The following is a 144,179-nucleotide window of genomic DNA, read 5'->3' on the forward strand; positions in this document are numbered from 1 at the left end:
ATTGTGGAGAAAACCAAGTATTTCAGCATTACTGTCAGTTTTGGTAATTTTACTCACTCATATTTAGCTAGAAACTAAATTATCTGTGAGGGATTTAACATTTCTTGAATCCCGCTGCATAATTTGGCATCTTTGGTTTTTTGGGTGTCCATAAATGAGCACTTATATAAACCTGTAACTTGATATAAGTCATTTTAGCTAACTAATGTTAGTTTCTTAACTTGGAATGTTAGTTTCTGCATAAGGAAGTGTGAAATCACTTATAAGCTTGCCTTGCTTTATGTCGCATGCTTCCATACCAGCTGCAGTTCGTGAAGCTAGAGGTTTGACCGAAGATCTTGTCCGCATTTCAGTCGGCATCGAGGATGCGAATGATCTAATTGCTGATCTGGATCATGCCCTGAAAACAGGACATGTTTGGCAAATTCATGTTATTTTAACTGTGAATATTCCAATTAAAGTACAATATTCCAATTGATGACTAATAAATAATTGTACACGAGATTAATATTACTGAAATATTGATCAGTTTGAAAATTGTCCGTCCTATTTTCAGGTGAAATTAATCAGCAGCACCAAGGTAAACAAAGGAAAATAAAAATAATTCTTATAGTGATTGTCATTATTGGAATAGCTACAGGCCTACAGCTGATGTACTCATGTACTGTATATGGAGGTGGAAGTGTCGAAAAAATGGTATTCCTCCCTTTTAACTCATTTGTACTGCACTATTTTGAAACTTGATTTCTGGCTATATTCTCTGAAAGGACATTGTTGTTGTAGTAATGATGAGATTTTAAAGCAAGGATATGCTATTGCAAAACTCAAAACCTAAAGATGGAACTAGTAAAGTGGAAGTTGTAGATTTACCAGTGTTCGGATTGGAAAAGTTGGCAATCGCGACAGACAATTTTCAGGAAATTAACAAGCTTGAGCAAGGTGGTTTTGGCACATTATACAAGGTAACTGCAAAAAAGTGAAGGGACACTTTTTTTAGTTTTTACTTAAATGATGTTCATTTTGTGTGCGGGTGATTACCAGGAACTGACAATCTGAAGATAATATGTTTGATTGCAGGGAAAATTAGAAGATGGACTGCATGGACAGAGAAAATAGGTAAATCTTCCTTGTCCCTTGCATTATTATAACTAGTCCACTGTGACCCCAATCGGCTAAGGTTTACCTGTAAATTAACGTAGGCTAGGGTAGAGAAACATCAAAGTTGATCAAAGAATAAGTAAAAAAACAAATATCATCCCTCTCCTTGACTAAGACAAGATTCTTTGTAGTTTCAGTCATATTTTCCTCGCATTTCATCACTTACACATTGTGGACTCCAGAACGACAACAGTACACTTTAAATATGATGAACTGTTTGCATCATATCATCTTGCTCTAGGTTTGCGTATCAAGGAAAACGTATTGGAGTATGCTGCATTGCTGAATGCTGAAAATTGTTCAAACTTGAGCATTAGGCCCGTATAACTAAAAAATACAATTTGTTCAAAGATGTGGTTGCGTTCCATGAATAGCATCTTGTTCTGCTCTCACATTATTATATATAATCAATCGAATATCTGAAATGTCTGCTCCTTGCATCGTATACAGGTTACCAAAACTGAGACCAGCTCAACATATAGCTTCCCAAGGCAAGAAGGATGTTACTATTCAAACTTCACAGGCTGGATCAGAAATGCAAAATTAGGTTGAAGCCGCTACACATCAGTTTTAGATATTTGGTGCAAATTTTCATATTTTTTGTTCAAGAACAAGGAATATTTAGATTTAACTCTTAGTATAGAACAAGTTATTTGATCTTATTAGTTTGGTTGTTTTGACTCATTGAAATTGTTTATTAATTATAATACATATTTTGTGATTGATTACGTTTAATCTAAATTTAGTGTATTATTCTGTATACTTTTTATGATTTTGAATAAATTGCAGGTTATAAATATTTTTCATATTAACGACAAAATATATTTATTTTATATAGTCACATTAACGTCAAGATATTTTGTCGTTGTTGGACTATAACTAAAATCATAGTGCCAATATGATTCTCTTTTTACGTCAACTTTGTTGGTCGTTATTTGTCGTTTCTTCGACATCATTGAATACATAATAACGACGAACGATCATTTTGTCGTTATAAAATAACGACAAACAATAATTTCGTTAATAAGTAACGACAAACAATAATTTCGTCGTGTAAAATTCACGACGAACGTTGACGTTAATGCTATTAACGTCGGAAGCTATTACGACAAAACTAACGACGAACAAAGTTCGTCGTTAAAGGTTTTAACGACAACATTTTGGACTTATAACGACGAAAAAGTTCGTCGTTATAAACCCTTTTTCTAGTAGTGTTCATACTGTAGTTCAGCTAGAATGGAGGATGGTGTCTACAGCCATTTCCTGAGAGAACTGTTGATCCAACCGACTCATATTCTCAATGAGTCCAATCATTTTGAGAACATGTGGACTTACGGGCTCGCCTTTCTTAAGCTTGGTCTCAAGAATTTGCCTATGGGTCTTGAACCTTTCGACTCGAGCCAGATCTTGGAACATGTTCTTTAACTCGCTGATGATCGTGAAAGCATCTGAGTTGATGAACGTTTTCTGCACATCTGCACCCATGGTAGCAAGCATTAGACATTTCACATCCTTGTTGGCATCAATCCAACGATTGAGGGTTGCCTGAGTGACCCCTTCGCCTGCGGCTTCGGGCATCGCCTCTTCCAGGACATACTCCTTTCCTTCCTGCATAAGAACTGATGTGGGCTTGAATATCTCCACCATAAGGCCCAAAGAATCTACAATGACCAATACAGGCCAGCTGGGCCCAAGCCTAGGAACTAGGCCCAAACCTTGGTACCTAAACGAAATAAGAGCACAACCTTATTTTGGAAAGCCCACCTTCTCTGAGAAGCCAGGCCCAATTTGTAAAAAGGCTCATCATTATTGGCCAAATGACACGTGTCCTAAATCCCCAAGGGGCACGCATCCCACAACTAGGGTTGAGGGATCAATTCCCAAGAAACCCTAGCCCTATAAATAGCTCAGATCCCAAGGTAAGAGCAATCAATTCATTCCCACCAACCTAAAACTATCTTTGCTCTGCCTTCTCTCTACAAGTTACTTATCTCTCTAGCTTATACTTACTTAAGCATCGGAGGGAATATTCCTACGGGAATATTCTTGTTTTGCAGGTTGCCGGAAGTTCGTGCCAGGTCATACTTGATACCTCCGAGGAACGCGTGCCACGTCAGCACCGTAAAAAGATCCCACAATATTTGGCGCCGTCTGTGGGGAGGTACATTGTCATGGCTGAACTTCAATCTGAGTGCGGAAAATCCGAGGAAAAAACGGGACTCCCAGTCAGGGGAGGGGTGTCTAAAGATGGGTCCGACACTCATTGTGACGTGGCAGCTAGCCGGCCTGCTGCCGCAAGTTCTGTGCAGCATTTGTTGAATGGCGCTCACGAAGTCAACCCTAAGCACGATAATGGCAGGATGGTAGAGTCTTTGTCAGAAGATCCCGACTCACCTATGAAAGGACGCACCCTGGAGAAATAGAGTCGGCATGTAAAAGAGGAACGTCCAGGAAGATGGACGAGACGAACTTCACAGAAGAATAATGAGGCCCAGGGCCATCACTCTCTAAAGACTCCTAGAAGACAGCATGAGAGCGTCGTCCTGAGAAAGAATGGCCGCGGCACTGAGGAGAAAAGAAGGCGAAGGAGGTCGTCCTCTAGGGGCTCCTTTACGTTCAACACGGCTCTTGAAAACATCCTCCTTGCTGAGGGACCGAGTCTGGGAATTGAACCGTCCCCCCGACGACTGACCACCTCCAGCCAACAGGCCCCTTTCTGTGCTTTCTGATGTGGGTAAAAATACCCTCGCTTACGTGGCCCAATTGCCGCAAGACACGTGGCACTCCCTGGCCGGCTGGCCGCCTATTTGGCTGCCACTTAGGAGTCACCATGTGCTCATGAGTGACTGGCCTAATTATGCCAACCACTTTAAGGCCCATGGCCCATAGGGAGTCTTATGATGGTGACACATGTCACCATCTTACACACCAACCAATCATATGAGCTCACCTTAGGGTTTCCCCCAAAAGGGGGGGACTATAAATATTCCCATTTCCCAAGAAATGGACACACAATTCTAGATAGAGAAACATTCTACTACTTACTTTAATGCTTTCTGTTTATTAATTACATCTTCCATAAAACCCGTGTCTTACTTAAGCATTGGAGGGAATATTCCTTCAGGAATATTCTTGTTTTGTAGGTACGCCGCCGACGTGGACTGGACTCGACACTACGTGCAACCTGATACCTCCTCATCATCATATAAAGGAAAAACTCCCACAACATTTGGCGCCGTCTGTGGGGAGGTAAGGTAACATGGTAGACGTCCAGCACTTCGGAGACGTTCCCATCAGTCGAAACGAAAATGACGAAACTGCAATCAATGGTGATCGTCCTCCTCGAGGGAAGGACGACATAAGCCACCAGTCTGTAGGGCAGGACGGTCGTCCTGAACCTCCTCCTGAGTCGCAACCCGAGCAGGTTCAAGTGGAAGATGAGACGGGTCAACCTTTGTTTCCTCAAGGCGGCCACTTGAGGGCTGATGCCGACACAGTTATGGAAGAGAACCCAGACTTGCCGGTGTCTGCTGGGAAGCTTAAAGATATCCTAGCTGGATTCAAAGCACAGATGGACACCCTACAAGATGAGAACAAGATTATCCTGAAGGAAATAATGCCCTTGGTCCAAGTATGCATTCAATGTTAAGTCTAATAAATGCGGTTCAGTATTAATTAACAAGTTAATAATTCAGTGAGATCAAGTGAGCTGAATGCCTAGCTAGAGACTGCTTCAGTTCAAGTGGAATTAATGATATTAATCCACAGCTTACTCTTGACTGAACCCGTAGGGTCACACAAATAGTACGTAAACGGATCAAGTATTTAATGGCATTAAATACTCTATCTATGGATATTCGGAATCGACGGATCTTGGTTTTAGTGGGAGCTGAGATCGTCACAAGCAAGTGAGTACTCCGGAAACGATGATATTGCCGGAAACGGAAATATGGATCGTATCGGAAATATAAATATTATCCAAGTCATAGATGTTGCCGGAAACGGAAACATGGTACGTATCGGAAAATATTATTGGAAATGGAAATATTGCCGGAATCGGAAATATTGCCGAAAACGGAAATATTGTCAGAATCGAAAATATTATCGGAATCGGAAAATAGTTCCGGAAACGGAAATATTAAATATTTGTTCGAAACGGAAATTAATTCCGGAATCGGAAATATTAAATATTGTTCGTATCGGAAATGAATTTCGGAACCGGGAATTTAATCGGAAGCGTATCGTACGAATAAGCATCGGACGAGGCTTGCCGGACGAAGGCCCAACACGAAGCCAGTCCATCACCCAGCAAGCAAGACGCGCGCCAACGCCCAGCCCAAGGCAGCGCCAGGCCCACCGCAAGGCAGGCCCAGCGCGCCAAGGTGAGGCTGCACAGCGTGGGCTGCGTGGGCCGAGCGCACGCGTGCGGGCGCCCTCGTGGCTCCGTGCGTGTGTGTGTGTTTGTGTCCATGCACAATTCCTAAATCTATTAGGATTTGGTGTATGATTAAATTCCTATTCCTAAAAGGATTATTTAATTAATTAGAGTCCTTGTAGGATTCTAAGTTTAATTAAATCGTATCCTACTAGGATTCCAATTCCCTTTCCAAACCTCTATAAATAAGGGCCTAGGGTCATAATTTATGTACATGGGATTGAAGTATTCTAAGGGTAAGTTTTGAAAGAAAAATAAGCCAAACACTTGCAAACACTTAACCGAATTTCCTAGTAACCTTAAGGGCGATTCTAGTTGGTCTAACTTGAGGCGGATCCGGACGTACTGTGGACTATCTACGGAGGGACGACATTTGGAGTCCTAAAGACTTGTTCTTGTTCGGTTCGGGCGCAGCTAGGGAGGGCACACTACAAAGTGTATGCTCCTAAATTATGCTAAATGATTATGTGTAAATAATATGTTTCCTGGCATTAAGGTTTTTCCGCATGATTTATGTTTTGTCATATGTATCATAACCTATCAGTGGTATCACGAGCCTCTTATTATTTTCATAATCTAAATTGCATAAACATGGTTAAATATTACAAATTTACAAGAATTAAAAGGGGTGATTAATTTTCGTAATTGTTAATTAATTGCAAATTGCGTTTATTTAATTATATGTACGTAGTTTTTCCGCAGTTTCTTCGTTACTCATCCAAATCGAGTGATTTTTGTGTCAATTCCGCATGTAAAAGGCATTCTAAAATTTTGATAAAAAGAATATTTTTCAGCCGAACCCAGAATTCTCAAATTCGAAGCCTAACTATGACTTTTTGGAGGTTTTAGTTTTTCGAACGCAAAAGTTTGTAAATTTAAGATGTTAAATTAAATATTTGCGATTCTTGTTGATAAATCTTGAATTTTTGATTGATCTACTGTATATGTTTAACAAGTTTGAATGCCTAGCCTTGTTAATTATGCAATCTAATTTGTAATTATAATTAATTTGTTGAAACTTCGAATAATTTAGAATTGATTTGATTTTCATAATTAATTAATAATTTAATTAGATACTTATGATTAAAAACTACCATAAAAATTGTTAATTTGTGTTAAATTTTAAATTTTTATGACCTAGACTTGAATCCATGTTAATCGGAAATTAATTAATTAATAAATTTTCGATTTTTCGCCCTAAAATTATGAAATTAATATGATTTATTAATTTGTCATTAATTTTGAAAATAATTTTTTTTTATTTTTATGCGATTCGCTCATATAACTTGCACGCACAAAGCAATGGACCCTACGTGTTACTCTTAAGGGGTGTTGTATAGTGCGGGCATGCGACGACGAGCAAGGGAGCTCGTCGCCCATGCGGTACGAATGCAGCGAGCAAGGCCATGGTGCACGAACAAGGCAGCAGCCCTGCCTTGTGTCGTGTGCTATGTGCGATGGGCGAGTGGGCAAGGGCGAGAGCAAGGCAGCGAGCAGTCGCGTGCAACGCGCACTGCCTCGCGCAGCGATCGAAGCCTCGCGCGCAGCGATCGAAGCCTCGCGCGCAGCGAGCGCTGGCTCGCGTGCGACGAGCGCTACGACTGCATCGAAGCCTCGCGCGCAGCGAGCGCTGGCGCGCGCCCAGCGATGATGAGCAGGGAGCGTGCTTCGATGATGCCTTGCGATGGTGAGCAGCAGCAGATGCGACGCAGCACATAGGCTGCGCGCACATGGCCAGCAATGGCTACGTGCGTGTGGCCTATGGATGTACGTTGCGTGGTGATGTTGCGTATCTTATGTTACGATTAGATCGTTTTAAAATTTTAATTTGAAATTTTCAGTTTATGTATTTTAATTAATTTTAAAATTAATAATTTAAATTGTTTTCTTGGATTTTAATTTTGAATATTATAATTATAATAAATTTCATTTATTCTAATTATTTTACTAAAATTAAAATCATGAATTAATTTAAATACGACTGAAAATAAATTAAATATGTGGATTCAATTATAAATTTATATGAGCTTTAAATTTTAATTAAATTTGTATGTTTCCGGTTAGACTAGAAATACATTTTTATGTTTAAAATTAGTAAAGCATATGAATTTATTGGTTTAAGTGGGAGCCCTTTTAGTCATAAACTCTTGATTAGGTCTACAAATCCTTAAGGTTAAAACAACTTGATTAGAATTAATGGACTGAATAATTTGTAGATTATTGGTGCCCTTGATTAATTGCTGCAAATATTTATGTGATGCATAACGTGTTTTACTAACCAGCTATGTGGGCCATTCATGATAATGAATGGGTGAATGGTATATATTGTATATGTACTGTTTTGCAGGCTATGAAGTGACTAGTATGGCCCAAATAGGATAAAAAATATGGTATGCGTACCATTAATTTGAATGTAATTGGTCTAAAGTACCAAAGTTGTTTTTCAATTCAAATATCGTCTGCGTACCATCAAATAGTTGTAATTAGTTTTAATTATAACTTATCCTATTTGAAGAAAATGGTGCCTCCCACGGAGATTTTCAAGACGGACTTTGAAGTTGAAGCTTCAAGATGAAGTCGGGCCATACTAGATCACATTTATCTTATGCATGCTTTAAGTTATTTATTGCTTTAAATATGTCTTAATTATGCATGAGATCAAAGCTTGATTATGTTGCATGATTAAGGATTTTAGTTCACTTAAAATCTAACCAACATAGTAAGAGCCTTAAGTTCCAAACTTAAAAATTGAGTTAAAAGGTGCCATGCCAAAATAACACTTACTTGGATATCCTTTACATCGATCTTAGTAATAGTTTTCCGCCATAGCGAAGTGTTACTTGTCGATACTAAAGGGGTAAGGTACACAAATAATTGTGAGTACATGTTAGTTTTGGTGAAACTCAACGATATAAGTAAGGAGTCCTTTTATGTCGTGGCAAAATCGATAGGTTTACCTAATAAGTTCTTAGACGTACCTATCAACCAAGAATAGTTTCTAGACTATTAGCAAAAGGTTTTTGCTTACCTAAAATGTTTTAGGATTGAGTCGACAAACTGTTCTTAATTCTTCAATGGTTTTAGGATCTTGGAATCATTTTATTCACACCTGCCGGAACACATAATTTGAATAAAATGCTTAATGAACATTGAATTATGCATGTATGCTAGAATTTAAGTTTATTAAGAGAAAATGTGAATGGTTATTTATTTGTTTATTCTTTTCAATTGTAGTTTTACTATGGCAAACAACAATCAAAACATCATCATGGGTTCTGAGCTTATGGTCAAGCTGAACCTATCGAATTTTCTTGAATGGGAAGCTAAGCTAGTTGAAATAATCAGACTCAATGGACTTGAGTATGTACTATTACATCCCATTCCAAGCTACTATGCCAGAGACATGACCCCTGAAAGATTTTCCGTATGGGATGCGGATCTCAAAAAGGTTATGAGTCTCATGCTAAACAATATCCCTAATGAATGGGCTAGAAGGTTTGTAGCTTATGAACCTTTTACGCTCATCAAGAATCTGAGGGATATCTGTCGTGGAAGCACGGAGGACAGGGACCTGAACGTCCATGAGTTGATTGAATCAATGTCTGGTCTAAAGGTTAGTTCTCCCAACAGGTGTTATAGGATGGAAGTCCAAGAAACACATGTTCAGCTCCTTCGCACTAAACAGAGGGTAGGCGTCCCACTGAGGTTCCATGTGGATCTTATGCGTTCATACTTTGATTGCCTAAGTCTACTAGGAACACCAATAAGCGAAAGGATGGCAGTCTCTATCTTGCTCAATTCACTACACGATGGGTTTGGTCGCTTCAAGCAACTATACCTAAGTGAACCAAGTGAAGAAACAGTTGCAGAATTTGTTCACCTTGTCAGAAAGGCTGAGATAATATTGGACTGTGAAGCCAAAGATTTACTCAAGGCTAGAGGGAGACCGTTCAAGAAAAGTGGAAAGTCCAAGGGCAATGCTAAATCAAAGCAGGACAAGTCCACATCAAGCTGTCTTTATTGTAATGGAATAGGCCATTACAAAAGAGAATGTTCAAAGCTAAAGGAAGATCAGAAGAACGGAACAGTCGTTCCATCTTCAGGTATTTTCGTTATAGACTGTATACTTGCTAATTCAACTTCTTGGGTATTAGATACAGGTTGTGGCTCACACTTATGTTCCAATTTACAGGGACTAAGAAGAAGTAGAAAGTTAAGCAAGGGTGAAGTCGACCTACGAGTGGGAAACGGAGCACGGATTGCTGCATTAGCTGTAGGAACTTATTATTTGTCGTTGCCCTCTGGGCTAGTTTTGGAACTGGAAGAGTGTTTCCATGTTCCAAGCCTTACTAAAAATATCATTTCAGTTTCTTGCTTAGATGCTAAGGGATTTTCCTTTTTAATAAAAGACAATAGTTGTTCGTTTTATTTTAAAGAGATGTTTTATGGATCTGCTAGATTAGTCAATGGACTTTATTTATTAGATCACGACAAACAAGTTTATAACATAAATACCAAAAAGGCCAAAAAGGATGATTCAGATCTCACCTATCTGTGGCATTGTCGATTAGGCCATATTAACTTGAAACGCTTAGAAAGACTTCAAAATGAAGGAATTCTAGAACCATTTGACTTAGAGGATTATGGTAAGTGCGAATCATGTTTACTTGGCAAAATGACAAAGCAACCTTTCTCTAAAGTTGGAGAAAGAGCAACTGGACTATTGGGTTTAATCCATACAGATGTATGTGGACCAATGAGTACAAATGCTAGGGGTGGTTTCAGCTACTTTATCACTTTCACTAATGACTTCAGTAGATATGGTTATGTCTACCTAATGAAGGATAAGTCTGAATCCTTTGACAAATTCAAGGAATTTCAGAGTGAAGTAGAGAATCAATTAGGCAAGAAGATTAAGGCACTGCGGTCTGATAGAGGCGGTGAATATCTGAGCTATGAATTTGATGACCATCTGAAAGAATATGGAATTCTATCAGAATTGACTCCTCCTGGAACACCACAATGGAACGGTGTGTCAGAACGGAGGAACAGAACCTTGCTAGAGATGGTTAGGTAAATGATGGGTCAGGCCGAACTTCCATTAGAATTTTGGGGACATGCACTAAATACAGACGCACTCACTATAAATAGAGCTCTGTCTAAAGCTGTCGAAAAGACTCCATATGAGTTATGGTTTGGAAAGCCTCCAAAAGTGTCTTTTCTTAAGATTTGGGGATGTGAAGTATACGTCAAACGATTAATTTCAGACAAACTTCATCCGAAATCTGACAAATGTATCCTTGTGGGCTACCCAAAGGAAACAAAGGGGTATTACTTCTACAATACATCTAAGAACAAGGTGTTTGTTGCTCGAGATGGTGTCTTTTTGGAGAAGAATCACATTTCCAAAATGACAAGTGGGAGAAAAGTAGACCTCGAAGAAATTCGAGTCGAACAACAAACTCTAGAGAATGCTCAAGATGACATTCAGGATGAAACTCAGAGATCTTTAGAAGAATCTGGTGAGAATCATGGTCAACCTAGAGATGTAACCCCGCATAGATCGCAAAGATATAGATGTCAACCGGAAAGGTACTTAGGTATTTTGACGAACGAGAGCTATGACGTTCTATTACTTGAAAGTGATGAACCTGCGACTTACAAACAAGCTATGACGAGCCCTAGCTCCAAGCAATGGCAAGAAGCCATGCAATCTGAATTAGACTCCATGTCAGAAAACCAAGTATGGGGATTTGGTCGATTTGCCAGATGGCTACCAAGCCATTGGAAGCAAATGGGTTTTCAAACTGAAAAAGGACAAGGATGGGAAACTTGAAGTTTTCAAACCTAGATTGGTTGCAAAAGGTTACAGGCAAGTCCACGGTGTGGATTACGATGAAACCTTTTCACCAGTTGCAATGCTAAAGTCTATTCGGATAATGTTAGAAATCGCTGCATATTACGATTACGAAATATGGCAGATGGATGTCAAGACCTCTTTCTTAAACGGCGTTTTAACAGAAACGGTGTTTATGACACAGCCTGAAGGTTTTGAGGATCCAAAGAATGCTAAAAAGGTATGCAAGCTAAAGAAATCAATCTACGGATTGAAGCAGGCATCCAGGAGCTGGAATATACGTTTTGATGAAGCAGTCAGTGACTTTGGTTTCATCAAGAACGCAGACGAATCTTGTGTATACAAGAAGGTCAGTGGGAGCAAAATTGCTTTCCTAGTATTATATGTCGACGACATATTACTTATCGGAAATGACATTCCTATGTTGAACTCTGTCAAGATTTTGCTTGGGAAATGTTTTTCGATGAAGGATCTAGGAGAAGCACAGTACATATTGGGCATCAAGATTTACAGAGATAGATCTAAAAATATGACTGGACTTAGTCAAAGCACTTATATCAATAAGGTGCTTGATAGGTTCAAGATGGCAGACTTCAAGCGAGGCTACCTACCCATGTCTCATGGAATAACTCTAAGCAAGGCTCAGTGCCCAAAAACACTTGATGAGCGTAGACGAATGAATGGGATTCCATATGCGTCATTGATTGGTTCAATAATGTATGCTATTATATGTACACGCCCGGATGTTGCGTACGCACTCAGTGCTACGAGCAGATACCAGTCAGACCCAGGAGAGGCACATTGGACTGCTGCCAAGAATATTCTGAAGTACCTGAAAAGGCACAAAGATGACCTCCTGGTCTATGGTGGAGATGATGAATTAATTGTTAAAGGCTATACGGACGCAAGTTTCCAAACCGACAAAGATGATTTTAGATCACAGTCTGGGTTTGTCTTCTGCCTCAACGGAGGTGCAGTAAGCTGGAAAAGTGCTAAGCAAAGCACCATTGCGGATTCTACAACTGAAGCGGAGTACATTGCTGCACATGAAGCAGCAAAGGAAGCTATATGGCTAAGGAAGTTCATAGGTGAACTTGGTGTAGTCCCCTCCATTAAAGGACCAATAGCCATGTATTGCGATAATAACGGAGCAATTGCACAGGCAAAGGAGCCTAGACACCACCAAAGAGTCAAGCATGTACTTCGTAGATTTCACCTTCTACGAGAGTTCGTTTAAAGAAAAGAAGTCGAGATAAGCAAGATTGGAACTGATGACAACATATCAGATCCATTGACTAAACCTCTGCCGCAGGCGAAGCACAACTCGCACACTGCAGCTATGGGAATCAAGCATATTGGAGAATGGCTTTGATGTCCTTATTTAATGTTTTAAAGTTTTAGAGTTTAAATCTTTGTAAAACATTATTGGTTAATCATTCACAATAAATGAATAGAATTCATTTTTCCATTTAATTTGTGGTTTATTAAATGATGAGTCCCTTCAATTTGACGATATATTCAAGATAGACTGCCAGGACCAGTCCTGTGACTAAGAAATGTCTATCAAGTGAACTTGAATGTCAAAGGTTGGGAATGGTCCCTGGTCGGAGTTTTCTATAAAATTGGACGCATAGAAAACGTTAGACGACTAGAATGCAAGATGACTAGTAGTTCTGTTTCTTGAACTATGTAGACATGCCAATGTCATAATCATTTGCATAGATACTTACTTTGGGAAGACTAGTATCGGAAAGACCTATGAAACTTTATTGTAAGAGATGAAAATCTGTCATAAGTAAATTTCATCAAAATTATTAGACACTAATCCTCAATACCTGAGTGATTTGAGATTACTTGTTTGAGAACTGGTTACTTTGACGTTGACCAACCGTCGCACCGTAAAAGGAGGCTATAAAGGCAACGCTTAGGTAATCACCTATCAAACGAAGTCTAATCTCAAGATCGCAAGATTGGATTGTCCTCCCATAAATCGGGATGAGATGCTTAAAAGTTGTACAAGGCCACTCGGAGAGCTAGAAATTGTGAAATGCATGGCCGTGCTCGGATGAATCATAGGCTATGATTATCTGTTTATTTGATCAGTTGAACTCTGAAACCGAGAAACACCTCTGGACATAATAAGGATGACAACTCTTACCTTATGTTCAAGAGCAAGCATCGAGCGACAAAGGAATTAGGAAATGCACACTTGTCCTTAAGGACAAGTGGGAGACTGAAGGAAATAATGCCCTTGGTCCAAGTATGCATTCAATGTTAAGTCTAATAAATGCGGTTCAGTATTAATTAACAAGTTAATAATTCAGTGAGATCAAGTGAGCTGAATGCCTAGCTAGAGGCTGCTTCAGTTCAAGTGGAATCAATGATATTAATCCACAGCTTACTCTTGACTGAACCCGTAGGGTCACACAAATAGTACGTAAACGGATCAAGTATTTAATGGCATTAAATACTCTATCTATGGATATTCGGAATCGACGGATCTTGGTTTCAGTGGGAGCTGAGATCGTCACAAGCAAGTGAGTACTCCGGAAACGATGATATTGCCGGAAACGGAAATATGGATCGTATCGGAAATATAAATATTATCCAAGTCGTAGATGTTGCCGGAAACGGAAACATGGTACGTATCGGAATATATTATTGGAAATGGAAATATTGCCGGAATCGGAAATATTGCCGAAAACGGAAATATTGTCAGAATCGGAAATATTATCGGAATCGGAAAATAGTTCCGGAAACGGAAATATTAAATATTTGTTCGAAACGGAAATTAATTCCGGAATCGGAAATATTAAATATTGTTCGTATCGGAAATGAATTCCGGAACCGGGAATTTAATCGGAAGCGTATTGTACGAATAAGCATCGGACGAGGCCTGCCGGACGAAGGCCCAGCACGAAGCCAGGCCATCGCCCAGCAAGCAAGACGTGCGCCAACGCCCAGCCCAAGGCAGCGCCAGGCCCACCGCAAGGCAGGCCCAGCGCGCCAAGGCGAGGCTGCACAGCGTGGGCTGCGTGGGCCGAGCGCACGCGTGCGGGCGCCCTCGTGGCTCCGTGCGTGTGTGTTTGTGTCCATGCACAATTCCTAAATCTATTAGGATTTGGTGTATGATTAAATTCCTATTCCTAAAAGGATTATTTAATTAATTAGAGTCCTTGTAGGATTCTAAGTTTAATTAAATCGTATCCTACTAGGATTCCAATTCCCTTTCCAAACCTCTATAAATAAGGGCCTAGGGTCATAATTTATGTACATGGGATTGAAGTATTCTAAGGGTAAGTTTTGAAAGAAAAATAAGCCAATCACTTAACCGAATTTCCTAGTAACCTTAAGGGCGATTCTAGTTGGTCTAACTTGAGGCGGATCCGGACGTACTGTGGACTATCTACGGAGGGACGACATTTGGAGTCCTAAAGACTTGTTCTTGTTCGGTTCGGGCGCAGCTAGGGAGGGCACGCTACAAAGTGTATGCTCCTAAATTATGCTAAATGATTATGTGTAAATAATATGTTTCCTGGCATTAAGGTTTTTCCGCATGATTTATGTTTTGTCATATGTATCATAACCTATCATATCCGTTCTCAGTCTCAGGGGACGGGAATTCCATTCTTTAATGGACTCACTCGGTCTAATGTCTGGCGGCAAGACCAAGCACGAAATGACGATCATGACAGACGCTTTGACAGACCAAGAACTTCCTTCCAGCCCATAGCTCCGCGTCGAATCCTGCCAACTTCTCGGCCTGAACCTGGACCTTCCCGAAGAGTACCGATCATTCAGCTAGATAGGCCCCAAGAAACTGAGCTGTCAGATACAAGTTCCACTCCTGTCATGCAAGATTCACCCCTCGCTGCCCTTTCGCGCTGTCTCACCAGGACTCATGTCAGCCGCCCGGACAGCGAGCGGCGTAGAACATCCCATAATAGAAGGCAGGATCCAATATGCCATATTCAACAAGGGGTAGCCGGCATTATTCTCGATTACACTACCCCATTCTGTGCTTATATCATGAATGCTCCCAAGGAGCCTAAAGTAAAACCACCTGCTATTGATGCCTATGATGGCACGTCTGATCCTGATGTACACCTCTTGGCCTATCGGCATCATATGTATGTCCAGGGGACTACTGATGCAACATGGTGCAAATACTTCCCGTCCACTCTGAAAGGAGTTGCCTCCAAATGGTTCGAGAAGTTGCCTGCGGGAATGATCAACACATATGCCGAATTGGAGATGTTATTTTCAGCAAGATTTATGGCTTATAAAGAAGAGAAAAAGACGAGCATGCATTTGGGTCGAATACAGCAAGGAAAAGACGAATCTTTGCGAAGCTATGTTCGATGTTTCAATTTGGAATCAGGACAGATTCGAGACCTGCCTGACGGGGTGGCGTTTGATAATTTCTTTAGGGGACTTAAGAAGGGGTCCTTTAAGTTCGATCTGGTGAAGAAGAGCGTGAGAACAATGGCTGATGCTTTGGACGAGGCCGAATCCTTTATTAATGCCACTGAAATCTGTTCGGTCCCCAAGGAGTCCAAGGGAGCAGAGATTGCAGACCACTCCCAGCGGAAGGACAAATCGGAGAAAAAGTCCAACCGTCCGAATGGGACGTGGGGCATTGAAAAGAAAGGATATCAAGCAAACGCCTCCCAAGGACAGAAGAGGGGACGCCTCTACGACAAAGAGAGGTTTGAATATAACACTGACTTATACATAATATTGCTGGACGTTAGTGATAGATATGAGATTGATCGTCCGTTCCCAATGAAGTCGCCGGTGGAAACGCGGGACAGCTCTCTCTACTGTAAATTCCACTGTGATGTGGGACATGAAACTAAAGATTGCAAGAGTTTGCGTAGGGCCCTTGATGGGTTAGCCGCCAAGGGATTCTTGAAGTCGTATCTCAGCTCGAGCGCAGGAGGAAGTGGTAAAAAGTTCTACAAGAAAAGCAAGTCACCGTCATACCGACGTGATGAGAATGACACTGATCCAGAGATTGTAGCCGTCATCTCAGGAGGTTTAGCCGCTAGGGGACCAACAATGATAGGTTAAAAAGACTATGCAAGCCGGTTGGGACAGGTCATGTTGTCTGGAAAAGCCCCAATTGACCATTTCCCTAAAGTGGAGATTTGTGAATCTGACAGGGGCAAGATCGCCACTCCACATGACGACCCCTTGGTCATTGAATTGAAGGTGGAAAACCTCAAGGTAAGGCGTATTTTAGTAGATACGGGGAGTTCGTCAGACATCATCAGCACAGCTTGTCTAAGTCGTCTTGAGCATGATCCAAAGACAATTGAAAAAATACATTATCCTATCATTGGATTCGGAGGCGGCATAATCCACCCCCAGGGGATAATCACTCTGCCCCTACGAGTTGGAGGTCGGCATCAAAGCAAGAACTTGAACGTCCGCTTTCTAATTGTAAAGGACCTCACTGCTTACAATATCATACTGGGTCGTCCAACTTTGAATCAGGCCAAGGCAGTGGTCGTCACTCATCTTATGCTCATGAAGTATGTCTGTGATAAAGGTCAGGTCGGCACAATTCATGGTGATCAACAGCTAGCAAGAGATTGCTACCTCACTACGCTAAGTCCCGAGGCTTGGGGGAAAACTGACGAAGACAGAGCAAGTTCAAAAAGAAAACTAGATGAGATGGAGGAGAAAGTCAAGAAGGAGACCTTTACCATTGCCACGGCTCACATGGGAACTAGGCGGCCTGAGCCGGTTGGTGGACATTATGAAATCATCCTTGATGAAGCACGTCCAGATAGGACGGTGCCAGTAGGGGTCTCTCCTGACGACCAGCTTGGGGCACATTTAGTCACTCTCCCGAGGGAATTCCAGGACATTTTTGCTTTTGCTGTGGAGGAGATGCCGGGCATTGATCCAAGCATAGCTGTACACAAGCTCAATGTAGATGAGTCCTTAAAACCTGTTCGTCAGAAGAAGAGAAATCATGGGGAAGCAAGAAACAAAGATGCAGCTGAAGAAGTGCAGAAGTTGTTGGAGGCTGGGTTCATTCGGCCAAGTCAATATCCAGATTGGGTGGCAAATGTAGTGTTGGTGCCGAAGCCCAACAAATCCTGGAGAATGTGTGTGGACTATACAGATCTAAACAAGGCTTGCCCAAAAGACAGCTTCCCTCTACCCAAGATAGACCGGTTGGTAGATTCAACAGATGGCCATGCTTTGATGTCTTTCATGGACGCATACTCGGGCTTTCACCAAAGTCCTTTGTGGCCAGACGATCAGGAAAAGACGTCATTTGTTACTGAGCAAGGCCTATACTGTTACAAAGTGATGCCGTTCGGTTTAAAGAATGCGCCAGCCACATTTCTACGTCTAGTCAACACTGTCTTCTCTTATCAGTTAGGACGAAACATCGAAGCTTACATTGATGATATGATAGTAAAAAGCAAGCAACGCGAAGAACACTTGGCTGACTTAAGAGAAACTTTTGAGACGCTCCGAAAATATCAGATGAGGTTGAATCCAAAGAAGTGTATTTTTGGGGTAACGGTTGGGAAGTTCTTGGGATTCCTTATTGATGAAAGAGGAATCGAGGCCAATCCTAATAAAGTACAGGCAGTAATAGATATGACGTCGCCAAAATCAGTCAAGGAAGTCCAACGCCTGACGGGATGTCTAGCGGCCCTGGGGCGGTTCTTATCAAGGGCAGGTGACAAGTGTCATTACTTCTTCGGCACAATCAAGAAAAAGAGCAAATTTGAATGGACTGAGGCGGCAGAAACTGCCTTCGTCCGATTAAAGGAACACCTCCACACCTTACCTCGGCTTGTCAGTCCTCTTCAGGGGGAAACTTTGTATGTGTATTTGGCCATTTCTGAGTGGTCCTTGAGTGCTGTCTTGCTAACTGAAAGGGAGGGAGTGCAACTCCCCGTCTATTTTGTGAGCCATGTCCTGCAAAACGCTGAATTAAGATATTCTCCAATTGAGAAGTTTGCACTTGCGCTGTTTATGGCCAGCAAGAAGTTGCGCCCTTATTTTTTGGCACACAAACTAGTGGTATACACAGACCAGCCTTTGAAACAACCTCTTACTAAGCTAGACGCTGCTAGACGAATGCTGAAATGGGCAATTGAGCTGAATGCATTTGATATCTCATATGAGCCTCGAAAAGCTATCAAGGGACAAGCATTTGCTGATTTCATTGCAGAAATGACGAGGCCGACTTTTGAAAAGAATGCAGCGACTCGCTGGACAGTCTATGTAGATGGCTCGTCAACCCAGAACGGGTGTGGAGCCGGCATAATATGTCAGTCTCCTGAAGGAGACAAGTATGAGTATGCCATGAGATTCAATTTCCAAACATCCAACAACGAGGCAGAATACGAAGCTTTATTAGCCGGCATAAAAATGTGCAAAGCTGCTGGAGCTCAAGAGATACTTGCCTTCTCTGACTCTCAGCTCATTGTGAGTCAAGTAAATGGGGACTATGAGGCAAGGGACCCTAACATGATCAAATATATGCAAGCCGTGCATCAAGAAATAGAACATCTAAAGAGCTTTGAAGCTAAGCAGATTCCCAGAACGGAGAACAATCAGGCCGATGCCCTGTCAAAACTAGCTAGCTCGGCTTCCTGTGATACACCGCGTCACGTGTTTTGGGAAGTATTAATTAACAAGTTAATAATTCAGTGAGATCAAGTGAGCTGTATGCCTAGCTAGAGGTCGCTTCATTTCTAGTGGAATTAATAATATTAATCCACGGCTTACTCTTGACTGAACCCGTAGGGTCACACAAATAGTACGTGAACAGATCAAGTATTTAAGTGAATTAAATACTCTACTTATGAACATTCGGAAACGACGGATCTCGGTTCCAGTGGGAGCTGAAATCGTCAAAAAGGAAAATATAGAATGCTCCGGAAATGATGATATTGCCGGAAACGGAAATATGGATCATGACGGAAATATAAATATTATCCAAGACGTAGATGTTGACGGAAACGGAAACATGGTACGTATCGGTAAATATTGTCGGAATCGAAAATAAATTCCGGAATCAGAAATATTAAATATTTGTTCGAATCAGAAATAAATCCGAAATCGTAAATATTAAATATTTGTTCGAATCGGAAATGAATTCCGGAATCGGAAAACAAATCGGAAGCGCAACGTGCGAACGATCGACGAACGAGCTTGTGAGACGCAAGGCACAGCGCAAGCGCCAGGCCCAGCGCCCTGCAAGCCCGCGCGAGGAAGCAGCAAGGCAAAAGGGCCCAGCAGCAACATCGCCCAAACGAGATGGGCCGCGTGCTTGCTGCCAGCGCCCAAAGCTCTTGGGCCAAGCGAGCAGCAGCGCCCACTCGTGGGCTTGCGAGCTGCGGGCTGCGGGGCTGTGCGTGCTACACAACCAAGCCTTGGCCGGCTAGGATTACTTGTTTGACAAGTAATCGTGTTTTCCAAATTCTACTCAAATTGGATGATTTAGTTAAATCTAAAATACTTAGGTATTTGATTAAACCTAAAATTCTAATGATATTATTTAACTAGAATCCTAATGGATTTAGTTAATCGATTCCTAGTAGAATTCAAACTCCGTTATTTCCACCCTATAAATATGTGGTTCATGATCACAATTTATAATGCAATTCAATATACTATTCTAACTTATTATATTCAAGAGAGAATTTAATACTTGCCTAATAATATTATAAGTTTCCCGAGTGCACATAAAACCTTAGATAATATTCTAGTTAATTGAATCTGAGGCGGATCCGAACGTGTTGTGGACTATCTACGGAGGGGCGACATTTGGAGTCCTATACTTGTTCTTGCTTGGTTTGGGAGCATCTAGGGAAGGCACGCATCACATTGTATGTATACTAATTATGATAATTGACTATGTGGCAATTAATTTGGATTCCTGGATTTATGGTTTTTCCGCATGAAGTATATTTGTTTTTGCGAAGAAAATGCTAAGTGTCAAAATAGGGGAAGCCTCGTCAACCAGACTGTTGTTTTCCTCTAATCGGCTGTTGTTTTTCCTACAAAAAGGGCAAACGTAAACTAGCTCGGGGGGGTTCCCGAGAAAACCCTCTCCGACGCTAAAGTCAGTTCTTGTAGAGAGAGAAAGTAGTGAGAGAGTCAGTGTGTGAATAATTGCATACCTCAGTAATGATTAGGTGAGACAAATTTATAGTAATGCAGGATGGCATTATTAGTAAATATGGGCAAGTGTATGGGTATGAAATCTTGGGCCTGAAGGAGGCTGAGATGTGGGCCCCTAAGTTCTGGTCTGAGCCCATCAAGAGGTTTGTGTTTGAGGGTATTTTCAGTAATTTCCCCTATAAGGGTATTTTGTGCAAAGGTGGATCCCACAAGGGGGCCCGAACATTAGCCCCATGCCAAATTTGCGAATTTTGGTCAAGGATTCGGGAGTTTGGCGGAAGAACTTAACCTCGACATTCTTGGAGATTTAAGCGGCTTGCGATGCTTGGCTTCAAATGCACATGGGTGGGCATTGAGAGGTGTGCGATGGCTGGCTGGGCATGGCTGATGAAATGTGCCTCGCCTGTCCGTGTGTTGTGCGGGACGAGGCCGGGCTTGGCGGTTGCTTTCCGCATCCAGGGGTGTACATGGACGCGACGTGCTCGCACCCCGCGTCGGGCGTGGCTGCTCTTTCCAAGGCCGTGGCTGTTGTTTGCTATACGAGACGCGCATATGGGTGACAACCACGACTTGGCTGTTGCTTTACTGCGCGCGGTGCGCGCGCCCACACTACTCTTCGTCGCGCGCGTTTGTGCATGCTTGGTTGTTGCTTGCTCTGCGAGACGCGCACAAGGCGCCCGTGGCATGGGTGTTGGGCGAGCAAGGGCTACTCCTTGTCGCCTGCCGTGCGCGCGGGCTGTTGTTTGCCGAGCACAAGGTGCGCTTGGTTGTTGCTTTCCGCGTGCCAAATGCGAGGCGTGGGCGGACACGGCCTTGCAAGGCTGTTGTTTTGCTTAGAAGGCGCGCGCGCGAGGTATACCTTGGCTTGGCTGTTAGTTTATTTTTGCACGCGATACTGAAGGAAATAATGCCCTTGGTCCATGTATGCATTTAATGCTAAGTCTAATAAATGTGGTTCAGTATTAATTAACAAGTTAATAATTCAGTGAGATCAAGTGAACTGAATGCCTAGTTAGAGGCTGCTTCAGTTCAAGTGGAATTAATAATAAATGCACAACTTACTCTTGACTGAACCCGTAGGGTCACACAAATAGTACATGAATGGATCAAGTATTTAAGTGAATATATTATTCATTAAGTACTCCATTTATGAACATTCGGAAGCGACAGATCTCGGTTCCAGTGGGAGCTGAAATCGTCAAAAGGCAAGAATAAAGAATACTCTGAAAATGATGATATTGCCGGAAATGGAAATATGGTTCATGACGGAAATATAAATATTATCCAAGTCGTGGATGTTGCCAGAAACGGAAACATGGCTCGTATCGGAAAATATTATCGGAAATAGAAATATTGCTGAAATCGGAAATATAGCTGGAAAAGGAAATATTACTGGAATTGGAACTATTGTCGGAAAAGGAAATTATTTCTGGAATCGGAAATATTAACGGAAACGTAAATATTTGTTCGAAACGGAAATGAATTCCGTAATCGGAAAACGAATCGGAAGCTCGACGAGCGACAAGCCGGCAAGCGAGCCGGCCCATCACTCGACAAGCAAAGGCAACACCATGGGTCGCACCTACGAGCAAGGCAACAACCATGAGGCCGCGCCCTGCGAGCAAGGCCGCAGCCATAAGGCCGCGCCAAGCTACAAGAAAGGCAGCAGCCCCATGGGCCGTGCCAAGCTACAAGCAAGGCAGCAACTCATGGGCTGCGCCCAGCTAGCGTGCAGCAGTTGCGAGGCTTGACGAGGCGTGGGCCGCAGCGTCGTGGGCTGAGGCAACTCGCGTAACCCACGTGGGCCCTTGTGGCTGCGTGGGGTTGTTCGTCTTGGGCTCCAAGAAATATCCGATTGCTTAATTCCCAAGTAACCTTGGATTAAGTATTCCTAGTTTTAGTAGAATTCAAATAATTAAGAGTTTAATTATAGTTGCAATTCTAATTGAATAAGAGTTTCAATCCTATTAGGTTTGGTAATTCTATTCCTAGTAAAACTCAAATTCCTTATTTCCTATACTATAAATATAGGGCTAGGGCCTCATAATTATACACATCAATTGAATTGAAAATTCACATTATTTATTCCCATTGTGTTCAAGGGAGAACATAATACAAGCCTGCCCGAATACATAAAACCTTAAGTAAAATCCTAGTTGGTTAAACCTAAGGCGGATCCGAACGTGCTGTGGACTTTCTACAGAGGAGCAACGTTTGGGGCTCTAAAGACTTGTTCTTGTTCGGTTTGGGAGCAGCTAGGGAAGGCACGCATCACATTGTATGTCACCTAAATTATGCTGATTGACTATGTGGCAATTAACTTGGATTCTAGCTTTATGGTTTTTCCGCATGAATTATATTGTTTTATTATTCATAACCTAACAGTGGTATCACCAGCCTCTAATTAATTCCATAATCAATTATAGTTAACATGGATTAAATTTTATAAATTTGCAATGAATTAAAGGGGTGATTAATTTCGTGGATGTAATTAATTGGAAATTCGTGCGATTATTTGATTATATGTTCGCAGGATTTTCGGCAGTTTTGTCTATAATGGTTGAAATCTTATGTTTTTATAGTGAATTTCGCATGCAAACTGTTGTGGGAGTTTTTCCTTTGAATGATGACGAGGAGGTATCAGGTTCCACGCAGTGCTGAGTCCAGTTCACGTCGGCGGCGTACCTACAAAACAAGAATATTCCCGAAGAAATATTCCCTCTGATGCTTAAGTAAGACACGGATTTTTAGGAAGATGTAATTAATGAATAGAAAGCATTAAAGGTAAGTTGTAGAATGTTTCTCTATCTAGAATTGTGTGTCCATTTCTTGGGAATTGGGTGTATTTATAGTCTCCCCCCTTTTGGGGGGGAAAACCCTAGAGTCATGTCACATGATTGGCTAGTTTACCAGATAATGACATGTGTCACTGTCATAACATTCCTTATGGGCCATGGGCCTCAAAAGGAACTAGCACATTTAGTTTAACCTTACATCAGCATAGGCTGATTCTTAGGTGGCAGCAAAAATAGGCGGCTGACCAGTGATCAGGAGCCACGTGTCGCGTGACGTTGGTGCCACGTAGGTGGGGTATTTTTACCCACATCATTTGCCCCTCAAGAAGGGTATTAAGGTAAGATGGTCTGCATGATGCTCGTTCTTGACCGCTGATCTCCTGATTAGGTTCTTTGAACCGGGGAGAGTGCGCCACGTGGCGACTTTTCCTATTCTGTCCTCCCTATATATATGTGAGGGGGGTAAAAATTTTCATTTTTCACTTTCAAAAATTCACCTCTGTGCTTTTTTGAGAGAGAATTTACAGAGATTTCTGACGCAGTCTTCGATTCGACCCATATCCTAAGACGAAGGAAAGACCGCACAAGCCCTTCGTCTCCTTTCCGTGACGCTTACCTTTAACGCCATCATCTCCGTTATTTTTGAGGTAAGCACCTGATTACAGTATGTTAGTTATTTCCTGCATTTTTTGTTATTCGTCAGTCTTGGCATCGTCCATTTTTCTTTTCCTTTTGGAATGATGGTATACGGTTCTTGAGCCGTTAAGGTTGGAACTTCTGGATATGGTGGTCTGATCTGCGCCGCACCAATATCCCACATTTTTTAAGCCCGTCGTTAAGTTCGGCCTCCCATTGCGTCTTTATGCAGGACACGATGGCGAGGACGAAAAAGATGGCAAACATCGTTGACTTGCGGCTTAGAGGTCAGCAGATGGACCCTTATTTCTCAAGAGGGAGATCCATCAAAGTGGCGGTAGGGGAAATAAGCCGGACTCCCCCAGGTGATCGAGACTAGCAGTGCTCGTCAAGGAGTTACTTACTTTGATGAGTTTTGGATGGAAGAGATGGAAGCTGGTCCATCGAAACAGCTCGCCGCCTCGTTCGAGGAGTCGGAACCAGATGAGAGCGGCGGCGAGGCTGTGGGTAAAGAAGTTGAAGAGGAGGCGGCTGGAGTGCCTCAGGTTGTTGCTGGAGGCGTCCAGGGTGAGAATGCTCAAATTGACGCGGGTCATATTGGGGCTGACCCGAAGTGGTTAAAATGGCTGGAGAGACATAAGGAGAATTATGCCGTTGGCATGAATACCGGCCCTGGCTATGAAATGAGGTTTCCTGAGAGTGAGGCGTCCACCATTTTTGATGTGGGCCCAGGCGAGTTTCCTGTGTATGCTGGAGCTTTTAAAAGTGGTTTACGGTTTCCGGTCCATCCTTTTGTGGAGGAGGTATTGGATGGGTTCGGCATTGGCCTCTGCCAATTGTCACCCAATTCTTGGACGAACGTACTTGGGTACGTCGCAAAATATGAGCTGTTGGGCCTGAGGCCGTCTTTCAATGCATTTCTTAGGTTGGTGCGTTTTCAGAAAGTAAAGGGAGCCGAAGGTTGGTTCCAATTAGCTAACAAGGGGGAGTATGCTACCACTTTTGACAAGCCGACAAAACATCACTTCTGGAGAATGAGGTGGGTGATGATGTGGACCGTCGACGAGGAGGCGGAGCTAAAATTTAGCCGTTGGCAGTTAGAACCTCGCTTTGCAAGGGGAATGAGGAGTTGTCGGCCTTAACGACACATGAATGGGATCAGATTACGGTCCATTTCCAGGCTGAGGCCGTGACGGCACAGACCAAGAACCTGAACATTCCCTTGTCTTGGCTTCCGTCATGTGCTCAGCTCAGGGACCCTGTGTTCCTGGCAGCGGCTGGCCTAGACCATGGGTTGGACCAAGGTATCAAGGCATTACTGCTTTTATGTATTGGATGTTACTTGCTTACTTACGTTTATAAAAAATCTCCTTTTGCAGCCGTCGCCATGTGTAAGCTTCCGCCTCAAGAGAAGGGGGTTATTAGCACCAAGGAGTGGTTAACCCAGATGGTTGACCAGAAGCTGAAAGAGATTGGCGGAGGTGCTCTGGCAAGAGTGAGTTGTCTATATATTTCTTATTATTATATCATCTTTTATTTTTATTTTTTATATATACCTTTCCTCCTCCAATATTTCAGAAGGGCGAGAAAGGTTCGGCTGGCCCGAAGCGCAAGGCCGAGAACAAGGACGCTTCCATGGCGGGGAAGGGTCCCAAGGTCAAGGCGAGGATCAGGCGTCCTAAGAGGGAGGACTTGCCAGAGAAGTCGTCTGATTCTCCAGTGGAGGTCGTTCCTATGGCCGTGACTCCTCTGCGGCAGCATCCTCCTGCGGAGGGTTCGACCAAAAGGGGGGATGCCAGAGGCGGGGCCGGTCCCAGCAAGAGGGCTGCTTCCCCTACGCCGGTTGAGGTCCCCTATGGTGAGGATGACCAGCCATCGGCTCAGGCGACCCAGAATCCAGAAGCTCATCGTCCTCCTCATGTGGGGGGCGACGACCCAGGTAGATGCTAAATTCTTCAAGTTAAATTGTTTTCTTGATCAAGTACTTTTGTGGACTCTCACCTTTCTTTTGTATAGCTTCTGGTCGGCAGGCGGCTTTGGACGAGGAGGTCCGCAATATTCCTTCGTCTCGGCATTTCTCGTCCCGAGATAAGGCTAAGATCATCTCTTCGGTGATTAAAGCCGTGCCGAAGGAATATGTGGAGCAGTTCCCTCCGACGGCGGATGCGCAATTCGGGGCTATGCAGGCGGTTCTCCTGGATGTAAGCATCCGTCTTCTTGTTTCATTCCTGTACTTAGCAATTTTTACTCTTTCTTACTTACATTTTTCTTGCAGCTGCTTATTAAGGCCGAGGGCTTTAAGCGCTGGCGAGCTGACGTCACTAGTCAGCTTCAGCGGTAGGTGCATAAAGCCACAAATGCCGGTGACTATGCCATGGCGACAGTGGAGAAGGTTCGGCTTGAGATGCAGGAGACCATCGAAGCTCAAAGCAAGGAGCTGGCCGTCCTGAGGAGCGACAAGAAGCAGTGCTTGATCACAATCAATGAACAAGTTCTTGCTATTGAGACCCTTAATGCCGTAGCCCTTTCTGCCCAGTCGTTCCTCCAGGAGGCCGAGGCCAAGGTGAAGGAAGCTGCGAGCTTGCGCCAGCAAGTGGCCAGTCTTGAAGAGTTGGTCTCGACTTCTCAGGCTGAGGTTTCTCGGGTCAAGGCCGAGGCCAAGTTGGCTGCAGAGGACGTAAGAGAGAGAAATCGCCGAGCCTGGGACGCCTGCATGGACGACTTCTCCTTCGTCTGGTTTGAGCGGAAAATTTGCAAGCAGGGTGCAATCATTGAGGCCGAGCAACAAGGTCTTCCTCCTCCTGTGTTTGAGGATTCTGATGCCGAAAGTGAGGAGGTGAACTCACCGGCTCAGGAGGAGGGGACTTCAGCTCAGCCAACCTCCAAGCTTGCTGTCGACGGCCCAGATGGTGTGGGTACGTCGACCTCCGCTCATTCCGCCGCTGCTCGTCCTGCTGGGTCCTAACTCCACTCCCCTTGTCAATCAAAAAATCAGTTTTTATGGCGCCAAGAGCGTCTGTAATGAATAATTTTATTTTTGTTTCAACGCCTATGGCGTTTGTTTGGATAATTTTTTATTTTTGTTGAATTTGGCGCCGTTTTGGGCGCAGGCTTGTGGTGATTCGTCACCTTTTTATGTGTTTTTTCAATTTTAGACTTTTAAACGCCTTCTCTGTTATTTTGTCGTGTATGATTGGACGTCTACTTTGTGCCCCAGAGCAGGTGTTTGTAAGTCTCTGAACAAGACTCTCATGCCCAAGTTTATTTTAGTTGATTGATTGACGCAAGTCAATCAATCAGTATGATTGCCGCTGAACTTGGGTATGGGGATTGTTGCGCGGCTTCTGATCGTCGGCTTACTTTTTGCTTCGGAAAATAGGAGTAATCCTATTTGCCTTAGAAAGATATTCGTTTTTAAGAAAATGATGAATTTGTATGGGGTTTGCCCCCGTCGTAAATTGGGCGCGGCATGTTTGACGCCGCGGCATATAGGAGTAATCCTATTTGCCATAGAAAAATATTCGTTTTTAAGAAAACGATAAGTTGTATGGGGGTTTGCCCTCGTCGTAAATTGGGCGTGGCATGTTTGATGCCGCGGCATATGACTTATTTGGGGGGTTTGCCCCCGTCGTCAATTTGGAGCGGCATGTTTGTTGCCGCGGCATATAGGAGTAAACCTATTTGCCTTTAGAAAAATATTCGTTCTTAAGAAAACCACGAATTGTATGGGGGTTAGCCCCCGTCGTAAATAAGGCGCGGCATGTTTGACGTCGCGGCATATAGGAGTAATCCTATTTGCCTTAGAAAAATATTCGTTTTTAAGAAAACGATAAGTTGTATGGGGGTTTGCCCCCGTCTTAAATTGGGCGCGGTATGTTTGATGTCGCGGCATATGACTTATTTGGGGGTTTGCCCCCGTCGTCAATTTGGAGCGGCATGTCTGTTGCCGCGACGTATAGGAATAAACCTATTTGCCTTTAGAAAAATATTCGTTCTTAAGAAAACCAAGAATTGTATGGGGGTTTGCCCCCGTTGTAAATTGGGCGCGACATGTTTGATGCCGCGGCATATGACTTGTTTGGGGATTTGCCCCCGTCGTCAATTTGGAGCGGCATGTCTGTTGCCGCGGCATATAGGAGTAAACCTATTTGCCTTTAGAAAAAACATTCGTTCTTAAGAAAACAATGAATTGTATGGGGGTTTGCCCCCGTCGTAAATTGGGCGCGACATGTTTGATGCCGCGGCATATGACTTGTTGGGGATTTCCCCCCGTCGTCAATTTGGAGCGGCATGTTTGTTGCCGCGGCATATAGGAGTAAACCTATTTGCCTTAGAAAAATATTAGTTTTTAAGAAAACGATAAGTTGTATGGGGGTTTGCCCCCGTCGTAAATTGGGCGCGGCATGTTGATGCCGCGGTAGATGACTTGTTTGGGGGTTTGCCCCCGTCGTCAATTTGGAGCGGCATGTTTATTGCCGCGGCATATAGGAGTAAACCTATTTGCCTTGGAAAAATAGACGTTCGTGTTTTCGGGAACGGTTTTTACAATTTAATAGGTGATCAGCCTATGTTTATGCTAATCTGGGCCACTCCTTAGGCTTCAATCAATTAGGCTTGTAAATGTTGTGCTAATCTGGGGCCACTTCTTAGGCCTTTATTCGATTAGGCTTTTTTCATGCATATGTTAGGCAAGTTAGTAAGAGTAATAAATAGGACGAAACAAGAGTAGTATTATTTATACTTTGTAAGGCGAATTTAGCCGGTTACAAGGGAGATTACTACTCCATTAGGACCATTAGCGGCCGTTGTCTAGACCACAGATTCTTCCATAAAAGACGAAGTCAGAATACATCCTAGAAAAAATATTTTTTGAGATTTTCTGCATTCCAGGTGCGTAGAATTGGTCGGCCTTGCATGTCCTGAATGCGATAGGTTCCATCTCTGACCTCGTCATAGATCTCATAGGGCCCCTCCCAAGTGGGCGTCAGTTTACCCTGTTCGTTGGCTCGTCCCACAGATTCCATCTTTCGGAGAACAAAGTCTCCTACCTTGAGCACTCTTTTAGAGACTTTCTTGTTGTACTCCCTCGCCATCCTTATCTTGTACAGTTGTTGCCTCAATGCTGCATTTCCTCTTACTTCAGGTAAAAAGTCAAGGGCCAACTTCATCATTTCCCAGTTGGCATTCTCGTCATATAACATGACTCTTAATGTAGGTTCACACATTTCTATGGGCAACACGGCCTCAGCACCATAGGCTAGCAGGAATGGGGTTTCGCCGGTTGAGTTCTTAGCCGTGGTGCGGATGGACCATAAGACGTTTGGCAGCTCATCGGCCCATAGACCCTTGGCTTCATCTAGTTTCTTCTTGATCCCCTCGGAGATAGGTCGTCCCACAGAGGCAAAGTAGCTGTGTATGCCGTGGTCTGCTAACCACTCCTTCAACTTAGGCGTCTCAAACTGAGGCCCATTATCAAAGACGATAGCTTGTGGTATTCCAAAGCGAGTCATGATATTTTTCCAAATAAACGCCCTCATATCACTTGTCCTTATGTTTTTGAGAGCCTCTGCTTCAACCCACTTGGTGAAGTAATCAACAGCTACTATCACATAGCGCCGGCCTCCAGGGGCCGCTGTATATGGCCCTAACAGGTTCATTCCCCACTTGTCAAACGGAATGGGACTCATGATAGGAGTGAGAGGGTGGGCCGACCTGTGGATGAGATGAGCAAACCGTTTGCACTTGTCACATTTTTGCACCATAGCCAGGGCGTCTTCTCTCAAAGTGGGCCAGTAACAACCAGTTCACAAGGCTTTCTCTGCCAAAGCTCGTCCTCCAATGTGGGAGCTACATAATCCCTGGTGCAAATCATCCAGAATTTCTTTCCCTTTCTCAGGAGTGACACACCGCAGGAGGGGTCTAGAGAATGACCTCTTGTATAAAACTCCATTCCACCATTCAAACCAAGAACTCTTCTTTTGTATTTTGGCGGCCAGACTTGAGTCGTCCGGAAGCGAACCGTCCATTTTGTAAGCAATGATAGGGTTCATCCAGGTTGACGACCGATCAAGAATAGCTACCATAGGAGCGCACAATTCCTGCTCAATACTTCGCTTATCTTTCACTTCCCAAAACACGTGACGCGGGGTATCACAAGAAGCCGAGCTAGCTAGTTTTGACAGGGCATCGGCCTGATTGTTCTCCGTTCTGGGAATCTGCTTAGCTTCAAAGCTCTTTAGATGTTCTATTTCTTGATGCACGGCTTGCATATATTTGATCATGTTAGGGTCTCTTGCCTCGTAGTCCCCATTCACTTGACTCACAATGAGCTGTGAGTCAAAAAAGGCAAGTATTTCTTGAGCTCCGGCAGCTTTGCACATTTTTATGCCGGCTAATAAAGCTTCATATTCTGCCTCGTTGTTGGATGTTTGGAAATTGAATCTCATGGCATACTCATACTTGTCTCCTTCAGGGGATTGACATATTATGCCGGCTCCACACCCGTTCTGGGTTGACGAGCCATCTACATAGACTGTCCAGCAAGTCGCCACATTCTTTTCAAAAGTTGGCCTCGTCATTTCTGCAATGAAACCGGCAAATGCTTGTCCCTTGATAGCTTTTCGAGGCTCATATGAGATATTAAATGCATTCAGCTCAATTGCCCATTTCAGCATTCGCCCAGCAGCGTCTAGCTTAGTAAGGGGTTGTTTCAAAGGTTGGTCTGTGTATACCACCAGTTTGTGTGCCAGAAAGTAAGGGAGCAGCTTCTTGCTGGCCATAAACAGCGCAAGTGCAAACTTCTCAATTGGAGAATATCTTAATTCGGCGTTTTGCAGGACATGGCTCACAAAATAGACGGGGAGTTGCACTCCCTCCCTTTCAGTTAGCAACACAGCACTCAAGGACCACTCAGAAATGGCCAAATACACATACAAAGTTTCCCCCTGAAGAGGACTGACAAGCCGAGGTAAGGTGTGGAGATGCTCTTTTAATCGGACGAAGGCAGTTTCTGCCGACTCAGTCCATTCAAATTTGCTCTTCTTCTTGATTGTGTCGAAGAAGTAATGACACTTGTCACCTGCCCTTGATAAGAACCGCCCCAGGGTCGCTAGACATCCCGTCAGGCGTTGGACTTCCTTGACTGATTTTGGCGACGTCATATCTATTACTGCTTGTACTTTATCAAGATTGGCCTCGATTCACCTTTCATCAATAAGGAATCCCAAGAACTTTCCAGCCGTTACCCCAAAACACACTTCTTTGGATTCAACCTCATCTGATATTTTCGGAGCGTCTCAAAAGTTTCTCTTAAGTCAGCCAAGTGTTCTTCACGTTGCTTACTTTTTACTATCATATCATCAATGTAAGCTTCAATGTTTCGCCCTAACTGACTAGAGAAGACAGTGTTGACTAGACTTTGAAATGTGGCTAGACCCCAGCGGCTAGACCTCCTGAGATGACGGCCACAATTTCTGGTGCAGTGTCGTTGTCATCACGTCGGTATGACGGTGACTTGCTTTTCTTGTAGTATTTTTTACCACTTCCCCCTGTGCTTGGGCTGAGATAGGATTTCAGAAACCCTTTAGCGGCTAATCCATCAAGAGCCCTTCGTAGGGACTTGCAACCTTTTGTTTCATGTCCCGCATCACGAACTTACAGTAAAGCGAGCTGTCCCGAGTTTCCACCTGCGACTTCATGGGGAACGGTCGATCAATCTCATACCTATCACTGACATCTAGCAGTATCGTATACAGGTCAGTGTTGTACTCGAACCTTTCTTTGTCATAGGGTCGTCCTCTCTTCTGTCCTTGGGAGCGGTCTGCCTGATATCCTTTCTTTTCAATGGCCCATGTCCCATTCGGACGGCTGGTCTTTTTGTCTGACTTATCCTTGCACTGAGGATGATCTGTGGCCTCCGTTCCCTTAGACTCTTTGGGGACGGAGCAGATTTCGGTGGCATGAATAAAGGACTCGGCCTCATCCAGAGCGTCGGCCATAGTTCTCACACTTTTCTTCACCAAATCGAACTTAAAGGACCCCTTCTTAAGTCCCCTAAAGAAATTATCAAACGCCACCCCGTCAGGTAGGTCTGGAATCTTTCCTGATTCCAAATTGAAACGTCGAACATAGCTTCGCAAAGATTCATCTTTTCCTTGCTGTATTCGACCCAAATGCATGCTCGTCTTTTTCTCTTCTTTGTAAGCCATAAATCTTGCTGAAAATAACATCTCCAATTCGACATATGTGTTGATCGTTCCCGCAGGCAACTTCTCGAACCATTTGGAGGCAACCCCTTTCAGAGTGGACGGGAAGTATTTGCACCAAGTTGCATCAGTAGTTCCCTGGACATACATATGATGCCGATAGGCCAAGAGGTGTACATCAGGATCAGACGTGCCATCATAGGCGTCAATAGCCGGTGGTTTTACTTTAGGCTCCTTGGGAGCATTCATGATATCAGCACAGAATGGGGTGGTGTAATCGAGGATGATGCCGACTACCCCTTGTTGAATATGGCATATTGGGTCCTACCTTCTATTCTGGGATGTTCTACGCCGCTCGCTGTCCGCGCGACTGACATGAGTCCTGGTGAGACGGCGCGAAGGAGCAGCGAGGGGTGAATCTTGCATGACAGGGGTGGAACCTGTATCTGACAACTCAGTTTCTTGGGGCCTATCTAGCTGAATGATCGGTACTCTTCTGGACGGTCCAGGTTCAGGCCGAGAAGTTGACAGGATCCGACGCGGAGCTATAGGCTGGAAAGAAGTTCTTGTTTTGTCAAAGCGTCTGTCAATGAAGTCATTTCGTGCTTGGTCTTGCCGCCAGACATTAGACCGAGTGAGTCCAATAAAGAAGGGAATTCCCGTCCCATGAGACTGAGAACGGATAATCTTGATCTCATCTTGGAGGGTGTCCATCTGTGCTTTGAATCCAGCCAGGATATCTTTGAGCTGCCCAGCAGACACCGGCAAATCTAGGTTCTCTTCCATAACTGTGTCGGCGTCAGCCCTCAAGTGACCACCTAGAGGAAACGAAGGTTGACCCGTCTCATCTTCCACTTGGACCTGCTCAGGTTGTGACTCAGGAGGAGGTTCAAGACGGCCGTCCTGCCCTACAGACTGGTTGCTTCTATCGTCCCTCCCTCGAGGAGGACGGTCACCATTCAATGCGGTCTCGTCGATTTCATTTCGATTGATGATCTTAACTATTTTGCTCTAACTTCTCTCTAAAAACACTTTCTCTCTCTATTAAATTCTTACTTAGGCATCGGAGGAATATTCATACGAGAATATTCTTGTTTTACAGGTTGTAAGAAGATTGTGCCAGCGCATACCTGATACCTTCGTGAAAAGGGTGACACGTCAGCACCAACAAAAGTTCCCACATCAAATATTATTATTATTATTATTATTATTTTATTATTATTATTATTTATTATTATATTTTAAATTTTATTTTAATTCTTATTAAATTTTAATTATTATTTTTATTATCGAGTACTCCCTTTGTTCCATAATGTTCCTCATGTTTACTATTCATATGGTCAAAGTTAAAATTTTTTGACCGTAATTAATAGTATGATTAAGAGTATAAATATCTACTTGTGGGATATCATTGGATTTGTTTGAATATAAATTTTCTAAATACCAATTTTTTATAATTCTTACTAATTTGAAATTAAAACTATTAACGGTCAAAGTAGTACATTGGAGACCGCATATAATGGAAAAGTGAGGAACATTATGGAACGGAGGGAGTATTTATTATTAATTAATAAAAATAAAAATTATTATTATTATTTATTACTTATTTTTTTTAATATTATTAAAATTATTGTTTATTATTATTATTATTATTATTATTTATTATTAATTGTTAATTACAGAGTATTAATTATAAAATTACTTATTATTAAAATTATTATTATTTATTATTACTCCATATTATTTATTATGTATTATTTATTATTATGTATTATGTATTATTATTATTAAACTATTATTATTATTATTATTATTATTGTTATTATTATTATTATTATTATTAAGTTTTAGTTAGTTCCAACAAGTTTAAATAAGTTCCAACCGATAAGTTCAGATAAGTTCAGGCCAAATAAGATGAATAGAATGCATCGTTAATGGTCATCGAGCTGCTCTAGTAATCCTAATTTCATTTTCAACTTGTTTTTGGGCCCGGACAATGCCATGGGTTACTAAATTAACAACATTTACCTATATATTTTCTATATTATTTTTATATTTTTGCAATAATAACATGAAACATGTAATAACTTTATTTGATATTTTCAACTTTTGTATGTATATGAAGATTACACATAGCGTCATGTATCACCTTTTTTATAGACACCTTTTTTATTTATTTTTTATTTATTTTATTTTTTATGCGAAGTATATTTAGATTTTTACAAAAGCAAATCAAAATTAACGTAGTACTCGTACGACTCGTACCTATTTGCAGAATCTTGATTTCTGTTGAATTGGGTGTTAAATTGGTTTTCAGAGAAGAGAGAGAGCAAGAGAATGGATGACATAGTGGTGCAGCGTGTGTTTGAAGAAGGAGGTCGGGATTATATTCAGCAACCGTCCACTTCTTCTTCCTCTTCTTCGATTCTTCAATCTCTCCCTCTTCATGTGGTACAGTTACCACTAATTCTCTTTATTTTCGCCTCATTTTTAAATTTCGTGATATTTTTTTATTTGATTGTTGATCACCCTTGCAACTGGTTCAATATTGATATTTTCAGGATAAATGGAATTGAAATGAAATGAATTGTTTTTCTTCCATGATTTCTCTCTTTTTATTTTTTTTGGTATTTTGAGGATTCTGGGTATTATTAATTTTAGGAAAATGATTTATGCTGCATTAAGGAATTGACGTTGTGATTTGGTTATGCATTCCTAAATCAATACGGATTTAGGAAGTGTACCAAATGTAGGGCTGCATATGTGATGATACTTCAGTTTAGGATGCAATGAATAGTTTTCCTTTGATAATTAATTACCCGTGGGTTATTTTTTCCAGGCATTTCAAATCCTTTGTAATTTTAGAATTCTAGGTATTGATGAAATGAACACTGTCCAATTATTTCCCGTGATTTATTTTCAGGGAACTTAGAATTATTTGTATTAATCTGCTTAATTTTCAATTTAGATGGTGATTAGTTGTGGGTTGTAACTTGTAACCTCTCTTACATTAATTTATTGGTTGTTCGTCTTGAAAAAATTGCAGTCTTTTGACCATGGATGTTATTTGCTGATAAAATCAATTCAAGAACTTCGAGGAAAGAGTAAAGGTCTGGTGACTGTGGGAATTGGAGGTCCGAATGGCTCGGGAAAAACTAGGTATGTTAATCTTCATCACTACGTTCATCATGGACATTGTTTTTCTCCCCCCATCTATAATGTTGTTTTTTGGAAATAAAATTTGAAGATTGTAAGCACTTTCGATTTAGATATTTTCATCACTATGCCTTGTGTACTCTTGGAGTCGTGACTACTACCATCGTCTCATGGAGAATATATCCTTGTTTGATTAAAAAAAGGTTAATTGATTAGGTTTTAGGGGGGCATAGGTTGATTGATTAGGTTTTAGGGGGGCATAGATTGATTGATTAAGGAGCTGTTGAATTATCTGAAAATCAGCTTTTTGACTTTTTCTAACTTAATAAAGTTATAATATGTTTCCGGCTACTGGATTATGAAGCTTGGCAGAAAAGGTGACATCTGTAATGGGATGTACTGTTATCTTGATGGAGAACTATCGGAAGGGAGCTGAAGAATCAAATGATTTGGATTCTATAGACTTTGAAGCATTAGTCAGTAATCTGGAGGTTTGCTTCTAGCTTATTGTTGTTTGCTAAGTGGAAGCTTGATTTTTGCATAGATACTTTATTTTTTGGGCAGTCATTAGGCTTTGCTTGACATAGAGTGTTCATTTGTCTCAAGTGGCATAATTTCAAGCTAAGCATGTAAATCCATGCTGAAATAAGCTTCTCTTTTTCAAATAGGATTTGATGAAAGGGAGAGATACTGCAGTACCAATATTTGATTTCCAAGAAAAACAGCGTGTTGGCTCAACAATTATAAAGGGGACCTCATCTGGAGTTGTGAGTTCTATTTATTTTTATATTTACTTTCCCATCTTGAAAAAGTCTTCTCCATCATTATGTGCCTTGTGATTGTAGGTGATTGTTGATGGTACCTATGCATTGCACGCTAAATTGCGGTCATTGCTGGACATTCGGGTTGCAGTGGTAAATTTGTCTTCTTTTCACCTTCATTCTTTGTTATTTCCCCTCCAAAAATTTATTCTAATTAAGACCCTGAGGGTTTTTTGTTTGTTTGTTGAGATTGCATCTTTTTTCCAATATTTTGTTACAACAGTTGTGTATAAAATTATATGCCCTTTAGCATCATACTGGGTCTTTGATGGACTTTAATTTTGAAGCAGGTTGGTGGTGTTCATTTTAGTCTTCTTTCCAAGGTTCGATATGATATCGGAGATTCTTGTTCCCTGGATAATCTCATTGATAGCATATTTCCATTGTTTAGAAAGCACATCGAGCCAGATCTTCATCATGCACAGGTAAATTCTTCCTCTGATATTTAGTATTTCTACATATATTTTTCATATAATCCTTATCATATGGAATGCTGTTTGCAGATCAGAATCAACAATAGTTTTGTTTCATCTTTTAGAGAGGCAATCTACAAGCTGAAATGTAAAACCAAGGTTTGTTTATTTGGGGTCATCTTTGTTAGCTTGTGTTATTATGTCAAATGCAATATGCTGTGAATATTTCCTGATTGAAGTTGTCAAATTGAGCTGTTTGTGGAAATATGAACATACTTTTGAAGCAGATTAAATATGTCTGTACCAAGGGTGGACTTATACTGTAGCATAGTGGATACCATTATTCCATGACGCTGTATTTGCCAAATTTTTTCCACGTTAGTAGTATAATAAGCCGTGTATCTCTATTATATAAGTGAAGAGGTGAGGTTATTTCAGCAAATCCACTTTTGGTGTCCCCCTTGGATTACTAAAATACCCTCCACACTTATAGAGTAGAGAATATAATGACAACCAACCAATGGGAAAAGCCCAAAGAAGCATTTTAATCAAGCTAGCCCCTTAAATAAATTCTTACCATTTTAATCAATCAGTTTACATGTGTTAGACTGTTAGCTCTATCTAACTTATATGTTTCTTATATTTGCACGCATCACATTTATACTATATATTTTTTACATGTTATTTCAGGTTTAAATGTAATGACACAAAATCTGTATCTTATATTCACACGCATCGCGTGCATATAAGACTAGTTACTAAAAGAGGAAACCTCTGAGATACATAAAATGTGTACTGCAAATGAATTTTCTGTTTCAGACATGCTCTGTTAATATTCTTGCCAATGTTTGGAGATCTATACGACAGGAAGACTAGCAATGCCTCTGGTAGTTTCCTGCATATATTTTCGTTCAATGCTTCCATAGTTTTCAAATTGTTAAGGGGAAAGATCGGTATCTCACATCTAAAGCAGATCAAATTCCAATTTATCCATTTTGGGAAAATTCTTCAGAAGTCGCCAAGGAGTCCTTGACTCCTTGAGTGGCCATTTGCCCTACTTAGAGTTTTTCTATTGAAATGTAGATTGCAACCAAACCCGGATTATGTATATGTGGGTGACCTCGTGACTTGAATGTCTGTGCATTTGTAGAAACCAGAATGTAAGAGAAAGCTACGAATCATTTGGATTCTTGATCAAAAAAGAAAATTTTACCATCAAGATAGCTCATTACTTTTAGATTCTTGATCAAAAAAGAAAATTTTACCATCAAGATAGCTCATTACTTTTAGATTCTTGATCCAGAAAGCATGGATGGGCTTACTGATTTTCCAAGTGTAGGAAGAATAATACTTGTCTCAAAAAATATTAGAGCAGAAATCAACGAGGTATTCAATGTTGTTCGTAATAATTTAAAGTAAGCATCTTGATACAATGTTACATAAGAGGCTGAGTTTAAGCCACTTATTTGTTTACTTTAAATTTTTTATGCATCTGTGGTTGAGTTAAAACAGTAGCTTCTTATGATGTATGGATTAATCATTAATCAAGAGATGCAACTTTATGGTGTATGCTACGTCAATGATGCAATCTTATTGTCAACTGGGACAAGGGAAGACACCAATCTGGAGATAGATTTTGGAGACATCTTAGTGAAAAGTGTATCTGGATCATTGGATGGAAAGAACAAAAAACAGAGTACTCAAAATGCAAGTATAGTTACAGACTTACAGTTGATAACAAATTGAACGCATATGTTTATTTTCTTTAAGAGATGAAAGAATGCTTCTGTAGGTCAGTCATGCATAGCAGTGGAGAGATAGATGGATGCTATACACATTGTGGAAAACATTAGGTGAGGGAAAAGGAGCGCCATAAATTTTGTTAATAGAAATTCTTACTGGTGACTAACACCAGATTTGTTCTATGGTGCTTTATATGCGGTAGAAGTTAGGTATTGGGAAGGAGAACCGGAAAAGAAGTATGGCTCTGTAGTATTTGTATTGCTGCTAGGGGATATAGAATTAGGAATGAAGTAATATCCAACACTATTCCAGTTACTGCCTCTGCAGCACTGCTAAAGGCGATATGCAGAGGTTTGATTTTGATGATTTTTCAACATATTAAGATGAGACAGTAGGCGAGACAGTTGAACGCTGCAAGATGGAGACAAGTCGATAGTGAGAAAAAAGAAAGAAAAGATGGAAGAGAGGAAGTTCAAGGCCTAAGAAGAGTAGCAGGGAAATGCCATTCTGGAACTGGCTTGTCGTCAGCTCACTGATTTATTTTGGCACCACAGTATAGGTTTTTAGGTGTGGACTAAGGGTGTGGAAGCAACGATTACTGGGTCATTTAATGCCTTTTTCACGAGCCAGCGTCGTCGGAAGACACATGGCAATAGTCTTTGCATGGTAGATTCTGCGTAATTTTTGTGTTTTAGTTGGAAAAACATTATGCTTTGCTTGGCAATTGCGGGGTTATATACTTGGTTTGTTACATAGGTTTGGACTTGAAGTGGAGAAAAGGCTACTTGGTGAATGTTCAATAATATTAAAGGCTGGAACTTGCTGGAGCACCTCGTGAGGGCTGGTTCTATGGCTTCACTGTCACTAGTCAACGTTCAAACTACACGCGGATTGTTTTGAAGAGATCCTTTTCTTGTATCTATAACTTGGTTTCTGTGTATCATAAATCTTGTTCAAGATAGTATTTCCTTTTGATATCATGTGGTACTTCATTATTTGCATGTTAATACCTTTTTCTTCTTACTTTGATTTTTTGTTTTTTCCCCTTTTATTATGTGGTACTTCTGTTTTTGTTAAGAAGATGAGCTTAATGTTGACTTACATTTTATATTCCTAACCTCATGCATTTATTGGGGGTAACTGACAGCATACATAAAAGTGTAAATATGATGCTCAGTATTATTTGCACCGAGCCTACATGATGATATTTTTTTTTATATTTGTGCCTCTTTTACAGTCACCCAATGCACATTCTGATTACACGCTGAGCGGACAGGAGGTGCAAACAGATAAGTAAGTATAGATGGGATTTTATTAGTTGTTGTGTTATTTATAATTTGTAAGATATTAATAAAGCGCAAACATCTCAGATTTGTGTGTTTCAATATGGAGGTCCATTCCCATCTAAGTTCTTGTTTCTAAGGTTCTCTACTTCATTCTTCTTCTTCTACCTCCATTCCTCTTCTTCCTTTACCTCCATTAACTCTCCGAATTCCTTTGGTAGTTCACACTTCACATAACAATGGCGATTTGTGGAAAACTTACTAATGTTGTTTCTCTCTCCCACCGTACAACTAAACACTAGAAAATCCAATCTCTTAATTATCTCTCCAAATCTCTTTCTCTTTCCATTACACCCCATCATAATCATCAATAAATTACCCTAAACCCTAATTTAAGAATTAATACCTCTTTTAAATCAACACGTGCAACTCCTACACTAACCAGTCCTATACATAACACTCAATTTTTTTTGCTGTTGTTCTTCATCCTCTACCAACAATTGGGGAAAAATTGACAGAAGATTTTCTTTGTTTCTATTTCGAACAATTGTCAAAATTTTGTACGAAAGTGTTTGCAGTAACAATGTCAATGCGAAAGACGTGTTCGGTGTGGTTATTTCCCTTATTGTTGGTGCAATTGCGCTTGCTCTTTTTCTGGGTTGCCATTTGCTAAGATTGCCGTTCGATTGGTTAATTCTCTGGTAATTCTAAAAATGCTCAAAATTTAACAGAGGAAGAAAAGTACTCAGTTATTCTGGTACGTTTATTTAAAAACAGTCGAACCGCAGATCTGTTTTAATTTCATAGCCAGTTGGGCAACCAATCGTCTCTTTGTAGGATGTGTAACTTCCATATCTATTTCTTCCTTTATTGATGATAGAATATCCCTCCTCACTTTTAGAGAGTAAAAAGCTGTGCAAGCATTAAAATAATAATTGTAATGTGAAAAAAAAGGCATGAAGAATGTTTTTAATGGAGGTAAAAGAAGAAGAGGAATGTGGAGGTGGAAGAAGAAAAATGGAGGTAGAGAAAAGAAAGAAAGGTCGTGGAGAAAAAAGAAGGTGAAAGAATATGTGGGCCCAACTAACGGTATTTGGACGGGTGTTAAAATCCATTAAAAAAAAAAGTTCTTTTAAGGTGGTTAAATAAAAAAAATAAACTAAGGTGTTACTAAAAAAGTGGTTTTTTAAGGTGTTAAAAGTTTAAAAATCCCCTGAATTACGTAAATGTAAGTAAAAGTGGTGACGGGGTTGGAATTTTTATACTACAGTAAGCTTTTAAACAGGCCTTGAAATATTTAAGACTTACAGTCATATATGTGACTATCTAGTGAACAGAACATAAAAAGTGATTTTATCGTATCAAGTTATCATTGTTGGATCGGATTGTGGGACCGTAGAATGGTAAAATCGTAATACGATTCTAACACTTCAAATTTTTATTTTTGTAGAACCTTAAGATCTTACATTTGGAATTGAAATAACTGTGTATTTTCGAACCACCGAATAGTAGGATTCTAAGATTGGAAGATTGGAATCGCAATTTTAAGTTTTAACGACCATGAGGGTTATGAGATGACTGACATGAGAAATTCTGTCTTTGGTCTCTTTCCTGGATTTCAGATTGAAAGTGGATGAAAAAGTAAAGAAAATGATGATAATGGAGAAGAAACTACTAATTTACTTCCTCTTGGCACTTTGGTCTTGTTTTCTTCTTTGTCCTTCCTCTCCAAATCTCTTCTCAGTCTTATGTTCTCTCTTGTCTATTTCTTTCTTGCCTTCCCAATCCCATTTGTCCTTTTGTCCCGTCCTTTTGTTTTTTTCACTCCCTTTCTTGTTCTTACACCCCTACCTAGCTTTGTCATTTTTTTGCCATCTTTTGTCGCTGATGGCTGATAGAAGTGTCTGTGTTTTTCAACCTCTTTAACAATCCTTTAAAAATTATAATGATGAATTGGTAATTCCCTTTATCATCTCTGCCTAATAGACTATCTTTACTTTCATCCCCTGTGCTTTGTTTCTTTATTTATCTATCTTTCCTAATGGTATGCACTTAATAATTCCTTTGATACATTTCTGTCACTTATCTTCAAAACAATATTGATCAGAAGGTGTTTCTTATGTTATGGTGTTTGAGTGTGTCAAGTTTGTTCCAACATTGTGTTTCAAAGAGGTATAACCACCTTCATACTTGCTTGTTCCACTTCATGCTTTGTAACATAGTTGAACACTATATACTAAGGTCCAAATGACTGTGCCTCAAACCTTAGGGTATCTTGAAATGTAAAGCTGAACATGATAAATTGTTTGAAATGTGACAGTACCAGGATCAATTTAAAGTTCTAGGTGTGTTTTCAGCACATACTACTTAAAGTACCTGACTCACACTACACACATAACCTTGATTTGCTCTAGTCAATCTCTGACTGCGTGTTGCTTGGTCCTGTCCAGACTTTGTGACATAAATGATACTAAGATCAAAGTGACTATGCCTAAAATCTTGAGGCTTAGACTACCTTTAAATGCAAAGCTGATGACGAGAATCCGTTTGGAATTGTGACAATATCGTGGGTCAATTTAAAAGTCCTTATGTATCTGTATTTTATATACCATGACCTAAAATACCCGAGTCACAGTATACATATACCTTGATTTTCTTTAGTCAATTAGTGACTGGGTTGTTTTCTTTTAGTTTTATTGAGATGTACCTTCGACCCCCTTCAGCAAATGAAGAAGCTCGTATAAATGATTGGATCAAAGTGCGTCAATCTGGAATCCGTTATTATCTTTCACTTGGTGATCAGAGAATTGTTGACAAACATTTTATCATCCGCCCTAAGGCAGAATTTGAGGTAAAATTGTCTCTCGTACTGGTGGTCTTATCAAGTATAGAATTTCATAATCCATGAGCAACCTGAGATTTATTTAAATGCGTATTTGAATTATTTTTGTAAAATGTAAGGTCTAAAACTTCTGTAACCATAAATAAAAAACCTCAGATTTTGTATTATTGCTTTTCCTTTGAAGGTCTGCATTTTCCATGTTTCCTTGTTATTTCAGTTCTATTAACTTCAGGTGTACACTGTATGGTTATACTCCATGTTTCCAATTTTTGACATGGAATTTGATATGATTTTAAGATGGTCAATGTTTTGGCCAATATCTAGAATATTGAAAACAACTGCCATGTATGACTTGATGTGTTAGTCTGTCTTGTATTGAGACTATTCAGTTAAAGAATGTGGAGGATTCCATAGTGTGGAATGGTTGTATTTTTAGGGGTGTTGCTGCGAATCCTGATTTACTATGGGATATTGTCACTTGGTTGGTGCATTTATCACCTAAAGTGGCACTCGCTTCCCACATTATTCAGTAGGAGAGATGAAATTGAATTGGGCTAATCAGAAAGAGGACAAGGTGTCCTCAAACTCTATTAAAATTACATATTTATCCCAATTCCTCTGTATATTGCCTAGAGCACAATTTTCGGTAAGCCCCAATTGCCTTAACCCTTATCCCACAAAGAAGCTAGCACATTTTATCCCCAGAAAAAATCACACGGAATAGTAACAATTTTAAAATTTCGACTTTTTCTTACCAAATACACCAGAAGGTTGCCATTATTGCATTTCGCCAAAGCAACTTCTTCTCCTTTGCCCTACCAAAACCCACAAAAACGAATATGTAACAGCTCCTGAATGTTCAAAGAGCACACCCAAGTCTCCTTTTATACACCGTAAAGAGTCTTCTACAAAGATAGCTAGCGATTTCACAGTGTAGGAAAACATTGAGCAACACTCATGTTTGGCAAAGCAAGCATATATCTGGTGATCATTCTACGCTTATTAAGCATATTGTTTGTGTTGATCATTCCCAAAGCTAATGTCCAATCAATAGCTTTTGCTTTAAGTGGGACCTTCACTTTCTAGATGAAATTTGCTAGTGGAAATGCAGGATAATTAGGATGAAATTTGCTAGTGGAAATGCAGGATAATTAGGATGAAATTTGCTAGTGGAAATGACTTACAAGAAAAAGCACCTGAGAAACCTCCTAACCACACCCTAGAATCATCCATGCCCGTTAAACGATTAGGCATGAGTCACACAGTTTAAGTACCTGACTCACCTTTCAGCAATCGGTCCACAAGCGTGTGAGTTTTGCTCGTAGAAATTTTATTATAATGCGTCATGCTTAAAGTTTCTTATATTTATCCTTTCTTATGCGAAAGCAGGTTGGGAAGATGACACTTGGTGGTTTGCTTCAACTAGGTTATAACGTTGTTGTCAGTTACAAAAGGGTATCATTGACTTTCAACTTTGAAGAAGTTACACTGGCTTTTGAAACAATTGACTCTCTTGGTGAGACATTTATGGTGGTGAGGGGTAGTAATCGAAAGGTAAGCAAATGACTTCCAGTTTAGATCTTTATAATATGTATATTTTTTATTTTTCTAGTTATATTTCTTGATCATTACCCGGCCTTCAGATGCCTCCTTGGACATGCTTGATAGTCTATGGCCATATCCAACTCTACCCTTCATGAAAACTTGTCCACATATTATGAAGAACTTTTTTGAAGACAATACTTTTGCATAGATAATCAGATTAGAGTTTTCTCATCTCAGTAAAATTATAAACCATGTATAGATAAGATATTAAAGGACTCACCTACAGAAGCGTTTAAAATACCATTTTTTTAATCATGTGTTATGCATTGATTTTTAAAATATCAATAAAACATGCTCTCGAAAAGGATTTTCGGCTATCTTTCATTCCTTTGCTTGTGGGCAAGACTACTGTGAAAATTTTCCTTCTATGACGTTAATTAACCATTGTTTATGTCCATTTGCTCTGATATATGTGCATATACCTAGGTTATTGCATATATGGCATGAGATTTTTGTGTATCAAACTGAAGATAGCTGGATAAATAGGAACAAGAAGATACCTAATCAATCTTGCTTGATTTTCTATTTTAGACCGTTGGGGCTGAATCGTTGAGAATGGGTGTTTTTGGACCTTGGATAACAAAATCATATTTAGAGCTAATCCTTGAGCAAAATGGTTAGCATCTTATTATTTATATTTTCTTGGATTTAAATTTCCACGTGTGTTATATTTGTTTTATTGTAAATTTAACTTACAGGAGTGCCACGCCTTAATACACCACCACCCTTAGGTAGTACCTCAACAGCACTTAATCAGGAAAGGGTCATTTCTGCACCACAGCCTATTCGCATAACTCCAGACTTTGTTAGTCAGCTTGAAGATCTGTCTCAACCGTGGACTCGGTCACCAACCAAGTCTAAGATGGAACCTGTCTTAGCAACATGGCATTTCATCTCAACAGTTCCATTAGGTGCTGATGCTTCTGCTTTAGGTTTGTTATCTCTATCTTGAAACAAATGTCTAAACGGATTTTTCTTCAATTGGTTGTACTAGCTTATCTCTATTATATGTCTATAGCTCATCTGTATTATGTGTCTATTGCTCTCTCATGAAGCGACTGCAGATCTCTCTTCTTTCAGGGACAATATGCAGCTTGCTCCAATGCCCGATTCATATGACTTTGATCGAGGATTGCTACTTGCTGTTCAAGCTATACAGGTAAGAACTGAGAGAAAGATTTTTCTGCTTGTTCGTGAAAAGTTAATTACATTTTGACTCAAACAAGTAATGGTTCCCTCCTCTGTTGTGTGATTTCAGGCTTTGCTAGAGAGTAAAGGTCTTCCAATCTTAGTGGGAATTGGTAATATATATAATCTCTACCTCTTCCTTTTACCCTGTCGCTAATTATCTTTCCTCTCTATATCTGTCCTTTATCATGCTCTATTTTCACCTAAAATACCTTTACTTTTCATGCTCCTTCACTTTTAACAATTGAAGTGTGGCTCCTGTGATAGTATGGCCACGCCCCATAACTGCAAATTGTCTTTGAAAATTCAACCCAGTACTTTAAAGCAGCGTTTAAATTCCAGAGTTACCATGCTTAGAGAACTTAATGCAAGGAAGAGTTTGTTCTTTTAGGATAGTTGAAAGTTTACAGATAAGTGCATAATCCATACATATTTCCAGCTTTTGGAACTCTCACTAATAGAAAAATGGGTATCTTTGTTGTATTTAAAACTTTGTCAGTGGCAGATCTAGACAAATAGAAAATAATTCTATTAGGGCCATTGTGAAAAAAGCTCAGTGAATACAAAATGATTATGTCTAGGAAGAAAGGTGATTCTCGATCAAATTATTTTTAAGGCATGCAACCTGAAATTATATACTTGCATTATTTAGGAGTAAAAGAACTTGGTGTTATATCTTCAAATTCTTCCTTTTGTTTTCTAGGTCCACCCCTACTTTCCATGCCGTCTGTTTTGGCTATGAGATATAATTAATAATGAGAAGGAAACTTGAAAAACTCGAAGCCACTAACATATGATTAGATTTTAGTATTAGTGAATCAACTCCTAGTGGTCAATATTGTTTGTTAGGAGAATTCGAAAGGGAGAAGTTAAAATGGAAAAAGATGGGATTGAAGAAAGAAGTAGGTCCTTATGGCATCCTTATCGGGATTTGGAGATGTTTCGGAAAGAGAGGAATTGATTTATTGACAAATTTCTTGACATGATTTGGAGAAGTAACAAGATGCCATCGGAGTGGAGGAAAAGTACGCGAATCCCTTTGTTTAAGAATAAATGAGACTATCAAGATTGTATCTTGAGAGATTAAACTAATTAGTCATACTATGAAACCTTTGGAGTGAGCGATTGAACAATGGTTAACGAGAAGTGTGAAGATTTCGGGGAACCAATTAGGCTTTAGGAAGATTAACTGCGGAGGGTATTCATATTATGAGACAACTAATGGAGAACTAGCGGGATAAGAATAAATATTTACGTCTAGTTTTCATTGATTTAGAGATGACCTATGATGAGATATTGAGTGAAGTACTTTGATGGGTTTTAAAAGGAAAGGAATTTCGCAAAAATATGTGGACATCATTAAAAACGTGTATAAGGGAACTAGCACGAGTGTGCAGACGAGTGTTGAAAAGACATAGGAGTTCCCCATCACGATTGAAGTACATCAAGGTTCTGCACTTTACTTCGTATCTCTTATTCACATTTAAAGACGAAATGAGGAGTTCAAACGTATACCATAGTGCATGTTGTTTGGAGATGATATTGTGTTAGTCGATGAAACTAAAGAAGGTGTGAAAAATAAGGTGGAGTTATGGGAGAGGAATCTCATTGGTATAAGTTAAGCAAAAGTAAGACAAAATATTTGGAGTGTAAGTGTAACGGTGATAGAAGTAGGGAGGTAGGGATGATCACCTAGGATGGGAGGATTGTCCAAGGTTCAATTTTCTTCAACTATTTAGGATCTATTATCCGAAAGGATATGGAGTTGGATTGAGATGTTGCCCACAGAATTCAATCAGGTTGGTTGAAGTGGAAGTGTGCTACAGGATTTCAATGCGACCTTGGTATGCTCCATAAATTGAAGGGAAAAATTCTACCACTGTGGTACGGAATATTGGGTTGCAAAATAATGTCACATTCAGAAGATGGTTGTGGTGGATATGCGTATGTTGCATTGGATCTATGAAATGAGGTAATTAGGAAGAAAATAGGGGTTACACCGATTGGGAACAAGATGAGGGAAAATCGACTAAGGTGGTTTGTCCATCTAAGACGGAGACCAAATGATGTGCCGGTTAGAAAGTTTGACAAGTGGCTAATTGATGGAATTGTGAGGGGTAAGAGAAGAGACCAAAACAAACTTGGAAGAGGGTGATTGAGAGTGTAATGACTTTGTTGGGGATTGGGATAATATGACGTTAGATAAGACGAAGTGGAGGGAGATAATGTTGAAAAGTTCTAGAGTATGACAAATTAGACCTTCACCGGTGTCGATTACTGTTTCTCTTTCCCGATAAACTTCTCTCCCTTGGCATTGATTTTACTATTTTTTTATTTTAACTATTTTTTTTGTGCTTTAAACTGACGTTTTCATGTTCCCTATTTTCACCTCCACTTTCTAAATTTTGCGTGTTTACACCTTTTAATTTTCCTGCTTCGGCGGATTCTATGATGGTTCATGTTAACGGACTGCAAATCATTTTGGGACTAAGACTTTGTTGTTGTTATTGATATGGCGGTGGCGGAATGAATTTTTTTCATTAGTAAGCCATGTCTCTAGGAGTAGATGGTGTGTGCTACCCATAATGAGATCTATACTGTCATTTTTTTTTGGGCGGGGACGGGTGGTGGATGGGATTTCATACGGAGAAATGAAGGTATATGGAGGATTTATTTGATACTCTTTTGGGGTCATTGAAAGAGCTTGTAATTGTATCAGTGGCTTGAGACCTATGCTAAGGTTTTTCTGATGTAATAAACATGGACATGAGAGAGGTTTGGAAGAGAAGAATTATAAGGAAACATTGAAGACGACAAAGAGAGGAAAGAAGAGGGGGTACAGGAAAAAAAGACACGACAAACAGAAAAGGACACTTGAGAGGGTGGCAACTGGCAAGCAGTGTTAATATCGGGAAGGGGAAATAGTAATCTGCTGGAGGAGGAAGAATTATAATTACAAAAGAGAAGACATTGATGAACAGAGAAGATGGTTGGAGAAATTATAAGTGATCGGGAAAATTTGTAGTTGTTTGTTTCCTGCTTTTTTATGAGGACACCAAGTTCTCTTTATTTACTTTCTTTAATGTAACTTTTAAAATACTTCCTACTTTTTTTTTACAAGTAAACAGTTTCAGTATTTTTTTTTTATCCAATAGCATTGTAAATTTGTAACGTTACCGTAGAATCATCTATAGCCTAAAAGTGTAGTAAACAAATATGATAACTTTTAAAGCAATCTTAAATAGAATAAGAAACTAAATCTTACTAAATTAGTACGTCTTCATCTCTGAACATTTTCCAGATTAGTTTTTTTAAATTTAAAATTTCCCATAATTATACCCAAAGATCCCTGAACTAAGAATTCTAAATCAATTCATTGATACGGTAGGATTCGTATGAATATAAATTTTTACTAATGAAGTATAATTATGGTATTTTAACTCAATTCCTTTAAACTTTAAAGTAACCCCAATCAAAGGTGGCCTACTTTTTAGGAACGTGGGGAGTAAATACATGTTGCCACTTCGTAAAATACCCCATAAATACTACTCCCTGCATCCACAAAGCATTAATAATTCTTTTAGGCACATAGATTTTGGGAGAATTATGGTGGGGCTTTGTTGAGAAAATTCCCAAGTTACTCCGACACTTCGTCCGGCGGTGGGTGTCGGTGTCGACACGGCCTGACCCGCGACACGACACTCGACACGTGTTCGGGGAAGTGTCGACACCGGTGTTGGAAAAGAATCCAAAAATCAAGTGTCGAACCCTTTGACTTTACTGTAGATCTGAATTTCACCCAAAAAATATTGGGGCTTTTAGTCTCCTTGGTGAGGCGAATCGGCCGGAATAAATGGCGGGTGCATGCGATGACCGGTGAGGGTGAGGGGTGAGGAGAGAGATAACATGTGGTTAGGTGTGAGGGGAGAGATAACGGTGAGCTAGCATAAGGTCGTGAATCACGAGGGGTTCTTCAATATATTTTGAACGCAACTAAACTGCTGAAGTATATAAAAAATATAAGTGGGCGTAAAACATTAATATAGTTGTTAGTTGTCACGTGAAGCTGTTTTCAAAAAATATCTTTTTTTTTTCTTTTTTTTAGCTTTTCACAGCTAGTTTATTTTTTGTTCTTATTTTTTTCATCATCCACCTTCCCTAGATAAAGACTCTTACATTCCCTAAACAAAGACTTTCACCTAGCCCATAAAATACATATTACCCCCTCCGTTCCTTAATGTTCTTCCCGGTTGGAATCGGGGAGGGGATTAGGAAAATTGGAATTTTGATATGATTGGGTGTAAGACTAATGATTGGGTGTAAGAGTAATGATTAGGTGAAAGAGATTGTTCTTTTTGGAATAAATGAAAGAGAAAGAAAACAATAAAGAAAGAAGAAAAGAGAGATATTTTATTAAAATAACATAAAATCTGGTTACATGGGGGGAATAAACATGAGGTAGGGTAGAATATGGAGAGATTCTTAGGGTTTTTTTAGGAATTGTAAATGGAATTGAGGGTATTTTGGTAAAAAAAAGATAGCCATAAATAGTAAAGATTCCAACTGGGAGGAACAAAAAGGAACGTCAAATACAGGAAGAATATTTAGGAACGGAGGGAGTACCACTATGTTACTTCGAAACTTTGGTTGACAGAGGGCCGACACATTGACACGACATGACACCCAAGTATATAGTGGCCTTGTTTGAAATTGATTACATCTAGAGTTCCAGAGGGTGCCGGATCCTTCCAATCCCTTGTCGGACACGACACCCCTAAGAGTCTGAGCAACATAGGAGTACCCTATTATTTTTTTCTTTATTTTTAATGTTTACTTTGAGAATATTTTTAATTTATTTTATTTGTAAAAAGGGAATTTTTTTTCCCGACACTTTATATGGTAGCCATGTCTAAAAACCTAGTCAAGACACTCCTTTGACCGTGTCGAAGTGTCTACAAAATATGGGTTGGAGTGTCACATACTCTGACACCAAGTCAGACACTCGCATAGGAAAATTGCGATTAAATAAATTACAGTTGTGGGTAGCTTTAATTCTTTTTTCTTTTATTGAGGAGAGGTATGTGGTAACATTTTTTAAAATGGCAGGTAAGTAACAATATTGTAGTTGGTGGACTTGATCTATTAGGAAATATGAATTGTAACTTGGACCAAGAAAAATTGGATGATGAGAAAGATTGTGAGACGGATGGATGGGCTTGGTGCAGAACTGCAGACCCGACCCTGTTGGACCAGACACATTTTCTAGGGTCCGGGTCCAATTATTTGATCCAGGGTGGAATTTGGTCCAGATTTTAAAACTGGGTCTGGGTAGGTCCTATATTCCATCGACCCTGTTAATTATTTAAGATAATAAATATAATAATTTATGTTCCACCTTATTGGAAAAAAATAGGTTACAATTTGACCTAACATAGGATTTCACTCTCAGTCACCTCTGGCCGTCACTTCAAAAGTTCCAACTTTTGTGAATATTACATAATACATGATGGTCGAGTTAGTGGCCTAAAACAAATTTAGGTGCAAAAAATATTGAAGATCAATAACAGCTTAAGACCCATTTTAGACCCAAGACCCGTCAGACCCGTCAGATCTGGGTAAGGGTCTGAGTTTTTCAGACCCTGTGGACCTGGTTCCACATGAAAAGTATGGGAATGGGTCTGGGTCTCACTATATCCGCCCGTGACCCGTCCCATGCCCATCCCTAGACAGAGGGAGTGGTAAAACTTACCAAAATTGGTGCAAGTAATTGGTGATACGGTTATGGATGAAAGTGATAGTCTTATGCTAGCAATTGGAACCAAAACTGATTTGGGTTCAATGGCTCATTTTGTGTGCATGGTGACTTGGATTGAGTGAGCTCGTTATATGGTCCTTATTATCAAGGTGGTACGTTAATCAAACTGGTCCGTTTAATCACATTGGTCCGCTTGTTTAAACAGATTGTACACACTTATTATTTTTAATTGCTTTGGTTAAAGTCGGTTTAATAAAGGGATATTTGTTTAAATCCCCAATTTAAATTCAGTCATTACATAGCTTTGATTATTGCTGTTTGTAAGGAGAGTTTTAAGCCTTTGTAACCTCCAATTTAGTGACTGAATTAGGAGGCTTTAGAGCTTGTAACTGCCAGTTTTAAAGGCTCTTAATTAGCCGTTTAAAGCTCTTGTAGCTGTTGGTTTTTGGCTATTTATAGTCAGTTTCTTGATTGGAATAAACAACCAACTGGATGATTAAAACACTTGTTTGTTACATTTCGAATTATAGTTTATAATTCAGTCTTTTTCTTTGTTTTGGACGCGTTTCCTATTCAAAGAACTGATTGTGAGTCAATAGGTCTTGTCTTGCATTCACGATCAACGAGTTAAAGGTCTAGCTTGTTAATCAACTATCCTTGTTTATACAACGAGTTTTTAAACTCGTATCAGAGCTGCTGTTCGTGTGATCCGCCCAAAAAAAAAAAAAGAAAAAAAAGAAAAGAGCTGCTGTTCGTAATTCTTACAAACTGAAATATGGATTTTGATGATCCTGACTTTCTACAACATTTCCAAGAAGCCTTGAAGAACGTTAGAGATGGGGGGTATCGTAGGCCTCCTAGGCGTGATCTACGGGCTATGGATGAATTCAAAGTCACCGAACTTCCTGAATTTGTTGGTGGAACAGATCCGGAAGCCTATTTGGAGTGGGAGCGCAAAATAGAGAGAATGTTCGATTTCAAGGACATTGATGATGAGAAGCGTTGCAAATATGCCATATTGAAGCTAGGACGAGGGGCTTCATTGTGGTTCGAGGGACTGAAATCCAAGAGAATACGTGAAGGGAAGGAGAAAATTACCTCTTGGGAGTCTTTGAAACGTAAGCTACGTAAAAGGTATGTGCCAACAACTCATAGAATAACAACTTATCGTAAAATTGCTGAATTGAGGCAAGGAAAAATGAGTGTGGCTGAATATATTGATGAGTTTGAAAAGTTGTCCTTAATGGGAGAAATTGAGGAAATTGAGGAACAAAAACTGTCTAGATTTTTAAGGGGTCTAAATTATAATATTGCCAATACCGTAGACCTTTATCCATATTCTGATTTTGACACTCTTTGTGTACTTTGTTTAAAATTGGAAAATCAAGGGAAGGCAAAATATGGGGGAGGGTCTACTATGGATGGTAAAGCCAAGTCTTGGGCTAAATCTGAACCTAGCTTGAAACCAAACACATCACCTAGTACCGTAGGTTCAAGTAATTCTACGGCTGCCCCTAAGCTATCTAACCCAACCAAAGAAACAAGTCTGTCCAAGGTGCGTTGTTTTAAGTGTCAAGGGTTTGAGCATTATCAAAATGCTTGTCCAAATAAACGAGTAGTGACCTTGAGAGAAGCTGTTGAATGTCGTGAGGAGTTGTTTGAAGAGGAAAAGAGGTTGGGGGACGTATTTGTGTTTGATGAGAGTGGTGATGAGGAGGAAGAGGAAGGGTATGAGGCTCCAATTTATGACACAAATCTGGTTCTTAGAGCGCTACAAACTCAAATTTCACCTACTGATCTAGACCAACGAGATTGGTTGTTTCATACTAAATGTCTAGTGAAAGATAAGTGGTGTAGTGTAATTGTTGATGGGGGGAGTTGTACCAATGCTGCTTCTAGTGAAATGGTGTCAAAATTAGGCTTAATCACTACTGCCCATCCTAGGCCATACGCACTCCATTGGCTTGATGATGGTAATAGTGTAAAAGTGTCGAAGCAAGTAAGGGTTGGTTTGACTATGGGTTCGTATGTGGATGAAGTTCTTTGTGATGTTATTCCTATGGATGCTTGTCATATTTTGTTGGGTCGTCCTTGGCAGTTTAATAGGGACGTGATTCATAAAGGGAGAAGCAATGAGTATGAATTGAGAGACAAAGGCAAGAAAATTGTGCTAAAGCCTATGTCATCTCAAGCGGTTCGATCCATGAGTGTGAAACAAAAGAAAAAGCCGAATCTCACCATGTTGGCTAGTGAACGAGAAATTGAGCAAGCTCTTGATCATGGAGAGTTGGTGTATTTGCTCGTGGCTAAGGAGAGTCCAATTGAAGGCCAAAATTGGAAAGAAGGCAGTCCCATTGCCGAATTGCTGTTTGAGTTCAAGGATGTATTTCCGGGTGAATTACCACCAGGTTTGCACCCTATTCGTGGTATTGAACATCAAATTGATCTTATTCCAGGAACTTCTTTGCCTAATAAGGCTGCCTATCGTTGCAATCCGGAGGAAACAAAGGAATTACAAAAGCAAATTGATGAACTTGTGAATCGAGGCTATGTTAGAGAAAGCTTGAGTCCATGTGCTGTTCCGGTGTTGCTTGTGCCTAAGAAAGATGGAACATGGCGAATGTGTGTTGATAGTAGGGCTGTGAATAACATTACCATCATGTATCGTTTTCCAATTTCGAGACTTGATGATATGTTAGATGAGCTCCATGGTTCGAAGTTGTTCTCAAAAATTGATTTGCGAAGTGGTTATCATCAGATTCGGATGCGTGAAGGAGATGAGTGGAAAACGGCTTTCAAGACAAAACATGGTTTGTATGAGTGGACCGTCATGCCATTTGGTCTCACTAATGCTCCTAGTACGTTTATGAGGCTAATGAACGAAGTGCTTAAATCATTTTTGGGCAGATTCGTTGTGGTATATCTTGATGACATCTTGGTGTATAGTAGGAACGAAGAGGAGCATCTGATTCATTTGAGGGATGTTTTTGAAACACTTAGAGCTCAAAGACTCTATGGGAAGCTAGAGAAGTGTTCATTCCTTGTTGACAATGTTGTATTCTTGGGCTATGTGGTTTCGAAAGATGGAGTGTCCGTGGATCAGTCCAAGATCGAGGCTATCAAATCGTGGCCTAATCCTAAAACTATAAGTGAGGTGCGTTCATTTCATGATCTTGCTTCATTTTATAGACGTTTCATTCGTGATTTCAGTACTATTACTAGTCCTATCACTAGTTGCTTGAAGAAAGGTGCTTTTGTATGGGGAGAGGACGCTCAAAAGGCGTTTGATGTGATTAAAGAGCGTTTGTGTGCTGCTCCTATTTTGGCGCTGCCAGATTTCTCTCAACCTTTTGAGGTCGAGTGTGATGCTAGTGGAGTAGGGATTGGTGCTGTTTTGATCCAAGGTAAGCGTCCCATAGCTTATTTTTCGGAAAAGTTAGGGGGTGCTCGTTTGAATTATTGCACTTATGATAAAGAGTTCTATGCCATTGTTAGAGCTTTGGATCATTGGAGTCATTATTTGCGTTCTAGCCACTTTGTTTTGCATTCTGATCATGAATCTTTAAAGTATATTAATGGGCAACAAAAATTGAGCCCAAGGCATGCTAAATGGGTTGAGTTCTTGCAATGCTTTCATTTTTCTTCGAAATACAAAGATGGTAAAAGCAATGTGGTGGCTGATGCATTATCACGAAGGTACACTTTGCTTGTTACACTTGATGTTCGTTTGTTGGGGTTGGAGACCTTAAAGGATTATTATCATGATGATGGTGATTTTGGAGTTGCATTCGAGAAATGTGCAGTTGGTGCTTATGGGGAGTACATGTTGCAAGATGGGTTTCTTTTCAAAGGTAATCGCCTTTGTATTCCTAAGCATTCAATTCGTGAGTTACTAGTGCGTGAGGCTCATGGTGGAGGATTGGCTGGTCACTTTGGCATAGCCAAGACCTTGGAAATCTTGAGAGAACATTTCTTTTGGCCTAAAATGTTAGGTGATGTAACGAACATTGTGAATAAATGTGTGACTTGTCATATGGCCAAGAGTTCTTTCAAACCCGGTTTATACTCACCTTTGCCGGTTCCAGTTCGCCCTTGGGAAGATGTATCCATGGATTTTATAGTGGCTTTGCCTCGTACTCAAAGAGGTAAGGATGCTATTATGGTCGTGGTGGATAGATTTTCAAAAATGACTCACTTCGTTGTTTGTCACAAAACGGATGATGCTTGTAATGTGGCTGATTTGTATTATAAGGAGATTGTTCGTTTGCATGGAATTCCAAAGACTATTGTTTCTGATCGAGATTCCAAGTTCTTGAGTTACTTTTGGAATACATTGTGGAGAAAGGTGGGAACCAAGTTGTTGTTTAGCACTTCACATCACCCTCAAACTGATGGGCAAACAGAGGTGACAAATCGAACCTTGGGAACGCTATTGAGGGGGTTGGTAAGTAAAACGCAAAAGGATTGGGATGTCAAGCTTGCTCACGCTGAATTTGCTTATAATCGGTCTCCTACTTATGCCACTGGTCATTCTCCATTTGAGGTAGTATATGGGATTAATCCATACTTGCCCTTGGATTTAATTCCATTACCAAAAGATGAGTTGGTTCACAAGGATGCCGATGCTAAGTTAAAGTCTATGATGAAACTGCACCAACAAGTTCGTGAGCGAATTGAAGCTATTAATGCCTCTTATAAACAGAAATCAAATAAGAATCGCAAACCGAGGTTGTTTGAAGAAGGTGATTTGGTTTGGGTTCATTTAAGGAAAGAGCGTTTTCCAAGCAAACGCAAGAACAAGCTTATGCTAGGGCTGAAGGTCCTTACAAGGTGGTTGCACGTGTGAATGATAATGCTTACAAGATTGAGCTTCCGGGAGACTATGGTGTCCATGCTACTTTCAATGTGGGTGATCTTTCACCTTATCTTGATGATGATGGCCTTGCTGAATTGAGGTCAATTCCTTTTAAAGGGGGAGGGGATGATACGGTTATGGATGAAAGTGATAGTCTTATGCTAGCAATTGGAACCAGAACTGATTTGGGTTCAATGGCTCATTTTGTGTGCATGGTGACTTGGATTGAGTGAGCTCGTTATATGGTCCTTATTATCAAGGTGGTACGTTAATCAAACTGGTCCGTTTAATCACATTGGTCCGCTTGTTTAAACAGATTGTACGCACTTATTATTTTTAATTGCTTTGGTTAAAGTCGGTTTAATAAAGGGATATTTGTTTAAATCCCCAATTTAAATTCAGTCATTACATAGCTTTGATTATTGCTGTTTGTAAGGAGAGTTTTAAGCCTTTGTAACCTCCAATTTAGTGACTGAATTAGGAGGCTTTAGAGCTTGTAACTGCCAGTTTTAAAGGCTCTTAAATGGCTCTTAATTAGCCGTTTAAAGCTCTTGTAGCTGTTGGTTTTTGGCTATTTATAGTCAGTTTCTTGATTGGAATAAACAACCAACTGGATGATTAAAACACTTGTTTGTTACATTTCGAATTATAGTTTATAATTCAGCCTTTTTCTTTGTTTTGGACGCGTTTCCTATTCAAAGAACTGATTGTGAGTCAATAGGTCTTGTCTTGCATTCACGATCAACGAGTTAAAGGTCTAGCTTGTTAATCAACTATCCTTGTTTATACAACGAGTTTTTAAACTCGTATCAATTGGGCTTTCCAGAAAGCTGATAAGTAATTTCCCAACCTAAATCCCAATCTACGGCGAATAGTCTAGATCTAAAAATCAACTTAGCCCACAGGCATCTTAATGGGGTTTGCAATCCAGATTTGGAGAAAAGTTCATTTTCATACAAAATAGGAAATGGTTCTAGGCTCCTATACATTTAATCCACTAATTCTCTGTCAGAACTGTAGCACATTTCTGAAATTGACCCTCTCCGTCAAAGTTAAAGCATGATTCTGCTTTGTATAATTTGCATATACGGGGTCTTCGAGAATCAGTGCAAGGGGTCTTGCTGAGGCATGTGGAGAGAGCAAACTTGACATTTTCAAATCACAACCCCTTTTGATGCCCACATTTGCGCCAGCTGGTTCTATGTTGGGTTTAATTATGAGAGATTCCTTTTCTTTTCGTCTCTATTTCCTCAAGGAGTTTCTCACTTTCTCCTTATCCGCTGACATTTACTAAGAATTATTGATGATGCCCTGCCTTTGTGTGCTGCAGGTGGTCCAAGTGGCTCTGGAAAAACAAGTTTGGCTCACAAAATGGCCAACATAATAGGCTGTGAGGTTGTTTCCCTTGAGAGCTACTACAAGTCTGAGCATATAAAGGACTATAAATATGATGACTTCAGCTCACTTGATCTTTCTTTGCTCTCAAAGGTGAGAGCATCATGCATTTATACACTCTTCTGAATTGACTTCTTTAATTTTGTTTTTATAAGGGTTGCTCATAATCTCATATATACACAGTACCATTATACCTTGCTATTTTGTCAACAAGCATCCAGGTCTTCTATTTTCCCATGGCCTTGCTTTGCCCCACCTGACCACCACTATCATTACCCCCATGAATAAACTGCAACCCCAACACAACTTAAAACCACCTCCTCGCTCTTCAATTATCCACAAAACAAAACTTAGATCCAAGAAGAGAAATATAGAAGGGGAGAGGAAAACAAGATATAAGTGTTCCTTGTCATCCGTGGTAGCAACAACTGCCTGATCTACTCTAGGAACTCCATTGTAAAAGATTAGTTCATGGCAATCGAAGTTGCCAATGTTTTCAGATCTAGAACCTCCCACAAGCTCTGACAAGCATATATTAGTTCACAAGGAAAAGGCTTTTGCTTTCAACCAGACAAAATAGGGATTTATGTGGGTCTTCAAATTTTAATTACTGTCCTTACGTTTCCCTACTTTTGAGCCAAACTGCCTCTTAATGATCTTGTTCCATTTCGTTAAACAGACTTTGCTTGTGCACTTTGATAATTTGTTTTAGAGCCATCACAATTTGATTCAACAAATTCTAGTTAGGTTGAGTAATTATTACATTGTCCTGGAGGGACCTGGACCAATGCTCCTCTCCTCACAATAGAGTGGTTACTAAATTTTGTAAGAGGTGTAGTTACTAATTGTTGTGAGGGGTGGGATATTGGGCAGGACTGATAAGCAGAACTGGTATTTTTGGAATCATCACCAACATAACTAAATTTGATACACTAGCTATTCTTTGGACTTTGACGGAACCAGGGTTTTGGACCACTTAAATAGAAAAATAAAATGAAAGAGCTAGAAAGAAGAGACACTGATCCATATTTTTTAACCGTTTGTTATTTTACAGAATATCAATGACATAAGGAAGAGCAGGAGAGCTAAAATACCCATTTTCGATTTGGAGAGTGGTTTCCGAACCGGCTCCAAGGATTTAGAAGTTTCTGAAGATTGTGGGGTGGTAAGTTGCATCATTTTTATAATGCTGGTTAACCAAGAAAACAGCTAAATGTAAAACTAATATCCAACTTCCTTATATTTGTTTCAGATGACAGTCTACTGTCTCCGTGAATTAAAGCGTTAGGATTTAGGAGGATTGACAAGGATTTTTAGGTTATCTTATTGGTTGTTTCTTGTGGAGTTTTAGAAATTATGTGCTGCTATCCCCTATGCTAAGCATTAACTTGGCTTAGACATCATTGCTTGCATAATACTTCCTCCATTTTTATTTAGTTGACATAGTTGGTTTTGACACACATATTCAGAAGGGATAGAATAAAATGGAAAAATACATCAATACCCCTCCCACTTACCGCTGATCCACATAGACTTCTCCTTCACAAATTGGCAGACCCGTTCCAACATTGACAACGACACCATGTTAACTACCAAATTTTACCTAACCACCACCGCCTCCACCTCCACCTCCACCTCCACCTCCACCTCCACCTCCACCTCCACCTCCACCTCCACCTCCACCTCCATCAACATTAACAAGGCACGGAATCGGCAGAAGCCGCCTTCCCGATCGCCTAACTTTTCATTTGGGTCAAATTCACACCACCACCTTCAAAATTTAGCAAATCAAACAATTTAAATTAGGAAAGGGAAATAATTAAATCAGTGAAATTATAAACAACGATAAATATTAAAGTTGGGGTCAAATTAATTACCTTAGCAGGGATCAGGAGAAGTAGAATGTTCATGAGATTCAAGAACTTTGTTGTGACGAGAGCTTAGAGGGTGATTTTTTAGGGTTTGATAAAAGGGGAAATTGGGTTCAATTGGTTGAATGTTGGGATGAACCGGAGGTGCATTTTCGTTGGTGAAAGAACGCGATTTCACAGTGGATAGTGGTGATCTCTTCAAACTCAACTCCGTTACCGTTTCGATAAGATAGTTTTGTTGAGCAGATTTCTTACTAAACTCATTGACGTTTTTTTACTCAATTCTTTCGAGTTGATTTGATCAGCTGTCAGCGTCGAGGAGGGGAGAGAAGACAGTCGTTGAGGGAGGAGATCAAGAAGCTGCGGTGGGATAGAGAGAATGCCGGTGGTGGTGGATATGAGGAAGGAGAGAGAACAGGGGGCAAGGGCAGAGAGAGCCTCGGCGGCGGCAAAGAGAGGAGAGGTGGCTAGGGGAGCAGAACGCCGGTGACCATGGTGGTGGCAGTGTGGGTTTAGAGGAGAGAGGAAAGTGTGTCGAACGGAGAAAGTATAAGGGAAGAAGAAGGTGTAATTTATTAAATAAACTCGAGTTACTGAAAACAAAAGTATTCGACCTCCGAGAGACTTGATTCTCTGCTAATTGCAATCTACAGTATAAGCTAAAATTGATTTCCCTTTGTTGTTGAACTAAAATTATTCTTAAAAAAAAAATATTTGTTGTTATTTGGGTTTTACCTCGATAATGTTTCTCTTTGTTGGATAATCTAGCTGATTTTATTTTTAAAGCTTTGGTGGTGTTTTGTATTAGATCTTTTATCTGAATTGCCTTTTGTTTTAAAAGGGCCTTTTATGGGAGTTGCCTATGTACTTAGTATATATTTGCCATATTTGTTATTTGTAGGTTATCTTTGAAGGGGTTTATGCTCTGCATCCTGATATTAGAAGGTCACTGGACTTGTGGATTGCTGTTGTAAGAAATGTTCTCTATGTTCGTTTTAGCATTCCTTGTTTGTTGGACACGATTCCCCACAAATGTTCTCCATGTTCGTTTTACAGGTGGGAGGTGTTCATTCACATCTAATTTCTAGAGTTCAAAGGGACAAGAGCAGAGTTGGCTGTATATTGTCTCAAAATGAAGTTATGATGGCAGTGTTTCCCATGTTCCAGCAGCATATTGAACCTCATCTTGTTCATGCACATGTTAGTATTTCTTTATCTCAGCTTTTCGAAATAATTGGACCTTTTCTATTTATAAGTTAATTTATTTGTATATTGATAGGGTGTGAGCGCTCAAATGGTCTAAAATTTGGCTTAGGTTCCCCGTACTAGGTTCAAGCTTCGCTTTAATCTTCAGAGCTTGAAACCTCAAACTTAAGCTACTTTTGATTTGACAATTTATTATGTTTTTGGTGGTAAAAACAGAATGATCTGAATACTCTTGTCTCTAACAAATGCTTGTCTTTGATGCAGCTCAAAATTAGAAACGACTTTGATCCTGTTTTATCCCCCGAAAGCTCATTGTTTGTGTTGAAAAGTAACAAACAAGTTGCGTACATCTGATTCTTCCTTACTTAAGTTGATGTATATTTGCTTCTTTTTTTCTGTTTCTTTTCCCTGACACTCTTTTTTGGAATTACAGGTGGCTTATCAAGATATATTGAAGATTCTAGACTCTACTAAGGTCTGCAGCTCTGTACAGAACTTTATCGACATATATCTTAGGCTTCCTGGAATACCTTCTAATGGCCACTTAACGGAAAGTGATTGTATACGTGTTAGAATATGCGAGGGAAGATTTGCATTGCTGATACGAGAGGTTTGATATCTAGTTCTCTATATGTCAACCACTTATTAGTGTAATAAATTCCTCTTTTCGGTCAGTAATTTTGCTTTTTTCTATGTTTTCAATGTTTAAGCCAATACGAGAAGGCAACTTCATCATCCAACCTAAAGTTGATTTTGATATCAGTAGTAGCACCGTGGTTGGGCTTCTTAACCTTGGGTAAGTTGTTCTGTTGTTCCAGAATAACACTATCAGTAGTATTACCGTTTCTAAGTTTTGATAAAATATTGTTCTTGTGAAAGAATGGCAATAACATTTGGACCGTATTTTGGTGTTATTAATTTACTTAGATTAAAATTCATGTGTTCCACAAAGTACCTGTTTGATTTAACTTATCAAATAGTGTGTTATTAATAATTATGGGAAATTTTATGTCGTGACCTTGTATTTAAAAAAGTTATATAGTGAAATTTGTTATTTTCCAAAGTGTTCATATTGTCACGTGCTGACTATTTCAAAGCCTTATGCACGCTGCCCACTAGCGTTACAGTCCCGTCGGATCACTAGTCAAGGCTACCCGATGTTCTAGCTATGCTAAGTCTGCTACGAAATTGGCGAAGTAAGGAAACTTGTAAGCAAGAGTGTTTGGAAATGCTTTTGTATTGCTTGAGAATGATTACAATGTTTTGGCTGAATGTACAAATGAATGGGGCAGCCTATTTATAGGCACCCAAGTCTCTAGAGCCTTCTACTCTAGAACATTCCACACTACTCGTACAAAGAAAGTCCTACACGATTCTAGAATGTTCCCACCTCCAAGGGAACCATACAAGGAGGTCTCTAGAACTATATGTACAACAAGGTTCTACACTCATCCTATCTAGAACCTTCAAGATCCAAGCAAGCTAGAATGCTCAAGATGCCTCTAGAGCACTCTAGAACCTTCCGGTGCACAACCGGACATACCTGCTGCACAACCAGGCCTTATGGGCCTCAAACCCGAAATCTGGCCAGACCATCATCTTCATTGGGCCAAAATACGTGGGACCCCAAAGTTTTAGCCTACGAAGCCCGGGTACGGCTCCCAGGTACCGTATCCCGTACCCGGTACGGGTACGGCCCAAAAACGTACCCAGGGCGAATCTGAAAAGTGGGTACGCGGGTTGGAATTGGGTACGGTAGGATTCGTTTTTGGGGACGGGTGGGTACGTATTTAGTGGTTGAATTCGCGTTTTCGGAGGTTTTATGGTGGTTGGGAAGCCCAAATTCATTAATTAGGGTTTTTTTTTTCAAAATCACAAATTCTCTCTCACCTACGCTACGCCGCTGCGTCACTGGAGTGGCTGCTGGTCGTCGGCTCGTCGCCTACTCGCCGCCGGCCATTTCCTTGTCTTGTCTCGCCGGTCGGTTCTTTCTCTGGTTCTTCGAGGAAGCTTCGACTCTTTTTGTCTCCCTCGCCGCCGTCGTCTCTGGTCTTCGCCGCCGCGGTTCTACTCTTCTTTCTTTGGTTTCTCTGGTCTCCTTGTCTCCCTCGCCGCCGGTGACTCGGGGAGACACCCTTGTTTTCTTTTTTTTTCTCTTTTGTTTTGTGTTTTGATTTTTGAGTGAGAATGACATGACTGACATAGCGACATTTTTACTTTCTATTTTTTTGGGAATCTTTCCCATTTCTTTTTTATTTTTTAGAACCTTTTTCATTATTTTTATTAAGAGAATCTTTTCCTTGACTTTAAGCAACTTGGTAAGTATTTTTTTTACTGATCCTGTCTTACTTAATTAATTCTTTATATTTTAAAACCTTTCTAAAGACCTATTTTTTGTATCTCACAATCATATTTTTTTTTACTAAGTATCTATTTTTATATTTTTATAAAAAGTGCCGAATCCATGCCGTACCCGTTTTTTGCAAATTTGATTTTGCCGTTTTCCGTCCCCGTATCCGTCCCCGTACCCGTCCACGTACCCGTTTTCGTACAACATAGGTCCTCCACTCACCCCAAACAACAACACTTCTCTCGAACCTGATCCGAAACCAACCCTTAACCAATCATCATCGTCGTCCAAGATGACACTCCCTTCTTCAACTAACACAAAATCCACCACCAACCAAATCCACCCCAATTAACAATAAAAAGGACGAAATTGTAGAAAAAAGAAAGAACAAACCAGTCAAATCGGAGAGTTTGATGTTGGCTTGAGCAAGATGATGAATCAGTCGTTATTTTTAGCGTGGTGACGAGATCTGTTGCCATCAAAGATCGAAGGAGAGGGTTACAGAGAAAGCAAGGTTTGGTCAGGACTTAAGAGAGAGAAAGGGAGGCAGAGAAACAAGTGATAGGTTAGGGCGAAATATGTCAAAATACTGTTTATAAGAGAAATGTCGTTTTTTTGGTGAAGGATTTTGAGGGTATGACTTTTACTGTTCCAAATAACCTCTTCTTGCTCTTAAAAGGGATTTAATCACCCAAAAACACCCAAATTTAGTAATTTTAACCATTTTAATCATCAAATTATTGAGTTTCAATCAAACCCACCTCTCAATCTTCAATAGGTCCAATTTGTAGTGTTTTGGTTCCAATTTTAGTGAAGAATGATCCCAATTTTGGGTCAATTCCATCACCTTCATCTTCGATCAACATCAACAGCTAAAAACCCCCTTTTGTCAACTCCCAATAAGAGGCCTTTGATGAACCCAACTCAATCCCTTGTTAAGTCCCCTACTTTACCTTCATCTCTTAGCAATTACACTTTTTCTTCAACACCCACATCGGATATCAAGTATTTTATGTTGAATTGGCGGTGTGCATCATTGTTATTGGTGGTTTCAACAACGTAATTGGCTGCGTTTAGGTTAATCTGTCGTTGTCGCCACCTTCGCCGCCTTTGGGTTCACCTGCGCCAACTGCTTATGCTTGCCTTACCCTTTTTCTTTTTACTTCTAGGTGCTGATTTCAGTGAATTGATTGGTCAAACAAATTTGGGTGAAAAATCCTAACTTTTCTACATTAAAATCACACAAAATTAATGAACAACACTTTCCAAATTGTATTTGTAGAGAGTCGACAATCATTGAATTGAGAAACATCTACCTTGGAAGCAGCAAGCTCATCCAAAATGATTCAACAGGAATAGAGAGCAAAAAAATTGGTGGGGGAAGAAGAACAGTTTTCTCTCTCAAATTAATTTTACTTTAAGTTCTGTTTTTGCAAAATAATTTTTAAAAGGTTGTTTCTCGCAAAAAATGTGTTTTAAAAGGTTATTTGTGGAAAATTTTCCAAAAGATTATGCATAATTTATGTCGGTATTACTAATGTTTCTATGTAAGATACTTTTTTGGGTGCGAATTAACGAGAAGGGTAATACGAAGCACTCTGTATTGGAGGAACTACAGCATAACTGATATGTATGAGTATATACATAACACAGCTAGCCACTCGTGTTCGATCCCTCGCAACAACACTTGGGAGGTGACTGTAACCTATCAACCCAAAACTCGCCCCGAATCCGAATTAGCTCTAAGGATGAAGCGGGTGCTAACATTAAAAAAAACATAACACAACAAAAGAGAAAAAAGAAAAAAAATTACCGTCATTCTTTTTTTGAAAAATACGGAGTAATATTTTTATGTTTACTTCAAAAAAAATGGGACAATAGTATTTTTTTTAAAAAGAAATGATACTTTTTTTTACATAACTTTTAAATGCAGATAATATTTTCTAAATGCAGAAATGAAAATTACAAAACGGCCCTAATTAATTATATACTTCCTCCGTTCATTTTTACTCGCAACGTTTGTCATTTTCATGCATGCCAATGTACAACTTTGATTATTAATATTTTTAAATCTCTTTAATTAAAAATTATAAAAATTGATATTTTGAAAATACGCATGGAGACAATCTAACAATATCCCACTATACTTTATTTTATCTTACATATAAATCATCAACAACAGGCAAAGTAGAATATGTGAATCCTAACACTTATAAAAGCAAGGAGTTGTGAATACTATTCCCGTAATAGTGAAATTACTGTAATACCCCCATTTTCATGCACAATTTTTTTTTGTATTTTTCCTTACAGACAGTGTAATGTCTGTTTAGCCCATATGTTCGTATTTCCGCATTTCTTATGAACTCTTCTTCTTCACTACCCTGCTTCTAAGCTATTTTCTTTCTCCTCATTTTCCACAATGGCGATGAAGTCGCCAAGCATCAACGAACCACCCCTCGCCTCAATTACTACTGAAGGTGAGTCGAGCCATCAATTTTCTAGGGTTTAGGGCATGAACTTCTGAACATTTATGGAAAAATTAGGGTTTCGGTTTTTTCAAAAAACGGCCCGGTATTCGTGATTTTGATCAATTGATACGATTTAAAGCTATTTTGGTTGATTGTTGATGAGATTTTGTGCCATTTTAAGATATTTGAGTTGAGTGTTGATGAGATTCTTTGCGATTTTAAGCTATATTTGAGTTGATTGTTGATGAGATATTGTGCCATCTTTTGTGTTATCGATATGATTTTGTCGATTTTGGTCCAATTTAGGTTTTTTTTATATTATCAATATGATTGATGTGATCTTATTATTTAGTTCTGCGATGACATTGTTGGGATCCGATTGTTGTTATTTATTCAGTTTCGAAACAATTTGTGAATATTTCTAATGTTTTGGTTTGGTGTTGTATCTGATATAGTACTTTCTTCGGAGTGTAAATACTATGTGATTGAAAATTGCTATTACTCATTCTTATACCGACATTCTAATATTTGCATATGAATGAATAATGGCCAACTTGGTTTAGTATGAACCTTCATGGTGTGTAGTGTGTTAGTAAGAAATTGTGTTCTTATGGATTCTGAAATATCAACAAGTTAAATTACATTAAATTATGTTCGGAAACATCAGTTGTTAATGCTGAGAGCATAACAGTTCAGTTCAATTATCTGTTCCAAGAGCTTGACACTTTATGCTTTCTCTAGGATTTTGATGGAGAGCAACTCATATGAAGATTTTGGTATTAGTGATTCTGAGATTGAGGAGTACGCATAGAAACCATACCAAGCCTTGAGAAACAAAACTTACAAAGTATGGACTGTAAAAGGTAACCTTAGGTGTCCATAATGTGTAGGAAAAAAGAAGCAAAAATATGCCCTCAAAGACCTACACCAGCATGCTTAGGTGTTGCCAAAGGTGCTGCCCATACGAGTGCCAAACAGAAGGCTACTCATCTTGCATTGACAAGATATTTGGAAGTTGGCCTAAGTTTTATACCACTTCAAACTATACAACCAGCTGAGACATAATCTAAGCTTTAAATTTATGGAATCCAAGCTTTAAATTTATGGACAATTTTCTCGAGTTTTGATATTAAATATTTTTTCATGTAAAGATGATACCAGGGATACTGGATCAGGAAGCCAGAGGCCAATCCTAATGTGACAATCAGTCTACGAACCCCGGGTACGGTTCCCAGGTACCGTATCCTGTACCCGGTACGGGTACGGGTACGGCCCAAAAACGTACCCACGGCGAATCTGAAAAGTGTGTACGCGGGTTGGAATTGGGTACGGTTGGATTCGTTTTTGGGGACGGGTGGGTACGTATTTGGTGGTTGAATTCGCGTTTTCGGAGGTTTTATGGTGGTTGGGAAGCCCAAATTCATTAATTAGGGTTTTTTTTTCAAAATCACAAATTCTCTCTCACCAACGCTGCGCCGCTGCGTAACTGGAGTGGCTGCTGGTCGTCGGCTCGTCGCCCACTCGACGCCGGCCATTTCCTTGTCTTGTCTCGCCGGTCGGTTCTTTCTCTGGTTCTTCGAGGAAGCTTCGACTCTTTTTGTCTCCCTCGCCGCCGTCGTCTCTGGTCTTCGCCGCCGCGGTTCTACTCTTCTTTCTCTGGTTTCTCTAGTCTCCTTGTCTCCCTCGCCGCCGTCTCTCCTTGTCTCCCTCGCCGCCGGTGACTCGGGGAGACACCCTTGTTTTCTGTTTTTTTTCTCTTTTTTTTGTGTTTTGATTTTTGAATGAGAATGACATGACTGACATAGCGACATTTTTACTTTCTATTTTTTTGGGAATCTTTCCCATTTCTTTTTTATTTTTTAGAACCTTTTTCATTATTTTTATTAAGAGAATCTTTTCCTTGACTTTAAGCAACTTGGTAAGTATTTTTTTTACCGAACCTATCTTACTTAATTAATTCTTTATGTTTTAAAACCTTTCTAAAGACCTATTTTTTGTATCTCACAATCATTTTTTTTTTACGAAATATCTATTTTTATAAAAAGTGCCGAATCCATGTCGTACCTGTTTTTTGCAATTTTGATTTTGCCGTTTTCCGTCCCCGTATCCGTCCCCGTACCCGTCCACGTACCCGTTTTCGTGCAACATAGGTTTTAGCCCATTTGGATATCGTTTGGTCCCCCAAACTGATACGAATTGGCAACCAAAAATACGAACACGGATAGTAGATTAGCAAGCTAGTCCTGTAGCTCGTCAATCATGACTGCAAGACAAGACCTATTGACTTAGAATCGAAGCCATGGTTAGGAATCACCTCTTAAACAATGACAAAATTGAATTATAAGCAATAATTCAAAGATAACTGAAACAAGTGGTTTTTCTTAATTGTTGGATGATTATTTTCATAATAAAACCGGCTATAAATAGCCTAAACAAGCAGCCAAAGCTGGTGGTTACAAGCAGCTCAAAGCCAGCCAAAACTGATTACAAAATAGCTCAAAAGACTCCCTTACTGTAGCAAATAAAAGCTAATTAAAGGAATTAACTAAATGGGGGTATTAAGTTTCTTGCCCCCTTATTAACTAGAATTAAACATAATTAACCAAAGAAATAAACCTGCAGCAGCCAGATTAAGGGCAATGTGCAACCTTGATCAAACGAACCTAATCCAAGACACCATACACACACAACGAGCCATCAAACCCAAATAAGCTTCGGTTCAAATTGTAAGCACAAGATCATCACCCATAGAGCCTTCTTCATTCACGACTGTATCATTCCCTCCCCCTTTTAAAGGAATTGACCTCAATTCAGCAAGACCATCATCATCAAGATAGGGTGAGAGATCACCCACAATGAAAGTAGCGTGGACACCATAATCTCCCGGAAGTTCGATTTTGTATGCATTGTCATTCACACGTGCAATTACTTTGTACGGCCCTTCAGCCCGAGGTATAAGCTTGTTCTTGCGTTTGCTCGAAAAACGCTCCTTTCTTAAATGAACCCATACCAATTCACCTTCGACAAACACCCGAGGCTTCCGATTCTTATTTGATTTCTGCTTATAAGATGCATTTACAGATTCAATACGATCACGAACTTGTTGATGCAACTTTATCATGGACTTCAATTTAGCTTCGGCATCTTTGTGAACCAACTCGTCTTTTGGCATTGGAATCAGATCCAACGGCAAGTATGGATTAACTCCATTAACGACCTGACCAGTAGCATAAGTAGGAGAACGATTGTAAGCAAACTCAGCGTGAGCAAGCTTGACATCACAATCCTTTTGAGTCTTACTTACCAACCCTCGCAACAACATTCCAAAGGTCCGGTTTGTAACTTCTCATTGTCCATCAGTTTGAGGGTGATGCGATGTGCTAAACAACAACTTGATTTTCACCTTCCTCCATAATGTATTCCAAAAGTAACTCAAAAACTTTGGAGTCCCGTTTTGAAACTTTGGTCTTGGGAATCCCATGTAAACATACAATCTCCCGGTAATATAAGTCAGAAACATTACAAGCATCATCGATCTTGTGACAAGCAATAAAGTGAGCCATCTTTGAAAATCTATCAACTACAACCATGATAGCATCTTTACCCCTTTGAGTGCGAGGCAAAGCTACTATAAAATCCATAGACACATCGTCCCAAGGACGAACCGGTAAAGGTGAGTACAAGCCAGGCTTGAATGAACTCTTGGCCATATGACAAGTCACACACTCACCCTCAATGTTTGTTACATCGCCTAACATCTTAGGCCAAAAAAAAATGTTCCCTCAATACCTCCAAGGTTTTAGCTATACCAAAGTGACCAGCCAACCCTCCGCCACGAGCCTCGCGCACTAGCAGGCTAGCAGCTCACGAATCGAGTGCTTGGGAATACAAAGACGGTTACCCTTGAAGAGAAACCCATCTTGTACCATGTACTATGGGACGCTTAGCTTGGATCATTACAGCACCAATACCCACACCACTAGCATCACACTCGACCTCGAAAGGTTGAGAAAAATCAGGTAATGCCAATATAGGAGCAGCACACAAAAGCTCTTTAATTACTTTAAACACCTTTTGAGCGTCTTCGCCCACATAAACACACCTTTCTTCAAACAACTAGTATTGGGACTAGTAATGGTACTGAAATCACGAATAAACGCCTATAAAACGAAGCAAGGCCATGAAACGAACATACCTCACTTATAGTTTTAGGACTAGGCCGGTCTTGATAGCTTCGATCTTGGATTGATCCACGGACACTCCATCTTTCGAAACCACATAACCCAAGAATACCACATTATCAACAAGTAACGAACACTTCTCTTGTTTCCCATAGAGTTTTTGAGCTCTATGAGTTTCAAAAACATGCCTCAAATGCACCAAATGTTCTTCTTCGCTTCTACTATACACCAATGTATCATCGAGATAAACCACAACGAATCTGCCCAAGAACGACTTAAGCACTTCGTTCATTAACCTCATAAACGTACTAGGAGCATTAGTGAGACCAAATGGCATGACAGTCCACTCATACAACCCACGTTTTGTCTTGAAAGTTTTTTCCACTCATCCCCTTCACGCGTTCGAATCTGGTGATAGCCACTTCGGTCAATTTTTGAGAACACCACCGAACCATGGAGCTCATCTAGCATATCATCAAGCCTCAGAATTGGGAAACGATACTTTATGGTAATGTTATTCACAACCCTACTATCAACACACATCCGCCACGTTCCATCCTTCTTAGGTACAAGCAAAACGAGTACAACACATGGACTTAAGCTTTCTCGAACATAACCTCGACTCATAAGTTCATCAATTTGCTTTTGTAATTCCTTGGTTTCCTCCGGATTACAACGATAGGCAACCTTATTAGGCAATGAGGCTCCTGGAACAAGATCAATTTGATGTTCAATACCACGAATAGGAGGCAAACCTGGTGGCAAGTTATCGGGAAACACATCTTTGTACTCAAAAAGCAATTCGGCAATGAGGCTGCCTTCCTTCGAATTCTGACCTTCTATTGAACTTTCCTTGGCTACGAGCAAATACACTATTTCTCCATGATCAAGGGTTTGCTCAATCTCTCGTTTACTGGCCAACATGGTGAGATTTGACTTCTTTTTCTGTTTAGTACTCATAGATCGAACCGCCTTTGAGGACATTGGCTTCAACACGATCTTCTTGCCCTTGTCCATCAATTCATATTCATTGCTTCTCCCCTTGTGTACAACATTTCTATCAAACTGCCATGGACGCCCTAATAATATATGACAAGCATCCATATGAATTACGTCACAAAGAATTTCGTCCTCATACAAACCCATAGTCAATCCAACCATCACCTGTTTCGACACCTTCACACTATTGCCATCATCGAGCCAATGAAGTGCGTATTGTTTAGGATGAGCCGTAGTGATTAAGCCCAATTTTGAAACCATCTCGCAGGAAGCAACTTTAGTGCAACCCCCCATCAATAATCACGTTGCACCACTTATCCTTGACTAGACATTTAGTATGAAATAGTTGGTCTCGTTGGTCCGAATTGGTGGATACAATCTGGGTAGAGTTCTAAGAACTAGAGCCGTATCATACATTGGAGCCTCATACCCTTCCACCTCCCCATCATCGTCGCCCTCATCAAACACAAAGATGCCACCCAACCTTCTCTCATCTTCAAACAATTCCTCACGATACTCAATGCCTTCCCTTAAGTTCACTACTATTTTATTTGGACACGCATTTTGATAATGCCCAAACCCTTGACACTTAAAACATCGAACCTTGGACAGACTCGTTTACTTGGTCGAACTAGCCAATTTTTGGGCAGTCGTGTAACTACTAGAGCCTACGGGTGATGCGGCTAATTTCTAGGTAGACTCGGGTTTAGACCAAGATTTGGCCTTACCGTAATCCATACTCGACCCTCCCACATATTTTGTTTTCCCTTGGGTTTCCAGTTTCAAACATAGTCCACAAAGTGTATCAAAATCAGAATATGGGTATACATCAACCGTATTAGCAATATTGAAATTCAGACCACGTAGAAATCGTGACATTTTCTGTTCCTCAATTTCATCAATTTCACCCATCAAAGACAACTTTTCAAATTCATCTATATACTCTCCCACACTCAATTTCCCTTTCCTCAACTCAGCAAATTTACGATAAGTAGTTTTCTATGAGTCTTTGGCACATACCTTTTTCGGAGTTTACATTTCAAGGACTCCCAAGACGTAATTTTCTCCTGTCCGTCACGAGTTCGCTTGGCCTTCAGCCCTTCGAACCATAATGAAGCTCCTCGTCCTAGTTTCAGTATCACATATCTACAACGCTTCTCATCTTCAAGGTTTTTGAAATCGAACATTCGATCGATCTTGCGTTCCCATTCCAAATAAACTTCCGGATCTGTTCCACCAACAAACTTAGGAAGTTCTGTAACTTTGAATTCATCCACAACCCGTAGTGGTTCACGTCTAAGCTTCCTACGAAACCCTCCGTCTTGAACGTTCTTCAAGGCCTCAAGGAGATGTTGTAGGAAGTCAGGATCGTAAAAAACATTTTTGCTGATACCAAGGCAACCGAAAATGCGAACATGGATTGTAGATTAGCAAGCTAGACCTGTAGCTCGTCAATCGTGACTGCAAGACAAGACCTATTGACTTATAATCGAAGCCACGATTAGGAATCACGTCCCAAACAATGAAAAAACTGAACTATAAGCAATAATTTAAAGAAAATTGAAACAATTGTTTTTTCTTAATTGTTGGATGATTATTTTCATAATAAAACCGGCTATAAATAGCCTAAACAAGCAGCCAAAGCTGGCGGTTACAAGTAGCTCAAAAGCCAGCCAAAACTGATCACAAAATAGCTCAAAAGACTCCTTTAATGCAGCAAATAAAAGCTAATTAAAGGAATTAACTAAATGGGGGTATTAAGTTTCTTGTCCCCTTATTAACTTGAATTAAACATAAGAAACCAAAGAAGTAAACTTGCAGTAGCCAGATTAAGTGCAATGTGCAACCTTGATCAAACGGACCCAATCCAAGACACCATACACACACAACGAGCCATCGAACCCAAATAAGCTTCGGTTCCAACTGTAAGCACAAGATCATCACCCATAGAGGCGATAGAGCCTTCTTCATTCATGACTGTATCACAAACGGCCCATTATTACGTTATTGTCATGTTGGTGTTCACTAGGAATTTACCCCCTATTCAAAATAAACCTCTATAGGGGAAGGGGGCTCCTCATGCTGCCAGCACCCAGGCACACCCCGATGCCTCAACGACCCACACGACCCAACTACCGATGGAACACCACGTTGTCCGGTGGTGCCCAATGACCTTGCCGCCACCCTTGGCGGTGCACCGCGTTGCCTTGCGAAGCTTGTTGCCTTGCATGCTGCTGCATGCGATGGTGCGGGAGGCCATCCGTGACAATATACTATCTATTATTGGTGTTCCTTGACCTTATTTCAAAATTCTGCAAAATTAACGTTAACTAACTAAGAAAAAAGGGTTTTTTATGCGCCCTTTATTCTTAAATGATCTTCCTACTTACATTGCGCTGTCTTCCATTCACTGACCATAACTATGGTTATTTTCATCTAAGTAAAAAATTTTAAAATATTATTTTATGAAAATACACATTGAGACAGATCTTAGAATTGGTTGCTGTGGACTGGGAAGAATATAATTTCGATGCATTTTGGTTTGTGGGCATCACTAGGTATTGGATCTTGGGCAAACCTTCACGAATTTTCTCTCTTTGATGTGTTGACGTGCTGATGTTTTAGAGAAGAAAATAGCGCTTCTACAGAATGGTTTCTTTCTAGAGTCATAAGTTCTGTTTTACTTCGCATCTTGAGGAGTTGTTGTATTGAATATGCTTTCATAAGCGTAGTTGTACTCAGAAATTGGAGCTCCAGTTTTGAATTGCAAGCTGTTTAACCTTCTATTTGTAAGCTTAAAATGTTTTTGCTTTCCTAGACTTTTAAGGCACATTTAATTGACTCTGTAGCGCTGAATGATCGCAAGAAGTTTTTACTCAAGGACTGAAGGAGAGTGAACGCTGTAGAATTTTGCATAACAAGCCTAAGATGGTGTGGGAACTCTTAGAATATGCATTGTCATTGCCTTGCTGCCAAGGGTTATAGCAAATTCTGTGTGATTTTGTTTTTGTTTCACTTATCTTGTTTTCTATTAGGAAACCTTGTATTCACCTTCCTTTTCTTGTCATTTCTTTTTCCTATGCAACTCTACCTTTTTTTTGAAGTCTTTCAAAAGCCGTTGGTGCTGTTGTATTCAGAATTTCAGATAGTATTCCGTTCTAGTTTGACCTCATGAATAGAAAAGTCCTCTTGTGAGACCAAAGATTTCTTAATGCTTTTTAATTTGTGAGTTTGATGTTTACAATATTTTCAACTAGCCTCTTTGATTGAGTTTGATGGCTTTAGGTTTAGATGCAAGTTAGATTCAGTTGGTATTTCCTGTAGAATTAAAGCTTTGATTCATTTCTTTAAAAAAAAAAAAAAATCTCTAGTGTATTTTCATATGAATGAAGTACATGATGATTCATTCTAATAAGTAATTACAACCAATGGTTTTCGTTTTGCTGACCATGACTTTGAACTATGTACAAACCATTGATTGTTCATTTGGTTCTTATTTACTTATTTCTAAGCTATGGACAATCTTATTGTAAGTAAATATTTTATAATATGCTGTCAGGTATCAAGCTGTTGCGTATATAGAAGCTTCGGCATTCATATACCAAGATGGAAAGGTTAGACAATCTTTAAGCTATTAAGTTACTTTATCCCTTGAATTTGGAAATTGAGGTTTCTGCTGAGATGAATATATTAAAACTTTCATTCTACGGATCCTTAATATTTCCTCCGTTTTTCTTTTAGTTGACACAATTATTTTATCACGATTGCCAATGCAATATTCATTAATATCTTTGATTATCAATGGGGTAAAATTATAAAAAGTTGAATTATAAATCTATACATTGAGACAATTAAAACAAGCCCCCAATGACTATATTTTTTCTTAACTATAAGCCACAATTGATAGTCAAAGTAGATTATAAGAATAGTGTCAAAGTCAAACCGTGTCATCTAAAAAAGAAGGAAACTTTGCCAATTACTACCTAGCTCTTTGGTGAATTTGTCAATTACTACCTACATCTTTAACCGTTGTCAATTACTACCTACCTCTTTACCTCTTTAACATTTGATGTCAATTACTACCTAGTTGTTATTTAGTCTATTTTCTAACCAAATAATTTAGTCAACTAATAACACCATAATCACCCTAATTATATATTAATTATTTTAATTACTAATTATAAATTAAAACCATCTAATTCTTTTTTTTTAAAAAAAAACCCACAAATTACTTAAAATTATCCCACCCAAAAATTTAAAAACGAAAAAAAAAACCCATCAATTTTACTCCTCTCTTCTTCCTCCTCTTCAATGAAGGCGGCCATGGAAGAGCTCAGGGCTGAGTTGGAGAGGAAAGTAGGTGAGAGGCTGGAGTGGGAATCTGAGGTTGGGATTAGGGATAAAGTGGACAACTTGAAAGCTTGCTTTGGAGTCTTCAGATCTGGTGCTGATAATATTGTCACCCAACTTGATTTGTTTTTCACAATTGAAACCAAAGATTATATCTATTAAAACGATAGATTAGTTTAAGTCATAGATTACTCTACATAAAAACATCAACACTCTAATTAACCTGCAAATTATGATGCGCAGCCCATTACGGATTCACAGCCCATTAGATTTGCTAGTTGTTAGGAGTTCTGCGGTGTGTCGATGTCGGATTACATAATGTCAAGACAGGGAGAGAATTCAGTTATGATTCTTCCATGATTGAATTCCAATGATTGAGAGTCAGATACACGTAGATGGATAGAGCTTGCCATAAAAGGAAGGGTTAGAAAGAAGAAGGAAGAGAGGAGTAAAATTGATTGGTTATTTTTCTTCTTTTTAAGTTTTGGGTGGGTTAATTTGTAAGTAAATTGTAGGTTTTTTTAAAGTTTTAGATGATTTTAATATAATTAGTCATTAGGTAATTATGGTGTTATTAGTTGACTTAATTTGTTAGAAAATAGATTAAATGACAACTAGGTAGTAATTGACATCAAATGTTAAAGATGTAGGTAGTAATTGACAACTTTTAAAGATGTAGGTAGTAATTCCCAAACTCACCAAAGAGCTAGGTAGTAATTAACAAACTTTCCAAAAAAAATGGAGGAACTAGTAAACAAGTAAATTCCTATGTAGGAAAGTTTTTTGATACGTATAAGACGGATAAGAAACATGGATAACTTGTTTGATTTGATATGAAAGTGTAAAAGGAGGGATATTTTTCTTATTATTAACAAACTTTCCAAAAAAAAAGGAGGAACTAGTAAACAAGTAAATTCCTATGTAGGAAAGTTTTCTGATACGTATAAGACGGATAAGAAACATGGGTAACTTGTTTGATTTGATATGAAAGTGTTAAAGGAGGGATATTTTTCTTATTACTACTCCCCCCGTATTTTATTAGGAGTCACATTTACCATTTCCAGCTTTTTAAAGGTTAGGCTTCTTAATTTTTACAAGGGTGGGTTACTTTTAACGGGCAGTAAATTTTTTTTAATTGGAAAGCAAATTGTCAAAAACTACCTTATAAAATCGTGTTTTTGTAAAAAACTGCCTTATAATTTAACTCCCTCCATCCCGGAATATTCGCCCCAGTTTGACCGGCACATAGTTTAAGGCAATTTAATTGACTTATTATTTAATTAGGTGGTAATTGATAGTGGGGTATTTTTTTTAATATAGTTAGTGGGAAACGTGTGGGACCTTTGATTTTTTTAATGTTTTTTTCGATATTAGAAATACAAGTGGGATCTTAGGTAAGTGAGAGAAACAAAATTAAATTAGAAATGCCATTTATAGAAATGGGGCAAGTATCCCGGGACGGCTTTATAAGAAAAGTGGAGCGAGTATTCCGGGACGGAGAGAGTACCTTATACATTTATGTTGTAACATACTACCTTTTTCCGAATTATGAACGTTGAATCAAAATTATGGGATTGACTTTACCATATGCATCTTACGTGCCATTTAATTACCCATTTTCCCGTTAGATACCTAGTAAAATCAAACCCGGAATCTTGAATTAATGTTCATAATCCGACCCTAAAGGTAGTAATTAAGACATATTTTTTTATAAGGTAGTTTTTTCCCCTAATTTGCCTAATTTGAAAGGGTTGTGCTCGTTACATCAAATTTCTACTTACTATTAAAGGATTCATAATACTTGGGTTCAAATATTACTCCATATTATAATTATCTATAGAATAGTAAAGATGTTTTTTTAATGGTCTATGTGTCACCGAGTCCATATCCGTATTTTGGATACTTCTTAAACGTGTCCCTGAGTCCTTGATTTAAATTTTTTTGGATCCGACACTTGGACCCATACCCAAGTCAGACACCCGTACCCGAGTCCGAGCATCCTAGCATTATCTTACTTCAAGGAGTGATGAAGGGGAAGACTATAGCATTTCGAAAATGATCCGCTATGTGTAAGTCTGCATGTACATAAATACTCTCCAGCAGTCCAGCTTATTTTGCAGCTAATATAAATATCTTTTCAGGGTGCATTGTTTTAAAATTCTTATGCTTAAATAAGCACATTGTTTGATAATGACCTCAAACTATTTTATGAATAGTTTATAAAATGTCTGTGATTAAAGTTTTTCTTATGACATATTACTCCGTATAAAGGAAAAATCTATACCTAGTATTTAGGAAGACCATATATTATTAGATGACATGTGTAATCCCCATCTTTCATCCATTAATTTGTTATTTTTTTTTAATTTTTCCTTTTGGTGTTTGTATAGCTTCAACACATCTTTCACTTCATCTCCCTCATTCAACATCACACCATTTAATTCATATAACCTCTTTAATACTCAATATTAATTCACCATCTAATTTATATATTTTGTCAACTTTCAAATTTCACCTCTACATAATCATATATTCCCACTAAAAATCACAAGTCCTTAACAAAATTAGCACTTTAAAATACGGAGTACTATTTAACAACCACTATATAATTGTTCGTTCATTGAAAGGGCTCAAAAGCTAGTTGATTCTAAAAATACAACCTTTGAGCGCTCTGCTTAAACAGGGTTGAGTTTTGGTTTAACTAAGAATATCACAACCTTTAGCACACATCTTCTTTAAAAGGCTCCCTTCATCAACGACCTGCTATCTCGGGTAATATGCTGACATAGCTTTTATTACCTTTGCAAAGTCTTTTTTTCTTTATCTTTTTTTGTTCTTCTCTTTTCTTCTAAAGCTTTTAAAGTCTTCTTCCTCCTCTTTCCCCCTTTTTTTCTCTTTAGCATAGCCATTGTTCTTCCTCCTTTCTCCTTGTTCTCCTTCTACAGCGCCAGGACATCAATTAGTTCCTCCCATCCTATTATTCTCTGTCAAATTTCGAGACTTTAAATTGTTTATAACTTATTTGATGTTTCGTTTATCAAATTGAATCATATAGGATATATACTCCATTTTCTGAATTTTACAAAACTCACTTGGCCCTTAAGATCCAGAATAAACAAACGGATAAATAATGGGCTCCAATTGATTTACCATGACAAATTATTGGCCCCACTTTTGGGAAATAAAGGAGCAGAGGGACAACAGAGGGACAACAAACAGACATCGAGAACACCATCAGCAACAAGCCCTGCATCACCAACAACGACATACTGGTGGATCAAGAGCAGAGGTAGAAGCATCCCAGACTCTCTGGCGGTGGTGATGGTGCAACCAGAGGCAACAACCATCCACAACAACAAGAACAACTACAACAACACCAATGACAACAATAACAAAACAACAGTAACGGAAGCGCCATAGTTAAGCAAGAGGGTGGCGGCGCCCAACCCAGATGGTGGCTGAAACAAAAGACGACATCGATTCGCGAAGGTCGCAACCTCGCAACAGAGGAGGGACAAATTGAGCGGCAATAACGTCAACAACAAAAACAACACTAGCACTAAAACAATAGTAACAACAACAATAGAATACTACACGAGAGAGAAGATCAAAGAGAGATGAGTTGGAGATTTTGGGCTATGAATCAGTGGAGATTTTGGGATGTTTTTTTGACGTTCTTTGCGGTGGTTCCAATCAAGAGGTGAAGAAAAAACATAAAGGAAAAAAGAATTTGTAATGGTAATAAAAGCCAGGTCAGCATATTACCCGAGGTAGCAAGTTGTCGATGACGGAAGCCCTTTAAAGAAGCTGTGTGAAAAAGGTTGTGTTATTCTTAGTTAAACAAAAACTCGAGCCTTTTTAAGCAGATCGCTTAAAAGTTATATTTTTAGAATCAATTTTTCCTATTATAAAATTGTTCTCCCTAATCTAATCCATATGTTATGTTAATGGTGGATTTGACACACTTAGTCTATAGAGATAATCAAAACTTGGGTTATATCAACGTCTCTGCTGACCGTATGTGAGATTGAAGCAGTGGTGGCTGTGGGTTGAAGTGAGCTGTGCCCAGAGGTTTGCAGCGACTGTGGTGGTTAGAGAGTTGGTCATACGGGAGACAACAATATGGTGGCGTGCGGGTGATGGTAGCGGTTGGCAGGGAGGAGACCCTTAGGAGGGGTTATGAAATTTTCTTTTTTCTTTGTCTTAATTTAAATGGAACTTGATTCTTTTATAAATTTGTAATAACTCACCGTTAGCTTTTGCACCCAACTTGATTAGATTTTGACAGTTGGTGATTATCATAGGAAGGGGTCCAAATGTGAGGGTTTCATGAGAAAATGGTCTTCTAAGTAAAGAATTACATGGGGTAGTTACCCTTTTAATACAAAAAATAAAGGGATTTATGATGTAGGTAAAACTACTTCCTTACTAGTCTCCCCTAAATCAAATGAAAACCTACCTATCATGAAACCAGGTAGAGCAAAGTAAGGTTAAAATCCACAAGGAGTAAGGAACACTAATTTGTATCAATTAAGCGATAAGCTAGGTCGAAAACAAGGTTTGTTGGTGAAATTTAATTAGAAACTAGAAAATAACTAAATAATATGAAAGAGAGTAAAAAGAATGAAAATAAAATGAAAGGTAATAGAAAGGAGAAAGTAATAAAACAGAAATAAACAAAACAATCAGACCCCCATCGCACGCTGCTCACTTCTTTTTCGCCATTGTTCTGCTTCTCTGCTCGGCCTCCATAATCATCGTCAATTCGCTCACGATTACCATCGATCAACAATCAATCAATCAAGGTCGCTTGCTCTTGTCTCGCTGCTCCTCTTAATCACACTGCTCCACGAATCGAATGGCTAGAAATCGCTGCTCACTACCAACCAGTCGTAGTAGTCGCAAGATTTCATTAATACCATACAAAAAATTCGAGTTCAAAAGTCGGCCGAACTCTAGGGTTGTCGGACCCAAAATCCTTCAATTGGAAGAATATTTTCTAAAATTTGGGTACGATCGAACTCATTTTACTCTGTTGTTCTGCGCTCCACAATTGCTGCTGCTGTTTGGTGGGCTGCGAGAAGGTTGTTTGCTCCGTGTTTCTGGTGCAGCAATGGGGTTGGAGCAATGGAGAGCAGGAGGGCGTGGTTTGAGAATTGGTGCGAGTCGGTGTTCTTATGGAGAGGATGCGTAGTGCTTGTGTGGAGGTGCGACGAGGCTGGGCAGACATGGTTGTTGGATGATGGAGGAGAAAAAGGTGCAGGGCCAGCGTGGCTTCTTGCGGTGAGAAGCAAGGTGAGGAGGTGAAAGATGTTTCTTTGCTTGGTGTGGTATAGGATAGTTGTTTGTACTTTGCAATAATGGTAAGGCAAACTCACTTCCGTTCATGCCTTTGAAGCTTGAACTCAGGACTCCAAATGCGCTCACCTCACAAAATCAAAGGCATGAGGGGAGAACCAGAAAAGGAAACATAAAACAAAAATAATTAATAAATACGAGTAACTAGAAAAAAAATAAAAATGGAAAAATACGAAAACTAAACTAATTTAATTATACAATAATTATGAAATTAAGATCTAAAATGCATAAAAATCACTAAAAACAATAATTAAGTAATAAAATATGAAAATAAGGATACCTCAAAAAAATTGAAATTGAGGAAATTAAGGAAAAGGACTAAAAACACTAGAAATGAACTAAAATGACTCGATAATGCCTAAAATACTACGTTATGAGTGACATAAATGCACATAAATGTCACTCGTCAATTTACTAATTGGTGCCCGGTTTTTTTTCACAATTTAAGTTGTATCCTTTATTTTCAAAAAGTCTATGTTGAGTCTCTAATGTTTTAAAATTGTCCAAATTGTATCCACAATATTAACCTTCAATTAATGAAGACGGTAGATTTGGTTACTTGTATTTCTTTTTCTTTATTCAGTGGGTCATCCATGGCTTATTACCACCACTGACACCACCACCAAATGAACCCGGCCATTTACCAACCACGTCATCATCACCGCCACCACCACTGCCCCCATTTTGTCTCCATCCTTCAGCAACCAACAACAGCAACAACCGAACTCTCCTCCTCTGTCCATCGACACCAGCGGCCCCTCCCTTGCCCTTTTCTTGGTACCGACACCGGTAGGGTAATTAATTCATCCCTTTCCCATTTGTCAAATCCAATGCCCCTTCTCCAGATCTTCCCCCATTTACATATGGAAGAAATGCTAAAAAGTTGATGGTGTGGGTAGCAATGGAGGTCATCAGACACGAAGGGCGGGGAGATAGAAATAATAAATGGTTAAGGTAGTGTTGTGGTGGTGAAGATGAAGGAGCAATTGATGGGGAAGTTTGCGGAGAGAGATAGGCTAGGAAAAAAGAAGGGGTTCGTGGTCGAAGGGGAGGAGAGGGCAGTGGTTGGTGGCTCGTATGGCTCATTTTTGGTGATGGAACAACAGGATAGTGGAGCTGTTGTGATGGTGAGCGAGCCATAAATGGCTCATATTAATTAAAAAAAACAAGAAAAAAATATTAAGCTACGGAAATACTAACGGGAGATTTAACAGCAGGGACATCGTTGATAAAATTCAAAAGTACAAAAATAAATCTTGGTTCATCTTTTATAAATTACAAAAAATAGTAAGTAAAACTGAATCTTTTAGATTGATCTGATGTCCATTCGTAATTTATTTTATACAAGTGACTAAGAAGAAAATCAAGTGATGCCCCGGTTAGGAGGCTAGAAGGTTGGCAAAGTGATAGAATTGCAAGGGGTAGGGGAAAGACATGAGAAAACTTGGAGGAAGATGATTGAGCATAATATGAGCCTACTTGGGATTGAGGAAAATATGCCGTTGGATAGGACAGAGTGAAGGGAGAAATATACGTTGATAACGTTATTTGACTTATACATATTCCATTCCGACTCTCTTAGTTTACTTCTTGAGTTTCGCAAACCTTTTGATGTTATTTGACTTATACATCTTCCATTTTGACTCTCTTAGTCAAAGCTCACTTTATATGCTATTTTCAAATATATTTATTGTATTTATTTTATTTTTCTCGTTTTAAACTTTACTTTTTTTTACTATCCCTTATAATATTTTTTCTGTAATATAATATATGTATATATATATATATACCTCTTAATTTACTTTCATTACTTTCACTTTCCCCCTCTTCCTTGTTTATTCTTTTAACTTCCCGTTCCTGTCTTGTTTGATTGGTCACATTGACGATCTCCTATGTCGATTCATGTTAGCCGACGCCAAATCATTTTGGGACTACGGCTTTGTTGTTGTTGTTGTTGTTGTACAAGTGACTAAAAATGTTTATACGGTATTGAAATTTGATGTCCATTTCCGATGGAGCAAAAGATTCATTTGTTCTTTTGGCTGTAGGATGTAATGGACTAAATCAAAATGGTTCTTAAAACTTATTCGCTTCCTTTCTATGAAGTAGAAGATGGTCGTCCCATTGTCGTCTCGTTATCTCTTTTGAGTCAATTGGAAACAACCTCTCTGCAATTGTAGGGGTAAGGTTGCGTACACCCGACCCCCCCTTACCCCGCTTCTTGCGTGAGCCTCTTTGAGGCAATGGGGTAATGATAATAAATAATAATAAATGATAATAATAATAATAATAATAATAATAATAATAATAATAATAATAATAATAATAATAATAATAATAATAATATACGGTATTGAAATTTTATTTTAATGAAGGCCCACAAGCTGTGCCTGACTCGTGGACCTTTTGTGTGTTGCCTCTTATGCCATGGTATGCTACTTTCCTGTATAGTTCTACACTTCTACAGGTCATTCCTTCATGTCCTGTGGAAAAATTTTGGTGGGCTCTGCTAGTCTACTTGCTAACATGACGCATTTCCATTTTTCGTTAATATTCTCGCATTTTGATATCCATGATAGCCATGGTTGTTAAACTCCCGATTCGGATCTTACGATCCTACGATTCTACTATCCAAAAACACGCCGCCGATCCGGATCTTAGGTAGGATCTTAATGTGTGTAGGATCTTACGATCCTACCTCGATAAAAAATTTGAGTGGTGGGATCTTAATACGATCCTACGATTCTACGATCCGATCCAACGTTCCGATCCAACATACAAAATTTCAAGATAACAATTTTTTTATTACTAAATAGTTCATAATCACATATCATTAGAAATATCATACTTTTCTATCAATAAATTAGTTCTAAAAAAAGTTTCTTATTCACTTAAAAGTACAGAAATTCATATAATTTCAACAACCTTGCGCATATCTTATTAATTGATCTTGAATCTACACAAGTATTAATCTTATGTGAGCAAAAAAATCATATTTAAGTATTAAGATTACATGAATAGATGATTGTACATTTCAAGTTAATAATATAACCATTATTTTTACTATTTAGTAGGATCTTACGATCCTACGATCCGATTCTACCGATCCGATCCTACCCTCCTTCATCAATCCAAGGTAGGATCCCGATCCTGACAACCTTGATGATAGCTATATGCCTATATATTTACTAGATAGTTCCAAGTAGTAATTTTCCTGAGATTTTGGATTTTAAGTTAGATAACTTCCTCTTTGGATGTCTTCTTTTAGATTCTTGTTGAAGTTGATAATCTGCAAGACGTGCCATGTCCCTACATACAAATTAAAGGAGTTGATAAGGATGCTGTAGTGACTACAGGATCAATGCTAAGGCTTGACGGTTCATACACCACTAAGGTTTGACTTTGCACCTATAGTTAACCCCTTCATGGCTTTCTTATTGAAAAATTTGTTTCTTGATAAACAAGAAAAATTGCGACCCTGAAATGAAAGCTAATCTGTGTGTATCTTTTAGAGTTATCTGCAAATAATATTGGAGAGCTTACCAACCCTGGAAATAAACTCCAGTGGAGTCCACACTCAGCAAGCTGCAAGATTGCAGGAGCTTGTGGAACTTATTCAGTCTCAGGTATTGGTTTATTGACTTTGTTAATCCTGCTGTATGTGAGTCTTCAGTAATTGAACAAAATATATGGGATTGACATGTTCTGTCCAATTACAATTAGCTCTTTCTGCTGTTCTGCATACTATATCTGATAATGAGGTGGGTTAGTCACTAGATTAATGGATCAAATCAACAATCATCTCATCATTCTATTTGTCATTGTACCTACAGAATTTAAAATACTTTGTATTTTACTTTGTCTGCCTCTTTTTTGTTGGAATTTACTCTGATTGAAATCAGAGCATGTCAGTGGCATATAGAACCATTTCTTTTTTGTTTACTGGTGCTTTTAAGAAGCAACTTGGTGCTGTAGCTACCATATGCTGTAAGGTCAATTCATAAACAGAGCTCTGCTTAGAGTGATATGATGGCTTGAATGCATTTCCGTGCCATTGCAGGGTTCTAAATGCTGCAAACAGGTTTTTTAGGTACTACCTCCGTTTGGAATCAATGGTCTTATTGTTCTAACCCTTTATAGTTAAAGATATAACACAACTTTATCGAAAGACCCTACATTAATTGGTTGATTATTCTGTCACCCTGAATAGGCCAATACTCGGTCTTACTATGGATATTCTGGAAAAGATAACCACAAACCATTATTCCCCAAGGAAATGTCACAAAAATTTCCAGATATCCTAAAGATGTATGTGACTAATTTTTTCTTATCATAGGAAATTGTATTTAACACTGGAAGTCTCTGAAAAAAGTCAAAATTAGTGTTTGTTCAATAGTATTCCCTCATTTAGTATAATTGTTGGTTCCTTAAACTCATAAAGGAATTCCTTAGTATTAACATTGTATTTTGACATTTTACCTTGTTTTGGCCTTGGCAAATGTTCCGTAGTAATGTAATTTACAATAATACATGATGGGAACTGAGGTTTTGATTAAAACGGAACATTTGCCAAGTTCCGAACTGAGGTTTTGACATTATTATTTAAAGTAGAGGATACATTTCTGAAAGAACATGGGTAAGAAATTATGAATTAAAAACGAGATAATGAATAGCCAAATAAAAATAACAAAATTCAGTTAGCGGTTTTCAAGAGATTCGGATTACTCTAGTTTGTATACTCCATGATTCGTTCAATGGAGGGATATCCACAAAGAAATTTAATTTTGATGCTATAATGATCTGTGCCGAGCGAATATTGTTCTGGAAATGACGGTGTAGAGTTTTCCCTTATAAATATTTATATAGTCGTAGACGTAAAACAACACAGATTATTTTTCCTTATTAAACACGTTTAGTATACGGAGTCACAAACTTTTATCTTTTGTTTTGTTTTGTTTTTTTATTGAGGGATTTCATCTTTTATTTAAAAAAAAGTAGTAAAAGATTCTATTCTAACAAACCTTTGACTTAAGACATTTAATAGATCATAATTATTCATGTTTAACTTTGTTTTTTATTTTAGAAAAAAAAAACAATGATTTCATAATTATCTTTTAAGGTGTTATAGAGAATCTGGTTAAATTTGTAAAAAAAAAATATACGAAGTATATATATTGTAGGCAGGAATTTTTTTTTCTTTTTCTAAGGCCCTATTTGGTTCATTATTAGTAAAGGAAAGGAAGGGAAAAGAAAGGAAAATAAGGGAAGGGAAAGAGATTTTATTTTCCTGTGTTTGGTTTAAGGGAAAGAAATAAAAGGAAGGGAAAGGAAATATAAATGACAGCTTTTAATTTTCTCTTTCCTCTCAAATTCTTCCAATTTTGACAGGAAAGAAAACTGAAATTTTTATAAAGGATCTCTCCTCTCATTTCCTTTCCTTTCCTATCAAATCCTATGTAATTTATCTAACCAAACATGGGAACATAATAAAACTATTTCCTTTCCTTTCTTTTCCTCCCAAATCCCCTCAACCAAACAAAGCAACGCGTGTGGTAAATGATAGTACTCGTCCTTATCTTGTTGCTCATTCTTACTTTTCTCCTTGCTTTTTTTGTTGGGTTGAAGGGGAGTAGCTCAGCTTCAGAATCCTCTCCAGGTAGAGAAGGTTTAGCAATTGACAATGCAATAATTGAAGATTTGCAGTGCAGAATCAAGAGGCTTGAACGGTGGCAAACTATCAATACTGTACGTTTGTTGACTTTGTTCCCCCTTTCATATTTACCTAATTTGAATTGTTTTTGGTATACATAATGGATTGATTCCATGTTATCTTTGGCAGGTATTATGGACTTTCTTGATGTCAGCCCTCATCGGATATTCACTTTATCAAAGACGCCGTCGGTAGGTGGCAATCTTATTTCTTCTGATGATAAATGACTTCAATGAAGATTTTCAAGGGATTCCCATCTGTTGTTTAAACAAAAGACTGGATGAGAGTTCCTTGCTTGTATACAAATCTCAGAAAAAAGGTATATAATATAGATCTTGATGGTGATGGAGCAGTTGTTCTATCATCTCATTTCTATTCATTGCCCTTCATTTTTAATTTTTTTTTTTTTTTTTATCGCAGACAGGGTTGGGACTAGTTTTCTTGTGGTATGGTGTCTACGTGTTTAAATCTGATAGGTATCCTGCATAACTTAAGAAGCGCGAGAGGTTGATAGGTATCCTGCATAACTTCAGTGGTTTCTGGAACACGAAATCTGTTTACTTTATATTGGAGAACCCGGAGTTATTGATTGTGAACCTATTGCAGAAGGCGATTACCCCAGAATGGTCTGACATACTATTAGGTGAAGATCAATCTGATTAACGCTTTGCCTTTTTAGTATTTAGTGGTTAATCTCATTGGTACTTTGTCTCTTGTTCATTCTGTTGCTTTGTCTGGGTTATCTGCGCTTTGTTTACAAACAGAATTAGTCTACGAAATTCAAAGCTGGTCTGTGTTAGCAGTGTGGAAGTGATTCCTGGAGAAATAACATGCTCAGAGCCTCATGCTCAGGAGTCAGGATAACTCCCCCGGCAAGCAGAATGGAGTGTTTATTATTTATGATTTCTGCCTTAATCAGCCCTTTTAACTGCGTTTTTTGTGAGCAATTCTTTTGTGAGCGCAGTCAACTCAATTTCTACATCTCTATGCCGATTTCCATCCTATCTCCCTCTCTTGAGTGAACGTGCACCAAGAATGTACGACTTATACTCAAGTATCTAAAGTAGTAGAACGAAGTCAACATAACATACCAATAGCAAAGGCCAATACTTTCCCGTCCCTAAATCCTGCATTTACATGGTTTTTAATGTTTGATTGATTGAAGTTGATGAAAAGGTAAAGTTATTGGACCATATATGTAGTTGATGGATCAAAGCAATAGGATAACATGTGTGTATTAAGGAAATGGGTCATTTTTTTAGGGACATCCATAAAAAGAAATAGAGCATACTTTAGGGACGAAGGAGTATAAGTTTTTAGTAGATACGGTTCGCTGGTATTACATGAACGATTCTCATCCCGCCTCACTCTTTTTGGCGATCTTTCCATTTGCGTAAGAGTCAACAGTAACCTGTACTTACTTTCTTTATTACAGTTTTCTATCTGACACAACCTTTCAAGATCATACCATCAAAGAAAATACAGTTACAAAGTTTTTGACAAATCTTAAGCTTGACTACGCAACCGTCATTTGTTATAGCCTATAGGACAAACATTCATACATTAATTCTTAAGATTTTTCAAAGAAAGTTCTTGTCATGGCGTGGAGAAATCTCGGTTTTCTCATTTGCGAAAACCTTTCTTTCGTGCACCCAATCTTCGATCATGACTAGTGTTTTCTTTGGATCACCCAACCTTTTTTCTTCGATCATGACCTGAGAATGAACTACCCTGGGCTAGAGCTGTCAAAACAGATCATCGGGTCGGGTCACCTCGGGTCTCGGGTCATGATTAGGTCGGGTCGTGTCGGGTCAATATTCCATCCGGGTTGAGTTCGGGTTCGGTCGAGTCGATTTCAGGTCAGGTCATGTCGGGTTTTTTCCTGTCCCGGGTTCAGGTCAGGTCACATTTCGGTCAGGTTTGATTTCGGGATCAGGTCTTATCGGGTCGGGTTTAGTTCTGTTTGTAGCAGGTAATTTCGGGTTCGGGTCTTATCAAGTCGGGTTTAAGTCGGTTTTCAACACGGTTACTTTTGGGTTCGGGTATTGGTTTGGATCGGATAATAATCGGATCAGATAGAATTCAGGTCGGGTCACTTTCGGGGACGGGTCAAAATGGGTCTGATAATTAACCTATACATTTTAATTATTTTATATTGTAAAAAATATTGTTTAACTTATTTTAGAGTTAATTTTATATAGACCAAATAATCACGTGTTTTTGTCAAGTCAATACATATATAAAGTGAATATGGATTACGAACCAATGATCGATTTGGTCATCTCAAAATGTGAAAGTGAAAAACATTTACTCCCGCAACTCGAATTTCATTTTTGGAATGAGGGGCAAGTGAGTGGGTCTCGAGCAAATGCAAGTCTCCTGTGTGATAGTGTGATTGCTTTTCTCGTTGTTGAGCACGTTGACATAGGTCGCGCAGACAAAGAGAAAGACTGTCAGTTAGGATGTTAGATTCAATTCCTACCTTTCATCTCATCCAAATTGCAAAAAATAACTCGAAATTATTGTAAAAACAAAACAAGTTTGACTTTACTTTTGTTTATTTATATAAAAACGTTAAGTTGTTCAACACGTTTTAATTTTTTCGCATTTTAATTTTTCAGTATTTAGTAATAAATAATTAAAATAGATTTATCGTTGAAGTTAATATTTGGTCGTGTCAATGACAAGTCGGGTTATCAACAGGTCGGGTAAATCAGGTAGCGAGTTGTCACAGGTCGGGTCAATAGCAGGTTTCATCGAGTTACAATCGGTTTTGAGTTGACATCGGGTCAGGTGTGGAATCGGGTTTGGCTCATTGTTCGGTCGGGTCAGTTCAGTTATCGGTCATCTTCGGGTCGGGTGTCGATTCGGGTATTACAACATCGGGTTAAAATCGGTTATCGATTTTTTTGGGTCGGGTACAGATCGGGTTTCGGGTTACCTGTTTTACCATAATTTCGGGTCATGATCGGTCACAGGTTCGATCGGTTCAAGTCAGGCAAGTTCTTGACAGCTCTAACCTGGCCTGACCAGTCAACACAAAATGCCATGCTCCTAACACTACGACACGAGTTAAACTCCACCGTTTTCGTACATGGCTAGCGACTTCCACGGTTCCACCTTTACTTCCCCACCTTCCTCTCTTCATCCTCAAACTTCTCAATCCCTTCCCACTTTAACTTCTTCATCCAAGCCTCGACTAAAACCACTCCATCTTTCAAGTTACTTCGCCCTTGATACAGTAATACCTTAGCTCTTCTCCAACAATAATTCCACCGTGTACTTCACAGTCTTCGTCACATCTTTGTGTACAATCTCGTTGACTACTTTGCTACATTGCTCCACCTCGTTGATTTATCACCCTTAAATAATGTTGCCCTCACCTTTGAATTTCTCAAAAGCTCTACCAAGTAAGACTCAACAGGGATCATGTCAAACAAACTAGTCAACCCTGTCATCTTTTGTAGCTCATTCAAAACTCTATTCCTCGCTAAGTTGCCTCACTCGTAAAATTTACCGACCATGGAGGAATTATCAACCATTACCTTGGACTCATAAGACGTGGAATTTTGAGAGCGGTGAAATGGGTTGTTGCGCTTCGTACTCCCTCCATTTTTATTTACTTGCATCACTTGATGGGCACACGATTTTAGGCGATGCATGTAAGAATAATATTAAATGAAGCAAGTGGAAATTGTTTATTGTTATAACTACAAGTGGGATGAATGTTACCCATTTTAGCTAAATGATGCAAAATATATTTGGTAACAAGCAGGGATTAACGATTGTGAGAGAAATTATTAAATAATGTAAAACCTTCTAAATGAAGAAGTGATGCAAGTAAATAAAAACGGAGGGAGTAGTAAGTATAGTAAATAGAGGTCTTGGAAATGATGAAATGATATGATCTAAGGTGATCATCAAAGTGATGACCACCATTTTGGAATTAATTCTAGCCACAAAAGTTAATTTATTTTACCATTATTTTACCATTAAATCATTTTAGAAAACATGACAAATCATTTTTTTTTCCAAAATAATTAGGAAAATTTAAGTTTTTGGGTTTTGCTTATTTAGGAGATTTGGTTAATTTCTCTCTACTCTCCCTCTCCTCTGTTTGACGCAACTTCACCGACAATTCTATCGACGACTTTTACGCATCAACCGAATACTTCTCCCCATCTCACCTTTCTATGTCCTCCATTTCATTTCTCTCACCATCTTCTTCCCTCTTCTCTGCCCTGCTCAACCTCCCAAATAAAATAAAATTAAAAAAAAAAAATAATAAATAAAATTGATTGAAGATGGTAACGAGCTTCTTCAACGCTTCCGACCACAAATAATGTGATGATAACGAGAAACGGTTGTCGGTGATTGAAAAAAAGTCAACACAATTCAACATTTGGTTTCTCAATTTGTTAGATCCAAGTATTGCATATTGAGTGTATATATGTTTTAGATCTACAAATATGGTTGGTAGTTGTAGAGGCCAACATTGACCCTCGTCCCGTAGCGAAAAGTTCGATGACGAAACAATAAACCACTTGTCCACAACGCGCTCCTAGTTAAGTAAAAGAGCATCCTTGTAACAGACTGAAATGGTCGCCCAGAGCAAAACTTCTATTTATAGTAATTGCCAAAATTAGTAACTGCCAAAATTCCCGAGCGAGATAGATTTATATATTTAAAAGATAATTTTTATTTCAATTAGTCTTTTACAAAAGTTCAAATCGTAAAAAGGATAGAAATTTGGAATTGAACTGAAGGATCCAGAAGCTACGCAACGCAAACCTAACGGAGCTACATATTTCTAGCATCGGCAGTCAGAAGCCAGTCATTTCTACTGGCGCTTGTCTTTTCCAGCGCTAGTTTCCGTTGGAAATCGTGTTATACTGAAACACAAAACGCAACAGCTTTGACACACCCCGTTTAGATCTTGCGCCTCTGTGGCCAGCGCTAGCATGCGAATCAGGAAGCCTCTAAACCTCCGAATTATGGACTCACAATCAGCATTCCTAAGCTTAAGTATTGACATAAGTACGTTCTCCCTTATTCTCTTTGTATTCTAGAACCTTTCCTAAACCCCGATCTCGAATATATGTGTTCGTTATCTTTTTCTAAGCATACCTGTTAGTTTAATCTCTAGCCAATACTGGGGTCTAATTAGGGACTTTAGGCCAGTAGTATGGTTACTCTGGAGGAATTAAGACTAAACTCAAGATCATTAAATCAGCTACCGGGGAGCTCCAAGCCTAAAATGAGATCTAGCAAGCGTTGCCGGGAAAAATTACACAAATAATGACCCAATAGCTTCAACGCTTTCGATAAGCGTTGCCGGGAGATCGTGGGCTCGGGTATGTTATTTCAATATTTCGACTCTCTAAAGGGGGGACGAAACAATTATAACCGCCTTAAAGCGTCTATATATTGCAAAGTAAACACGACAACCTGCATACATTAATTCATAGCCCGCTCATCTAATATTTTTACACCGCCTAAAATTTTCGCAACCCCGCTTATACACTCCCTCTACCACGAAACCCTCAACTACTCGAAACCCAACTGCTTGCAAAAATCGTTGATTATCATCAAATCACTCGATCTTCTTCAGCACAAATGAATCCCTGATTCGTCTTTCTTCACATATTTAGAAAATCCCTATGAGCCCACTTTTCTCTCATCCCTTAAACGAATCTGTCAATAAATGGAATCTGAATTGATGTAGTTTTCCCAATTCAATTTTCGAACAATTTAAAGTTGATGTGGGTAAATTTACCCGGGCAGCCCCAATGAACACTTGCCACGTGTCAATTAATATGACTTAGGCTGCCACGTGACTCCTGCTTGATTAAACCCTTTAATCTCACCTATCATACAATCTTTCCCTTGTGGATGATTTACTAGGTAATATTCCCTTTCTCTGTATCGCCCAAGGCCCAAGAAAGGATAATTAACCTCCCCATCAAGGGACACATGTCATTCCCAAGGTAATCAACCAATCATATCCTTTCCTCTTTAGGGTTTTCCCTAAAGTGTAAACAATATAAATACCCCCTCTTTCAAAGGAAAATGATTTTCAATACATTGAATACATCACTATTTATGATACTGATTGCTCTCCCTTATCTCTAATATTTATACTTTTTTCTCTCTATAAAAGTCCTCTTAAGCAACGAAGGAAATATTCTGAAAGGAATATTCTTGTTTTGCAAGTGACGTGATTGGCGGCGTGTTGGACAAGACTCTTTGTGGAATCAAATACCTCCTCGTCATTTGGCGCCGTCTGTGGAGAGGTACGGTTCCATGGCAGAAATCCAGCTGCCCAGTGACTCGTTGTGGGATCACCAAAATGAGATGAACCGCAATGTCTCAGCTGATGAACGTTCTCCTTGAGGGATGGACGAGCGTAAAAGAATCCTCATTATGTAGGTTAGCGCTCACGTCCTAGTCCGCTACTAGCACGACTGGAGCCTGATCATATTGACGTCAAAGATAAAGACGCGTGAGTAAATAAAACCCCTCCCGGCGGACATCTGAGAGCTAATGATGACACAGTTTCGGAGGAAATCCCGACTTGCCGGTTTTAGCGGACAGCTTAGAGACATTTTGGTCGGATTCAAAGTGCATATGGATAACACAATCAAGGATGAGATTAGGTCCATCCACTTTCAATCGTATGGGATGGGGACATTTCAACATGGAACAACCAGGTCAAATGTCTGGCGGTAGGATCAGACCCGGAATGACAAGCGGGACATGCGTTTTGAGTAGAATGGAACCTTGCAGCAGACACTAGGCCCCTGTCAAATTTTGGTCCCTACTCGTCCTGAGCCGGGACCGTCTAGGCGAATGCCAGTCCAAAACGATAAGCCACAAGAGACCGAACTCTCAAATATTTGGTCCACTCCCGTCATGAATGGCGAACCACTCATCTCTCATTCACGGAGACCATCTAGAACCATTATGAGCCAAGTGGACAGCGGATGACGATGACTGTCTCAAGTACGCAGGTAAGATCCTATCTGTCGTATTCAGATATGGGTAGCTAATTAGGCACTTGATTATACAACTCCTTTCTGCGTTGATATCATGAACGCTCCCAAAGAACCCAAGATAAAGCTGTCGGCAATAGAGGCTTATGCGGGACTTCTCATCCTGATGTTTATCTACTGGAATATCGACACCATATGTATGTTCACGTAACCACCCAAGCTATTTGGTGCAAGTATTTCCCAGCTACTTTAAAGGGAGTCGCCTCAAAATGGTTTGAGAAATTGCCGGCTGGAACCATCAACACCTTCTCCGAGTTGGAAATGTTGTTCTCTACTAGATTCATGGCATACAAAGAAGAGAAAAAGACCAACATGCATCTAGGACGCATCCAACCGGGCAAGGATGAGTCTCTTCATAGTTACGTCCGGCGTTTGAATCTGGAATCTAGGCAGATCCGGATCTCCCGGATGGGGTAGCTTTCGACAATTTCTTTCGAGGTCTTAAAAAAGGGATCCTTCAAATTTGATCTTAACAAAAAAAGTGTAAGTACCATGGCTGATGCATTGGATGAGGCAGAGTCTTTCATAAATGCCACGGAGATATGTTCAGTCCCAAAGAAGTCCAAGGGTATGGAAGCGTCCGATCAACCCCAAAGGAAAGTCAAAGCTGACAAGAAGACTAGTCGTCCAAATGGGACATGCGCTATCAATGAGAAGCCATAATAAGTTAATTCGTCGCGTGGGAAAAAACAGGGAAGGCCATTTGATAGGGAGAAATTTGAATACAACACCGATCTTTACACCATATTGTTAGACATAAGTGACACGTATGATATCGGTTGTTCGTTTCCCATGAAATCGCCTGTTGAAAGTCGCGACAAGACACTCTACTACAAATTGCATTGTGACATGGGGCATGATACCAAAGATTGTAAAAGTCTGCAGTGAGCCCTAGACGGGTTAGCAACCAAGGACTTCTTGAAGTCGTATATCAACAAGAATGTTGGAGGATCTGGAAAGAAATTTTACAAGAAAAATAAGTCCCTTCATATCATCGCGACAAAAATGACACCGATCCTGAGTGTGTGGCCGTTATCTCTACAGGCTTGGCGACTGAGGACCCAACTATGAGGGGACAAAAAGATTATGCAAGCCGCTTGGGGAAAGTAATGTTGTCATGAAAGGCACCAATGGACCATTTTCTGAAGGTAGAAATATGTGAGGCCGATAGGGGAAAGATTACAACTCCTCATGATGATCCCTTGGTTGTGGAATTAAAAGTGGGATTGAAATTTTCTAAACACATTTTCAATTGTATAAATATGTGAGGCCGGTAGGGGAAAGATTACAACTCCTCACTGCAAAGCAACCTCCTAAGAGGAACTTCCATCGGGCTTGATAATGATTCTTTTGAGCCTTGGTGCTTTGAGAATTTTTTTTCCTTGCCTTTCCTTCTAGCCTCAACATTAATCTCTTTCTTTCCCATTTAACCTAAAAGAGGCCTTGTAAATCTTCCAATTCTATCCAAGATAGAGACATAATCCTTGGGTCTTAACTGGTCATGAACCGAGTGGCCCTCACTCTTTCTTTTGCTTAGAAAACCTAGGAGATGCATGACGTCTACCCCTATATACATTATCTGTTAAGGACTCATAAAGGAAGAAATTTTCCTTAATTGTCTTTTCATCCAAATGCTATATCCAACAATGAGCACCACAGTCTCCGGTAGATTTCGTAAGTATAAAAAAAAAAAAAAAAAAAGAGTTTGGCCACCCAATACCTCTCCCAAATCTTAACTCTCTCTCAATTCAAAATAGTGGGCTCCGGACTCTCCATTGAGAAATCCAGGATTTTCGCCTCAAACCAATTTGCCTCATCACTGGCACCGGTTAGTAGAAGGTCATAACAGAGAGGCTAGGCACCCTCAATACTAAGAATCAACATCATTCCTCATAGAGGCGATTCCCCACCAAGGAATTACCCACTTGACGGAGATTTTCCCTTCACAGAGGTAGGATTCCTACTCATTGAAAGTGAGTCGGTCAAAGTTTCAAGGGTGCATGGTGAAGCCTTTCTTGTTGTATTTCCCCATGTTTTCCGGTGGTGCCACTAAGAAAGCCTCTCCATCAGCCAAGTCTTTGAAAAATGAAAAAGAGACAAAGGTCTCAAAGGCAAATCAAATATTCAATAAAAGTTCAAGAATTACTTGGGGGATCACCAAGCTCCACCAAAGCATTATAGGGGGTCAGTCTTGACCAAATCAAGGCTCATTAAGGTCTCGCCACAGGCAAGTGGCATGGGGTCTTTTTCCCAAGAACGAATTTCTCCACCGCCTTGTTCACGAAATCATGGCCAATATCAAAGCCTTGGTTGGTAAAAAGAAACTTTATGTAAAGATAAAAGTGCAATGCTCGTCGACAGTGAACCTTTTAAACATCCAAGCTAGCATGCATAGCTCGTTTGAAATCGGTCATCCAACAATCGCTCCAAACTCCCCCGAGAGAGGAAAAAAATCTCATTATTCTTTTTTTTTTTGAAAGCCAATATCATGATATTCTTAAACTTGAAGACATGCTTTAAACACTCTCACATGCCTGTGGAAGCATAGAGGAAATCAATAGCAAAGCATCCAATTCCTTTTTCTCAAGCTTTGTAAGAGCACTAAGCCATTCAATCAAGATGGTTCCAAGGGTTTGAGACATTGGATAGAATGCAAAATATTTTAGGTAAAAGTGTGGAAAAATCCAATCCAAAGAGGGTTATATAACCTCGGAGACATGCGCCTGGAGCAACGTAACCTCTTACGCCAGGCACAAACCTCTTCCCTCGCCGTCGAAAAATTTGCAAGATATTAAGTCCCTATATGCATGTAGGACTAATTCAATATGTCATTTATGTTCAAAAAAGAGCCTCTAATCGTCTAAAAATCATCAACGTGTGTTACTAGAAGTCACATTCTTGCGTCTTAAAGACTACGTCTTAAAGGCCAGAACATTCAAAATTAGTCCAAAAAAACAGTGTATTTTGTTCAAATCAATCGAAATTGTCAAAAAGTTTTGAAGTTGTTCAAAATTTAATTCGAGCATAGTAAAAGTTAGTTGAAGTCCTAAATCGGCGTTGTAGGTCAAGTCGTCAATTGTATTTTTACAAAAATCAAAGCTTGTAGGGGGCTGATTTTCTCCCTTTTATGGTCTTGGAATTTTCTGGGAAGAAATGATTTTTAAATGTAAGTTTTAGTGACTTGGCCAAATTTGTTTAAAAATGGCCAAGTGCACCAAATTTTTACTGATTTATCAAGAAGCATGATTGTGAAGAGTTGACTTGATTTCTTACAATCCCACCTCAAGGTGAGCCAACTACAAGAATCATTCTAAATGACGTTATGGAGTGTTTGGGAACTGTCATTTCATTTGAAATGATGGAATTGGTTTATATATGTTGTTTGGAAATTAAAAGAATTTGTAATTGGAATTGGCCCAAATCCAACCCCAGGAAAAATAAGCCCTAACTTTGGCATTTGAAATTCATTCCCAATACACGTCATATGAAATCCAAAATGAATCTATCAACCCCTTCTCTGTGCTCTGCTCTTTATCTGTCCTCTGCTCCCTTTCTATTTTCTCTCTCCTCCGCTCCCCCCACTCTCCAAGCAATCATCTCTTCAACTGGTTTAATAAAGGTAGTCGTATCGGAAACGCTTATCATTTCTTCGACCAATTTAATGACGACGGAAAATTCTTCGTTAGTGAACACATCAACGTAATGAAGGCAGTCGGAAATGCCGCCCGGAGCTTGATTTCCGCCATCGTTTGCTGAGACTATGACGAGATTGAAGGCAATAAATTTCGAAAAGCTAGGGTTTTTACTTTTAGTGTTTTCCCAAACTCTAGTTAATTAATAATTTAATTTTGAGTTCATGCATGTTCTCTGTTGATAAATCAAATAATTCGATGAATTAATATTTTTAATTGTTGTTGAATTGTCACATTTTTCAGTAGTTTTGGATTGTATCTAGTTGGTCGGTTGCAATTGAATGTCACTTTTCTTGATGGTTTGGATGTAATATTCTTGTTTATTAATGAAAATTAGCTTCCATGCTAAGCATTTGTATGAAATTAAAACTTTAGAGGTTAAAAATCTTTAGTTCCTTAAACATCAAAGCATAATTGAAATATTAGATTTGAAATTCTAGTATATGCCAAACAGTGAATTTAGAATTGAATTTCAACATTTCAAATCCCACATTTGAAATACATGAATTGAAATGAAATTCAAGTTTCCAAACACTACCTTAATTAGTTTTTGAACATTTCAAAGTCAAAATTCAATAAAAAGGATGACCCTATGGCTTTGGACATTGAATTTCAAAAGGAGTCGCCACCAAACATTCAAGGGTCGATTTGGAAAGAACGTGTTGTATAAGGCATTAGAACCGAAACCGAATAGAGATCCGGATTCGGGAACGAGGCACTTATTTAAATTGATTTTGGCATGGAAAAATTCAATACAAGGATCATTTTCGTATAGAAAATCCTAGCATGATACTAATTTGGCGGGTGAACATGCATATTTAGAACATTGTATTACTAGAAATTGGTGGTTGCTTTGCTTTTAATCAAATTAATGGGAACCTAGACTGGTTTGTCAAAAAAAAATATTTTAGCATGAAAAGGTGATGAAAGAAAGTAAGGAAGAAAATCAAGCATCACAAAACTAATGTAAAGGTACACAAACAAATTATACATCACCTAGAAATTAAAGGACTTGGTGCAACCAAAATAAATTGTAAAAGTGCAAGAATTGAAATAAGCATAAGCATCTTAAACCATGAAAAGTGCTAGTTGGAAGACTTAGAATTCAAAGGGAAAAATAATGTTCAAGCATGACATATTTTCCCATGAAAGCTACCTAATTTGTATGAATCTCACTTTAAAGTGAGGTTGCTCACTAAAAAGTATTGATTTTGTACTTGAAATTGGAAATTTAACTTTAATATTGACCTTGAAATTATGAGTCTTAGGGTTTTAAGGAAGAGTTGATTCAAGCATAAAAAAATATACTCCCTCCGTCCCAGATTGGTTGTTACACTTCCTTTTTCGTATGTCCCACATTAGTTGTTACACTTCTAAATTATGAATGACCCCATAATTATTATATTGTCTCTCTCTTCCCACTAAATTTTGTTTTGTCCCCACACCCTGTCTCATTCAATTAAAAAAAATACCCCACTAACTCTGATCACATCTACTTTTTCAATAAAATAACAATTGTTATCACCTAAAACTTTGTGCAAAGGTAATTGTAACGACTATTCTGGGACGGATGGAGTAACTTTTATATGCTCCAAATGTTGAAAATTTTCTAGTTTAAAGAGAGGTGATCTTCTTTAAACATCCTTGAACATGATTTTTTTTCCATGAGTTCTACTTTAAATAAGGGTTTGCACATCTTCAAACATCCTTGAACATTTGCAAAATTGTATGATGATTTTTGTAAAGATAATTTTCAAGAGTGAAATCTTACATACTAATCATATTTTGAAAAGAGTTTTGTAAAATCGAAACATGAAATTGAAAGAAGATCATTTGAAGGGAACTTCAAGAGTGAAATCTCTCAAAAGATTACTCTTCTTAGGTCCATGGCTCCTAGTTCATGTGAGTGATGAGCGACATTTATGTCGCTCTTAGCTTAGGAATTCTTTCTCTTTTTCGTTGTTTTTGCTGAATTTTTAGCATACTTTTATATCCATTTATATGCCACTCACTAACTTTGATCTTGCATAGGTTACATTGGATCATTCCATGGTTTTCAAGGAGAAATAATAGAAAAGCAGAGTTGTGCGCACGCACAAGTGCTAGCTGTGCGCGCGCACGAAGAAGAACTTCTGGCAGAGGTAGAAAACATAGAGTGTGCACACACACAAGATTTAGTGTGCGCTCACAAAACCCCAAAATTTGATCAGTAGCTCCTCAAAGATTTGTGCGCACGAACTTCACCAACCTGTGAGTGCACACAGGCATATTCAAGCCCCTTCAGTAGCTGCATCAGTGCCTCATCGTCTCACAAGTGTTCGCGCGCACAATAATTTCGTGCGCGCGCACAGATCGGGGGTTCCAGTTTCTTCGCTTTGTGCGCACACACACAACGCTTTGTGCGCCCCCACATACCCTCAAGTGTGCGCGCACACACAATTTCTGTGCGCGCGTACAGTGACGCGGGGTGGATATTACTTTGTAATATATGCTAATTTAGGAAAGCATATAAATAGATATCTTTTTCTGATTTTAAAACACATTCTATTCTAGTTATGATTTTCAGATTTCCTTAGCTTTTGGAGAGAGAAACACTTAGCTTAGTTCATTGCTTTTGGATTTCAACTTCAATTGTGGAACAATCTCAACCTTTTAGTAAAATTCTTTCCTCTTAATCTTGTCATATTTCATTATTGCTCTTCCTTTACTGCTTTTCAATATTGTTCATTTTTTATTGCTCTTCATTTTCCTTGAGATTAAGAAAACCATAAACACATGTTTGTTTGATTAGTTGATTTTAATTTCGTTTTTGGATCAATTAGCATGGTTAGTTGTTTGATTTCAACATTTAGCTTCATTTCAATTTCCATGGCTCTAGAGTAATTCATTGCTAGGGGTAGGGGTGAAGCTTGGGAATTAATTAGGGAATTTTGAAGGGAATTCATGATTATGTTGTGATTAAATTTTAATTTGGTGATTAGGATTTCCATGTCTAGTTAGATTAGTAGTTGCAAATGCTAATTCTAGTTAGTTGATTGGAATGCTTCATGTTAGTTTGGCAAGAAATTGTGAATTAGTATGTGCATGTGGATGAACTAGTTCTAATAGTTAGTTATCTAGTCTTGGGGTCATGCAAAAGCTCTCCCTCGGATTAGGCAACTTAATGCATTCTATCCGAGAGGTGGCGAATGCAACATTATCCGGTTTTCCCCCTAATTGTCATGTCTTTGCAATATCAAGTGATTGAACCTTCGTCCTTCCTAATGAAACCAAGACTATCCCCAATCCCCTAGTTATTTCCATTCTATATCTCTCATTAATTAGTTGAAGTATTGTTAGCTTGTCACAATTCTATTTCCTTTTCATTCCTAAGCTAGCTTGAATTTGTTGAACTCACTCTCGCCGTTCTCATGGGACGTTCCCTACGCTTGCCACTATAGTTGATATAGTTGGTTAGGCTAATGTTTTATAAATCTTGTTTAATTGGATGGTTGTTGGTTAACGACACAATAATCGTCTATCAAAATGGCGCCGTTGCCGGGGAACAGTTTTATCGAATCTAGCTTAACCACTTTAGTTTTTTTTTTAGTTGTAATTGTCATTGCTAACGATTTTCTTCGAGTTGTTGTATGCAAGATCGAGGCCGGACTCGCCATCGACCTCTTTTTCCTCTTGATAACGAGTTAGAGAGGACGTTGAGGGGCTTACAAAAGAATACGAACTTGTTCTTTTAGCAACAATAGGTTTGCAACTATAAGAGCGAGTCCACCCAAACAAGTTCCTTCAAGTCCTACTAGTACTACTTGTGAAGACATGGCACAACCGGTCAAGAATTTGGGTATTCCGGGGGCCTTCAAATCCACTAGTGGTATCAAACCTCTAACCACGAATGCCAACAACTTTGAAATCCGGTCGGCATTGATTTCTCTACTGTAAATCCACCCCTTTTGTGGCAAGGCTAATGAGTCACCCTATGAGCATCTTAAGCAATTCGAACATTATTGCGACACGGTCAAGCACAACGGTGTTACTTCGGAATATGTTCGCCTTAATTTGTTCCAATTTTCATTACTTTGGAGGGCAAGTGATTGGCTTGACAAGGAGGTCAAGCCAAACTCCCTCAAGATCGACGTGGAATGAAGTCATGAGTGCTTTTCTAAGCAAGTTTTACTCCCATGGAAAAACCGCCGAATATAGGAACAAAATCCAATCATTTGAACAAAGGAGAGATGAATCATTGTGAGGCATGGGACCAATTTAAAGAGTATCAAAGGGAGTGCCCACACCATAGGATCCAAAAGTGGCTCCTCCTACAAACCTTCACTTGGGACATAGCCCGGCTTCCAAGACAAGTCTTGATGCAGGAGCGGGGGGTCCAATCATGAATAGGACGGAAGACCAAATAGAGGAGATCATAGAGGACGCCGGGCAAAACTATCAAGCATGGCACGTAGGAACAAGGAACTACACCAACAAAGTTCCGCCACAATGAAGACGGTAAAGGGTCGGCTTACGCTCTAGAACAAGCCAATATAATCAAGCAACTTACCTCAAGACTTGAGAAGCTTGAGAGAGGCCCGTCCCAACCACCATCTCCATCGACAATTCCTCCTCCGTTGGCCACCCTTCTAACCAAAGAGAAGGGTAAGGTAAGTGCCTACAACACAATACCTCCTAATAAAACATATTGTAATGTTTGTAGTGGTCGTGATCATTTCCCTAATATGTGCCCTTTATTGCATAATGTGGCTTATGTTGCGCATGACTCTTCTTATGAGAATGATTTTGATGTTGAGTATGCCAACGCATTGAATGTGAAAACTAGATATGATGGACCCCCCAATGCTAGGTATGATTCTCAACAAAGTCCTAGAGGTCCCCCTAATAATGCCAATTCTTATTAAGGACCAACCTACCAAGGCCAAGGTGGTGGTTTTGATTATTAAGATCGGGGTAACTATAGGGGGGCAAGGCTATCAAGGCCAATCTTCCTATGGCCAACCCTATAGTTATGGTAATCAACCTCACACCTAGGAGGTTATAGACCAACCCACCAAGGTGGAGGGGGTTATAACTATGGGCAAGGGCATTATAGAGGGAACTCTAGTGGGGGTTATCAAGGGAATCCGGGACATAGCTATGGGAATCAATTACCTCCTCTCGGATTCAATGGTCCTAAACCATATGGCACTCAGTTCCCTCCCACTTCATCCGGATTTAACAATGCATCTCCACCACTCCCCTCTCCCAAGTCTAATCTTGAAGCTCTTATGGAGTCTTTTGTGGGGGAGCAAGCAAAGAAGAATGTGGAATTTGTGGATGGATTTAAGCAATTCAATACTCACTTGAAAATTATTGAGACCCAACTTGCCCAACTCGCAAACACCGTTAAAGATATCGACTACAAGAAAAACGACCTTTTACAACAGGACTACATTTGTTGGTAAAATCCAATTATTTGTTGGTAAAAGCCTTTACCAACGGATAAAAAAGTGTTGGCAAACTGTTGGTAAAAACTCCGTTGCTAAAAGTATTACCAACAGATGATCAAGATCTGTTGGTATTTGATCATTTTTACCAACAATAATTCATTGTTACAACTTGTGTTGGTAATACTTATACCAACAGTTAATGAAATGTTGGCATAGGTTTTACCAACACATATAATTACCATTTGGAAAACTTTCACCAACTTCATCCGGATTTAACAATGCATCTCCACCACTCTCCTCTCCCAAGTCTAATCTTGAAGCTCTTATGGAGTCTTTTGTGGGGGAGCAAGCAAAGAAGAATGTGGAATTTGTGGATGGATTTAAGCAATCCAATACTCACTTGAAAATTATTGAGACCCAACTTGCCCAACTCGCAAACACCGTTAAAGATACAAGAAAAACGACCTTTTACAACAGGACTACATTTGTTGGTAAAATCCAATTATTTGTTGGTAAAAGCCTTTACCAACAGATAAAAAAGTGTTGGCAGACTGTTGGTAAAAACTCCGTTGCTAAAAGTATTACCAACGGATAATCAAAATCTGTTGGTATTTGATCATTTTTACCAACAATAATTCATTGTTGCAACTTGTGTTGGTAATACTTATACCAACAGTTAATGAAATGTTGGCATAGGTTTTACCAACACATATAATTACCATTTGGAAAACTTTCACCAACACACTATTGTCCGTTGGTATTGATTATTACCAACCTACTATTTATCTCAAATCGACTTTTACTACAAAAATAAATAAATAAATAAATATATAAATAAATAAATATAACTCATAACAGTTTCAAAAATCATATTACTACATATACTTCTTCAATATACATATTGTCCAAAAGACTCTACGCCACAACTTCAAATATTACTTCAAATATTACAAAGTAGATACTTTTTTTTTACAAGCACAATATTAATACGTAACCAAACAAATGTATGTACATGTGAGGCTTAGGAAGGATTACCACATCAACCAACAAACCCAAACCAAAAAACTTAGAGTCCTACAAAACCAAACTCAGCCAAAAACAAACCATAAGAACTACAATTGGTTGTAAGCCTTATCTTATAGCTACTGGTATGCCATTAGACATTTTCTTATTCGTTTCCTCGTCGTACCTACCTTCATTAATTTTCCTCGTCTTCATTTGATGCTTCTGGCATACCCTACAAGCTAGTTTCATAAATCAATTAAATTTTAAGTAGGTTTACAAAATCTTAAAACAACCGAATAACATGTAGTCTATCACTAACCTTATTCTTATTTCTATACAAAGTGGATAAAAAAAAATTGAAGATTATAGAGGAAGTGTATGAACAACTATTACCTAATTACTTTACAAAATTATTAGAAGTATTCCAATCATATTTCTGAAGCATTTATAGGCTTTGGCTCACAATACAATCCAAGTCATCAGTAATTTTTCCTTAAAACATCAATAAAACCTTTCTTTCTGATCAACCAATCGAATAGAAATCTAATAACATTAACCAATTCACAAACCCTAAAATCAAGGGGGGGGGGGGGGTTGAGAAATTAAAAGTACCATTAAAGAAACAAGTACAAGAAATTATTTGGGCAAATTATAGACCAGTTCTTTGAAAATTGCACAATCAATTCGGTCAAATTATGGATCAGTTCTTCGAAGATTTTTAAGAAGTTGCATGCATAGCTTTTATTTTTTTATTTACCTGTCTTGTAACACTTTAGTGTTTATTTGATCTTCTTCCGCCTTCCTCTTTCACATCAAATTAAAGTACTCTACAAAACAATAAATCATAAAAGCTTGACTTAGTAAGAGACTCGATTCTGAGCAATTTATTTTTTAAGGAATGAGCAAATAATAATTAAAGAGCCTTAAGAAACTGGTTTAGCAAATAATAATGCGTACCTGGTAGCATGTATCTGATCACAACTATAGTTTTTTTATTATTATTATTATTTTAGTGTCAAGTATACAAAAGACTTTTGTTATTCAATATTCCGTACTGAGTTCCAGCTACTGCAACTTACTGTCTTCTTGTAGATAGTCTGGTAGTGATATCTATTTTAAAATTCCTTAAAAATGACAATAAGTTTATGAATTTCAAATCTTTCCATTCAGAAATTGCAGCTACACCTATCCCTTTCAAACTAGAGATGTAGTATTTAACATAGAGGACAAAACATAAGTCGATAAAAATTGATAACAGAAGACGTACAAAAAAACTTGATCAAGTAGTCTACAAACACCATTATGAGGATTAATAGCAGCAAGTGTAGCTCCAACTATACATGTAAGTTATGTGACAACAAACAAAATAATGTCACATATTAAACTCTAGAGGGGAAATGAAATTGAGAACAACGACAAGTATAAAATACAATTGAATCGAACTCATAACACTATAACTATGTATAATAATTAACAAAAGCAATTTTAAATTACTATTTTCAAATACCTCCGTCATCAAGTTTTTCAGCAGACTTCTCGATCATCTTAATGTTCTCAATTTAAATCTCGTCTTCCAGTCACTACAACGAGTCCATGTCCAAAATCTCTACTTCGGTTACTTAATATCTCTTCTAGAAAAACCTCAGACTGATTTCTCCAGAACTTTTGCAAATGAATTACCAGAATAAGATCTCGTAGAAATTATAGTTAGAAGCACATATCAACATAAGTAAAACTGGATATTAGTTTAGATGATGAGACAAGAAAAAAAGGAGACCATATGGTCAACATGCATGGGAACAAAATCCACACATACATGGAAACCCAGAGGTCTAACTGTACAAAGATCATTTCCTGTATAAATTGGTCTATCATAGCCACACATACATGAAACCCAGAGGTCTTTGAAAATCAATCTAATAGCCTTGGCAAGAACAAAAGGGGCAAAATCACCAAAATTTCAGATGGATAAATATAGATTTTTATGATTAAGAACCACATATGCTTAATTTGGGAGGGAGGAAAATATAGGAGTAGTAGATATACCTTAAAAACTGATGAGACCTGGATAGTTTAGTTTCATCAGTCAAAGAAGAGGCATATAAATTCACAGCTGCATGGAGTAATATGTTCGTTTTTTTCCAAATAAACCAGAATACATTTGTATCCACCTTTATTTTGAACTGATTCAATCAGACTTGCACAAGTTTCAGCTAAAGGAAGCATGAATTTACCCGAATCAGCCACAACCATCTAAAAGATATATCATCATTAAAGTTGGAATAGAGCGGTGACTTCCCCACCCCCCCCCCCCCATATTTTACATGTTTTGGAATGGATAGGTGATACGTGTGTTTTATATAGAGTTTTACCCACGTCCCTTAGTACTTTTATGCGTCAAATGAGCTCTTAGGAGCCGTTTTTAGTACTAATATGTGTTATTGAGTGTGCCTTGAGTTTCAGGTTTGATTAGTGAGAATTTGGTCTTTTTAGACTCGTTTCATGGTGATTTAGGCCACTACACGAGCCCGAGGAAGTTCGGGACCATTATCGTCGACTTTTGGGAGCCTAGATGCTTATGGTTGAGCCCCAGGAGTTAGACTCGGTGATATGGGCGAAGGATGTTGATGATTGCAAATCGCCCTGTGAGCAGCTGAGGGCGAAACGCGACAATCGGGCGGAAAGAAGAAGGAATTAAAGTCCTCCGTGCGCGCCCAATTAGGCGCACTTCGCCCGGTCCGGATCGGGCTGCCGCCTGGGAGCTGTTCTAAGCTTTTCTCAAACCGTCCGATCGGGCGACGTCAACCTCTGCAGTTTTTCGCGTGTTTACTTTTCCGTTTTTAGGCTTTATTTTGTCAAACTATATAAACTAGCCTTAGTTATTTTTAGAGGTACCTTTATTCTAGTATTGAACCTTAGTTTATTTTCCTTAAGCTTTAGTTTTCTCTCTAAATTCATGCAAAACACTTAGTTTAATTTTCAATAAAAATTCAAGCTTTCAATTTCCATTGTTCTTCAATTAGGTATTGCTTCTCATTTTAATTCTTTGTCTTGCTTTAATCATGTTTCCAATCATGTTAATTGCCTTTTTTTATTGTTAATATGCTTGAGTAGTCTAATTTCTAGGGTTGGGGATCCATGAGTAATATGAAGGGATGATTGAATAATTGTGATTGTTGGCATTGTAATTGATTCCTATTGATTGGTTTATTTCACTATGCAATTAGATTTGCGCAGGTTTAATTGTGATAGTCATGCATCAAGTTAAGATTCGAGAGATGCAATTTGATATTTAGGCTTGTGACAATAGGTGGAATTAGAGTTAATACGTAGCGAGAGCCCGTTAATTCTAAGTCTATGATTAGTATCGATTCGAGAGAGCATGCTAGTCTAATTAATTACTTTGTTGATTATCGTGATTTTTTATCGTCCTGGATTGTTATTTGTTGGTGAACCTATGCCCTAGATTCTTTAATATTTGATTCTTAATTGTTTAATTATCGCCGTAGTCTTAGCAAACCATCAACCAAACTCTTGTTCCCAATAGTCTAGATTAATTGATTAATAGTAGAAAGAACGCCTGTTTCCCTGTGGATTCGATCCTGACTTCCCTTGCTACCTAGCTAGTGGACTTAGGTTTATTTTTGATAAGGTGATACGACTTAAGCCTGTCAATAGGAGTGCATCACGGTCATGTAGGCAAAAGACATTGCAAATACAAAGGATGTTCTCAAAAGAAGTTTCAAATCTAAAGAAGTTTCTCAAAGCTGGTTAGAGATTTTTTGAATTGACAAGTTTGTACAAGACATTGATAGCTTTAACTAAATGTTCTTTCTAGAGTAATCAACAATGGCTCCTTGAGAAACTATCATGCTTAAATAAATGATAAAAAATTAAGAAAGACGGGTTTTCTAATTACGTTGGTTTTGTTATCTATGTTAATAAGTTGCCTATCCCCTGTTCTCAAATTGCCTTGTCTTCTTTTTTTTTGTTAAAACTTCAAAGATTTCAAGGGGAAAATGAAACCAGCAAGTGTATTATATAGGTACTTTTTGGCAATATGTGTAATATGTCAGTAAATAAGAAAAAGGCACATGGATTTTGGTTATATGAGGATATATGAGCCAAACACGGGACATTACAACCTTAAGTAACAAAAATATCAAGTGTACACATCTATATATCACCAATGGTCAAGCTTCAAAGTTTTTATTAATTCGTAAACACACTATTTTTCACAATCAGAAATCTGGATTTCTTTATTATACCACGTTTACTACCCATAGCCACTAATGAATTGCATTAAAATGGTTGGTCCTCAATTTCTAGTTTAGAACATTTACTATAATTAATCCCCTCTCCTTAACATTAGACACACAAGGTCGTCAAAATTATAAGAATAAGCATACACGTCTCATACTCTACCAAACATATATTGTGCCATATATAATATCATTGTTAACAAAAAAATAATACAAGAACAAGCTCTAGCTAAGCTAGCACAAGAATCATGATAGCGGAAGTGCAACTCAAACTCGAATCATCTCAGTCCAACAACGTAATAAACAATGGAATAACAGAGGATGATTTTCCGAGTACCATAAATAAATCATTAAAGTGAAAATAGTACCAAGGCGACATGAATTTAGATTAGAGATTTGAAATCACTCAAACTTAGGAAAGGAAATGTAACCACAGTTTCACACTAGCACCAAAACTATATTAATAATAGTGAGACCAAAACACAAACTTACACAGGACTGAAGCAGATTTGTTTAAAACTGCATAATTATAAAAACTAAAACAAATCAGACCTTTAATCTAAATACTACACAATAAAATTCCAATCCTATCACACTCCAGATACAAAAGAATCGTCATCTACGTACACAAAGTCAATATTTATTAAAGAATGAGAAAAAGAAAACTTGTCACTTAAAGATGCAATTACAAATAAGTTGATGCAATTCCAAAAATTATAAACTAGAAAAATACCAATTTGAATTGGAAGAGTGTAAGGGAAGAAGTGGTTTCGGGAATCAAGTCAAGAACACCGCCGCTAGACTAATACAAGTAGTCGGATAGAATCCAAGAACACCGTTGCTAAACTGCAACAAGAAACAGTTGTTGAAAAGTTCTACAACCGAAGGAAAAAAGACCACAAAGAAAAATCAATTGAATTACCATCGAGTTTCTCATCGGTAGCATTCGTTCATAATGAATTAGGGTTTGTTGAGAAATTGGGTTTCGATGAGAATTAGGGTTTCGTTTATCAATCAAAGTAGAAGAAAGAACGTGAAAAACCAAGCCTGCCTTCAGAAATCATTGTCATACATTGAACGATGTCCATGAACCAAAGGATTCAATGTAGAAACTTTTCTCATGGAGGTCGGCTGGGGGAAGAGAAATGAGAATTGAAGAATGTTTTTGTTTTCCAGAAAAAAGAAGAACGGTTCTTTTTGTTTAGGGATTGAGAAGATAGGAGGCCCCCCCAATCAATCTTAAAGATTAACCAGCAGCGTTAATCCGGGGGTATAATTGGAAAGAAAAGGGAGACAGGTAGGATAATGCTGAAAAATAAAAGACAAAGGAAAAAAGTGATTTGAAGGGCGTTTGTAGACGGAAGTTAAGTGAGTTAACCGCCGTTTTGTTGCTGTTCATCCTCGTTTGTCAGAGTTTCATCTACCGTCCCCATTTGAATTTCAAATGTTTTTTACCTTCATTCCAAAATTGAATTGGGGAAACTTCTGAAATTATGTACCCCAAAAAAATTAGGGTTCCTGTAGCAGCAAAAATCAATCTGAAAATTTATATTTTTGCGCCGCCCCCCTGCTATTTCTCCTAATTAGAAGTGGATATTGAAGGTGGATTGTATGAAAATGGCGGATCTTGTTTCAGAAGAGGTAAAAATGTTATATATTTCGAGAATTAGATGTTCATGGTATCTTTGATGATTGCTGCTTGTTATGTTGTACCCTTGTTTTGTGGTGATTCTGTGTTGTTTGTTTAATTTTATAGCATTTGTAAAGGGACCCTTATTAACTTTGGAATCCTATGTAAAGCCCCTTGTAAAGCTGTGTGTGGGGTTGGGTTGGAGTAGGAGATGATGAATACTAAAGGAAAGGGACCCTTATTAATTTTGGAATTATCCATAAAAGTTAATAAAAATTAAAATGATGAATAAATAAAAAATAAAGTAATAATAACATTAAAGATGAAAAAGTTTATTTATTATAAAATGAATCGGTGAGAAATTTTTTAACAATAGGACTAATGTAAGAAATTTCATTGTGTGTTAATGTTAAAATTAAAGGAAATGTCAAACTTAGGGTTATATAATCACTTTATTTGAAATAAGCTTAATTCTTATATATAATTATAAATAATAAAAAATAAAAGATAAAGTAATAATAAAATTAAAGGCCATGAATGAATTAAGGAATTTAATATAAAATCAGGAAAATTTAAATTTTAATGGAAATGTTAAAATAAGGATTATATTAATCATTTTATTTAAAATAAGAATAATAATAAAATGATATCATGTTGTTTAGCCTTGAATGGAAAGCTGTATAATGCCAATGAATGGAAAGCTGTAAAATCCATAATAAAAAAATGTTGTTATCTAAAAAAAAAAATTTAAGATTTTGTAATGAATTAAGGAATTGATGTGAATAAGTGAATAATTACGGTAATATGATGGTAGTAAAGCATATTGCTTTGATTTAAACTTGTGTAATTCACTTATTACAGGTTGTAATCGGGGTTGATAAGTATGTGAACAATAATAATGATCATGTACATGATCTTCAACAAATGCCTCTTGAATCGGGTGATGTTGTTGTAGCCTCCCAGGAGCATATTGGTGTTATTCATGGATCGCGGTGTGGAAAGGGTGTTATTGAAAGTTATGGTCTTCAATCTCCACTTGGATCTTGTGTTGGTAGTTCTGACCTGTCCTTTGTCACCCCAAACCTTAGTACACACAATGGCAACGTAGACCAAAATTCATCCTTTGTCACTCCACTCCGTAATACACATAATAGCAACCTAGACGTTAATTTATTTTGTCTTAGCCCTCAGAGTTGTTCCACCACGTTAATTGGTGGTTCTTCTATACAATCCTCCAACGTGACTCCTCCAAGGAGGAATAATACCACTATTACAGAGGAAGATGGAATATGTTTCACTCCTGAGCATGTGAAGAGCGGTGGTATCCTTTCTAAAATCACAAACGAGGAACTTGTACCCCCCCCCCCCCCCACAGTAGGCCTAATTTTTGGAACTTGGGCGGATGTTGAGGATTACTATAAGAGATATGGTAAACAGCAGGGATTTGGTGTGTGTAGGCCACAAGGTACGACGAATAAAAACAAACAACTGACTGCTGCCACATGGAGGTGTGAGTGCTATGGTCCCCCAGATATGAGAGAGAGGAGGGAGGCGAAGAAGAGAGCAAATAATATGGAGTTGGGGAGTAGTGCAATACCTGAGCCACCGTCAAAGAGGACAAGGAAGTCAAAGAAGTGCGATTGTCTTGCAATGTTGAGAGCTAGTGTAAATGGGGATGGTGAGTGGGTAGTTAGAAAAGTCGTATTAGACATGTTAACCACCAGCCAATTCCCAGCAAGTGGAAGGGAGTGAAAGAGTACAGAATGGCCAATGTGACAGACCATTTTAGGGGAAGATTAATAACAAGTTATGATTGTGGTGCCCCGATCTCACAGGTAAGGGCTAATCTTGCTGAACGGTTTGGTGGCATTGAAAACGTAATCCTAACTGAAAAAGACATGTCACACATAGTACACACTGAACGAAGGTTGAAAATGGAAGGTGGGGATGCGAATGCCATGATGGCCTATTTTGAGGGGTTTGCAAAAGGACAACGATAAATTCTTCCATGCCCACAGACTTGACAAGGAAGGTCGTCTAAAGGACATTATGTGGGTTGATGCAAGGAGTCGTGTTGCCTTTGATGACTTTGGGGGGGTAGTATGCTTTGATGCTACATACCTAACCAACTCATATGAGCTCCCTTTTGCTAATTTTGTCGGAGTGAATCATCACGGCCAGTCATTGTTGCTTGGTTGTGCATTGATGTCCCATGAAGATGCTGAAAGTTTTACATGGTTGTTTAGGCAGTGGCGCATATGCATGGGGGGTAGATGTCCTGTTGCTATCCTAAATGACCAGGCACCGGCTATGAGACGTCCTTTGGAAGTAGTAATGCCTGAAACTCGACATCGTTGGTGTCTATGGCATATAATGAACAAAATCCCAGCCAAGCTCGGTACTCATACTAGGTAAGCTTAACCTTCCCGTACGTCATTTTTGTTAAAGTTTAGTTTTAAAATATCGATATCATTTATCATAAATATGTAATGCAGGCAAATATGTAGTGCAGGTAGACAGTAAATAGTGAAAGATAGTACTTAATAGTAAAACAAAAATTGTAAAACAAGTTGGCAGATAGTAATTTTTTACCTTATGATAGTAGTAAGGATGAAATAATAAACGTTTTAAAAAGTTTTCTTAGGGAGATGTTAATGAAAGTAAGATAATACTTGAGAACAAAACAAAGTGTTAGGAAAATATGTTATACTAATAATAGAATGTGTTATAAATTCTAATGTACTTCTTTGATGCTGACTATTTTATGGATTTGTTTAGGTATGCAGAGTTAAAAGAGGTGATGACAGAGGTGGTGTATGAGAGCCTATCCGTAGAGGAGTTTGAGAGTAGGTGGGATGATATGTTAGTTGAATTTAATGTTGAAGAGCATACTAAGAGTAAGGATTGGCTGGGTGACATGTTTAAGGACAGGAAGATGTGGGTGCCTGCGTTTTTAAACAATTATTTCTGGGCCGGCATGAAGACAACGCAGCGGGTAGAGTCAATAAATTCGTTTTTCGATGGTTTTTTGGAGAGAGGCACAAAGTTGTTTGAGTTTCCCAAAAAATATTGTGCTGCTATGAATAAAAGGTGTAGTGATGAGAAAAATGCGGACGCAAATTGTGCGAAGTATATTCGTAAACTGGTTACTGGATTCCACATTGAGAGTGTATTCCAGAAGATATACACGGACAACAAGTTTAGAGATGTGCAGAGAGAATGTGAGAGGCTTCTCTATTGTGTTGTGAAGGAGGAGAAACAGATTTCGGATAAACACTTTGAATACTTGATGGAAGACCGTGTGTGGATCATTGTTAAAGGCAAAAGTGAAGAGGTATTGACGAAATACAAGAAATTCTACGTAGTGAAGTTTGGAACGAGTCCAATGGAAATATCTTGTGTATGTAAGTTGTTCGAGACTAGGGGTATTCTGTGTAGGCACTGTATTCGGGTCTTTGAAACAAACTCTGTGGTTAATATTCCTGACAAATACATCCTTCGGCGATGGCGGAAGGATGTGTATCGGAAGCATATGCATGTTACGGTTGGTTCCTATGATCCGACAAAGACGGAAGTTGCTAAAAGGTTTGATAAGATAATGCTTGAATTTGAACCTATTTGTGAGGAAGCAAGTGTCGATGAACAAACTATGCAGTTTGTTGTGAATGAATTGCGAGTGCTAGAAATCGCGGTTAGGGAACGGGTGAAGATTGTGAAAAATAATCATATGTTATTGCCATTGGAATCAATGCAATACCAATATGAAGTGGACACGGCAGAGGGAAATATTAAGAATCCCACGAGTAGGAGCAAGAAGTAACGCGGGAGGCCTATTATCTTAAGACACAAGGCTCTAGGTGAGAATAACAATTGGAAGCCAAAAAGAAAGGAAGCCACCAAGGTTTGTTTCTATTCTAGTACCACTGTATTGATATATGTGTTAAATATTTTATACAACCATTTGAAGTATGAAGTAACTGAAAAAGGAATATACACACCTATCTATAATTTAGGTGATCAATAATGATGTAACCTATCTATAATTTAGGTGATCAATAAGGATGCGTTGGGTTCGGTCGATGACGGAGTAGATGGACCTTCAACAGAAGCTAGCGTCGGGAAGTTAAAGGTATTTTATCATTGTTCGGGAAATTGATAATAAGATAAAAATGTTAAAAGTTTATTCATTATTAGTACTAATCTGGATACTTTGTTCAGGTGTTTAGACACCCATCCAATGAAGTGCTTGGGAATACACCAAATACGGCGACTATATCTGTGGTTTCTGATGATGATCTTCTATTGAGCCGCAATAACATTGGATGGTGTGAAGGCAGTAGTCACAGTTAGATATGCAATTACATTGGATGGTCTGAAGCCAGATACCACTGTTAGATATACACGTTCAACTTATTGAGCCAATATTGATTACAATTATCAAAATGTTTTGCATTCATTCCTAAATGATATTCAAGGCCGTGGTTTTTGGACAATTTCGTGATGTTTTGCCGTTGTTTTGGATGTTAGTTCAAAGCCATTGAATATTGGGCAAGATGTCCATGTGAAATTAAGTTTTATTGGGCCCTATAGTTTGTGGGGCAACCAACATTAGTTATTTAGAATTGATAATGTTTGGGAATTAGATAAAACCCAGATCTTGGGCCTAAAAAGTTGGGCCTTAATATATGTGGAAGTAATATACATATATTGTCCAATAAATGGAATTCGAATCCGAATCTCATAAATCAAACTAATCAACAAAGAACGATTAACACGTATTGCATAAATGACAATACATAATACATGATTCCGGAAAAAAAATTAACATCGTTCATTCCTACTAACAAAGCACGAAAAACATAAACCGTCAACACAACACGGAAAACATAAAGCATAATTTGTAGACATATTACATGGTTCCGAAATCAAGTTAACACCGCATAATTATAATGTCATTGCTGTAATAACAGAGTGGTTGGTTATACGTGCCGCTTGGATTGTCGATGAACATGAAATCAGCTTGCGGTTACCGAATTCATCAAGGCTAAACAACATAACCCTACCCTCCGGAACCCTAATGTGGTTGGTGTGAGGTTATGATACATATGATATTACATAAATCATGCGGAAACAACCATTAACCCAGGAATACATATTATTTACACATAATCATATAGCATAATTTAGATGCATACTCTTTGTTGCGTGCCCTCCCTAGCTGCGCCCGAACCGAACAAGAACAAGTCTTTAGAACTCCAAGTGTCGTCCCTCCGTAGATAGTCCACAGCACGTCCGGATCCGCCTTAAGATTGACCAACTAGAATCGCCCTTAAGGTACTAGAATTTTCGGCACTTTTGAGCAAGATGTGTGATTGAATTTTTCTCTCAAAAACTCACTTTGAATACTTTGAAACTCGTTATAAATTGTGAACCCAGGCCACATATTTATAGGGGTATGGAAAGGGAATTGGAATCCTATTCAGATACAAATTAATTAAATCTAGAATCCTACAAGAACTCTAATTAATTAATTTATCAAATAGAATTAGGAATTTAATCATTAACCGAACTCTGCATGTTTTAGGAATCGTGCATGAACACAAACACTTACGCACACACACACGGCAGCCACGATGGGCCGCCCATGCGCGTGCGTGCGAGCAGCAGCCCACGCAGCGAGGCCTACGCGAGCTACAAGCCCACGTAGCTCCTGCGCGCGCTGCCTCGGCCTGCTGGGCCTGGCCTTGCGCTGGGCCTGGCGTGGCCTTGGCTGTTCGTGTGGCGCGCTTGGCTTGCTGGGCGATGGCCTGGCTTCGTGCTGGGCCCTCGTCCGGCAGGCCTCGTCCGATGCTTATTCGTACGATACGCTTCCGATTAAATTTCCGATTCCGGAATTCATTTCCGATACGAACAATATTTATTATTTCCGATTCCGGAATTAATTTCCGTTTCGAACAAATATTTAATATTTCCGTTTCCGGAATTATTTTCCGATTCCGATAATATTTCCGATTCTGACAATATTTCCGTTTCCGGCAATATTTCCGATTCTGGCAATATTTCCATTTCCGATAATATTTTCCGATACGTACCATGTTTCCGTTTCCGGCAATATCTACGACTTGGATAATATTTATATTTCCGATACGATCCATATTTCCGTTTCCGGTAATATCATCGTTTCCGGAGTATTCATTTCTTGCCTGCGACGATCTCAGCTCCCACTGAAACCAAGATCCGTCGATTCCGAATATTCATAGATGGAGTATTTAATGCCATTAAATACTTGATCCGTTTACGTACTATTTGTGTGACCCTACGGGTTCAGTCAAGAGTAAGCTGTGGATTAATATCATTAATTCCACTTGAACTGAAGCGGCCTCTAGCTAGGCATTCAGCTCACTTGATCTCACTGAATTATTAACTTGTTAATTAATACTGAACCGCATTTATTAGACTTATCATAGAATGCATACTTGGACCAAGGGCATTATTTCCTTAAGTCTCCCACTTGTCCTTAGGGACAAGTGTGCATTTCCTAATTCCTTTGTCGCTCGATGCTTGCTCTTGAACATAAGGTAAGAGTTGTCATCCTTATTATGTCCAGAGGTGTTCCTCGGTTTCAGAGTTCAACTGATCAAATAAACAGATAATCATAGCCTATGATTCATCCGAGCACGGCCATGCATTTCACAGTTTCTAGCTCTCCGAGTGGCCTTGTACAACTTTTAAGCATCTCATCCCGATTTATGGGAGGACAATCCCAATCTTGCGATCTTGAGATTAGACTTCGTTTGATAGGTGATTACCTGAGCGTTGCCTTTATAGCCTCCTTTTACGGTGCGACGGTTGGTCAACGTCAAAGCAACCAGTTCTCAAACAAGTAATCTCAAATCACTCAGGTATTGAGGATTTAGTGTCTAATAATTTAATGAAATTTACTTATGACAGACTTTCATCTCTTACAGTAAAGTTTCATAGGTCTTGTCCGATACTAGTCTTCCCAAAGTAAGTATCTATGCAAATGATTATGACATTGCCATGTCCACATAGTTCAAGAAACAGAACTACTAGTCATCTTGCATTCTAGTTGTCTAACGTTTTCTATGCGTCCAATTTTATAGAAAACTCCGACTAGGGACCATTTTCAACCTTTGACATTCAAGCTCACTTGATAGACATTTCTTAGTCACAGGACTGGTCCTGACAGTCTATCTTGAATATATCGTCAAATTGAAGGGACTCATCATTTAATAAACCACAAATTAAATGGAAAAATGAATTCTTTTCATTTATTGTGAATGATTAACCAATAATGTTTTACAAAGATTTAAACTCTAAAACTTTAAAACATTAAACAGAGACATCAAAGCCATTCTCCAATATGCCTGATTCCCATAGATGCAGTGTGCGAGTTGTGCTTCGCTTGCGGCAGAGGTTTAGTTAATGGATCTGATATGTTGTCATCAGTTCCAATCTTGCTTATCTCGACTTCTTTTCTTTCAACGAACTCTCGTAGAAGGTGAAATCTACGAAGTACATGCTTGACTCTCTGGTGGTTTCTAGGCTCTTTTGCCTGTGCAATAGCTCCGTTATTGTCACAATACAGGGCTATTGGTCCTTTAATGGGGGGGACTACACCAAGTTCACCTATGAACTTCCTTAGCCATATAGCTTCCTTTGCTGCTTCATGTGCAGCAATGTACTCCGCTTCAGTTGTAGAATCCGCAATGGTGCTTTGCTTAGCACTTTTCCAGCTTACTGCTCCTCCGTTGAGGCAGAAGACAAACCCAAACTGTGATCTGAAATCATCTTTGTCGGTTTGGAAACTTGCGTCCGTATAGCCTTTAACAATTAATTCATCATCTCCACCATAGACCAGGAAGTCATCTTTGTGCCTTTTCAGGTACTTCAGAATGTTCTTGGCAGCAGTCCAATGCGCCTCTCCTGGGTCTGACTGGTATCTGCTCGTAGCACTGAGTGCGTACGCAACATCCGGGCGTGTACATATCATAGCATACATTATTGAACCAATCAATGATGCATATGGAATCCCATTCATTCGTCTACGCTCATCAAGTGTTTTTGGGCACTGAGTCTTGCTTAGAGTCATTCCATGAGACATGGGTAGGTAGCCTCGCTTGGAGTCCGCCATCTTGAACCTATCAAGCACCTTATTGATATAAGTGCTTTGACTAAGTCCAATCATCCTTTTAGACCTATCTCTGTAAATCTTGATGCCCAATATGTACTGTGCTTCTCCTAGATCCTTCATCGAAAAACATTTCCCAAGCCAAATCTTGACAGAGTTCAACATAGGAATGTCATTTCCGAAAAGTAATATGTCGTCGACATATAATACTAGGAAAGCAATTTTGCTCCCACTGACCTTCTTGTATACACAAGATTCGTCTGCGTTCTTGATGAAACCAAAGTCCTTGACTGCTTCATCAAAACGTATATTCCAGCTCCTGGATGCCTGCTTCAATCCATAGATTGATTTCTTTAGCTTGCATACCTTTTTAGCATTATTTGGATCCTCAAAACCTTCAGGCTGTGTCATAAACACAGTTTCTGTTAAAACGCCGTTTAAGAAAGCAGTTTTGACATCCATCTGCCATATTTTGTAATCGTAATATGCAGCGATTGCTAACATTATCCGAATAGACTTTAGCATTGCAACTGGTGAAAAGGTTTCATCGTAATCCACACCGTGGACTTGCCTGTAACCTTTTGCAACCAATCTAGCTTTGAAAACTTCAAGTTTCCCATCCTTGTCCTTTTTCAGTTTGAAAACCCATTTGCTTCCAATGGCTTGGTAGCCATCTGGCAAATCGACCAAATCCCATACTTGGTTTTCAGACATGGAGTCTAATTAAGATTGCATGGCTTCTTGCCATTGCTTGGAGCTAGGGCTCGTCATAGCTTGTTTGTAAGTCGCAGGTTCATCACTTTCAAGTAATAGAACGTCATAGCTCTCGTTCGTCAAAATACCTAAGTACCTTTCCGGTTGAGATCTATATCTTTGCGATCTACGCGGGGGTAACATTTCTAGATTGACCATGATTCTCACCAGATTCTTCTAAAGATCTCTGAGTTTCATCCTGAATGTCATCTTGAGCATTCTCTAGAGTTTGTTGTTCGACTCGAATTTCTTCGAGGTCTACTTTTCTCCCACTTGTCATTTTGGAAATGTGATCCTTCTCCAAAAAGACACCATCTCGAGCAACAAACACCTTGTTCTCAGATGTATTGTAGAAGTAATACCCCTTTGTTTCCTTTGGATAGCCCACAAGGATACATTTGTCAGATTTTGGATGAAGTTTGTCTGAAATTAATCGTTTGACGTATACTTCACATCCCCAAATCTTAAGAAAAGACACATTTGGAGGCTTTCCAAACCATAATTCGTATGGAGTCTTTTCGACAGCTTTAGACAGAGCTCTATTTATAGTGAGTGCAGCTGTATTTAGTGCATGTCCCCAAAATTCTAATGGAAGTTCGGCCTGACCCATCATTGACCTGACCATGTCTAGCAAGGTTCTGTTCCTCCGTTCCGACATACCATTCCATTGTGGTGTTCCAGGAGGAGTCAATTCTGATAGAATTCCACATTCTTTCAGATGGTCATCAAATTCATAGCTCAGATATTCACCGCCTCTATCAGACCGCAGTGCCTTAATCTTCTTGCCTAATTGATTTTCTACTTCACTCTGAAATTCCTTGAATTTGTCAAAGGATTCAGACTTATGCTTCATTAGGTAGACATAACCATACCTACTGAAGTCATTAGTGAAAGTGATAAAGTAGCTGAAACCACCTCTAGCATTTGTACTCATTGGTCCACATACATCTGTATGGATTAAACCCAATAGTTCATTTGCTCTTTCTCCAACTTTAGAGAAAGGTTGCTTTGTCATTTTGCCAAGTAAACATGATTCGCATTTACCATAATCCTCTAAGTCAAATGGTTCTAGAATTCCTTCCTTTTGAAGTCTTTCTAAGCGTTTTAAGTTTATATGGCCTAATCGACAATGCCACAGATAGGTGAGATCTGAATCATTCTTTTTGGCCTTTTTGGTATTTATGTTATATACTTGTTTGTCGTGATCTAATAAATAAAGTCCATTGACTAATCTAGCAGATCCATAAAACATCTCTTTAAAATAAAACGAACAACTATTGTCTTTTATTAAAAAGGAAAATCCCTTAGCATCTAAGCAAGAAACTGAAATGATGTTTTTAGTAAGACTTGGAACATGGAAACATTCTTTCAGTTCCAAAACTAGCCCGGAGGGCAACGACAAATAGTAAGTTCCTACAGCTAATGCAGCAATCCGTGCTCCATTTCCCACTCGTAGGTCGACTTCACCTTTGCTTAACTTTCTACTTCTTCTTAGTCCCTGTGGATTGGAACATAAGTGTGAGCCACAACCTGTATCTAATACCCAAGAAGTTGAATTAGCAAGTATACAGTCTATAACGAAAATACCTGAAGATGGAACGACTGTTCCGTTCTTCTGATCTTCCTTTAGCTTCAAGCAATCTCTCTTCCAATGCCCCTTCTTCTTGCAGTAGAAGCATTAGGATTCAGAAGTGGGTTGACTAACCTTCCTCTTTACAGATTTGGCGCCAGTTTGCTTAGTTGGGCTGGCCTTGTTGCCACCTTTCTTAGCATTCCTCTTCTTTCCAGATTTCTTGAACTTGCCCCCACGCACCATAAGCACATCCTGCTTATCACTTTTGAGCGTCTTTTCAGCGGTCTTCAGCATACCGTGAAGCTCAGTGAGCGTTTTGTCCAGACTATTCATACTGTAGTTCAGTTTGAACTGATCATACCCGCTATGAAGAGAATGGAGGATGGTGTCTATAGCCATTTCCTGAGAAAATTGCTGATCCAGCCGACTCATATTCTCAATGAGTCCAATCATTTTGAGAACATGTGGACTTACGGGCTCGCCTTTCTTAAGCTTGGTCTCAAGAATTTGCCTATGAGTCTTGAATCTTTCGACTCGAGCCAGATCTTGGAACATGTTCTTCAACTCACTGATGATTGTGAAAGCATCTGAGTTGATGAACGTTTTCTGCAGATCCGCACTCATGGTGGCGAGCATTAGACATTTCACATCCTTGTTGGCATCAATCCAATGATTGAGGGCTGCCTGAGTGACCCCGTCGCCTGCAGCTTCGGGCATCGCCTCATCTAGGACATACTCCTTTTCTTCCTGCATAAGAACTATTTGCAAGTTCCTTTGCCAGTCAAGGAAGTTTTTCCCGTTCAACTTCTCCTTTTCGAGAATTGATCGAATGTTGAATGAATTGTTGTTTGCCATATTAAAAACTACAATTGAAAAGAATAAACAAATAAATAACCATTCACAGTTTCTCTTAATAAACTTAAATTCTAGCATACATGCATAATTCAATGTTTATTAAGCATTTTATTCAAGTTATGTGTTCCGGCAGGTGTGAATAAAATGATTCCAAGATCCTAAAATCATTGAAGAACTAAGCACAGTTTGTCGACTTAATCCTAGAACATCTTAGGTAAGCAAAAGCCTTTTGCTAATAGTCTAGAAACTACTCTTGGTTGATAGGTACGTCTAAGAACTTATTAGGTAAACCTATCGATTTTGCCACGACATAAAAGGACTCCTTACTTATATCGTTGAGTTTCACCAAAACTAACATGTACTCACAATTATTTGTGTACCTTGCCCCTTTAGGACCAATAAGTAACACCTCGCTGAGCGAAAACTATTACTAGATTGATGTAAAGGATATCCAAGCAAGTGTATATTTTGGCATGGCACCTTTTAACTCAATTTTTAAGTTTGGAACTTAAGGCTCTTACTATGTTGGTTAGATTTTAAGTGAACTAAAATCCTTAATCATGCAACATAATCAAGCTTTTGATCTCATGCATTTTAAGACATATTTAAAAGCAATAAATAACTTAAACATGCATAAGATAAATGTGATCTAGTATGGCCCGACTTCATCTTGAAGCTTTGACTTCAAAGTCCGTCTTGAAAATCTCCGTGGGAGGCACCATTTTCTTCAAATAGGATAAGCTATAACTAATTACAACTATTTGATGGTTCGCAGACCATATTTGAATTGAAAAATAACTTTGGTACTTTAGACCAATTACATTCAAATTAATGGTACGCAGACCATATTTTCTATCCTATTTGGGCCATACTAGTCACTTCATAACCTGCAAAACAGTACATATACAATATATACCATTCACCCATTCATTATCATGAATGGCCCACTTAGCTGGTTAGTAAAACACATTATGCATCACGTAAATATTTGCAGCAATTAATCAAGGGCACCAATAATCTACCAATTATTCAGTCCTTATTAATTCTAATCAAGTTGTTTTAACCTTAAGGATTTGTAGACCTAATCAAGAGTTTATGACTAAAAAGCGCTCCCACTTAAACCAATAAATTCATATGCTTTACTAATTTTAAACATAAAAATGTATTTCTAGTCTAACCGGAAACATACAATTTTAATTAAAATTTAAAGCTCATATAAATTTATAATTGAATCCAAAAAGTTTAATTTAATTTCAGTCGTTATTTAAATTAATTCATGATTTTAATTTTAGTAAAATAATTAGAATAAATAACATTTATTATAATTACAATATTCAAAATTAAAATCCAAGAAAATAATTTAAATTATTAATTTTAAAATTAATTAAAATTACGTGAACTGAAATTTTCAAATTAAACATTCAAAACGATCTAATCGTAACGCAAACACCCTACGCATTGCACGCCCATGGGCCGCACGCATACAGCCATTGCTGGCCATATGCGCGCAGCCCATGCGCTCGTCGCATAGCTGCTGCTCTACCAATCGCAAGCCATCGCACGCTGTGGTGCTCGCTGCGCGCGCGCCAGCGCTCGTCGCACGCGAGCCATCGCTCGCAGTGCGCGCTCGCCAGCGCTCGATCGCTCGCTGTGCGCGCGACATCGCTCGCTAGGCGCGCGACATCGCTCGCTGTGCGCGCGAGCAATGCTGGGCGCAGCGCTCGTGGCACGCGAGCTTGCGCTCGCTGCGCGCGAGGCTGCGCGCTCTTGCGCGAGGCAGTGCGCGTTGTGGCGCAGCTCGCTTGCTGCCCACACGCGACTGCCTTGGCTTGCCTTTCGCCCATGCCCATTTGTTCATAGCTCGTGGCACACGACACAAGGCAGGGCTGCTGCCTTGTGCTCGTGCACTACGCCCTTGCTCATTGCATTCGTGCCGCACGGGCGACGAGCTCCCTTGCTCGTCGTCGCATGCCCGCACTATACAACACCCCTTAAGGGTAACACGAAGCGTCCATTGCTTTGTGCGTGCAAGTTTTATGAACGAATCGCATAAAAATTTAAAATTTATATTTAAAATTAATGACAAATTAATAAATAATATTAATTTCATAATTTTAGGGCGAAAAATCGAAAATTTATTATTCAATTGATTTCCGATTTACATGGATTCAAGTCTAGGTCATAAAAATTTAAAATTTATCATAAATTTACAATTTTTATGGTGGTTTTTAATCATAGGTTTCTAATTAAATTATAATTAATTATGAAAATCAAATTAATTCTAAATTATTCTAATTTTCAACAAATTAATCATAATTACAAATTAGATTGCATAATTAACAAGGCTAGGCATTCAAACTTGTTAAACATATACAGTAGGTCAATCAAAAATTCAAGATTTATCAACAAGAATCGCAAATATTTAATTTAACATCTTAAATTTACGAAATTTTGCATTCGAAAAACTAAAACCTTCGAAAAGTCATAGTTAGGCTTCGAATTTGAGAATTCTGGGTTCGGCAGAAAAATTACATGCGGAATTGACACAAAAATTTTAGAATGCCTTTTACATGCGGAATTGACACAAAAATCACTCGATTTGGATGAGTAACGAAGAAACTGCCGAAAAACTGCGTACGTATAATTAAATAACCGCAATTTGCAATTAATTAACAATTACGAAAATTAATCACCCCTTTTAATTCTTGCAAATTTGTAATATTTAACCATGTTTATGCAAATTAGATTATGAAAATAATAAGGGGCTCGTGATACCACTGTTAGGTTATGATACATATGATATTACATAAATCATGCGGAAACAACCATTAACCCAGGAATACATATTATTTACACATAATCATATAGCATAATTTAGATGCATACTCTTTGTTGCGTGCCCTCCCTAGCTGCGCCCGAACCGAACAAGAACAAGTCTTTAGGACTCCAAGTGTCGTCCCTCCGTAGATAGTCCACAGCACGTCCGGATCCGCCTTAAGATTGACCAACTAGAATCGCCCTTAAGGTACTAGAATTTTCGGCACTTTTGAGCAAGATGTGTGATTGAATTTTTCTCTCAAAAACTCACTTTGAATACTTTGAAACTCGTTATAAATTGTGAACCCAGGCCACATATTTATAGGGGTATGGAAAGGGAATTGGAATCCTATTCAGATACAAATTAATTAAACCTAGAATCCTACAAGAACTCTAATTAATTAATTTATCAAATAGAATTAGGAATTTAATCATTAACCGAACTCTGCATGTTTTAGGAATCGTGCATGAACACAAACACTTACGCACACACACACGGCAGCCACGATGGGCCGCCCATGCGCGTGCGTGCGAGCAGCAGCCCACGCAGCGAGGCCTACGCGAGCTACAAGCCCACGTAGCTCCTGCGCGCGCTGCCTCGGCCTGCTGGGCCTGGCCTTGCGCTGGGCCTGGCGTGGCCTTGGCTGTTCGTGTGGCGCGCTTGGCTTGCTGGGCGATGGCCTAGCTTCGTGCTGGGCCCTCGTCCGGCAGGCCTCGTCCGATGCTTATTCGTACGATACGCTTCCGATTAAATTTCCGATTCCGGAATTCATTTCCGATACGAACAATATTTAATATTTCCGATTCCGGAATTAATTTTCGTTTCGAACAAATATTTAATATTTCCGTTTCCGGAATTATTTTCCGATTCCGATAATATTTCCGATTCTGACAATATTTCCGTTTCCGGCAATATTTCCGATTCTGGCAATATTTCCATTTCCGATAATATTTTCCGATACGTACCATGTTTCCGTTTTCGGCAACATCTACGACTTGGATAATATTTATATTTCCGATACGATCCATATTTCCGTTTCCGGTAATATCATCGTTTCCGGAGTATTCATTTCTTGCCTGCGACGATCTCAGCTCCCACTGAAACCAAGATCCGTCGATTCCGAATATTCATAGATGGAGTATTTAATGCCATTAAATACTTGATCCGTTTACGTACTATTTGTGTGACCCTACGGGTTCAGTCAAGAGTAAGCTGTGGATTAATATCATTAATTCCACTTGAACTGAAGCGGCCTCTAGCTAGGCATTCAGCTCACTTGATCTCACTGAATTATTAACTTGTTAATTAATACTGAACCGCATTTATTAGACTTATCATAGAATGCATACTTGGACCAAGGGCATTATTTCCTTCAGTTGGCCCATTCCTGGTACACAGTTTGCATCTTGGTTGTAACTCTGTGGCGCATTGCATACAGTCGTGACTCAAACATATCCTCTTGTAAAATGTCGAATCTAACCTTGGAAGTGTCCGCATTTATATCATCATACTACAAATAAGAGACATATTGTAAAGTATTCTTGAGTAAACTTAAAAGGCCATATGGGCCAAAGGCCATAAAGAAGAGACATATGCATAAAGGCCAAAAGGGACTGCCCACACAATGGTGCTAGTTTTCAAGGTGGGCCAAATGGTGTTTGGGCCTTGGTACTTGGTACTAACACCAAGTAGCATGATAACTTTCCACAATATCATTAGAACCAATCGTATAATATTCTAATAATTAGAAAAATAATATTAGGGAGGAAATAGACTACTCTGTGGCAGTAGATATACTGTAGGAGGACTTAGAAATTAAATTAAGTAACAAAATTAACTAATCTGTGGGAGTATATGTACTATCGTAGGGTAAAATAAAAAAATAAAATGGAAAACATCTTTGGACCTATTTATTTAAACATTTATACATTATTATAATTTTTTATATAAAAAATTAAAAGTGGGTAACTTTTAAGGTTTTTTTATAATGTCAAATTCGTGTAGTTGATTCTAGACATCGCAAAGTTAAAATTGTTTGCGATTTTTTTTTAAATGTATCACTAAAATGCTATAAAATAAAGTTGGGAATAAAGTTGTAGTTAAAGGAAGTTATTTTATTCTTATTACTCTTTCCATTTTGGTAATTTGCCAAAAAAAAGAGAGGACATTTTTGAAGAAAAAGTAATATAGTCCAATTAAATGAGGTGCAAAATATTTGGATTTATGATTTTCACTAATGATAGTTAGTTAGTGAAAATAAAAATTTATTGACTAATTAGATAAAATGATTTGAAAAAACACCAAATAAGTTGAAGGAAGAAAAAAAGAAACAAATAAGTTGAATGAAGGAAAAAGAAACAAATAAGTGGAAGGGATAGAAAATAAAGAAAAAAAGTCCAAGGAAGAAAAAAGTAAAGCAAATTTGTTGGTTCCAATAATCGAACCCCTGACCACCACTACATGGCCAGTTGCATTTCCTTCACAGACCACTGGAGCAAGCACACTATTTGTTACCATCATGAACATATTATATAACTAGTAATAACATTGACAAAATCTTTAAAATTCCATTTTTTTTTCCGGGGGTGCTACGTGCCCCACCTGGCCCTTAGCTGGGTCCGCCTCTGCCTATACTAATTTGTTAACATTAATTTGTTTTATGGATGGATCGCCCCTTTCCGACCTAACGAAGATCCGCCATTGTTAGGAGGTGAATGTTTTTTTTATAAATATAAATAATTATTTCTAATTTTTTAAAATAGACATGCAATGAACGTGTCATTAAGGATTGTGAACTTAGATTTTAGACATGCAAATTTTGTAACAAAAAAGAGGGCATCGTTTACCTACCATTGGAAGAACATATATAAGCTCTCCGTCCTTGATCTCGTTTTCTGCCACGGATATTTCCTCGTCGAGACTTTTTGCATATTCTCGAAACAAACAAATTGCGAGCTCGTCTGGTCTGTATCCTAGTCGAGCCTGGTAGTCCTCGATGTGTTGTAGTAGGGAATTAGTTGAATATGCTTGGATGTTATTTATAAGTAGGAAAAGTAGGTTATTGTTGTTTGATGTCATAAAGGAAGTAAAGTCTGAGTTATGGTGGTGGTTGGTGGTTGTAAGTTGTCAAAACATACCAACACTTGTTCCCAACTTGGTATTATAGTTTCCTAAAAAAAGTACACGTATGGATTACTTTAGTGATAAATTTTTATTGATAAATTTTTATTGATATATTCTAGCAAATAATAAATCTAGCTTAATATTCTACTATTGGGCCCTTTCCTTTACAAATGGTTGTTGTGTGTATATAAAAGTACACACACAAAGAATGTTTTATGACGAAAATGAAAACATTAGGAATGATTGGTTTGACATAATATTCTAAAAAACAACCACATGGACCACATGTGCATGATTTAGTATCTAATTATTAATACCTACTCCCTCCGTCCCGGAATACTCGATCCGGTTTGTCCTAGAGTTTAAGGGATTTGATTTGACTTATTTAATTTAATAGTTATTTAATGTAGTTATTTAATGACTTATTTAATTTAATTTAGTAGTTGATAATGGGGTCTTATTTTAATGTAGTTAGTGGGAAATGAGAGTAGGGGTTGAATTTTTAATTATTTTTTGTATGGAGTAGGGGGTATAATATTAATAAGGGTGGGAGTGAGAAATAATATAATATTGTTAGAATATTTCAATTTTTAGAAACAGGTCAAGTATTAAGGGACGGCCCGATAAGGAAACAGGTCAAGTTTTCCGGGACGGAGGGAGTATTTTTTTAAAACAAATAACTATCATTTTAATGGGGTTAGCAACGAGAATAAATGAGATTGGTTACTCAATTCCACCAACAACACGGACCCTACAAATTGGGTCCTCTCCCCTAATAAAAGCCCATTCATATATTCTCTTCGTTGAAGTTTACACAAGGAATGATTGGTATATTTTAATGTTCCTTGACTTACGAACAAATGGAATGATTGGCATGACAAACATTTCCAAATCAAGGCACATGGACCACATTTGTTTATTTGGAAAATAATGCACATGGACGTCCTTTGTTTTTATGCAAAATCAAGCAAATGGACCACTTTTGTTGCAAATATGTACGTACTCCTCGTTTCTGCATGGGAGAATAAACATAAGATATAAATGGTAATGCCACGTCATACGTTGGGTTTTGGGTTTAGGGTTTAGGGTTTAGGGTTTAGGGTTAAGGGTTAAGGGTTTAGGGTTTAGGGTTTAGGGTTTAGGGTTTAGGGTTTAGGGTTTGACGGACTCCGGTTTTATGTTTATTCGGTATGTCTTAACCCCCTAAACCGTGTTTTTAATTGCGCTTTAGGCAATATGATATGGTCCAGAAAATTATTAAACTAGTAGTTGCGACAGAATCGGCTATGCTTGTTTAGATCTGCATTTGTAACTGGATAACTGGATCATAAAAAAACAAATGTTGGATAACTGGATCAATATACTTGGATTGATTGAATGGTTATCAATACACTGTATCATCCACCAACACTAATAAACGTTAACAAATAGTTTATATTTTTAAACTACATTATCCTTATAGGGTCAATCATATTGTTCAATACAAAACATAGATTATGGGCAATCATCATAAGGCATAATCAAGTGTTTACATAACACACATCCCCAAAAGTGGCACTAGCCTAGACCCGAAAATGTAGATGTTCTATACAAAAAAAGGACCTCGTGTCCAATAACTTGTCAACTGAAAGATTTTAATATTACCAATTTACACATTATATTGCCAAAAAAATGGGCACGCACTACACCATAATGCGCATAAGTCTTCAACTTACGTACCCATTTAAAGATCTCTCCTTGATCCCTTCTTCAGTTGAGGTCGATGCATGCATACAAGGTGCACCCATTCTCAACACCAGCCTGTCTTAGTGTGTGATTGCTTTGAAGCACGGCGAAGTTACGCCTCAAAGTGATCCTTGCTGATGGGTCGACTCCAAGAAGTATAGCCCAATCAGCTATAACATTGGACACTAGCGCATCAAAAGATGCTCTAGCGGTCCACCCCATCGGCCGGTCCACCGTGGGTCGGATACTAAAACAACAGTAGTTCGTGTTGACATTTAAACCCTGCAACTGATATTACAAGTTACGTGGTATTAGATTATATTTTAGTGGCCATATTTCTAACAATTTAAAGGATGCATTTTCGACAAACATAACAGCGGTCCAAAGTATTACAAAGAAAATAGAAGTTTAAATAGCGGACATAATTTAGTTATAACAAAATTCGGGATCATGGTTCCTATTTACGCCTCTTTAATTCAATACCTTTTTCACACGTACCTTAACTATAGTCTAAACTTTTTTTGCACTTTATCTAGTAGCAAATATAGTCTTGAATTTGCATGCACACTAGATCATACTAATTACGTTTTTATCTACCCATTCGATTAAAAGTTTAGTAATCAATTATTTAGAACCAATATATTAATTTTTTACGTGATTAAAATATATAAAAATTGAAAAAAAAAATGTAACAAAATGTCAACTACCACCACCAACATTTCAATTGAAGAAACTCAATATTTTTAATGTTGATTACATCACTTTAACTTTGAATGTTTAACTATAAAGCAACTAATACCAAATCCTATATCATGGCCTTTAGTGTGTTACAAATAGTCAACACAATTTATAAAATAATACATAAAGCACATTTAAATTAAGCACCACAAATTCACATTTAAAGGCAATTTATAATTAAGCAAATTAACTTGTAAATTATTACATAATCACAAAATAAAATTGTGCCCAAATTCAAACATCATATATAAAATGCAAACAATTAATTAAACTTAAATGTATAAAGAATTGTGAACTTAAAGTAATATATTAAAGCAAACGGGTTTCGATTTATAAAAGGTCAACAATTAATTAATTAAAATAATTTTTAATTAAATAAAGAAATTGTACTTACGAGGCCTCGAACTATTAGTGTCTCCCCGTCTTGAATTTGGAGTTCACCCGCCGTCCGGTGCGCTTCAACCACCACCCCATTTGGTCTCATAATTTGAATGTTGTTTGGGGAACATCCCAAACGAGAACTGTACTCACCGTAGACAAGCCCAAAAAGATCTTTGGGGAAAAGCAAGTACGAGACGCCATTATCTCCCACTTCCTCACTCCTAATTTTGATCATCATTGGCGTCGGAATCATGTATGATGGTATGGCGGATTGCATGGCCGGAAGGATTGATGGTGGAACGGGTGACATCAAGGACTCAGGAAGCGGCGGCAAATCGGTTAGACCGCCTTGAAACACCGGTGGTAGGGTGGAAGACCCTAGATCAGGGACATGCAAGTGGTTTTGGTGAGTGAATTGGGTGTTGTAGGTGGGTGGACCAACCACAGTAGGTGGGAAGTTGAGGTCGAAGCCTAACCCTAGGCTGAAAGCTTGGTTACTTGGTGTTTGGATTGGGTGGTTCGACGGCCCAATTACGCCAACAGAGGAGGACATCAAGGCGGCGTTTCTACCGGCCATTTTTTGGTTTGAATTTGGAGTTGTGAGTGATTAAGAAAGGGAGAGAGAGAAGATGAAGTGAAAAAGGATTGACATTTAAAGTGGAATTTGAATTGGGGTGGGGGGGGGGGTGTGGGATTGGGTACACGTGCTCCCATAAATGCACCAAATAATAGTATGTTTGTTTTTGCAGATAGACAAAAAATCAATTGCGTCCATGATAAGCAATTGTGGGGGGTTAATTGGTCATTTTTTCGGGTCCGAATGGTTCATTGCCTCATTGGGAAAATCGTGCATGGAGACTTGGAGTTGGTTGGACTCCGTGCTCATAATTAAGTGATTTTAGCTGAACTTACTCGATAAAATCTCCAACATACTATCCAGATAACCGGATTGTTCATTATTATAAAAACCGGATTATAATACGTATCCTATTACCAATCACATTAATCATAATTTATGCCTAAATATTGTTACAATATTATGAGATTGGTAGACTTGTAATCAATATTTTTGATTATCTAGCTTATTATCATCAATTAACCATTATAACATGTTACATAGATTTAACGTCATATATTGATTTAATAGGGAAAATTATTTTAAAAAAAATTTAGTTTCTTGACCTAAATAATGTTTGGAAGTTTCTTCCAATCCGACAATAAGAGTGTGTCAGTCCCACTTATTTATAGTCTTGAATGTTCTCCTTAAGGATTATTTGTTTATTAGTTTGTGCCCGTGCTAATGCACGGGACTTCTATAAAATTAAAATGACATTAAAAGAATGCAAAGAGCGCATTAGATAAAACCATTACAAAGTATTATGTGTAATGGGAATGCAAATAAACATCAAGTAGTTATGAAATTAATCAAGGACATAAACATTTACGGACTGTACGATAAATAATGTTTTCTCAATATTAGATAAGTAAATTGTTGTTAGATGTCTAAGATCAAAATGTCATGCTCTAATAATGTCGTAACATATTTTATATCAGTTGGTAAGTGACTTCGTTTAATTGATGATTTTGTGTCATCCTCTTTGTTTTTTTACTCCTCTTTATTTTTTTAGATTTTAGATTTAATTTATTTTTTATTAAAATGATTATAATAGAAGAATCATAGGAAAAAAAGGGTGATGTTTTTCAAATTTTGTATATTGATTAAAATTTAGCAACTATATCGATGTTTGTCAATTGGTCGGAATTGGGTTGACCCGTTTTGTTTATTTTCAACTGTTTAGTGTCAATTGACTTTACTATATAATTGCGAGGTTATGTTTTGTTTATAGCTGTCAAATCTCAACCCGAACCGTTGAACCCGCTGGGTTAATCCGATTCGTTAAGAACCCGAACCGTTAATAATCCCTTAGTTGGAACCCGAAAACTAACCGAACCGATAACATTCAACCCGAACCCGAACCGTCTCGAAAATATTGAACCGATTAAGACCCGATACCCGATAGCAAACCGTCATGCGTCAACCCGAAACCGTTTCTACCCGAACCGAATGGACCCGAAAACTGTTAATGACCCCATTTATTTCAACCCGATCCCGTTTACATCCCGTTTAATTCAAACCATTCATAACTAGCCTCAAAACGTTCAAACCAAACAGAGCCGACATGCTAAGAAATCAAATGAAATAATTCGTAAGTAAGTGTACTTCTTAAACCTTTATAAACCAAAGATATAATTCAATGTGCGTTGTTCAACCGAGTATTCGAACTGTTGTTTATCAACCAACTAAGTAACTAAACATGTTATCATTTAACATATTGTTCTTTATTAGATGTATTTCCAATATAGCTATAGTACTGTATAGTTATAGTCTTGCAGAATTGAATGTGCACTTTTTTATTGACTCGTATTCAACTGACTAATCGTCTAATCGATCATTAAACTAAATTGATCTAATTCAATACCTTATAAGCTTATAAGCTTAATTGTAACCTAAGAACTAATCGAAAAACTATGCTATTCGTTATAAGTCCTTTTTTAATTGTTTCCTCTTCGGTGCCATTTCCCCACTGCTGAGCTTTACAAGCTCATTATGAGTGGAGGCAGACTTTTAAACAGCACATTAGAATTGTTCCCCTTCCCTAGACACTAGGTACACTCAAAGTAGGAGACTAGCCATCATGAGGTGTATTTTTCAAATTTTATGAATGTTGACATTTGTGCCAATGGAATGTCAAATCAAATTTTTATATTATCTGCACACATCTTTTTGTAAACAATGTTAGGTGTTTATTTTGTTTTTTGATTTTAGACGCAATAGGGTAGCAGCCAAGCTTTACGTATAAGATGATGTACCATTATAGCCCCCTAATATTTGTTTCATATGGATATAACCATTATAGATTTATAACCCCTTCATATTTGGTTTAGATGATATAATCAGACTATTTATTGATATAATCAGACTATTTATTTCTATTTTGATCAAATAGTCAGGAAATATTTACATGTCACCCGTCTATACACTATGTACAATTTCGTCTCTATATTATTTCAGGGACCGAGTATTAGTAACTCGTATCAAAATTATTTTATAGACCACGTAACAGTAAATAGTCCGTCTTGTTCTATATAGCCACAACTCATTTAACATCATACCTTTATATTACTTTGGTAAACTAAACGGCACATTTAGGGATGTCAATTAGTTGGTACACCATTATTATTCTGGTTACATCTCTAGATATATATGTCTTTGATATATTAAGGTGTTTATGTAATTTTATTTTGGGTTTAATTTTTATTTTTATTTTTATTAAGCTGAAATTATACTCTTACTGTAATTAGGATATTTTAGAACTTTATTGTTGTATGCTCATAGGGGAAAAGGTGAACAAATGGGTCTAGGAAACTTTTGTGCGAGATTTAGCGAAACTTCCAACCATTTTTTAATAACCATAACCCAGTTGTGTGGTTACATTTTAGTTTTGAGTTTTGACCACACTTAAAGTAGTATGGAGGCCCCCAATTTATGGGATATACTGAACTAACTACTCGAGTTGCATGAAACAGTAATAATCATAATAAAGTGACATTACAGATCTTTGTGGCAAAAGTTAACATCTTAAGCGCATATATTTTTAAACTTTTAATGGATAAAAGCATACAAAATAGACTTGTTTTTTATGTTTGCACTCTTGATAGTGTGCAAATCAGTTAACATTTTCCCTTGATGCATAAATTGAACATCCTTGGTGCGCGCACCCATAGCCTCAGCGTAATCCGCATACACCTTCTTCAGTCTGTCCGTTACCATAGCCTCGACTGGAAAATCTATCGGCTCATTAAAAACGGGACGCACAATAAACCTCTTTAAGTAGGTGTTTACGTTCATGCCTTCCACCTGCAAATTTGTTAATGTTAGGACAGAAATAATTATAAATACCAATTTTATTTCTAAAGAGACTAAAGATTTGGGACAAATAATTCAATGTATAACATACGAGGCCTACGACGGTAAACACCTCCCCATGCTCAATATTAAGTTCTTTTACGGTTTTTTCCATAATCGGAAACTGTGTAAAGCGCCTTCGGATAGATATATTGTGTACAGCATAACCTATGCGGTTCGCATAATCGTTGTACACACGAATCATAGTTTCCTCTGGATGGAGTACATATTGAACACCTTGGTCATGTTCTGACGTGCTTCTAACCAAAATAGTCACCATGTTAAAAGGAAGTGATGGTGGTGAAAATTGAATGGGTTGACATTGACAAAAAGGACCTGGTGATGATCTTAGGGACAGAAATTCAGGTTCATGTGCACCATATAGAGCCCTAAAGGAAGACGTGGAAGAGTTGGCAGAATTGGAATAGAGTTCATTTGAGCTAGATGGGCTAAAGGGGGTCGAGGTGTTGTTAGAGCCATTAGATGCTATTGCAAATAAAGGAATGTTGGAGTCCGACGAGTCAGACAAGGAGTACGTAGGCAAAGTGTTACCATGGGATAGAGACATGGTTGGTCTAAGATTGGTTATTGAGAATATTGAGTGGAAACCAATTACACAATTAAATTCTTAGGTTATGCAGGAGTGTTTATATACTCATATGGGACTTAGTTTAGCGCCAAATAACATCACCTTTCCCGCCCATTTCCCCATAAACTTTGGCGCCAAAATAACAACATTTAGAGAGATAGAACTCCTTTAGGAATGTAATCGAAAAGTAATTGCATAATGTCATGTTGACCACAAAAGAATCATTATACGAATAATTAATTGATTAAACTATATATAATATGGGTTAACTTTTTTTTACAGGTGTTTACAAAGACGTTATTTTCGAACACTGCACGGTTAAATCGGACCGCGAATACAAAAGTTGTGTTTGCGAATTGTAACTTGTTAACCTGGTCATTGTGTGCTGCTTTGAATTTGGAGTTGTTTCAACAAACAGAATACGGAGTACAACTTATAAGCTAAACAAACAGTTGATTGCAAAAAGTGGACATGTTATTTGCACAACTCATCAATCCATCGGATCAAATTTGAATTTTAAATAATCATTGTGAAGATATTTTCGACCGTTGGAGAACATGAAAATGAAGTATATATTAACATTATTTGCATCAATCTTTGAACCAAATCTCCAAAGACTTAGTTCATAAACTTGGGTTCTTCATTTACAAAAAAATGGCTAGTGGTTCTAAACTTTCTCAAAAATCGTCAACCGAATCCGAGGGAAAAAACACGAATCTAGTTTGCTATTGCAAGGAAGTTGCCGTTATTCGGAGAGCTAAAAATGGGGTCAATGTTGGCAAGCAATTCTTTGGGTGTCCGAATTGGCCTGTGAGTTTCCAATAACTTGACTAATGTATTGTTTTCAAATGGTATAAAAATTTAAGTGCGTTGATTATTTTTCAGGGTCCAAGTGCATGCAAATTTTTTGAGTGGGTAATGGAAGGAGGTTGCATTAAAAAAATCCGAGTGTATAATGATCTTGAAGTTAAGATTCTGGAGCAGGACATTGAGATAGCTGAGTTGGAGATGAAGAACCGTTACTTGGAGGACAAAATAAAAAAAACTCCATATGAAGAAAGAAAGTGCAGAAGAAGAGTTGCAGGAGATCAAGAACGAGCTTTGTCATACGAGAATTGAGTTAATGAATTGCGCCCGTTCTGAGAAAAATCTTTCCTCGGTGTTGGTGATCTCGTGGATTATGTTTGCTGTGTTAGCCTTGTTGCTGAGGTAGAGGTAGTGTCTAGGATACCAAATCTACTTGTGGTTGGTTGATCTAATTCCCTACTTAGTTACAAATTATGTCGTCTATCAGTGTAAGGTCTATGTTAAGTATTTGATTAGGACAATCTATGCCTCTATGGTATAATGCATTTACAAATTATGTAATGTCACGTACTATATGCTCGAATTATATACAAATTAATATGCAACAAAGGGAAAAGTTTATTGTAATACCAATTATATAATGTACTATATATCCCAAATCAATACTCCGTATGCATTATAAAGGATACTCGAAATCTAACAGATACTTATCCGTAATCGTAATCGTACCTTTGAAAGGTACAAAAAAAATATTATTTTAAAATTTCACATTCAACATGGTGGAAAATGCAAAAACTTATTTTGTGTACAGATAAGGAGTTTTCTCGGTTATGATAATAAAGATAAGGAGATCAAGATTTACCTTGATGTGACCTTTTTTACCATGTGTTGTAGACTTTTTGTTATTTGCTATGATGACATGTGAACAGTTGCACAACTCTACTCCCACACAAATGTCTTAATCAATGTCAGTAATGTGTGCGGCTCAATGTATGGAATTTTACTACTCGCTGTAATGTATGGAATTTTACTACTCGCTGTATTTATTTTTTGCATCCTTTCCATCTTTAGTAGTTCCGTGCCATCAAAAACAATATTAGTCTGCATTTTAGTAACAAATTGGGAATGAGTTGCACACTTGTACGTAGGGATGACAATCACATCAGAATCCGAACCGAGTCCGACCCGATCCAAAGGATAAAATCCGATCCGAATCCGAGAAGAAAAAGTCCGAATCCGAATCCGATTAAAAACATCCGAATTCTAATGGATATGGATCGGATATGGAGTCTGCAGAGACTCCGACCCGATTCCGAATCCGACCCGAGTCCGAGTGAAAATCCGACCTGAAATTAGTTCAAAGTGTATTATTTTTCGTAGATAACTTTTTGGATAAGGAAGTTCCAAATTTAATATAATATATTTGACTAAAGCGCATATATTTATAATTTATTAAATTATTATAAACTCATTAGACTTTGGTAAATGAGAAATAGGATTTCTAACATAGTTTAGGGTTAAAAGAATACAAGTTCTATGTAAGTAAAAAGTTAATGCATGATTCAGATTTAGATATGGATGCAATTTTGGAGTCCGGATTTTAAATGGATATTGATATGGATATGGATGTGAATATGGATATGGATGCAATTTTAGAGTCCGAATTGTAAATGAATTTGGATATGGATGCAATTATGGAGTCCGAGTTTTAAATGGATCGGATATGGAGTTTATTACATCCGACCCGAATCCGATCCATTGTCATTCCTACTTTCATGATGAAGTTGGTATGTTTTGCATACATTAATAATTTAAATGCTAGAACTCTGTACACATGTGTAATCATTAGGCGCCAACTCTGCTACTATCGACCAAGCAATTGGCGCCAAAATTTCCCCATATTCATGAGGACTTAAGGACACTTGAACATCAAGGTATTGCCACTTGACATTAGAACATCAATTATAGGGAGCTCTTAGCCCCCTCTTAAGGGGAAAGAAAATATAAGAGATAACTCTTAATAAATAAGAGCTAACTCTTAACTCCCTCTTATTTAGAGGTTGACTAAGACATCCTCTAAATAAGAGGCAACTCTTAAAAATAAGAGGGGGGTTAGGTGTATATTTATGCTTATTTTTAGGCTATTTTTCTAAAAAAAAAAGTATATAACACCTAAAAACATATTTTATAGTTAGTGTATAAGAGTTAGTGTATAAGAGTTAGTGTATAAGAGTTAGCTTATTTCTTGGGTTTATTGGTAGATAACTCTTAATAAGAGATGGTGATGAGGTGGACAAGGAAAGAGATTAAGAGTGGGAAAATAAGAGTTGTCTTAGTATTGATAACTCTTAATAAGAGATGGTGATGAGGTGGACAAGGAAATAGATTAAGAGTGGGAAAATAAGAGTTGTCCTACAAAAGTCTCAATCAACCAAAGTATTGTGCGAGCCAATATTATATTAGACAAATTTGTCAAAAACTACCTTATAAATTTGGATTTTTGCTAAAAACTACTTACACAAAAAATCTAATTTATAAGATAGTTTTTGACAAATTTGCAATTATATTATTATGCAAAGCCCGAATTTATTAATATCCCCTTTGGTAGGTACATCAATGTTGTGAAATTTTTTTTTTGCCATAAATCCGATGTACAAGGGAGATAAAAAATAACAGACAATTATAAGAAAATTCATCTTGATCCAGTATTTCTTTAAACCACCCATTTATAAATAACTAACGACATAAATGTATATACTATCAACTTATTTTACATTCTGTGGGCGCAAGACATTCTGTTATATATCTAAATGTAATTTCAAGGTTTTAATATAATGAAATTAATCCGTTGGGCGCAAGACATCACATGCATTTAAGGTTTTTTATTAATAACCGATCCTGTGGGCGCAAGACATCACATGCATTTAAGGTTTCTCAATAATAACCGATCACTCTATATAAGTCCTTCTTACAAACATAATCACTCAATGTAATTCCTCTTTACATAATTAGTATGACACATGCATTATGCATCAATACATATATTTTGGCGCGAAATTGGTCCAAGTGGTGTCTATATTGGCGCCAAACAAATGGTTACCACTAGTGAGTAGTGACACGTTAACAACTACACATCCATTTCCTTTCCTAGGGTTTTAGAAACAACACTATAAATACAACAACTATTGTTACTACGAAATCCCACTTGTTCTTGTGTCTTTGTCAAAATCATTTTATTTGTCAACTTATCATCATAGAGAATGTCTGTTTCGTATGGTCATAGTTTATCATCTAACCCACCTTTAGTTTTGCCTGCATACTCGTCGTCTGGCGCGTCGGACTCCGTCGAGCCATACGTCTCATTTTCCTCAAACAACTCCACATACACTTCCATGACATTCTCAGCCACGTCAAACCCCTTTAGCACATCATCTGACGCGAACTCATCCACTTGTTCGAGTCCGTCACCTAAAGTTAATTATTGGGGACTAAAATTAGCACCAACACCAAATTTTCCATACCCTCCAGTGCCCTTTTCCCCTCCTGTCCTACCCCTAGGCATGGTCGCAATCTTGGTTAGGAGTGAGTCAGAAGACGATCCAGGTGTTAAATACGAACTCCACCCAGATGAAACTATGATCAGAATAACCAATGATTACGCGCGTCGCATTGGTTATCCAGCCCAAGAATTTTCAATCACTAGGGCAGGACATAAAGGTTTCCCAAAAATCAAAGTCACTGTTAAAGAGCTAAACATTAAGCACGAAGAAGTTTTTTCTGTCAAAGGCCACGTACGGACAAACTATTTTTTCATCACTTTAACATGTATATATTTTTATGCTAAATCTATGCTAATCCTCGATATTTCGCATTATTACAGGTCGAGGGAATGAACGTAAATACTTATGTTAAGAGGTTTTTAATCCGTCCAGTGTATAACAAACCGATAGATTTTCCGGTTGAGGCTAAAGTTATAGACACAATGGAAAAGGTTTTTGCTGCTTATGCTGAGGCAATGTGTGTGCAGCCTAACACTATTGAATTTATGCATCAAGGGGAAAAGTTAACTCATTTACATACTGTTCAAGGTGCCAATATTGTCAACGGTTCGATTTTATATGCCTTTATTTGTTAGGACTTGTTTGTTAACTAGTATGGGTAAAACCATGGTTCCTATTAAAATAGTGTCGTGTGACAATTGGTGTTAATTAAGATATAATGGCACACTTTCCTTTTTGTATGTTATGGACTTATGGTCACTGACTATTCGGCCCAATATATAATTAATTATATGTTTTTAGTCCTTTATTTGCCTTGTTACATTTATTTGTAGTATTTATTGATTACATTTTTTAAAAGCAACTATTTAGTAGTTATTAATTATTATTTATAAACACTATATTTATTTTATAATGATTAAATTTTATTCATTAATTCAATACATTACATAGAATACATTACTTAGTTAAACGGCCGAACATATATTAATCTACGTTCTTATTAATCTAGAATATCACGTGAGTTTGTGGATGAACTTCCAGCATCCTCGCCTATGAATAATCTACGCCTGGCCGATGGTCTCGGTGCAATGCCCTGTAAAATAAATTAAAACATAAATAAGTTTACTTTTAATGCCCAAATGTGTTAAAGTATAAATTAATCTATAAGAGTGTTACCTCGAAAGCAAATTCCGCTACCATGGTCTCCATCCTATTATGGTATCCGATAACAATGCTAACAGATACATCCATCCATAATACTACCACCCCACCACCAAACCCAACTGGCCCAAAAGTGGAATAAACATACCTAGCGGGTAATCTTTGAACAATTAGTTCAATGTTTTCAAAAGACAATATCGACTCGAGTATAACAACTACGACTGGTCGATGTAAGGCGTACATAAGCTGGAAATTTTCAATAAAAGATTCCCTTGCCATTCCCCTAACGTTCCAACACACATACCTTGACCAATTTGGTACATGGTAATAACCAGGCCACCGCGCATAATTCTCGCACCTGACGAATACGTCATGCGACCTTACATTATGGTCTAGTCGAAATAATTCGAAAAAACTTATACTATTATCAAGATGCATTTCCATGACATGGACTGCATCCGAGTACGATGCCATACGGATCGTAGTTGGCCCAGCTAACAAGTACAATGGGCCAGCCCAATTAATTACTGGTCGCGGATCAACCATATTCAAGACATGGTCAGGAATGTATTTGCTGGAGTTTGTTTCATCTAGTTTATCTAAGACACCCAGGATGTAAAACTTGAACGCTTCATTAAGACCAAAAAGGTCGGACAAGACGGGGAGGTGCGCAGGACGTACTTGGAAATCTTCATTTAGTGTTTTCATCTCCTTATACTCTTCAATTGACGTATTTTCGTTTCGTATTATATTACGAATGACGTCAACCGGAATGGCTTCAAAGATCTCCACCTTAGATTCATTCAGATAAAAATTTAGATTGTTGATATTTGATTCAGGTATGTCTCTGTTAGGAGGTGTGTTGTATGTAATGGAAATTGGGGAGGGTAATCTAAAAAAGACATGGTTAAATGGATCAACCATGATCAGAAAGGTTTACACTAGGATTTTAGCTATTTCTTGGTGTTTGAGGGACATTGGATTGAAGATGCGCTTTATAGGAAAATGTTACCATATTTCTTTCCAAACGGATGATAAAATATAATATTTTTCATTGATGATTTGTTTTTATTGATTACACATAAGCAAAACTAGATATTCTAAGATTTAAATATTGGCCCCTAGTAGTCTAGATATTATGTAGATTTGGAAGGGTGGTGCAGAATGGTTGCATGGTGTAGTCATATCAATGAAAAATTCAACAACTATTTCATCATTACATCTATTTCATGTCTAGATAACCCTCTTTTTTATCTATTTAAATATTATCTACTATCGACCTAGAATTTTTTATTTCAAATAATTTTATCTATTATCAAATTATCGATTTCAATATAAATAAAAAATCTATTAAATGAAATCTAGACTATATCTTTTGTATAGCTACCCCATTATTTTTATAATACATTTTATTTAAACAATTTGCTAATAATACCATATTATTTTTATTTTTATTTATAAATACTAATTAAAAGACTCTGTAGTTAATTACGTGTTCAAATAACTGCATGACACAAGTAGGGGTGTCAACTCGGGTCATCGGATCGGTTTCGGATCGGTTCTAAACAGTTCGGGTCTTGTCGAATTCGGATAATGTCGGTTTAATGTTTCTATCCGGGACAATTCGGATCAGTTTGGATAACTTTGGTTTCGGATGAAGTCGGTTAATATGATGTTTCGGGTGATTTCGCTAGTTATCGGTTAACATTGGATTTCTGATTGCATTCGGGTCGGATACGGGTTTGGTCTAGTTAAAATTAGTATACTAATCGGGTCACGGGTATCGGGTTCGGGTCTTTGGGTAACGGGCCACTTCGGATTTCGGATCAATGTCGGATCCGTTCGGTTCGGTATCGGGTTAGTATACTAATCGGGTCACGGGTATCGGGTTCGGGTCTTTGGGTAACGGGCCACTTCGGATTTCGGATCGATGTCGGATCCGTTCGGTTCGGTTTCGATACCCTCTAATTCTCGGATATATTCGGTTCGAATGTCGGTCGGATTATCGGATCGGGTGAATTTTGGACAACCAAAGACAAATGTAGTTTGAAAATGCATGCGAGATAAAACAAAAGTCAAGAGAAGTAGTGGGGCTGTGGTCTGTGGGTCAACAATTCAACTTTGATTTTGGGACATATGATAGCAGGCCAAACAGTTAAAGAATATATAAAATGATCCATTATTTTGCTATTTACTCCCCTTAATTTACTCCCCTTAATTTAAATAAAATTTCAATATTTTTATAATATTAATTATTTGGATTATATTAAAGGGACCAGTAAGAAAAAATATTTAAAATAGGAAGCCAGTAAGAACTAACGAGTCGTTCAAGATTCAAAACGGGTCTAACATACACTATAATAAGGATGAGACTACAAACACGGGCAATTTACGGGTTCTGATCGGATTATTAACCGGGTTCTGATCGGATTATTAACCGGGCTATTTACGGGCTATTTACGGATTCACAAAGGAATACAACGAATTTTTCCGGATATGTAAAACGGATACCGACCTGTTTTTGGGCTTATATAGGACCAACCAGCCAATGATGGAAAATTATTATTGATTATAATAAAAAAAATATGCTTTAGTTGTTTTGGGCCTTGCCATTGGGCTCCACGCTGGTCCAACACGCTGGTCCAACACGCTGGTCCAACACACTGGTCCAACACGCATAGTACAATTGGTCCAACGTTATACTAAATTATATTTTGATCTTTTGGGCCTTGCCAAATACAACGGAATTTCTGCTAAACTCAAGTCTGAATATTATTACAACATAATCAACATATGACGTTAAATTTTTTTCTTGTTGGCATCGTTCACCATCTCTTTTATACGATCCCGCTCCAAATTGAACGGAGAAAGAATATCCTGCGTCAACAACAACCGTCGCGCTTCTTCCAAGTCCTTTATCCGGAGCGACTCATAACCTTCAGCGAAGTCCTTAATAGCTAGCAGCATCCGGACACCGCAACTATGGCTGCGGAAATATCTAAACTTTGAGAATTACACAACATATGAATAAAACCCAACATAAACATTTAACTAATACGCACGTGTCTTTCTGGATGTCTATATCCATTCGCCGCCTTTCCCACGACAGCAACTGGCCCCAACTATCTCCATCTTCACCACTGAAAAGCAGCTTGTCAACCCCAATAAGCTGAAAAAATTCAAAACAATGCATTACCACAATTAACACACTTGGACGTTTAATGATGTCAGTAAGTAGAATGCATTCCAATTTCGTTGTTACCAGATCATCGATTTCATTTTTACGCTCTTCCACGGGATTGGTAATCAAGGAGTCAATCACGTATATGGTTGGTGGGTCAGCAGATACAACAAGACACCACCAATGGTTTGTATGGGGTCCCAAGTTTTCTAGTACTGGGATGAACAACTGCATAGCGTAACCTTAGACCGTTATAATTACAAGTACAACTAATCCAATCTATTAACTTATTGTATAAGTAGCCAAACAATTTTACCTCCGATATTCGCGAAAACACTGTACCAGTTTTGGTGTGCTGTTCTTCTTCTCCTAAATGGGATGCAACCTTCATTTTTTCCCTCTCCTTTGACATCCAATTTGCTAATCTACTCCGATCTACCGCGCTATTACGCACACCATCATCATGGAAGTCCGCAACAAACTTCATTACCTTTTCCTACATTGCTTTGAGTGATTAAATTGTAACCAACAGATAACTTGGTATCATTATATATTTACTGTATTTTCAAATCGTTTTACCGAAAACGTGGAGCTCAACATGTACCGCAAACTCCTCCCTAAATATTTGCCGGCCCACGTAGAATTGTATAGTCTTGCAACCGTGTCCACATACTACAATTAAAACAAAGCTAATAGTTCACAAATAAAAATAATCTCATATTCACGTTAGATAGTATATTTTAGAAGTACAGATACTAGATCAACCTACTACAACTTTGTCATCACCAGTTACCTTACCTGCTTATGAACACAACCATTCAGCTGTGCCACTCCTTTGCACTGGTGCATGTTACAATTGCTCCCGTCTCCACATTTAATCATCACAGTAAGGCTATAAAACCACAATCATAACCAGTCATTGAATCAAACTATATAACTTACACATTTTCATCTTCTCAACACCGTAATTTACGTACCTCAATCCTTTCAAATCACCGCGACCCGAAAGTAAACCGCCATTGTGGTTGACAAACTCAATCAGGTTATAACTGAATTTTTTTATTTCACTTGTAAACCATCCACGAACTCTATCAGATAGGGAAATCATCTTTTTCCTACAACGACGCGGACGAGTCCTCTGAAAAAGTAGGGCGCTAGAAGCAATGAGTCCACCCATCTTGTTGTCACAATCAATATCAACTCCTGGTGGACCGGCTGATGCCAAACCGCACACGATATCTTTGCCTTTCTCCCTGTCCAACCTCCCGGGTAGTGGTGATGCTATTACTTCACTAACCTCCGCTTCCATATTTGCAACTCCAATAGGATTAACACAAAGTTACACAAAGTTGGGGATTAAGAGGAGATGTATCCTTTGGTGGGGATGGGGAAGGGAGTGGAGATGTATCCTTTGGTGGGGATGGGGAAGGGAGTGGAGATGTATCCTTTGGTGGGGATGGGGAAGGGAGTGGAGATGTATCCTTTGGTGGGGATGGGGAAGGGAGTGGAGAAGTAACCTTTGTTGAGGGTGGAGGTGGCGGAACCTTTGGTGGGGGTGGCGAAACCTTTGGTGGGGGTGGGGGAACCTTTGGTGGTGGGGAGGATGTAACCTGTTGGCATCGTTCACTTCGAGATTGGGTCCGGGGTGGTGGAGGTGTTATAATTGGCTCCTCATTCACGGTTTCCATATGGAGTTCTATTCGTTCTAACTCGATACTGTTTTCTTTTTCCCGCTCAGCCATCTGTCTCATCTTCATTGGATTCCTCTCACTATTTCCTTTTTTCCTTGGTTTTAACGTCAATATTTCATTGTCCATTACCGGAATATATACCTAAAAATCGACAAACAACAATACTTTAGTTGAAATTAAAATTGTTAACGATTATTGAAGTAAAATGGACAAACATTCACCTTTTCAACTGGACCATGACTGTCCTTGGTGGCCCTCGGGTGTTGTGTTTCCCCGTAAACAACTACAACACACTG

General features: G+C 38.5%; 6 protein-coding genes and 1 long non-coding RNA gene across 17 annotated transcripts in view; 3 read left to right on the forward strand and 4 right to left on the reverse strand.

Moving 5' to 3' along the window:
* Positions 1–795: 795 nt before the first annotated feature.
* On the forward strand, positions 796–1,995 carry LOC130469294 (uncharacterized). Its single transcript, XR_008929742.1, has 3 exons — positions 796–962; positions 1,078–1,116; positions 1,609–1,995. It is a non-coding gene; the product is annotated as an uncharacterized lncRNA (long non-coding RNA).
* Positions 1,996–29,847: 27,852 nt separating this feature from the next.
* Positions 29,848–31,203, reverse strand: LOC110791224 (uncharacterized). Its single transcript, XM_021995974.2, has one exon. The coding sequence runs from the start codon at positions 31,201–31,203 to the stop codon at positions 29,848–29,850; it is 1,356 nt and encodes a 451-aa protein (XP_021851666.2).
* A 429-nt stretch (positions 31,204–31,632) lies between these two features.
* Positions 31,633–32,496, reverse strand: LOC130469977 (uncharacterized). The gene has a single exon (XM_056839527.1). It carries the CDS (start codon positions 32,494–32,496, stop codon positions 31,633–31,635), a length of 864 nt encoding a protein of 287 aa, XP_056695505.1.
* A 1,976-nt stretch (positions 32,497–34,472) lies between these two features.
* On the forward strand, positions 34,473–87,042 carry LOC110791221 (uncharacterized). 11 transcript variants are annotated; one of them, XR_008930903.1, is made up of 28 exons: positions 34,478–34,698; positions 35,294–35,406; positions 35,768–35,894; positions 36,072–36,170; positions 36,249–36,317; positions 36,512–36,649; positions 36,728–36,796; positions 39,618–39,673; positions 42,355–42,514; positions 43,895–44,059; positions 44,642–44,726; positions 44,809–45,042; positions 45,175–45,269; positions 45,369–45,411; positions 57,239–57,396; positions 58,358–58,468; positions 60,076–60,144; positions 60,231–60,374; positions 60,645–60,719; positions 60,814–60,990; positions 61,091–61,176; positions 73,938–73,992; positions 83,355–83,480; positions 83,599–83,712; positions 85,712–85,831; positions 85,926–85,987; positions 86,221–86,439; positions 86,561–87,042. XR_008930903.1 is itself a non-coding variant. In XM_056840679.1 (27 exons), the coding sequence occupies exons 1-27, from the start codon at positions 34,585–34,587 to the stop codon at positions 86,261–86,263; spliced, it is 2,907 nt and encodes a 968-aa protein (XP_056696657.1). In that variant the 5' UTR covers positions 34,478–34,584; the 3' UTR covers positions 86,264–86,514. The 11 variants fall into 11 exon arrangements, 7 of the variants coding, with proteins under 7 accessions (XP_056696661.1, XP_056696662.1, XP_056696657.1 ...); XM_056840679.1 differs by lacking the exon at positions 86,561–87,042 and having other exon boundaries at positions 86,221–86,514; XR_008930904.1 differs by lacking the exon at positions 86,561–87,042 and having other exon boundaries at positions 34,479–34,698; positions 85,926–86,115; positions 86,217–86,514.
* A 23,590-nt stretch (positions 87,043–110,632) lies between these two features.
* Positions 110,633–113,219, forward strand: LOC130469978 (protein FAR1-RELATED SEQUENCE 6-like). Its single transcript, XM_056839528.1, has 5 exons — positions 110,633–110,727; positions 110,888–111,280; positions 111,648–112,572; positions 112,918–112,998; positions 113,088–113,219. Exons 1-5 carry the CDS (start codon positions 110,633–110,635, stop codon positions 113,217–113,219), a joined length of 1,626 nt encoding a protein of 541 aa, XP_056695506.1.
* A 28,397-nt stretch (positions 113,220–141,616) lies between these two features.
* Positions 141,617–143,392, reverse strand: LOC130469295 (uncharacterized). Its single transcript, XM_056838384.1, has 7 exons — positions 143,170–143,392; positions 142,991–143,084; positions 142,772–142,864; positions 142,509–142,688; positions 142,274–142,420; positions 142,074–142,180; positions 141,617–141,997 (listed from the first exon to the last, which is right to left on the reverse strand). The coding sequence occupies exons 1-7, from the start codon at positions 143,367–143,369 to the stop codon at positions 141,811–141,813; spliced, it is 1,008 nt and encodes a 335-aa protein (XP_056694362.1). The 5' UTR covers positions 143,370–143,392; the 3' UTR covers positions 141,617–141,810.
* Positions 143,393–143,520: 128 nt separating this feature from the next.
* The window catches only part of LOC110781076 (uncharacterized), a 2,514-nt gene continuing 1,855 nt past the window's right edge, over positions 143,521–144,179 (reverse strand). The window contains exons 4-5 of the mRNA XM_056839529.1: positions 144,105–144,176; positions 143,521–144,024 (exon numbers count right to left, since the gene is read on the reverse strand). Of these exons, the coding sequence (XP_056695507.1) occupies positions 143,521–144,024; positions 144,105–144,176 (576 nt within the window). The remainder of the gene's footprint in view (positions 144,025–144,104; positions 144,177–144,179) is intronic.

This window comes from Spinacia oleracea, chromosome 3 (assembly GCF_020520425.1).
Source record: "Spinacia oleracea cultivar Varoflay chromosome 3, BTI_SOV_V1, whole genome shotgun sequence".
Lineage (NCBI taxonomy): Eukaryota > Viridiplantae > Streptophyta > Magnoliopsida > Caryophyllales > Amaranthaceae > Spinacia > Spinacia oleracea.

Bases quoted from the DNA above. Each gene is read 5' to 3' on its own strand.
- LOC110791224 (XM_021995974.2), bottom strand. From the start codon at position 31,203: ATGACGTCGCCAAAATCAGTCAAGGAAGTCCAACGCCTGACGGGATGT.
- LOC130469977 (XM_056839527.1), bottom strand. From the start codon at position 32,496: ATGAATGCTCCCAAGGAGCCTAAAGTAAAACCACCGGCTATTGACGCC.
- LOC110791221 (XM_056840679.1), top strand. From the start codon at position 34,585: ATGGATGACATAGTGGTGCAGCGTGTGTTTGAAGAAGGAGGTCGGGAT. The intron at 57,397-58,357 runs GTGAGAGCATCA...GTTATTTTACAG, and splicing joins ATCTTTCTTTGCTCTCAAAG to AATATCAATGACATAAGGAA. The intron at 58,469-60,075 runs GTAAGTTGCATC...TGTTATTTGTAG, and splicing joins TTTCTGAAGATTGTGGGGTG to GTTATCTTTGAAGGGGTTTA.
- LOC130469978 (XM_056839528.1), top strand. From the start codon at position 110,633: ATGGCCAATGTGACAGACCATTTTAGGGGAAGATTAATAACAAGTTAT. The intron at 112,573-112,917 runs GTGAAGATTGTG...TCTATAATTTAG, and splicing joins AAATCGCGGTTAGGGAACGG to GTGATCAATAAGGATGCGTT. The intron at 112,999-113,087 runs GTATTTTATCAT...TACTTTGTTCAG, and splicing joins CTAGCGTCGGGAAGTTAAAG to GTGTTTAGACACCCATCCAA.
- LOC130469295 (XM_056838384.1), bottom strand. From the start codon at position 143,369: ATGGGTGGACTCATTGCTTCTAGCGCCCTACTTTTTCAGAGGACTCGT. The intron at 142,865-142,990 runs GTAAGGTAACTG...TTTTAATTGTAG, and splicing joins ATGGTTGTGTTCATAAGCAG to TATGTGGACACGGTTGCAAG. The intron at 141,998-142,073 runs GTGCGTATTAGT...ATATTTCCGCAG, and splicing joins ATAGACATCCAGAAAGACAC to CCATAGTTGCGGTGTCCGGA.